Below are 144,179 nucleotides of genomic sequence, written 5' to 3'. Positions count from 1 at the left end.
CCAGAAAATGTACCCTAGTTTGTAGACGCTATAACTTTTGCGCAAACCAATAAATATACGCTTATTGACATTTTTTTTACCAAAGACATGTGGCCGAATACATTTTGGCCTAAATGTATGACTAAAATTGAGTTTATTGGATTTTTTTTATAACAAAAAGTAGAAAATATCATTTTTTTTCAAAATTTTCGGTCTTTTTCCGTTTATAGCGCAAAAAATAAAAACCGCAGAGGTGATCAAATACCATCAAAAGAAAGCTCTATTTGTGGGAAGAAAAGGACGCAAATTTCGTTTGGGTACAGCATTGCATGACCGCGCAATTAGCAGTTAAAGCGACGCAGTGCCAAATTGGAAAAAGACCTCTGGTCCTTAGGCAGCATAATGGTCCGGGGCTCAAGTGGTTAAAGCTGCTCTCGAAGAGTGGAGATATCTGCTGTAAGGGGCAGCCCATCCGATCCTGATCTATACCGACCTTCGGAACTTAGAGTATCTGCGAGTCGCAAAACAGTTGAAACCCCGGCAGGCCAGGTGGGCACTCTTCTTTACAAGATTCGTTTTTCACATCACCTACAGGACAGGATCTAAGAACATTAAGCCGGATGCTCTGTCTCGGATGTTGGGCATGGCAGAAGAACCAGCTCCTCCAGACACCATCCTTCCTCCTGGAAGTTTCCTTTTGTTACAGGAAGATTTCTTGTCACAGATTAGGCAAGCCTCTATTGATATATCGCCGTCTCCTGGAATGACGCTACAAGCTAAAGATGGCTTTTTATGGCACAACAATAAAATCTTGCCTGAAGGTTTGCGAGTCTCCGCCTTGGGTCTCTGCCATGATCATGTCCTTGCAGGACACTTCGGAGTCCACAAGACAGCTGAACTCTTATGCCCCGTACACACGGTCGGATTTTCCAACGGAAAATGTGTGATAGGACCTTGTTGTTGGAAATTCCGACCGTGTGTAGGCTCCATCACACATTTTCCATCGGATTTTCCGACACACAAAGTTTGAGAGCAGGCTATAAAATTTTCCGACAACAAAATCCGTTGTCAGAATTTCCGATCGTGTGTACACAAATTCGACGCACAAAGTGCCACGCATGCTCAGAATAAATAAAGAGGTGAAAGCTAGTGGCTACTGCCCCGTTTATAGTCCCTACGTACGTGTTTTACGTCACCGCGTTCAGAATGATCGGATTTTCCGACAACTTTGTGTGACCGTGTGTATGCAAGACAAGTTTGAGCCAACATCCGTTGGAAAATACCCTAGGATTTTGTTGTCGGAATGTCCGATCAATGTCCGACCGTGTGTACGGGGCATTACAGCGTACCTTTTGGTGGCCTTGTTTAAAAGAAGACGGCAAGAGGTACATTGAAACCTGCCCTACCTGAGCCAGAAATAAGTCTAGCAGGACAAAATCCTGGGGTCTGTTGAAACCCTTACCAGTTCCGGATAGACCCTGGCAAATGATCTCAATGGATTTCATCGTTGAACTTCCTCCTTCCGAAGGTTACTCTATCATCTTTGTAGTCATAGATCGGTTGTCAAAGATGGCGCATTTCCTACCCATGAAGGGTACCCCATCAGCTTCTGAGACAGCGCAGATCTTCATTAAAGAAATTGTGAGACTGCATGAACTTCCTGCCAATATCATGTCGGACTGCGGGGTACAGTTCACGTCCAGATTTTGGAGAGCCTTGTGTAAAACCTTGAAAATCGAACTGTTCTTTTTCTCAGCATACCATCCACAGACCAATGGTCAAACTGAAAGGATCAATCAAACGTTAGAACAATACTTACGCTGTTTTTCTTCCTTCTCGCAGGATGACTGGGTGTCGCTATTACCTCTGGCGGAGTTTGCGTACAACAATTCAGAACATTCTGCCATCAGACAATCCCCGTTCTTCGCTAACTACGGGTTCCACCCTTCATTTTTGACTGCCTCTGCCCCAGAATGCCCTGTTCCGGCAGTTCACGACACTATACATTTTTTCACTTCCAACAATCAGTTGTTACAGAAGACCATGGCCAAGGCCCAGAAAGACTATAAAAGGTCCTTTGACAAGAAGAAGCAGGGAGATTTGATCTTGGAACCTGGTGATCAGGTCTGGTTAGCTACGATTAATCTGAAGTTAGCCTGCCCATCTAAAAAACTGGGCCCTAGGTTTGTGGGACCCTTCAGGGTGAAGAAAAGGATCAATAATGTGGCTTATGAGTTAGCACTTCCAGATTCCTTCAGAATTCACCCAGTTTTCCATATAGCTCTACTGAAGCCTGCTGGTCCGGATCCATTTCCCGAACAGAGTAGTAGTCCACCTGCACAAGAGAAAAGAGAAAAAATAACTGCGCATCAAAAAATTAATAATATTGACCATCTGTGCTGCAGAGTCCTATATGTGACACAAACACACAGAAGTTGAATAAGAAAAAAATTGACTCGCGCTTAAAAACAAAAAAAACTAGCACGTGTATGACTGAAAAATATTCCCAACCTAATTATGAACAAAAGTAAACATTATATAAACATATAATATGATGTGACAAAACCAAATACCAGGTTGAAAAATTGATCCAACCTCCCTTTAGGTAAATGTAAAGATATCCAATGATAAATCAAATTATTAGTGCATAAACCTAAACATAAACGTGAAGGACTGCAATGTATAATGTGGACAAAATAACTTGATTTGGAAAAAGTATATAAGAAAGGAAGTCCATGTACAAGAACACCCCAACAGTGCTGTAATTATGCAAAAATTGTCCAAATTTATGAAATCCCAGATGTGTGGGTCCACCACCATAGATGAAGTGCCTGGCCGCTTACCGGAACCCCATGACCCCCCGTTACAGAGGGTCTAAATGGGCTTTGAAGTCCTGCTGCTTCGGACAACCCGGGAATCAGAATAGAAACCAGAATGGAACCTCAGAAGCTGTGGTGCAGATGGATCCACAGGGAAAAACAAGGCTCAGCCCCAACGGAGTAATAACATCATGTGGGGGAAACAGAAGAAGGCTCCCATAGTGTAAAATCAAATGATATTTATTTAAAAAGTATAGTAAACACTCACATATGAAAAAAGGCAATTCGTCCTCTGATGAAAGACAGTCTGTGACACCGGCTGGATGTTCACAGGCCGCCCATCCTGCTGGAGTGACAACGACAGAGGGGGGTGACGCGATGACACCACTCAGCCCTACGCTGCGTTTCGCAAAGAAAATTGCGTCTTCCCCTGGAATTTCATACATTTGGACAATTTTTGCATAATTACAGCACTGTTGGGGTGTTCTTGTACATGGACTTCCTTTCTTATACACTTCTTTCTTATATCCTTTCTTATACACTTTTTCCAAATCAAGTTATTTTGTCCACATTATACATTGCAGTCCTTCACGTTTATGTTTAGGTTTATGCACTAATAATTTGATTTACCATTGGATATCTTTACATTTACCTAAAGGGAGGTTGGATCAATTTTTCAACCTGGTATTTGGTATTGTCACATCATATTATATGTTTATATAATGTTTACTTTTGTTCATAATTAGGTTGGGAATATTTTTCAGTCATACACGTGTTAATTTTTTTTGTTTTTAAGCGCAAGTCAATTTTTTTCTTAGTAGTCCACCTGCACCTATAATGGTAAATGGGGAAGAAGAGTACGAGGTTGAGGCGATCATGGATTGCAGGAGGAGACAGAATCAGGTTCAGTACTTGGTCAAATGGAAAGGGTACGGACCTGAGGAAAATTTGTGGGAACCAGAGGGCAATATTCATGCCAAAAGACTTGTCCAAGCGTTCTGTCAAAACCACCCGGAGAGACTAGCTCAGTTGGGCATCCGGAGGCTGCCCGTTGGAGGGGGGCAATGTCAGGATGCATCCATCAACAGACAGCCTCGTTCTCCCAGAAGACTCCTAAGGCACAGAAGAATGCACATTCCTGTTGCACACAGAAACCGGGCTATGGCGCGTAGATGTGCGCATGAGGGTTAATTCAATCCTGGAAAATAATGGTGGCCATACAAAATATTGACACTTTGGGCCCAATTTGGACATTTTCCCTTAGGGGTGTACTCACTTTTGTTGCCAGCGGTTTAGATATTAATGGCTGTGAGTTATTTTGAGGGGACAGCAAATTTACACTGTTATACAAGCTGTACACTCACTACTTTACATTGTAGCAAAATGTCATTTCTTCAGTGTTGTCACATAAAAAGATATAATAAAATATTTACAAAAATGTGAGGGGTGCACTCACTTTTGTGAGATACTGTATATATATATATATATGTATATATTATACTATTTGTATATAATCACCAACTTTTTGCATGTAGTTAGTTCTTAACAAAAGCATATTGATCTAGTGTAATGATCTTTTTTTTATTTTTTACAGCAATACAAACCTCTTCATCCCCTACAGCTACATTTTTAGCACATTTTACAAATCCACCACCACGGATGGGTTTCTCATTAAACTTAAATCCACTTTTAACATCTACAAGTTCCTCAACTACTACACAGTCATCAACAGCATTTAGTATGGCACCACAATCCACTAACATCTCGGTTACAACATCACAAACATTTACTACATCTGCACCTTCCACAGCAAGCATCTCAGCTACATTATCAGGGATTTCTTCACCTTCATCAACCACCAATAGTGTCTCAAGGACTTCAGCCATTACATCACCTCCATTGACTATGAGTTTGTTATCATCAATAGCAGCAATAAGTTCACCCCAACCCTCCACTGGATCATCTATCACATCAGCAGTAGACACAACTAACACAGATACAACTGGGAGTCTGTCAAGTGGTGCATCTTCATCCCAAGCATATGTGACCCCTCAGATGTCTTCAGAAACTCCAGCCTTCAGCACATGGTTTTCTACTTTTGGGACTCCCGCCACCAGCGTTGGTAAGCAAACTTGCCTTTCAGTTAAAAGTCCTGTACGCAAGAGTCATGTATGAAAATTTTGCATCAACCCTATTTCAGGATACACATATAAATCCAAATAACTGGCCAAACCCGCATGTGGTATTTCAGAGTTTGGAAAGTTAAACAATAAAAAAGGAAGAAAAAAGAGGATAAACCCCTTTTCCTCAAAAACAGATGGGATTTTGCAGGGAAATACTACGTCCATCGATAGTAGGTAAAGATCAGTCAAATTGATAAAATATACAAATTTTATTTAAGCATAATTAAAATGTATAACAAAAAATGACATTTAAGAGAATATGACCATCCAGTAGTACATTTCAGAATTCATACGTGACTGTCAGCCAACATGTTTCGCAAAGAACTTTTCGCTTCATCAGGGCTAAACATGACATCACTGATTCATATTGACCGTATAAACAACAGATAAGCTATAATTATATGGTGGTCATACATGCTATCAATTCATAACACAACAGTTTCAAAGAACGGAATTCATTTCAATAATTCTCACCTACTAGTACAAGTCTAAAGAACAGAGCAATCACCACCACTCGCCAGGCGTCATCTATTGAACCAACTGGCGCAGATTATCCATGGGTGCCAGATTCCAATAGGATAATGCCAACAGGAGGACTGGACCACACAATTGAAGGCAAGAGTCTGAGAGGACCCGTACTATAAAGAAACAGGAAACTAATAAGTTCCTTCATAAAAATTATAGATAATTGTAGATAATACTACTATCTAGCAATATTGGTAAATCATTTATCTCCATTAATACTAACAGATGAGTCAATTATATCTAATTGGTATTAGATCTAGTCCCTAAGCTTATACAGGGGGGCATATTAGTAGCTGAAAGGGCTAAGAAGCTGAGAGGCTGTAATACACATAGGAAGCGCATTTGGCTAAAAAGCCCCGCCAAGGTCCTATAGGGCAATGTATTGGCCATGCTATCGAATAATTAAGTATATAAAAGCTGTTGCTGAATCTCCCCCCTAAAACAGCCAAAAATCCTCCCCAGTCCATAACAGAAACAAGTAGCAATTGGCTTACCTATAGTGGAAAAAGGCTTACAACGTAGCTCCTAGCCAGGAGAGTAGATTCCTGCCAATAATGATGGGTAGCTGTAGGTGTGTCTGTCAGACAACCCCGACGCTCCCATCTTTTAAATCGTGCGGTCCCACCGGAAGCAAAAAGGTCAGGGATGACCTCTGGCATTGCTTCCGGTCCGGACGTCCCTGCACAAGATGCGCGCGCACCCAAGGGGCGAACGCGCGCATTCACACCCAGAGGTGAGAGCGCATGCCCATACTACGCTCGCCGGCGTGAAGGGCAGGTAGGGGCGGAAAAAGCAGCCCCGCCCCTTAGACAGGGACATCTGAGTCCCCCTATCTAAGGCCTCTGCAACCAGTGGAACACAACTTAACAACCCGAAAATGGGGGAGCCCCTAAGATAGTCCCACAAGGACTATATATATTAAACATTTATAGCTCCATATATATATATATACACTTGCATATAAAAGCCTATACAGGGATCCTTCCCTTCAAGCAAAACATGAATGTATAGGCAAAACGTAACTCAAAGATATATTGCATTAATTCAATCACTGCTATGGTGGGACAATAGGGGTTGAGAGATCCAGGGCACGAACCTAGTGCCCTACATCTCCCCCCCCCACATAAGATTGCCCCACCTAGTGGGTAGAAGGACATACAGCTTATGGGACCAGTGAAAGGAAGATAATTTGAGACCTAGCAGAGAAGTCCTATATGTATGGCATATGGCAATTTGAGGATACACGACTTATCTATCGGTGCTGTTTATATGTATTATTTTATATGCTAGTCATATTATCCCAACTTCACCCATCACAAAAAAGGTTTATACGAAAGTGCTGTATTGAGGCCAGGTGGGTAAGTAGCTCGTTGGTTAAATATCCATCTGGCCTCATGTTGCAGTATTTTTTTGTCTACATTTCCTCCCCTTTCGAAGTCGGGTATAACCTCTAGGGCAAAGAAAGAGACAAAGCTGGGATCGAAGCTATGTTTAAGGCCAATGTGCTTGCAGATGGGGGTGTACAATAGCCCTGCATCCAAGTAATATAGGTGGTCCTGGATTCTTTTGGCAAATAGACGTTTTGTTTTGCCTATATAAAACGCGCCAAAACGGCACATGGCAAGGTAAACAATGCCTGTCGTGGAGCAATCCGCGTAGCCTTTAAGCTTATGGAAGCCTCCTCTTGGGAGGGAGCATCCGATGCCTTCTTTGATCCACGGGAAGAATTCACAGTGTCCACACCGAAAAGTACCATTACCACCCTCCGCCCCCAATAGAGGTGTCAAGGGTTGCAAGTGACTGTGAACTAGAGTGTCCCTAATGGACCGTGACTTTCTATAAGTGATTTGTGGCGCATTGGCTACATACTTCGAGATGATCGGATCCTCTGAGAGGAAATGCCAATTACTGCTGATGAGATTCCGAATTACTTGTTGATGGACAGTAAACGTGGTAATCAATTTTGTAGTGGGATGTGAGTCACATACTTTTTGTTTAAAGATAAGAGTATCACGTGTATTCTGCCTGGCTCGTTGGTAGGCCCTTTTAAGGACTTTCCTACTATAGCCTCTATTGAGCAACCTGTCATATAGTGCCTTTGCTTCTCTTTCAAAATCTTAATTTCTTGCACAAATCCGTAGCAGCCGAAGGTATTGGCTGTAGGGTATGCTATATACAAGCGTAGGGGGATGAGAGCTAGAGAAATGTAAAATGGTATTCTCGGCGGTCTCTTTCCTGTATAAGGTACTGAAGATGGAGCCGTCCTCTCTAAGGACAAGACGTAAATCCAAAAAGGGGATGGTGACTGCGTCTGATTAAATGGTAAACTTCAGATTGAAGTTGTTGTGGGAGAGAAGCTCCATAAATTCGTTTAGTAGTTCCACCGATCCCGTCCAAATGAGGAGGACATCATCGATGTACCTCCGCCAGTGTAGAATGTGGCAGAGGTACATCGAGGCCTCCTCACTGGAGAAGAGGGTGCGTTCCCATCCCCCAGGTACAGGTTGGCATACGATGGGCACAGGAAGTCCCCATCGCTACCCCCTGTACCTGGAGGTAGGTAATGCCATTGAACAGAAACATATTGTTAGTGAGGATGTGTTCCAGTAATGTGGTAATGAATTGGCCTAGTTCCCAACTGTTAGTATCTCTTTCTTTCAGAAATTCAGAAATTACTGCTATACCATGGGTATGTGGGATGCTCGAATATAATGCCTCAATGTCGATTGCTACCAAGGTCGCTCCAGGAGGTATGGTAAGTCCTTCAAGGATTTTGAGTAACTCCAATGTATCCTTTAGGTATGAAGGCAGACTTGTGACATGTGGGTGTAGGTAGCTGTCTACATATTGACTGGCAGTTTGGGTATGACTGCCTATCCCCGATATGATTGGGCGTCCAGGGGGTTTAGAGATGTTCTTATGAACTTTGGGTAGCGAGTAGAAGGTTGGCGTAACAGGCCACTTTACCTCCAGGAACTCACGAGTCTTCTTATCGATCAGGCCTTGTGAATATGCCTGATCAATAATGGACAGATATTGGGATCTCGCCTCGATGAGCCTCTGAGATGGAACTTGCTGGTACCACTCTTGATTGTTGAGTATGTTTAGGCACATCTCGATATAATCATCCTTATTCATCACCACCACATTTCCTCCTTTATCGGATGGTTTGATTATTAGCTCTTCTCTCTTCATCAGATTTTTAAGGGCTGATTGTTGCACCAATGACAGGTTGTTTGTGATGTATCTGGGGAGTTGCATAGCTTCGATTTGTTTAGTAGTTTGTTTTAAAAAGGCCCATACAGCTGGACATGTTTGAAGATTCGGTAACTTTTGGGACTTTGCTTTGAATTTCAGTGGTATAGGGGGTGTTGTTGTAACTAGTTCTTCCTCCTCAGAGGAGGAGTCTTAGGAGTTTTCATATACCTCGTTTTCGTTTTGGATTAACGTTTTGAGGGCCCTAAAGTCCTGCACTTTAAATCCCTTATACAGATCTTCCTCTCTCTTTACCCCTTTTCCCCTATCGGTGTCAAAAATGTATTTATATGTTAGATTTCTTGCGAAAATATGCAGATCTTTAACTAAAGTGAATTTGTCAACTTGCTGTGAAGGACAAAAGTCCCAATCTTAGTACCTCCGATTCTACCGATGTGAGCTGGTATGATGACAGATTAATAACATCTAGTCCCGACTTGCTGCCGTCTGTTTGATGACAAATGGGTCCATTTTCCCAGTTCATTGTATCATTGGGGTAGCTGGGGGATTGAGAACATGGCCTAAAGGGGCTGAGCCTGTGTTGGAATTACGTCCTTGATTGGATTTTGGTACAGCACCTAGTTCTGGTGGAGGTACTGTTTCAGTGTCTTCAAACATAGGAAGAGGTGTAGTGATTCCTGGAAGGGAGTCATTAGGGGCTCCTTCCACTTGATCTGAGTATGAGCTATTAGGGAGATGTCTAGAGGGAGACATCATACGTTTCTTGTTAGTCCCTCCATGGATTTGATGTTCATTGCTGTTCCCTCGTTTTGGTAGCCGCCCTTTCCATGTGATCCCCGTGTGAATTTAGATGATGGTTTATAAGATGAGACCGATGATGATGACACAGAAACCTCAGAATCGGATTTATATGGTGTTTCTGTGTTCTTATTTGTCCGAGGATGTCTCCCTCGTTTATTATCCTGGCCTCTAGGCCATCGGTATGCATAACCTCCCGAAAAGGCAAGTTTATCTTTATAAAATTTGGTGTCTTTCTTTGTAACAAATGTTTTTGTTATAATTTTCTACATATTGTAACAATTCATTTTCTCTCCTTTTGAAGTCCGTGCTTGTAGCAAGTTGGTGTCCATTTATCTTGAGTGACTCGATTTCTTTGTCAAGATCACTAGATTCCTTGTTGTATTTGGTTTTCAACATTGTAATCAAGTTTGCGGAGCATCTATTGAGGTTTTGTTCCCATTCTTCCTTGAAGGTGGGATCAGTCACCTCAAAGGAAGGGAATATTTGTATTCTCAGTCCCTGGGGACTAATTTTTTTCCTTCAGGTAGTGATCTAAGAAGCGGATGTGCCAGCCCAAATTGGACTTTTTCTCCATAAGCCTTTTGAGCTTTAGGAAAAAGACATCCAGGCTGATCTCAGTTTGTGTATGGGAGGTGCATGTACTTTGTAAGTTATCTAGAAATTGATCCCAATTTGATCCTAGGAATTGTGACATCGTGGGTGCAGATATCCCAATTGGGAGGGAGCAATAGTAAAATGGTCAGAGGCCAGAAAAGAGTAAGCAGAAGTGAGGGGGAGTAGGGGACCCCACCCTATAACAGTGATCGGAGAAAAAAGGGCAACATATATCGTCATAAACAATATATAATAATATTCAAAACATTTGCGTAATTACTGTAACAATATATACCCTGTGACAGTCCACAACCAACAAAGACGGGTTTTTCACCCAATTAGAGTATTAGCTTAACAATGATAAGTGGTTGGACTATAGCCAGGGGATAATTCAGACGGATCTCCCAGTCCCTAATAAGTATACAATAAAAAAGGAAGAAAAAAGAGGATAAACCCCTTTTCCTCAAAAAGAACATCTCTAAACCCCCTGGACGCCCAATCATATTGGGGATAGGCGGTCATACCCAAACTGCCAGTCAATATGTAGACAGCTACCTACGCCCACATGTCACAAGTCTGCCTTCATACCTAAAGGATACATTGGAGTTACTCAAAATCCTTGAAGGACTTACCATACCTCCTGGAGCGACCTTGGTAGCAATCGACATTGAGGCATTATATTCGAGCATCCTACATACCCAGGGTATAGCAGTAATTTCTGAATTTCTGAAAGAGAGAGATACTAACAGTTGGGAACTAGGCCAATTCATTACCACATTACTGGAACACATCCTCACTAACAATATGTTTCTGTTCAATGGCGTTACCTACCTCCAGGTACAGGGGGTAGCGATGGGGACTTCCTGTGCCCCATCGTATGCCAACCTGTACCTGGGGGGATGGGAACGCATCCTCTTCTCCAGTGAGGAGGCCTCGATGTACCTCTGCCACATTCTACTCTGGCGGAGGTACATCGATGATGTCCTCCTCATTTGGACGGGATCGGTGGAACTACTAAACAAATTTATGGAGCTTCTCTCCCAAAACAACTTCAATCTGAAGTTCACCATTCAATCAGACGCAGTCACCATCCCCTTTTTGGATTTACGTCTTGTCCTTAGAGAGGACGGCTCCATCTTCAGTACCTTATACAGGAAAGAGACCGCCGGGAATACCATTTTACATTTCTCTAGCTCTCATCCCCGTACGCTTGTATATAGCATACCCTACAGCCACTACCTCCGGCTGCGACAGAATTGTGCAAGAAATGAAGATTTTGACAGAGAAGCAAAGGCACTATATGACAGGTTGCTCAATAGAAGCTATAGTAGGAAAGTCCTTAAAAGGGCCTACCAACGAGCCAGGCAGAATACGCGTGATACTCTTATCTTTAAACAAAAAGTATGTGACTCACATCCCACTACAAAATTGATTACCACGTTTACTGCCCATCAACAGGTAATTCGGAATCTCATCAGCAGTAATTGGCATTTCCTCTCAGAGGATCTGATCATCTCGAAGTATGTAGCCAATGCGCCACAAATCACCTAAAGTCACGGTCCATTAGGGACAATCTAGTTCACAGTCACTTGTAACCCTTGACACCTCTATTGGGGGCGGAGGGTGGTAACGGTACTTTTCGGTGTGGACACTGTGAATTCTGCCCGTGGATCAAAGAAGGCATCGGATGCTCCCTCCCAAGAGGAGGCTTCCATAAGCTTAAAGGCTACGCGGATTGCTCTACGACAGGCATTGTTTACCTTGCCATGTGCCGTTGTGGTGCGTTTTATATAGGCAAAACAAAACGTCCATTTGCCAAAAGAATCCAGGACCACCTATATTACTTGGATGCAGGGCTATTGTACACCCCCATCTGCAAGCACATTGGCCTTAAACATAGCTTTGATGCCAGCTTTGTCTCTTTCTTTGCCCTAGAGGTTATACCCGACTTCGAAAGGGGAGGAAATGTAGACAAAAAAATACTGCAACATGAGGCCAGATGGATATTTAACCAACGAGCTACTTACCCACCTGGCCTCAATACAGCACTTTCGTATAAACCTTTTTTGTGATGGGTGAAGTTGGGATAATATGACTAGCATATAAAATAATACATATAAACAGCACCGATAGATAAGTCGTGTATCCTCAAATTGCCATATGCCATACATATAGGACTTCTCTGCTAGGTCTCAAATTATCTTCCTTTCACTGGTCCCATAAGCTGTATGTCCTTCTACCCACTAGGTGGGGCAATCTTATGTGGGGGGAGAGATGTAGGGCACTAGGTTCGTGCCCTGGATCTCTCAACCCCAATTGTCCCACCATAGCAGTGATTGAATTAATGCAATATATCTTTGAGTTACGTTTTGCCTATACATGCATGTTTTGCTTGAAGGGAAGGATCCCTGTATAGGCTTTTATATGCAAGTGTATATATATATATGGAGCTATAAATGTTTAATATATATAGTCCTTGTGGGACTATCTTAGGGGCTCACCCATTTCCGGGTTGTTATGCTGTGTTCCACTGGTTGCAGAGGCCTTAGATAGGGGGACTCGGACGTCCCTGTCTAAGGGGCGGGGCTGCTTTTTCCGCCCCTACCTGCCCTTCACGCCGGCGAGCGTAGTATGGGCATGCGCGCGCACCTCTGGGTGTGAATGCGCGCGTTCGCCCCTTGGGTGCGCGCGCATCTTGTGCAGGGACGTCCGGACCGGAAGCAATGCCGGAGGTCATCCCTGACCTTTTTGCTTCCGGTGGGACCGCACGATTTAAAAGATGGGAGCGTCGGGGCTGTCTGACAGACGCACCTACAGCTACCCATCATTATTGGCAGGAATCTACTCTCCTGGCTAGGAGCTACGTTGTAAGCCTTTTTCCACTATAGGTAAGCCAATTGCTACTTGTTTCTGTTATGGACTGGGGAGGATTTTTGGCTGTTTTAGGGGGGAGACTCAGCAACAGCTTTTATATACTTAACTATTCCATAGCATGGCCAATACATTGCCCTATAGGACCTTGGCGGGTCTACTAATATGCCCCCCTGTATAAGCTTAGGGACTAGATCTAATACCAATTAGATATAATTGACTCATCTGTTAGTATTAATGAAAATAAATGATTTACCAATATTGCTAGATAGTAGTATTATCTACAATTATCTATAATTTTTATGAAGGAACTTATTGGTTTCCTGTTTCTTTATAGTATGGGTCCTCTCAGACTCTTGCCTTCAATTGTGTGGTCCAGTCCTCCTGTTGGCATTATCCTATTGGGATCTGGCACCCATGGACAATCTGCACCAGTTGGTTCAATAGATGACGCCTGGCGAGTGGTGGTGATTGCTCTGTTCTTTAGACTTGTACTAGTAGGTGAGAATTATTGAAATGAATTCCGTTCTTTGGAACTGTTGTGTTATGAATTGATAGCATGTATGACCACCATATAATTATAGCTTATCTGTTGTTTATACGGTCAATATGAATCAGTGATGTCGTGTTTAGCCCTGATGAAGCGAAAAGTTCTTTGCGAAACATGTTGGCTGACAGTCACGTATGAATTCTGAAATGTACTACTGGATGGTCATATTCTCTTAAATGTCATTTTTTGTTATACATTTTAATTATGCTTAAATAAAATTTGTATATTTTATCAATTTGACTGATCTTTACCTACTATCGATGGACATAGTATTTCCGTGCAAAATCCCATCTGTTTTTGAGGAAAAGGGGTTTATCCTCTTTTTTTCTTCCTTTTTTATTGTATACTTATTAGGGACTGGGAGATCCGTCTGAATTATCCCCTGGCTATAGTCCAACCACTTATCTTTGGAAAGTTAAAGAGATATTGAACTTTAAAAGTTGAGCCCAGGCAAAGGTATGCAGAAGGCAAAGAACTAATCAGCATTATTGTCAGTGGTCTCTCTTCAGCTGATCTTTCCCCTATTACTGACTTACCATGTCTTGTTCTGCTCTGTGTCTCTATGTAAAGATGGCCATCTTGGTAGAGGCAGGACTTTTGCTTCCACGTGTCAGACCTTCCAGCAAAGAAAACAGTGAGCACCACAGTAGTGACATCACCAAATCTCACTCCAGATCTCCTGAAACTAGCAAGCAGAGGCAGCAGTGCCTTAGATCCCACACTGCAGATATACAGCTACAGTACATGGCAGTAGGCACACTCACATATCAGGAAGTGCACCTCTATAAATGTACAGTACATGTTTCATTGTTCTGGACACCATGTTGGAGAAGCTCTCCAACTCCATATGCAGAGAGCCCTGTATGTGAAAATAACTATCAGGAAATAGAATATAAGAATAAATAATGTAAAGGTGGATGTTGACTAGAGTAAGGATGGGCACTGACTGTTTCTTATATCTGTTGTGTTTTAACCCTAGGAAATAATACAACCATGATGGTTATAACCAATTTTCAATTGTGGATAGAACACGTTTCGCAAGTAAGTTGTGTTTCTGTTGTGTACTGAACCTGAATAAAAAGAAGGATTGCAGACACTTAGCAGTAAAGGTGAACTGGATCACAAGGGAACCTGCTGTGTAATCTGCAAGCCTGCCTGCAAAAAGGGATAGAACAGTTTTCTAAAGGTTCATTGATCTTTACCCATGGATTATATCAGTTACAGAAGAGCAGCTTTAGATCTGCAATCATTGATGTTTGCTGTAATACTAATGATAGAAGTGCTTGGATGCAATTTCCTGATCCAACTGCCTCCAGGGCAAACGGATTGCAAAATTCTGCATTTACAGCTTCACAGAGAGGAGAAGAGAGGAGAGGAGAGGAGAGCAGAGGAAAGGAGAGAAGAGGGAGAGCAAAAGAGAGAAGAGGAGAGGGGGAGCACACACGGGGCACTGCTTATCTTGGTATGGGGCAAAAATGGTGAGAAAAGGTTATCATCCTCAGTGATTGATGCCCCCTCAGTTGCCAGTTGTCTGCCTGCCACTAAGGATGAACAGAACATACCTGGGGTTTCCCCTAAAAAAAATACACTCCAGACCATTATCCTTGATTAGGGTCTGGTATCAATGTCAAGGGGGACCCCATGTAAAAAAAAATAGATAAAATAGGAAGGGGGGGGGCATATATCACCATGTCAGGATGTTGATGAGGACAAGGGCCACTTTGCCACAACCCTGGCCTGGTGGTTGTAGGGGTCTACAGATTGAGGGCTTATCAGAATCTGGAAGCCCTTTTAAAAATAAGGAGGCTCCCAGATACCGCCCCCCCCCCCATATGCCATGTCTCTGCTTACATGGACATATAATATTATGTAGATTTGTAGACATGTATATGTATTAGAACATATTGTCAACAATCAAACATTTTTTAAAGCTGGGCACAAAAACTTTCAATAAAATAAATTCTTCAAATAGCCAGAATAGATAGAAATGTAAAGACACAGCAGTTGTTCACTAGGCTCACTAGCTAAAGCCTGACTTTAGAGTCTTCATTGTAATCTATGAGAAAGAATAACATCACATTAAGAGCAGCTGGAGAGATCAGGGGTGGCTTGTTTTAAAGTTTTCTTTACTACTTGTTAAGAACATTTAAATTGCTTATAATGTCTGTAGTCTAGACAAAGGCTCACTTTAACAACTTAAGGACTGGAAGGATTTGCCCCCTTAATGACCAGGCCATTTTTTTGCGATACGGCATTGTGTCAATTTAACTGACAATTGCGCGGGCATGCAACGTTGTACCCAAATGAAATTTATGTCCTTTTTTTACCCCCAAATAGAGCTTTTTTTGTGGGTATTTGATGACCTCTGCGTTTTTTGGGTTTTTTTTTGCACTATAAACGAAAAAAGACTGACAATTTTGAAAAAATATATATATTTTTTACTTTTTGCTACAATAACTATCCAAAAAAATGTAAAAAAACACAAATTTCTTCATCAGTTTAGGCTGATATGTATTCTTCCACATATTTTTGGTAAAAAAAAAAACGCAATAAGCTTTCATTGTTTGGTTTGTTATAGCGTCTACAAAATAGGGGATAGATTTATGTATATGTATTAGAACATATTGTCAACAATAAAACATTTTTTAAAGTAGTAGTAATTAATATTCGCTTTTGTCCTCCTGTTTCTCCTCCCGGCCAATCAGGAAGCGGGCCCTGAGACCTGAAGAGTGTTGTCCCTCGCGCTACCAAGTGAATAAAACAAAAAAGTGATAAAATAAAAAAGTGATAAATTAAACTGCTGCTAGACCTATAGTATACACAATGCACATAGATAATTGTAAATATAAAATGATCAGCACAATTTCTTAATAATAAAAGTCAAAATTAATGAAAAATAGATACAAATATCAAATAGCAGTGACGTGCTGGATGTCACAAATAATACAGTGCAAAATGATTAAACTGATTAAACTACAGTCCAAAAAGTTCTTCCAAGTGTCTGTAAGACAGTCCTTCTAATTAAATATTCCTGCAAACAATGTTCCCGTGACTTCACACAATTGCTTAGTGTTCACAAGGCTATAAGGCCATTTCACAGAGGTGAGAGTTCTGTGAGCACTAAGAAATTGTGTGAAATCACAGGATCATTGCACGAAAATTTAATTAGAAGGAATTGTCTTACAGACACTTGGAAGAACTTTTTGGACTGTAGTTTAATCAGTTTAATAATTTTGCACTGTATTATTTGTGACATCCAGCACGTCACTGCTATTTGATATTTGGGTCCTGAGACCTAATTGGCCAGGGAGTCTCAGGACCCACTTCCTGTTCGGCCGGGAGGAGAAGCAACAGCCCCGGAGCGAGGAGCACGATCCCTGTCACCTGCCTCCTAAGGTAAGGAGGCCTCTGTCCATCCGTCTCCTGCGGGGGGGGCTGATCGCCGCCTTCACGTCTGTCTCCCGTGCGGGAGGGGGCGTACAGGGATCGCCGCCTTCCCGTCTGTCTCCTGGGGGAGTGGCGTTGGTTTTCTGCCCCCCCCTAAAAATATTGAGCATCAATCGCCACTGCTCCTATGCATTGCTCTTCTGCCAGAACCAGATCTGTCTATCCTCCCCTGACAGAACGGGGATCTCTCTGTTTACATTGACAGATCCCCATTCTGTCTTTCTCTGGAGTGATCGTGGGTGGCCGGCGGAGCATCGGCTCAGGCTTTGCGTTGCAGAAGCGCGCGTGCCCCCCTTAGTGCTCTTAAAGGGCCTGACGTACAATGACGGCGATTCGCCCAGGAGACCCAACTTGCAGCCGTACAACTGCGTCTTTGAGTTAATATTATTATTTATTTATGGGTGTAGCAAGTTTGTCACATTTATAGATATAAGTGACAGCTAATTGCAATTTACTGTTGTGGGGCTTCACTTTCTTGCACAGCTGGTGGCCTTTTATCCCGCGTACACACGATCGGAAATTCGACCAGCAAAAGACTGATGAGAGCTTCTGGTCGGAAAATGCGACCGTGTGTATGCTCCATCGGACTTTTGCTGGCCGAATTCCAGCCATTAAAAGATTGAGAGCATGTTCTCAATTTTTCGGTCGGAAAAAGTTCCTATCCGAAAATGCGATCGTCTGTAGCAATTCCGACGTGCAAAATTCCTACGCATGCTCGGAAACAATTCGACGCATGCTCGGAAGCATTGAACTTCATTTTCTCAGCTTATCGTAGTGTTGTACGTTACCGCGTTCTTAACGGTCGAAAGTTCAGTGAACTTTTGTGTGACCGTGTGTATGCAAGGCAAGCTTGAGCGGAATCCCGTCGGAAAAGCCATCATATCTTTTTCCGACCAAAATCCTGATCGTGTGTATGCGGCATAATACAGAGAGGGGGACACAAAAATGTGCTAAATGATTCAATTTGTACTTGTTTTCACTGATGCTTCAGCTGTCTCTTTTTGCACCAGATCTAATCTATTTAGACAAACAGCAGGTCTTATTTACATTGTTTTACACCATCCTTGAAGTGAGTTTGTACTATAGGGAACCAAAAGGTTACAGCTAAATCTGGCCATACATTATACAATTTTCTTATTCGATTTCCTTTAGCTTTACCTTCAACTATGTAATGCTTAGGTTTGACCTCATATTATATAGTTTTGGACAAACCTAAAAGAAATTGTACAAGAACATTGTATAATGTATGTCCAGCCTAAGCAGGAATTTTGTATTATCACACTGATTTATGTGCTATACAGTATGTAAGCAGTTTTTATTTATAGACTGTAGATACTGTTGTCTATTTTTTTTAGACTGTAAATACTGTAGGTAAAGTGACATTTGTAGAAAATATATATATTTCGAATTGTATACATTTTATTGAATAATAGCATCCAGTATAAGATAATTGGTTCATGACTGTATGCCTTCTATATGGAGTTCCTATTGGAACTATTTACACCACTATTTTCTCTTACATGTAGAATTTACTGAATTCTGGAGGCCTTGACATCATCCATTCACTCTGGAGTTACACCACCAGCTCCTCTGTCGGATTTCTGCCAAGGGATGTTACATTGGTTTTATACATCTTAGGGAACATCACACAAAATGCAGAGTTATCTGGTCTCCGGTTTAGCGTAGACACAGTAGAAGTGAGTATCACGACGAAATACAATATTTAATAGGGTTAACCATTACTTAAATGGTCCTCATCATCCTTCAAAGCCCCTGAACTAACTTGAGGACTATAATATAGACATCTAGCAGTGGCCACATGTACTTTATGAGTAATGCCATGTACAAACCTCAGCACTTAGTAGTGATTCGAGTTTACCCGACATCCATTGCCCTCACAGCTATATTGACATAGCACCTCCTCACTGCCTGTCAAATGTCCTTTGAAAAGCACTGTGACTGGAAGGAGAGAGCCTGCGTTTGGTACAGCAGGGATTTCTGCAGATTCTGACCTGGAGTATAGAACATGTGCATGACTTACGGGGTTTACAGTGTGCACATGCTAACACAGGAAGAACTTGGCCAGGTAGCAGAGTGGTGGGAGAGCATCAGGGCATCTCCTATGCAGGGGCGGCCTGTACATATGGGGCGCAGGGGCTGCCCTAATCTAGAGGGTTGGACACATGTATTTCAACTGTTTGTTTTTTTTAAGCACGTGATAAGAGCCTGAGGCTCTAATTGGCTTGAAAAAACGGTGGGCTCGGGGCGCAGAGCCCACCCATTTGTGTGGCAATAGCGAATTATTATTCGCTATTGTCTTCCTGCTTTTCTTCCCGGCCAATCAGGAAGCGGGTCCTGAGGCCTGATTGGCCAGGGAGTCTCAGGACCCACTTATTGTTCGTCCGGGAGGAGAAGCAACAGCCCCGGAGCGAGGAGCACGATCCCTGTCACCTGCCTCCTAAGGTCAGGAGGCCTCTGTCCATCCGTCTCCTGCGAGGGGGGGAGCTGACCGCCTTCACGTCTGTCTCCCACAGGGGGGGGTTGTTGGGATCGCTGCCTTCCCTTCCATCTCCCGGGGGTGGCGTTGGTTTACTACCCCCCCCAAATATTGAGCATCAGCTGCCACTGCTCCTATGCATTGCTCTTCTGCCAGAACCAAGCCTCCCCTCTGTACCAACCAGCTCCTTAGGCTCTCTTCTTTCAGTTCCTGCAGCTCTCCACACTGACATCTGTTAGTGTGCCTCTCTGAGCCTGTCAGCACCCTCAGTGAGGTATGCTAATGTTGGAGGCATTAAGAGCCGAATAGGGAAAGCCAAAGGGCTGGATGTGGCCTCCTGGGGCTCAATTCGCCCATTTCTGGTCTAGCACATGTCTTATTTGCGTAGGTCGAGCATATGTCATATTTGTGTGGGCTCAGCATACAGTATATGTCTCATTTATGTAAGCCCAGCACATGTCTCTTTTGCGCAGCTCCAGCACATGTCTCATTTGTGTAGGTCTAGCACATGATATATTTGTGTAGTATATTACTGAGATCCCTATAGACAAAGCTACAACAGACTTTTGAGGTACCACACTATATGAAAAATCAGAACAAATTTTATTGCATCATAGATCAAAATCCCCTTTAGTTTCACAGTATACATTGCTGAGTTGCATTAAACATGATTTGTGCATGACATAGCAAATGCACAATCAGTGTTAAGAGACTCCCATATAGATATCCACATGGAGCCATCTTGCTTGTTCAAAGCATTTTGAGGGTCAACGCCTGCTTCATCAGGACTCAGCATTAACACTTTAAAAACATCTGTAAATGCAAGAGAACAATTAGCAATTCATATCCAAAATAGTTATTTCATTACACACCCTTGACATTTACCAGATAACTTTTACCTGCACCAGTCATAAACGATATGCACAACCAATTAAAAACAACCACTGGATGGACCATTCCTCAAAGGAAGAAGACCCAAGGTGTTCTAGTCTGGCAAGTGTGGCAGAAAAAACAAATTATTGGTGACAATAAATTATGATTCCTCAAATGAAGAAGACCCAAGGTGTTCTAGTCTGGCAAGTGTGGCAGGAAACCAAATTATTGGTGACAATAAATTATGTAAATAATTCATAGATCATTATCCATGCGTGTCCGTACACTAAATTCCAATAAAACTCTATACATTTTATTATATGAGAGTCCATGCTATTGTTTCAATTATATTAATTAAAAAAAAACTGTATTACAATGTATTATTTAAAGATTCATGCTAGGTCCATGCTATTGTCCCAACTAATTTAAAGATCCATGCGATTGTCCCAACTACACCCTACTCCCCAATAATTACTTTGTGGATCTTTGAATAATAAATTGTATACACTATCTGAAGACAGATAACTGAAGACCAGTGTTTTATTCCGTATACAGTATATGGACAACTAATAAAGAATGTATCAGTGTATAAAATATGGAAGATGCCATTGCAGACCTGTTTTTAAAAATGTATGCTCCTGCCCCAGTGCAAGAAATATACAATAATAACTGGTTACACAACTTATGAAAAGAGTAATCTCCCTGCAAGCCTTTTCTCCACTTTCAGACATGGCTATAATACAATCACTAATGGTGAAAATATTCTTCTATTTACAGAAAGTACTTGTGGTTGTTGACCATCTTAATAGTGCACTTTCCTCCAAGCCTGCAGCCAATTTGGAGAATTTTGTTGGTCCACAGTTGCTGAGATGTCTCGAGAGTTTCTTTTCACTGATGTCAGTCACCTATAAATCGTTTACTTTATTCTTCAAACATTTTGACTTTTACTGCTCAGTGTCATCTTGTGAAGATTTAGAAAAGAATGGGAATATGCAGTTAGGTACTAGCAGCCTGTTGTCACTTCCTTATAATGACATTGAGTTTCCTCCTGAGTGTTATGTAAATGTTTTGTCCATGACTTACAAACCACCCAAGAACATCTTTAACAACCAGTATGAGAAAGATAGAGAGACACTCAACTCCTTTTATTTGGCCAGTGCTATACAGACACATGTCATGATCTTAAATGATAGAAGTTATCATATGGCCATCATCAATATGACCTTCATGTGTGGTAATTACTTTTGTGACCAGACTGCCATATGTGTGTTCTGGGATTTCCACCTGGGTAATTGGTCATCAAATGGTTGTGTTACGCAAACCACCAATGGATCTACCACCTGCTTCTGTACCCATCTGACGTCCTTCTCCATTTTAATGTCAAGCTCAGTGTCAATAGGAAACTTGGATTCTGTTATTTTGGATTACATCACAAAGGTCGGACTTTCATTCTCCATATTTGCTCTCATTTTCTGTATAGCAATACAGATTATTCTCCTGAGAAGAACCCATAACCGCATGGCATCACACAGATACTGGACCATCCTTCACATGTCTGTGTTCTTGTTAATAAGTAACATCTCATTCTTAGCTTCAGGTTTTATTCACCCAGTGATTCAAGAAAAGTTGTGTGATGCCTTCACCTTTTGCACCCATCTTTCCCTAATGGGTTTCTTCTGCTGGACCTTGGTCCAGGGTGTCTTTTTGGTCTGTCGCTTAGTTTTTGTCTTCCACCATGTCACTATAAGAGAATTTATAGTTCTCTCAGTTTTGTTGGGTTACATCTGTCCTCTGGTCATAGCTGTGTCTACTTTCTTGCGGTACTTTCCAGATAATTACAGAAGTGAAGAGGCTTGTTGGTTAAAGGGCCCCTCTGGCGCTTCCTTGGCCTTCACTATCCCAACCATAGTTATTATGGTTGCAAATTTTCTGGTACTCATCGTTGTGATCCAAAAACTTCTGAGACCTTCAATCTCCGAGGCAAAGGATGAGGATGAAGAGGTGATAAAGAAGCTGGCAAAAGCTGTTGTCTTTTATACCCCTCAGTATGGGTTGACTTGGGCTGTTGGGGTCCCTCTGCTGGCAAATAAAAATGCTATATGGTTACACTACATGTTTGACATCCTCAATCCTTTACAGGTATGTGACTTTAAAAATTTATTTGGTTAGCTCCACCCTTCTCCATATTTTTGGAAAAATAATGTGATGTTATAAACAGGGAAAAAATACCTTTGTATGTACAGACAGAACTAAAACATGGTACAAACTTTCCATTCGCTCCAGCTAGAAAGGCTGGCTATACACCTATTGTCTTTGGCAGACCTCAGAACCATGGCCTCTTCCTCTCAACCCTGCCTCAGTGGTTATGGGGGTTGAAATCTGGTAACACCCTTCAACAATAAGGGGGCATCCAGATACAAATCCCCCCCCCCCCCCTATGTAAATAAGTAAGGGGTACATAATAACCCTACTCATTCACTAAAAAGTGAAAAGTAAATAAAAAAGAAGTAAATAAAAAAACAGTTTTGACTAGTTCTTTAAGGCTCCATGCACACTGGAGCTCATAAATGGCCGTTTTTTGAAGTTTGGGTGTTTTTTTTTAACAGCCCATAAACTCCACTCTATGTTATCCTATGTGTCCATGCACACATGGATGTTTTTGAACTTTTATCAGCAGTGGAGTTTATGGGCTGTTTTCTGAATGCCATAAAATCACGTTCAGGAGTCGTTTTTCTGACCACAAAAAATGCCAAACCCCGCTGACAGCTGAATGTAAACAGAATTGCCAGCAAATAAAAATTCAGACAAAATAGTGTGGGGTCCCCCCCACAATCCATACCAGGCCCTTCACACCAAAATGTAAAAAAAAATGTTGTGGATTCCCCCCAAAAGACCCTTATCCGAGTATGCAGCCCGACAGGACAGGTAAAGGGGGGGGGGGGGGGGGGTGGACCATATCAGGCCACATGCCCTCAACATGGGGGGAGATTTGGGACGGGGGATTCAAAAAAAGTTCTCCCTTGCAGTGGGGCTATGCTCACACTCCAACTTTTTTTTGATTGTTTTTGTCGGGGGGGGATATTGTTATTACTATACATGATTTCTATATCCAAAACAGTTTGTGCAGCGCTTTACAACATGAGGACAAACAGTACAGTTACAATACAATTCAATAAAGGGGAAATCAGAGGATATATACAGTATTTACCTGATCCTTTTATCCTCCCTGCACAAGACCCCGCAGCTCCTGCACCCCCCTGCAGTCTTTAATGGTGGCAAGAAACAATACTTCACTGCACCTAAAACACAGAATTTCTCCTTAAATCTTAAAAACAAACAAAACGAATTCTGTAGTGATACAGCATGTCAGATTGACTTCACCACCTTAATTCTTTCCTCTTGCAGGGAATCTTCTTATTGCTTTTTGGGTGTTTCCTGGATAAAAAGGTTAGTATGCTGATTTTGTATTCTCTACTATATATACTGTATAGCTATAAACACTATATTACCAAAAGTATTGGGACACCTGTCTTTACACGTACATCAACTTTAATGGCTTCCCAGTCTTAGTCCATAGGGTTCAATATGGAGTTGGCCCACCCTTTGCAGCTATAACAGTTTTAACTCTTCTGGGAAGGCTGTCCACAAGGTTTAGGAGTGTGTCTATGGGAATGTTTGACCATTCTTCCAGAAGCGGATTTGTGAGGTCAGGCATTGATGTTGGATGAGAAGGTCTGGCTCGCAGTCTCCGCTCTAATTCATCGCAAAGGTGTTCTATTGGGTTGAGGTTGGGACTCTGTGCAGGCCAGTCAAGTTCCTCCAACCCAAACTCGCTCATCCATGTCTTTATGGACCTTGCTTTGTGCATTGGTGCGTAGTTATGTTGGAACAGGAAGGGGCCATCCCCAGGCTGTTCCCACAAAGTTGAGAGCAAGAAATTGTCCAAAATGTCTTGCTGACGCGTTAAGAGTTTCTTTCACTAGAACTAAGGAGCCAAGCCCAACCCCTGAAAAACAACCCCACACCATCATCCCCCCTCCACCAAATGATTTGGACGAGTGCACATAGCAAGGTCCTTAAAGACACGAATGAGCGAGTTTGGGGTGGAGGAACTTGACTGGCCTGCACAGAGTCCTGACCTCAACCCAATAGAACACCTTTGCGATGAATTCGAGCGGAGACTGCGAGCCAGGCCTTCTTGTCCAACATCAGTGCCTGACTTGCAAATGACGAATGCATTTCTGGAAGAATGGTCAAACATTCCCATAGACACACTCCTAAACCTTGTGGACAGCCTTCCCAGAAGAGTTGAAGCTGTTATAGCTGCAAAGGGTGGGCCAACTCAATATTGAACCCTACAGACTAAGACGCCATCAAAGTTCATGTGTGTATAAAGGCAGGTGTCCCAATACTTTTGGCAATATTATACACACACACATAGTATATACAGTATCTCACAAAGTGAGTACACCCCTCACATTTTTGTAAATATTTTATTCTATCTTTTCATGTGACGACACTGAAGAAATGACACTTTGCTACAATGTAAAGTAGTGAGTGTACAGCTTGTAGAACAGTGTAAATTGGCTGTCCCCCCAAAATAACTCAACACACAGCCATTAATGTCTAAACTGCTGGCAGTTTAAACATTAAAGTGAGTACACCCCTAAGCAGGGGTGTTGCTATGTCTGCAAAAGATCTGGAGCTAGAGTCCATAGCAGCGGTCACCAACCTTTTTGCATGCCTGCGGGGGGGACCTTCCATGTTGCCTGCCACCAGATGTGGATTGTCACTTGCCACATCACCTGCCACCATTTTCAGGTTGCTACGTCTCCTGACACCATTTGCAGATTGTCACTTGCCACGTCTCCTACCACCGTTTGCAGATTGTCACCACATCTCTTGCCACCATTTGCAGATTGTCACTTGCCACGTCACCTGCCACCATTTGCAGATTGTTACTTGCCACGTCTCCTCGCACCATTTGGCTTTCCACATCTCCTGCCACCATTTGCAGATTGTCACTTGCCACGTCACCAGCCACCAGATGTGGGTTGTCACTTGCCAACTGATGTGGATTGTCACTTGCCATGCCAACCAGTGCCATCAAATGTGCATTGATGCAGCATTGGTGGCAGGCTGACAGCACTGGTCCATTTAGTGACAGCAGGAGAGCGGTGATGCGGGGCGGGCACTGAGAGATGATGTCATCTCGCTCTCCGACATTGAAGCAAGGGGGTCTGGCTGCAAAGTGGAGCCCCACGATGACAGGAAGCACGTGACCTCCACTCCACCATGCTGTGAGGGCGGAAGAGTGCTGATGTGTGGCGGGCAGTGAGAGATGATGTAATCTCTGCTGCTCGCCGCACCTCGCTCCTAAATTGAAGAGGCCCGGCTGTGAAGAGCACTGATGTGGAGCAGGCGGAGAGAGATGTCATCTCTGCTCGTCTGCCCGCTCACTTCTCTCCTCTGCCTCTCTCATGCAGCCAGCCCACCGCAGCAGTCGCAACCCGTTGGTTAGGCAGGGACCCTGCGGCAGGAGACTCGGGGCTATGGGCCCCAGATTCTGGGCTATAGCCCCATCAGCCACCCCCTAGCAACGCCCCTGCCCCTAAGTGAAAATGTCCAAGTTGGGCCCAAAGTGTCAATATTTTGTGTGGCCACCACTATTTTCCAGCACTGCCTTAACCCTCTTGGGCATGGAGTTCACCAGAGCTTTACAGGTTGCCACTGGAGTCCTCTTCCACTCCTCCATGACGACATCACAGAGCTGGTGGATGTTAGAGACCTTGTGCTCCCCTAAACCTTCCATTTGAGGATGCCCCATAGTTGCTCAATAGGGTTTAGGTCTGGAGACATGCTTGGCCAGTCCATCACCTTTACCCTCAGCTTCTTTAGCAAGGCAGTGGTCATCTTGGAGGTGCGTTTGGGGTCGTTATCATTTTGGAATACTGCCCTGCGGCCCAGTCTCTGAAGGGAGGGGATCATGCTCTGCTTCAGTATGTCACAGTACATGTTGGCATTCATGGTTCCCTCAATGAACTGTAGCTCCCCAGTGGCGGCAGCACTCGTGCAGCCCCAGACTATGACACCCCCACCACCATGCTTGACTGTAGGCAAGACACACTTGGCTTTGTACTCCTCACCTGGTTGCCGCCACATGCGCTTGACACCATCTGAACCAAATAAGTTTATCTTGGTCTCATCAGACCACAGGACATGGTTTCAGTAATCCATGTCCTTAGTCTGTTTGTCTTCAGCAAACTGTTTGCGGGCTTTCTTGTGCATCATCTTTAGAAAAGGCTTCCTTCTGGGACCATGCAGACCAATTTGATGCAGTGTGTAGTTTGAGCACTGACAGGCTGACCCCCCACCCCTTCAACCTCTGCAGCAATGCTGGCAGCACTCATACGTCTATTTCCCAAAGACAACCTCTGCATATGAGGCTGAGCACGTGCACTCAACTTCTTTGGTCGACCATGGCAAGGCCTGTTCTGAGTGGAACCTGTGCTGTTCTTGGTCTTGGCCACTGTGCTGCAGCTCAGTTTCAGGGTCTTGGCAATCTTCTTATAGCCTAGGCCATCTTTATGTAGAGCAACAATTATTTTTTTCTGATCCTCAGAAAGTTCTTTGCCATGATGTGCCATGTTGAGCTTCCAGTGACCAGTATGAGAGAATGAGAGTGATAACACCAAATTTAACACATCTGCTCCTCATTCACACCTGAGACCCAGTAACACTAATGAGTCACATGACACCGGGGAGGGAAAATGGCTAATTGGGCCCAATTTGGGTGTACTCACTTTTGCTGCCAGCGGTTTAGACATCAATGGCTGTGTATTGAGTTATTTTGAGTAGACAGCAAATTTACACTGTTATACAAGCTGTACACTCACTACATTACATTGTAACAAAGTGTCATTTCTTCAGTGCTGTCACATGAAAAGATAGAATAAAATATTTACAAAAATGTGAGGGATGTACGCACTTTTGTGAGATACTGTATATGTGCTTTTCACTTAATTATGTGCTCTAGTATCAGGCATGGCCTGAATTACTGACAGCAATAATATCATATATTGCTTTAAAGCATAACTCCACTTTTGTTGAGAAAAAAACATTCCCCTCTGGGTGGTCAATGTACATTGCAAGGATTATAACAAACTTTGTTGCAGAATCCTACCTCTTGTTATTCTGAAGAAATCCATGTGTGTTTGTCTGTGCCTCTGCACTGAGTGGGTCTAATGGGAGTGGTTTCATAATTAACTGTCAGGTGTGCAGCTGCAGGGCACTAATGAATAAATCTGCTGGACCTGCATCCCTTTAGACGTGCTCCTATTGAAAGTATCTCTCCAAAAATGACATTTTTGTTGCAGGGGATGCCTGAAATCTCACTTGTAGCTTAGGCAGACTTTTGGGAATATTGGTGAGCCAATTACACAAAGCAGGAAATGATGTTTCTGGGGAGTGGTCAGTACACACTGTACAGAACAACTCCAGGTAGTCATATTGCAATGCATTCTCAGAAAATTACAGTGGCTGCAGATTGAAAAGGAAAGGTAATTTTTAATAACATTCAATTACAATATGATTAGTGTCACAGTTATATGCGTTATATTATTATTTCTTTATTTGACATTTTTTTCCCTAAGAAAGTGGAGTTACCCTTTAAACATCTGAGCCCATTCTCCCCTACCCAACCTATATGTGCATTTTACCACACATTACTACAATGCACATACTGCATTGCATTTCAGAGCTTTGCAGTTCCATTAATACTTAATGGCACCCCAAAGCCCTAAATAAAACCCCAGCACACCCACACTGCAGAGCAGAGCAATGCAAACACACATTCATTTCATTTTCATGAAAAAATAGTGTTTGTACAATTTTGGCTGCTTTGTAGTGTATTGGCAGCCCTTTCAAGTTCACGTTAAAACGAGACACAGTGTGAGCCGTGAGAAATTCCCAGACTGACATTGGTGATCTCATTTTCCAAATTCAAAATGCTGTGGCTGGATCCAGCACCGTTCCTTTCTGAGACCCTGGCCTAAAATCAGCAGGCAGATCATTAATGGAGTCCTGATGCCTAATCTGCATACCTGCTGCAGGTGCTCAGAAAGGAACCAGAGCCAGTCTATTATGACATCCAGGGAATTAGTATTTTCTAGACATGTGCACTGCCAAAAAAATTGTTCGTTTTCGTTTCATTCGTTTATTTTTTTTTTTCATTTTTCGGGTCATTCGTTATGATCGCAATTCGTAAATTCGTGCATTCGTACATTCGTACGTTCGCACATTCGGAAATATGTACATTCTTACATTCGTAAATTCATAAATTCGTACATTCGCACATTCGTAAATTCGTACATTTGCACGTTCGCACATTCGTACATTTGGAAATTCGTACATTCGCACATTCATACATTCAGAAATTCATAAATTCGTACATTCGCACATTCGTAAATTCATAAATTTGTAAATTAGAAAATTCATATATTCGTAAATTCATACATTTGTAAATTAGAAAATTCGGAAATTTGTAAATTCGAAATGTGAAAATTGTAAAACCTTAAAATTCGAAAATCTGAAATAGTAACTAACTATTAAATTATAGGTATTGTAATTTCCTTTCAAATTTGGCTGTCAGTGAATGTAACAAATATGAAAACAAATCACACACATCTAAACAAATGGAACGGAACAAATTAATAATAAATAATAATAATAAAAAGTTTTTATTATTATTATTGTTATTTATTATTATTAATTCATTACGTTCCATCCGTTTGGATACGACATTCGTTATTTCGGATAATTCGTAACTTCGGATAAATTTGTATGTGTTACGTTCACTAACTGCCACATTTGAAAGGAAATTACAAAACCTATAAATTTAATAGTTATTAATAGTTAAGTTATTATTAGTTAATTATTATTTCAGATTTCCGAATTTACAAATTTACGAATTCACTAATTTACTAATTTACGAATTTACTAATTTCTGAATGTACGAATTTACGAATCGACGAATTTACGGATGTACGAATGTATGCATTTACGAATGTACGAAGTTACAAATGTACGAATTTACAAATTTTCTAATTTACGAATATTCAGAAAAATTCGTTAAATGGGTTTTCGTTAATTCGGATATTTACGAATTAACAAATTTGTCGAAATTCGTTAAAAAACGAATTCGGAACGAAACGAATTGCACATGTCTAGTATTTTCAGAAGGTGATAGCAGTCTACATACTTCCTCAGACAGGGCAGGATTCCTATGTGGTCTTCATAGTATCCCACACATCAACATACTGTATGTATAGGCTGTAAATTCCTTTCTCATCCAAAAGGACACCCAGCATATGCAAAATTCTGACCACACAATTTGAATGTCACAACAGAGATTGAGATAATGTAAGACCAGGAAATGTCTTCGTAGCTGTCTGGGAATCCTTGTGACATCATTGAGTACATATGGTCATGTCCATATATGGTCAATGATGCATCTTCCGAGGTATGTTATTTAAAGTGGAACTTTAGTCAGAAAATGATGTCCTGCTAGAACCCTTCAGGCTGGTTCCTTTAGCAGGTATAGCTATGTAAGACATTAAAAATAGGTATATTCAGGGCCGTCATCAGGGGGGTACAGGCACTACTCGTGTAAGGGGCCCGGCCGGCCAGGCCCCGCTCCCCCCTACAGCAGAACATAAAATTTATCTTGTACCAGCTCCGCCGCTAATCTGCATGCCGCTGCAGAGAAGCATAAACAAGACAAGCCTTCCGACACCTACTTTCACTTTCACCTGCCCTTCCCAAGTCCCGCCCCCTCGCTGGCTGTGGCTATGCGGAGCATTTTTTAAGTATTCTGCACACAGTAATGAAATTTAACAAGCCCACTACCCGAGCACCAGCCGATGCCGTCTTCCAGACTGGCAACATCCCCAGCAGCAGGTGATCGTGGCCAGCGCTCCCTCGCTCCTCATCCATTCCCTGCTGGCTGCTGCTGGGTTTGCTTGTAATGTGATTGGCCGGCACAGGGGCAGGGTGGAATGGCCAGCTCAGTGGCGGTGCATGTGGACACAGCAATAACAGGTGCATGCAGATAGATCCGAGAGTGCAGCATGGAGGGTAAGTCACAAAAATGTAATGTGTGCTGCTGACTGTGCTCCCTGTACCCCTTGTGCTGCCTGTAGATTTTATTTGGACTTTATTTATCTCATTCTTGGATGGGACACCCTGAGCCTGACAAGCTGGTATAACTGAGTTGCATTGTGAAAATGGATGACTCTGGGTGCAGATGAGAGTTACATTTTGGAGAGCCTCTTCACTATGTAACTCCCATCCCCACCTAGAGTCATCCATTTTCACAATGCAACTCAATCATCTTCATCCCCACCCAGCATCTACTCCATCCCTCCAGTCTCCACAATGCATCACCACCCACGCCCAGCACCATCCATCCCTCCAGTCTCCACAACGCATGGCCACCCACGCCCAGCACCATCCATCCCTCCAGTCTCCACAATGCATCGCCACCCACGCCCAGTACCATCCATCCCCCAGTCTCCACAACGCATCGCCACCCACGCCCAGCACCATCCATCCCTCCAGTCTCCACAACGCATCGCCACTCCCACCCAGCACCATCCATCCCTTCAGTCTCCACAACGCATCACCACCCACACCCAACACCATCCATCCCCCAGTCTCCACAACGCATCACCACCCACGTCCGGCACCATCCATCCCTCCAGTCTCCACAACGCATCACCACCCACGCCCAGCACCATCCTTCCCTCCAGTCTCCACAACGCATTTCGCAACCCACACCCAGCACCATCCATCCCCCCAGTCTCCTCAACGCATCGCCACCCACGCCCAGCACCATCCATCCCCCCAGTCTCCACAAGGCATCACCACCCACACACAGCACCATCCATCCCCCCAGTCTCCACAGCGCATCACCACCCACGCTCAGCACCATCCATCCCTCCAGTTTCCACAAGGCATCACCACCCACGCCCAGCACCATCCATCCCTCCAGTCTCCAAAGGTATAAGAGCGTTAAAATAAAAGTGGGTGCAACGAAGGACTCGGTGGGATAGCCTGTGGGCGGATTCGGTGGGATGGCCTGTGGGCAGATTTGGTGGGATGACCAGTGAGCGGGCCCTGGAGAATGTTGGGGTCGAGCCCCGGGGGGGCCAGGCCTAAAGCTATGTAAGGGGCCCCAAAATTTCTGATGGCTGCCTTGGGCATATTATAAAACAGTGCAACGCTATAAAAATATAAAGTTTGTGTAGCAGAACGCAAGCACCAATTATGAGTGTCCAAAGTAGTGCTGTAATAAACATGCAGGTGACTCCGTGAGGGACCTCCACCACTTGGAATACTAGCAGCTCACCTCCCAAAGTGGACCCCTGAAGGAATAGGGTCACAAGCGATTGTTTTTTATTGTGTGTAAAAGGAGTAAAACTTACAAGCATAGCACTGCAACCCAGTGCCCGGTATACAAGCCTGTACAATGTGAATCACATCACCCTTGAAGAAGAGGATCGGAGCAGCTCTATGCAAAACGATTGCACAGAGCAGGTAAGTATGACATGATTGTTTTATATATACATATATATATATATATATATATATATATATATATATATATATATATATATATATATATATATATATATATTGTAATAGTGAGAGTCCCTGTCACTGTGAAAATGGGGTTGAGGTGGACATAGGGTATGCACATTTGCTTGAGGCAAGGCTTCAGAGCATAAATGTGGACTGGAGAAAACTGCTTTTGCAGCTTTCTCCAGGTTTTGAGATCCACCAGCAGATTGACTGGTCAGGTGTGTGTTGGGCTATTTGTAGACACCTGACCATAGTTCTGGGCTCCACCCTCCCGAGGAGTCCAGGCAAGCAAGGGAGAAGTGTGCATGTCTGCACAGGTCTGTCAGAGTAGACAGAGGGTTCAAGCCTATGGGCTGGAAAAGGAAGCTGGAAAAGAGTGCTGAGGTACTGGGTGTACAGGAAATCTGTTATAGAGCCGAGAGGGCTGAAGCATGTGTACAGGAAATCTGTTATAGAGCCGAGAGGGCTGAAGCATGTGTACAGGAAATCTGTTATAGAGCCGAGAGGGCTGAAGCATAAGTTTGAGCAGCAGTGCTGCTAAAGAGAGCCAGGTGGCTTGGTATTTCTGATTGAACTTACATTGTTGCTGTGGAAAGCTGAAACCCCTGTGTGGGCAACACTTCTGTTATCGGACATTTTCTTTCTTTAATAAAAGTGGGCCGACAAGCCCTTAAAACTGCGTATCTGGTGTGGACTCGGCTCACTGGTAAGCTCTACCTTTAAGCTAAACCAACCCCCGATGTTACAATATACATATATATATATATATAAAAATGGAAGATCACGACCACTTTAATATAATTGTGCTTGTGATTATGTTGTAGGTGATGCATCTTCTGCGGAAACGTTTCCTGAAGAATTTAGCTACTAGCAGCATAGTGAGTGATGTTGTATTATGTGTGTGTGTGTTTGTGCATTAGTGCTAGTTCACACTGGTGCGATTTCTCATGTGACTTGAGTCACACAGAATGGCATGACAAAGGAAATCACATTGTTTTCAATGGTGTCCGTTCACATCAATACAACTCTGTGCTGTCTAATTTTGGAAAAGTTTCCTGTGCTACTTTGGTGCGATTTTAGTTTGATTTGGCGCCATAGAATATGCTAACCACATCCAATGTTGTTTCAAAGTCGCACTACAGAATCACACTGCAAATCCAAAAGCAAATTGCAGTCAATGGCATCCCTAGGGGGGCCAGAGGGGGCCCTGACCCCCCCAACATTATGCTGTGCCCCACCATGTGCCCCCCAATTTAAAAAAAACATTTTTTTTTTACAAAAAGGCAATGTCTAAGAGGGAGAGCGTCCCCAGTCAGCTCCTGTGGGTGATTCCTCCCCCCTCCCTCTGCTCGCTGACACTGCATAATGCGAGCGCTCACACAACCACGGCCACCCGATTTGCTCCTTCACCTGCATCCTCATTGGCAGGGAGAAGAGTGAGTTGCGGGAAGGACTCCGCCAGGACTCTCAGTTACTGAAAAAACAGACGGATTTCTCCCGTCCTTAGGACAGGAGAACCAGCCTGTAAATTCCAAGAGATGCCAGACCAGCACTGTCAATAGCAGGGGTAGGACAGCAAGAGGAGGCTGGGGAACCCCACAGTGGCAGAACACCAGGGCCTGGTGGCAAGACAACCTTTGCAACCCTGATAGTTCTCCCACTGCTTTGGACCCTTATATTTTCTTGGTATGCTGGTGACATATATCTCTTGTTTTCTGCCACCCTGGGGGGGGCGGGGGCAATACAGTAGGAAGGGAGCTCACTGCAGAACATGTGAAAGGGCCATTGTGGGATCGTAGTAAAGGGCCCCAGGATATATATAGGGAACAAAAAATTATGAAGATCTGCGATTTTTAGCGGTATTGCGACATTGCGATGGACAGATTGGACACTTTTGACACATTTTTGGGACCATTGACAATTATACAGCGATCAGTGCTATAAACATGCACTGATTACTATGTAAATGTCACTGGCAGGGAAGGGGTTAACACTAGGGAGCGATCAAGGAGTTAAATGTGTGTTCCCTCACTGTGTGTTCTAACTGTATGGGGATAGGACTGAGTAAGAGAGGAGACATATCGCTGTTCCTACTTACTAGGAACAAACTACATGTCTCCTCTCCTCTGACAGTGTGGCCAGCGGTGATCGCGACCGCTGGCCACGCGCATTGGGTCCCCTGCCCTGCATTGGCGCCCATGCGCCCTCTGGTGGCCGAAAAGGGGAAGGACGTATCCGTACGGGGTTTCACCCAGGAGATCCATTCTGTCGCAGTTTATCTGCGTGAGCTGGTCGGGAACCGGTTAAATGGGTGGAACTCCGCTTTAACTAAAAGCCACCTTATTCCCTTGTAAGCATGCTGACAGTGTTTATTATAGTTAAAAATAGAAAAAATATTCAGATTAGTCTGCACATAAATTTGCCGGAAATCCTAAAGCCCCAAGATTTGCTTCGGACCTTTAGTAGCTGCAAACCTTAATCCCATGCCTATTAATAATCTAAGGAGGTGCATCGACTATTCTGCACATACATTTTTTGTGCTTGGGTTAATATAGATCCTAACATATAGCAGCTAGCACAGTATTGTTGGGGACAATAAACAGTAACAAGCGGTAATGGTGCAACGCTGTATTAAATAAAGTCTGAGTTGAAATTAAAAAGTTCATAAACATTCAAATGGATGTTCTTAAGCTGTGTAACAGTGATAGATGGAAGCCGTCGCCAACACCCAATCACACTGACTCTTACCCTAAGGTAATAACATATAGACAGCAAGTATCATCTGATGGCAATCTCAGCAATCCTCCACTCCAAGGATATCCCACCCCTCTGAGCATGATAGTGACGATGCCAGATAATGGATGCCGGTTCAGAGATAACTTCCATCAACCGCCCATACATACTCAAACATAAATGGAACAAACCTCATTGAGCAGACATCCCAAGAAATGTTTATTCAAAAGCGAAGACCTCATCCGATGACGAAACGCATAGGGAGGAGTTGGCACGCATGACGCAATTACGTGCTGGGAACAAGCGGCCATTTTGTTGGTTGGAAATGCTGGTCATTTCTTCATGCCTGTATTCTATTATAAAAATGTGAGTTTTACTCTTCCCTTTTAAATAAACACATTTTTGGGATGTCTGCACAATGAGGTTTGTTCCATTTATGTTTGAGAATACCATTGCCCTGGTGAAGTTCACCGTACAGATTTTTCTGTAAAGGTGAACTTACAATTTAAGAACATTCATTTGAATGTTTGTGAACTTTTTAATTTCAACTCAGACTTTATTTAATACAGCGCTGCACCATTACCACTTATTCTGCACTATCACCCTATTTTACCATAATTATTCAATTATTCTGTGGTCAGAGCTAATGGATACATTATTTTTTGTTTTCTTCAAGGGAACAACATTAAACACCTATGGATGAATCCATTACGAAGTAGGTAAGACACAAGCAGACAATCACTGTATTATTATTACTTATAGACCCAATATTACTGCTTACTAGATTCCTTCCCCGCTCACTGGATGGAGATGATGATGTGGATTCATAGCCAACATCACAGACTAATGGTAGAGAGATGACATAGGAAGCTAACGCCAGGAAATTTGTGTCACCCGCCTGGCCATGCAGTGTGATAGAAATGTGGAAATCACAAAACTGTCTTCACAGAATCACAAATCCTTTAGAAGGTTAAATAAAAAAAAATGATTTAATTAATTAATTTATAATAATTAATAACTAAACAAATCATTTTAAAAATATAAATTAATACATGTAGGTGGACATTAATCTGTCTGACTGGCATTAACTTCAAATCCTATCTTCTTCTACAGGAAGTTTTGGAAGATTGATAAGAAGACATTCTGTGTGGACTCATCGTCATTCATTCCTAAACTAATTCTTTTATGTGTCTGCTGATATTTGGGGAATTTTTCCTTGTCAAAAGAAGTTTATTGAGTATACAATGTTATAAAGATACATAAAGTAAGTTTACAAGGATCTATAAAGTAAGCTCATTGTTTTACAGTAGGGTTTATATAGGTAAATATCATGAAATTTCAAATACTAAACATTGGGTTCACGTAAATATATCATTTCCTTAGTTACTTTTGTAGGTATTTAAATGATTTATACCTACTATACATATTGTTTACAAGTAGAGTGTATATAGGTCAAATAAATTCTGATAATGAGCTTTAATCGTAAGGTGGAGAAAAGGAAAGAGAAAGAAGAAAAAGGGTTGAAAGGTAGAGGTATGGTCCACAAGGTTGTCCCGCTCGTCAGTTTATTATTCTTTTTAGTTCTCTTTGAAGCCTTAGAATGGGTGTCTCTGTAAGTCATTTAATCTGTTACCATGGCAACAGGACTGTCATGAGAAGGTCTACCCGTTGGTGGCGCTATCGGTCTCTTGGATCGCAGTACCAGTGTCCATCAGCAGGTGTCTTCCAACACCTAGGACCTGCAGTAAGAGGTCTTTCCTGCTGGTGGCACTGTTGCATCTTCGGGCCGTAGTACCGGCGTCAACCAGCGGGTGCACTCTGGCAGTGTGGAGCAAACAGCTCACACTGCGCTCAGCTGTAACGTGAGGTCAATTACCACAGCCTTACAAATACCCGGCAAGCCCTCATAGGCTTGCCTTGGTATCTCTCTCTCCCTGCGTTCTGACCTTGCTGCCTGTTTGACCTTGAGCCTGCTATCTGCCGTGCCCTGATCTGATCCAATCCCTATCCTGAGGCCTTCCTAGTCCTGTCCCTTCTGTTCCTGGCTCCCTTGGATCCCTGCCCTGAACCTCATCCATCCATCCTCTCCTTGTCCTGTTCAGGTTCCCGTCCTTACCCTTCTGCTGACTTCCCTGTGTATGACCTTGGCTTGGCTTGTTTACGATTACGGTATCACCCTTTACTTATATATATATATACATTGTTGTTTGTAGTGGGTTGTTGTGTGGGTTTTTGCACTGTTTGTTCCTGTCACTTATCACTTGTTAATAAACACCATTTCACTTACATGTGTTTCTGGTCTCCTCTGTGCAGTCCACACAGTCTGGTCTACTAGTCTCCTGACAAGGACAGAGTCATTGAAGTTTGACAGGAACTGTTGTTTTATCCAAGGATACCAAAGTTTTTCAAATTTTGGAATTTGATTTTGATCGATGGCTACCATCTTAGCATGGGACATTGTATTATTCATTCTGTGAATTGTTTCTGCTAGTACCAATGTAGGAGATTTCCATGCCTTGGCCACTGTTTGTTTTGCAGCCGTTATTAGTTGGATCATAAGTTTGAATTGAGAGAGTGTTAACCATTCCGGTTTTAGATTAAGTAAAGTTAAATATGGATCTGGTTGTATTATTTTTTTAAATATTTTAGATGCAATCACGAAGACTTCCTTCCAGAAGGTTTGGATTACTGGGCACGTCCACCATATGTGTAAATATGTGCCTATTTCTGGGCATCCTCGAAAACAAAGAGCTGAGGTATTAGGTGAATATTTTGCCACTCTAGCGGGTACAAGGTACCAGCGAGTTAGGACTTTATAATTTGTCTCCAGTGCTAAGATGTTGGGTGAAGATGACTTAGATGTGAGCCATATGTTAGACCAGTCCGTGTTTTCTAAAGTTCGTCCCAGGTCCTCCTCCCACCTCTGAACGTAAGAGGGTCTATTAAGATTTGCTACTCCATATAATTGATTATAAAGTGATGAAATTGTACCTTTAGCAAATGGATCTTTTGTACAGATTGATTCAAAAATGGATAATTGGGATAATGGTGTATCCCCCTTTAGGAATGGTGTATAGAAATTTTTGATTTGGAGATATCTAAATATCTCAGAGTTTGGTAGATCATATTTTTCTCTAAGCGATGGGAATGAAAGGAATGATTTAGATGCTATGAAGTCATTTAGTGTCTGAATGCCTGATGTTGTCCAAGCTTTAAAAGAGTTTGGGTAGATCCATGCCGGATAAAAGGCCGGATTTCTGATAAAAGAAAGGAGAGGATTGTGTGGAGATTGTAACTGATATTTGGTTTTTAGTTTATCCCAGAGAGATAAGAAGTGTTTAGTTATGGGATTATGAATTTTAAAGCGGTCTTTAGGATCAAGCCATAATAAATTTGATATTAATAGAGGGTCATTTTCTGAAGCCTCTATAAATACCCATAATGGGATTTCCTGTTTTGCATGGTATTTGGACAGACTGGCCAAATGTGCTGCTCTGTAGTAGTTAGTAAAATTAGGGTATCCCAGGCCTCCTTTATTTTTGGGAAGATGTAGTGTGTGTATAGGTATACGTGGTTTAGAAGAGCCCCATATAAACGAAGTTGCTCTTTTTTTGTACTATTCTCAAAAAATAGGAAGGAATTGGAATAGGGAGGACTCTGAATAGATAAAGCAATTTGGGTAGAATAGTCATTTTGATTGCATTAATCTTCCCTATCCAGGATAAAGGAAGTTGCGACCATTGTTTTATTAGATTTGTGATCTGTCTTAATACAGGAGGATAATTGGTTGAGAATAAGTCAGAATGAGATGCTGTTAAATTAATTCCAAGATATGGGATTGATTTTTCTGCCCATGTGAATGGGAGTGCAGCCCTAGCCGGGATCAATTCCATGTTTGTGAGTAGGGATGAGCTTCGTGTTCGAGTCGAACCCATGTTCGACTCGAACATCGGCTGTTCGCCCGTTCGCCGAATTGCGAACGATATGGGCCGTTCGCGCTAAATTCGTGTGGCGCATCACGGCCCATAATTCACTGCGGCATCGCAGTGCATTGCTGGCTGATGATTGGCCAAGCATGCACTATGACCCGCATGCTTGGCCAATCACAGCGCCGTCAGTAGAGAGAGCTGTAATTGGCCAAAGCCAGGGTGGCTTTGGCCAATTATGGCTCAGGGGATTTAGTACACACCCCACACTATATAAGGCCGCCTGCACGGCGGCCCTGTGTAGTGTGTGTTCCGGTGTGCTGAGAGATAGAGAGAGAGACAGTGTCATTTGATTTGAGTTAGATAGATTAGGCAGAACAGTCAGTCAGTTAGCTGCACTTACAGTGTATTGTGTATGTATATGCATCCCAGGTGTTGCATATATATATATATATATATACACTGTATTCAGTTTAGCTAGATCCGTTCCTGTTATCTTCTATCTAGACTATTTACATTTAGTGCAGTGCGTCCTGCTCACAGTGTTCAGCTAGATCCGTTCCTGCTATTTACATTTAGTGCAGTGCGTCCTGCTCACAGTGTTCAGCTAGATCCGTTCCTGTTATTTACATTTAGTGCAGTGCGTCCTGCTCACAGTGTTCAGCTAGATCCGTTCCTGCTATTTACATTTAGTGCAGTGCGTCCTGCTCACAGTGTTCAGCTAGAACCGTTCCTGCTATTTACATTTAGTGCAGTGCGTCCTGCTCACAGTGTTCAGCTAGATCCATTCCTGCTATTTACATTTAGTGCAGTGCGTCCTGCTCACAGTGTTCAGCTAGATCCATTCCTGCTATTTACATTTAGTGCAGTGCGTCCTGCTCACAGTGTTCAGCTAGATCCGTTCCTGCTATTTACATTTAGTGCAGTGCGTCCTGCTCACAGTGTTCAGCTAGATCCGTTCCTGTTATCTTCTAGACTATTTACATTTAGTGCAGTGCGTCCTGCTCACAGTGTTCAGCTAGATCCGTTCCTGTTATTTACATTTAGTGCAGTGCGTCCTGCTCACAGTGTTCAGCTAGATCCGTTCCTGCTATTTACATTTAGTGCAGTGCGTCCTGCTCACAGTGTTCAGCTAGATCCGTTCCTGCTATTTACATTTAGTGCAGTGCGTCCTGCTCACAGTGTTCAGCTAGATCCGTTCCTGTTATCTTCTAGACTATTTACATTTAGTGCAGTGCGTCCTGCTCACAGTGTTCAGCTAGATCCGTTCCTGTTATTTACATTTAGTGCAGTGCGTCCTGCTCACAGTGTTCAGCTAGATCCGTTCCTGTTATTTACATTTAGTGCAGTGCGTCCTGCTCACAGTGTTCAGCTAGAGCCGTTCCTGCTATTTACATTTAGTGCAGTGCGTCCTGCTCACAGTGTTCAGCTAGATCCGTTCCTGTTATCTTCTAGACTATTTACATTTAGTGCAGTGCGTCCTGCTCACAGTGTTCAGCTAGATCCGTTCCTGTTATCTTCCTACTGACAGGCAGGCTTGTCTGGTTACAGTATATAAAGCTACCTGAAGAAAATTACAGGTGTTCTATTTGATCCTATTAGTACCACGGTCAGGCAGCTAGACTATTTACATTTAGTACAGTGCGTCCTGCTCACAGTGTTCAGCTAGATCCGTTCCTGTTATCTTCCTACTGACAGGCAGGCTTGTCTGGTTACAGTATATAAAGCTACCTGAAGAAAATTACAGGTGTTCTATCCCAGCTTAGTGCAGCTACAGGCCATTAGTATGTCTGGAAGGCCAAGAAGGAGAGGCAGACAGTCACAAGCCAATAAGAGAGGGCAAGCAGGCTCTGTGTCTAGTGCTGGTCGTGGAGACAGTGCATCCTCATCAGCACGTGGCCATGGGACACGCTTGGCCTTTTTTTTCGGCAGCTGGCCGTGTTGAGCCGCAACATGCGGAAGACTTGGTCGAGTGGATGACCAAGCCGTCCTCATCCTCCTCATCCTCTCTCACCCATGCCCAGGGTGCTTTGTCTGGCAAAGCAGCGGCCTCTTCCCTCAGCTCAATGTCATCAGTGACTCCTTCCCTAGCTCCACCATGTCCTCATGAGGATTCCCTCGAACTGTTTGACCACAGTGTTGGGTACATGCTCCAGGAGGATGCCCAGCGTTTGGAAGGCTCTGATGACGATACTGAGCTTGATGAAGGCAGTAACATGAGCACGGACAGAGGGGGTGCCCAAGAAGGACAGCAATCTGGCAGTCATGCTCCCCCTGCTGCAGCATACTGCCAGGTTTGCTCCAGTAATGAGGAGGGAGGGCATGATGAGGTCACTGACTCAACGTGGGTGCCTGATAGGAGAGAGGAGGAGGAGGAGGAGGAGGAGGCGGCGGCACATCACCAACGAGGCAGGATGCCCTCCAGGGGCCAGCCTAAGGGCAGCACATTGACTGCATCACACCCCAAAGCTCCACATGTGCAGGGCGCTGCAGTCTCTGCGCGTTATTCAAAAAGTTCTTTGGTGTGGGCCTTTTTTGAGACGAGTGCATCAGATCGCACCGCTGCTATTTGCAACATATGTCTCAAGCGTATCTCGCGTGGCCAAAACATCTCCCGTTTGGGTACCACATGCTTGACCAGACATATGTTGACCTGCCATGCAGTTCGTTGGCAAGCGTATCTAAAAGACCCACACCAAAGAACAAAGAGGATCTCTCCTTGCTCCTCATCAGCTGAGATTTCCAACCCCACTAGACCTTCAGTCCTCTCTGAGACCTGCAGTGAGAGGAATGAAGGTGTAGAATTAGGTGTGTCACAGTCAAGTACTTGTGGGCAATCTGCTTTTGGTACACCGACGTCAGATTGTACCAGGCAAATTTCCCTGCCCCAGCTGCTGCACCGCCGAAAGAAGTTTGCTCCCAGCCATCCACATGCCCAGCGGTTGAATGCTAGCTTGGCAAAATTGCTAGCACTTCAACTGCTGCCTTTTCAGTTGGTAGACTCTGCCCCCTTCCGTGAGTTTGTGGAATGTGCGGTTCCTCAGTGGCAGGTACCCAAACGCCACTTTTTCTCACGGAAGGCGATTCCGGCTCTCTACCGGCATGTGGAAGGCAATGTCCATGCCTCGCTGGACAGGGCGGTCAGCGGTAAGGTGCATATTACCGCTGACTCATGGTCCAGCAGGCATGGACAGGGACGTTACCTAAGTTTCACGGCGCATTGGGTGACTCTGCTGGCAGCTGGGAAGGATGCAGGACAAGGTGCAGTAGTGTTGGAGGTTGTTCCGCCACCACGCCTCCAAAATGCTGATTGTGACACACCTCTCTCCTCCACCCCCTCCTCTTCTTCTTCCTCCATGGCCTCTTCCTCGGAACCAGCGGTGCTCCGTAGGCGTTCAAGGGGCTTCACAAGTACGCAGGCCAAAAGATGCCATGCGGTGCTTGAGCTGGTGTGCTTGGGGGACAGGAGCCACACTGGGGCAGAGGTTCTGTCAGCTCTGCAGGGGCAGGTTCAGAGGTGGTTGACGCCACGCCAACTTAAGGCAGGAATGGTGGTTTGCGACAATGGCACCAACCTCCTCTCTGCTCTCCGACAGGGACAAATGACCCATGTGCCCTGTTTGGCTCACGTCCTTAACTTGGTGGTGCAGCGGTTCTTGGGCAGGTACCCGGGCTTACAGGATGTCCTGAGGCAGGCCAGGAAAGTCTGTGTGCATTTCCGCCGGTCATATAATGCCAGTGCTCGGCTGACGGACCTCCAAAAGGAGTTTAACCTGCCCAAGAACCGCCTAATCTGTGACATGCCCACCAGGTGGAACTCAACGTTGGCCATGCTGCAGCGGCTGCACACGCAGCAGAGGGCCATCAATGAGTACCTGTGCGACTATGGCACCAGGACAGGGTCAGGGGAGCTTGGTTTTTTTTCCCCACGCCAGTGGGCCATGATCAGGGATGCATGCACTGTCCTGTCACCATTCGAGGAGGCCACGAGGATGGTGAGCAGTGACAGTGCATGTATCAGTGACACTGTCCCCCTTGTCCACCTGTTGGAGCACACGCTGCGTGGAATAATGGGCAGGGCACTTGAGGCAGAACAGAGGCAGGAAGAGGAGGACTTCCTTAGCTCTCAAGGCCCCCTTTATCCAGACAGTGTTCCTGCGTGCCCGCCGATCACACAGGAAGAGGACGAGGAGGAGGAGGAGGAGGAGGAGGAAGATTGTGTCAGTATGGAGGTGGAGCCTGGCACTCAGCATCAGCAGCAGTCTTTAAGGGATCAGTCCCAAGGAACACATGGACTTGTACGTGGCTGGGAGGAGGTGGCTGCGGACGTTGTTGTCCTTAGTGACCCAGAGGACTCTGGACCGAATGCCTCAGCAAACCTACGCTGCATGGCCTCCCTGATCCTGCAAAGCCTGCGTAAGGATCCTCGTATTCGTGGTATCAAGGAGAAGGACCAATACTGGCTGGCAACCCTCCTTGATCCACGTTACAAGGGTAAGGTTGCGGACCTTATCTTGCCATCGCAGAGGGAGCAGAGGATGAAACATCTTCGGGAGGCCTTGCAGAAAGGTCTGTGCAACGCGTTCCCAGAGACTGGGAGGTTACAAACACCTGTTTCTGGACAACGTGTTGCTGAGGCTTCGGTCAGTCAAAGAAGGAGCGGTGGAGAAGGTGGCCGTCTGACCGATGCGTTCAGACAATTTTTTGGTCCGCAGCCCCAAGGTATGATCGGTTCCAGCAACCATCGCCAGCGTCTGTTTTACATGGTGCAGGAATACCTAGGGGCAAGATCAGACTTGGACACCTTTCCCACCGAAAATCCTCTGGGTTACTGGGTCTTGAGGATGGATCACTGGCCAGAGCTTGCACAGTATGCAATTGAGCTACTGGCCTGTCCTGCATCCAGCGTTCTTTCGGAACGCACATTCAGTGCTGCTGGAGGCGTGGTAACCGATCACAGGGTGCGTCTGTCCACCGACTCGGTCGATCGGCTGACCTTCATAAAAATGAATGAGTCTTGGATCACCACCAGCTACCAAGCACCTGATGCTGATGTAACCGAATAATTTTTTTTGAAATCTCAGATCCCTTCAAAGACTGCCTATGCTGATGCTGAGTGACTATCCCTGAGTAATTATCCTCTTCCTCCTCAATCATCACGCTGATAGCTTGTAAGAACATTTTTGGTTCTGGGCGCCACCACCAGTGCCTAAGGCACAATTTTTCAGCCCCTGTTTAACAGGGGCGTGTAATTACAATTTTTGATGTAATACTTTGCAGCAGGGCTCGTTCCTGCGTTCCAACTAGAGTGTCTGTGAGGGGTTGCAGTGTTGTGGCACCAGCACCAGTGCCTAAGGCCCAATTTTTCTGCCCCTGTCTAACAGGGGCGTGTAATTACAATTTTTGAAGCAATACTTTGCAGCAGGGCTCGTTCCTGCGTTCCAACTAGAGTGTCTGTGAGGGGTTGCAGTGTTGTGGCACCAGCACCAGTGCCTAAGGCCCAATTTTTCTGCCCCTGTCTAACAGGGGCGTGTAATTACAATTTTTGAAGCAATACTTTGCAGCAGGGCTCGTTCCTGCGTTCCAACTAGAGTGTCTGTGAGGGGTTGCAGTGTTGTGGCACCAGCACCAGTGCCTAAGGCCTAATTTTTCAGCTCCTGTTCAACAGGGGCATGTAATTACAATTCTTGATCTAATATTTCACAGCAGGGCCCTGTGAGGGCTTACAGTGTTGTGGCCACAGCAACACCTAAGGCCCAAATTTCTGCTGAGTATATAGGGCAGGACCCTACTTTCAAACATCTAACTTACAAACGACTCCTACTTGCAAACGGAAGGAGACAACAGGAAGTGAGATGAAATCTACCCCTAGGAAGGGAAATTCTCTCCTGTAAGACTTAATATGGGAAAACAATTTCTCCTTTCCACTGATGCTTTCCAATCCTTGTTCCACAAAAAAACCCAAATTTTCAAAAAACATTTTTCATTGGGACAAAAAAGTGAGGTGAAATCTTCTGAAGAGGAGGAAAGACAGCAAAACAAATGTCACAGGGGTGATAACCCTTCCCTATGTTTTCCAAAAAGCTTAGAAAAGATTTTTTGGCTGGAGCTAAACACGTTAAAAATGTTCAAAATTACAAACAGATTCTACTTAACAACAAACCTACAGTCCCTGTCTTGTTTGCACCGCCTGTATACTGCTGTTCAGAGTATATAGGGCCTGGTGGCCCCACACCTTTCCTTATTTTAATTTGGGTGCGGGGTTCCCCTTAATATCCATACAAGACCCAAAGGGCCTGGTAATGGACTGGGGGGTACCCATGCCGTTTGTCTCACTGATTTTCATCCATATTGCCATGACCCGACATGACATTAAACCCGCAAGCAGTTTTAAATGAGATTTTTTCCTTTAAAAATGACATTTGGTGCAGGGACTGTTCTAAACATGGGAAACATGCGTCACTTTACAGGCATACTATAGACACCCCCCAGGTACGATATTTAAAGGAATATTTCACTTTTTTTTTTTTTACTTTAAGCATCATTAAAATCACTGCTCCCGAAAAAACGGCCATTTTTAAAAGTTTTTTTTGCATTGATACATGTCCCCTGGGGTAGGACCCGGGTCCCCAAACCCTTTTTAGGACAATACCATGCAAATTAGCCTTTAAAATGAGCACTTTTGATTTCGAACGTTCGAGTCCCATAGACGTCAATGGGGTTCTAACGTTCGTGCGAACTTTCGGTCCGTTCGCGGGTTCTGGTGCGAACCGGGGGGTGTTCGGCTCATCCCTATTTGTGAGTGAAATATTAAGCACTAGGCATTTCTTAGGATTAATCATAAGGCCAGATAGGGCTGCAAATCCATCAAGAGCTGGTATTAAGTTAGGACCAGAGACCTGTGGTGATGATAGAAAAAGTAATATATCGTCTGCAAATATACATAATTTGTGTGTAATACCTCCTACTTCAATGCCAGTTATAGTTTGGTTTGTTCTGATGTATTGGGCCATGGGTTCGAGTATAAGGGCAAATAATAAGGGAGATAATGGGCAACCCTGTCGGGTACCTCTTTCGATATTAAAGGCTTCAGATTATATTTGGGGAATTTTTAAGCTGTATTGATTATTATTAATAATACTAGTAATAATTTTATTTTCTTATTATGGATGCAATGGGGAATAGTAAGGATGGAGCGGGGGAAGGGTTAGACCAGGGGTAGGCAACTAGTAGCCCTCCAGCTGTTGTGGAACTACATTTCCCATGAAGCATTGCAAGGCTGGCAGTTACAATTACTCCCAGAGGTATTATGGGTTATTTGTAGTTCTTCAACAGCTGGAGGGCCCCAGGTTGCCTACCCCTGGGTTAGACACTCTAATGGGGTGCAGGAGTCAAATGATCAGTAGATCTGTTAAATGGCGAGAAGGCACATTGGCTCTGGTAAGGCTTCGCTTCACAAAAAATGGGGTGCCTCTTAAGCAAGGGTCCCAGATTTGAACATTCACATGTACAAAGTCTAATGGGAGTCCCAAATAGAAGGTTTCCAAGTCCAATAGATTTTTAATATCAATATATATTCACGAAAAAGACAACATAACAGCCACAGCGTTTCGGGAGTTCAACGATCTCCTCCTTCATTAGGGCTACAAACCAAACATGTAACACAGGGGTCTCCAATCTTTTTAAACAAAGGGCCAGTTTATTGTCCTTTAGACTTTAGGTGGGCCGGATTGTGGATTGTGCCCGGGGGGGCAGAAAGTGTCCCGGCATCAGTGAGAATAAATATGGCCTCAGGGTTGGTGGTCAATAGGAGGAGTAGTGCCCTTTATCATGTAAGAGGAGTAGTATCCCATCACTGGTATTGGTGGAAGAGATAGTGCTCCATTGTTGGTGTTAGTGGGAGAAATAGTGCCCCAAGTGCCAGTGCAGTTTGGAGACCTCTGATGTAACATATGAATTTTTACATCGAGTCCCGCGGACTCGATGTCCGCTGGTGGCACGTGATCGTGGTATGAAGAGGCAGAACGTGCCTCTCCGTGCCGTTTACAAGGCAGAAATGCCTTGTAAACAAGGCATTTCTCTGTTCTGCCTAGTGACATGACAGGGATCTACTGCTCCCAGTGATAGGGAGCAGTGATCTTTGTCATGTTCTAGTGAGCCCATCCCTTCCACAGTTAGAACATGCTGAGGGAACACAGTTAACCCCATGATTGCCCCCTAGTGTTTAACCTCTTCCCTGCCAGTGACATTTACACAGTAATAAGTGCATTTTTATAGCACTGATCGCTGTATAAATGCCAATGGTTCCAAAATAGTGTCAAAAGTGACGATCTGTCCACCACAATGTCGAGGTCATGGAGATCGCCGCCATTACTAATAAAAAAAAATTATAATGAAAATGCCATAAATATACCCCCTATTTTGTAAACGCGATAACTTTTGCGCAAACCAATAATTATTATTATTTACCAAAAATATGTATAAGAATACATATCGGCCTAAACTGTGGAAGAAATTAGTTTTTTATATATTTTTTGGGGGATATTTATTATAGCAAAAAGTAAAAAATATTGCTTTTTTTTCAAAATTGTCGCTCTGTTTTTGTTATAGCGCAAAAAATAAAAACCACAGAGGTGATCAAATACCACCAAAAGAAAGCTCTGTTTGTGGGGAAAAAAAGGACGTCAATTTCGTTTGGGTACAATGTCGCACGACTGTGCTGTATCGCAAAAAATGTGTTGCCCTTCCTTGTGCTCCTTGCTGCATAGGCCACTTATAAGTTGGGGTGGTTGCCATTTCGAATAAAATTTAAATTACTGCACTTATAAGACAAAAAGAGCAAGTGAATAAGTGAATGTATGAAACATAAATATGTTTGTGTTTTAGAAAACAAAGCTGCAACTTCCTGTGAGATACGCACAAAATAACTTTCTATATTATGTTGCTCTATGCTCTCATGTGAGTGAATACTAGCAATAAACCTTAATAATGCTAAATTATATATATAAAGTGACTGATTGATTGATTAAATGATTAGATCAAGTTTTAAATAGTCCACTGTGTAACATGATTTTCAAACGTGAAATTAACACACGATACACCCAAGAGTCGTGGTTAAAAGAGATAAAGACCTCCACCTCTGCACACACTGCAGCTTACCGACTCCAAATGATCTCCTATTACAGGAGATCACACTCGCTTGTGGCTTAATACCCAGCCCGGGTCTTTTGAGAGATGGAACGGTGATCCCAGCGTCTTCACAGAATGTAATCTTTTAGGGGTTTGTGTTGCCCATTGATCCCCAAAAAGACATAAAAGCTTCCATAGTGTAAAATCCCAGGTTACTTAGTATGGGATTTTTACTAGTGAGACTGTCAGCACAGGTAAATTTAGGCAGGCCTATGCTGCAAGCTGGGCCTGTCTGTTTTGATCTGGGGGCTAGGAGTGGCTAGAGTAGCAGTGGGTGTGACCACCTGTGCTCTAGTTCTGAGGCACTTCCCCTGCTTCCAGGGAGAATGTTCTGGAAGAGGAGCAGGGCCTGGAACTGAAGTGGCAGGCAGCTCATGTGGGAGCCCTGACCAATCCCCAACTGGTATTGGCCTCCTATATAAGCTGAGGTAATATGCCACTGGGAGGAGTTGTCGGCCAGGTGAAGTAGAGAATGGAGTACGAGACAGCAGCAGGAGGGCATTGCCATCTGGGGGGGGGGGGGTGCGCTGATCACAGGAGGAGGCCCAGGGAGAACTGTGAGGAAACTTTGCCTTTACACGGTCATTGAAGATGTCCTCATCATTACACGGTCATTGATGAGAAATTCCTGGAGCAGAGGGGCAGGTGAAGCTATCGGAACGTACGGTCCGGTTAAGTTCTCCATCAAGGACTCGGGGCAGAGAAAGGTCGGTGAGTGTTACCACAGTGGAGGGCTGGATGTGCCAGGAAGTCTGTGAGGGAACTTCACTTCTACACGGTCATTAGTGAAGTCCTCATCATTACATGGTCATTGATGCGGAGTCCTGGATCAGAGGAGAGACTGTGGGGAGAAGTGTCAAATCGATGTGGCCCGAGGGCACAGGATTTGCAAGCTCCGCTAGCTGGGAACAGTAGTCCACCGCTCACAATATGCTTTTAAACTACTAGGCCTCCAGGGAGAGGTGCTGCAGGCCTCTGGCCTAGTAGCAGCGAGCAACTAGAGTCAGCAGGAGGAACTATTCAGAGTGGGTCATTTTTGCTTACAGAAGAAGATGTGATATTACATTAATAACTACAGTATAAGTATGTGCGGGAGGAGAGGATTTCTGGGAACATCACCCTTACACGGTCATGAGTGATGTCCTCATCCTTACACGGTCATGAGTGATGTCCTCATCCTTACACGGTCATGGATGAGGAAGTTCTGAAAAGCAATAGTCTGCAGGAGTTAAGCAGAGGAGGAGCAATAGTCTGCATGGTGATGCAGGGAAAAGACTGTAGCTATTACACATGCGCATCAGTCCTTCAGACTCAAACTATGTGCTAATTAGTAAAATCTCTCAATATGATGGCAAAGTGAACTAATCTATGGGCATCCCATTTACCCCTTTCCCCAACCAACTTGTACCCCCCAATAAACAAAAATAAACCCAGCAAATGACTATTCATTGTCTCTGCAAGTGATATATGGGAATCTGGCAGCGGGGTGATATGGTGGATGTTTGTTACTAGTGGCAACTACACCACTACTCAACTCAAATAAGAAAGTATTGCACTTACAGTTAAAACAATAAGAGATTGCAGTATAAATGAGCTGGCTGGCTCTCGATAGCAGCCCGTCACTTCCAGGACCTGCGTGAACATGGTGATGTCAGCACGTCGCACCTCCCTACGCGTTTTGTCACACCTGACATCGTCCTGCAGCCTGTTGAATGCCACTATGTGTCCAGGAACAACACAACACCAGACAGGAATTTGAATCGTTTCCCACTCCATCCAAAACCCACGATAGCTGTATTCAGAGCTCACTCACCGCCACACAAGAAAGGAAGCATGTTTTATTCACACAAGAAAGGAAGCATTGTTTGCAATGCAGTATACTGTACAAACTATTTTCCTTTTTGTCCTGGGTAGCTCACTACCCAGACATAGCTTGTTTGGGTTAACGAGTTTAGCTGAAGCAGGTTGAGTACTCAGGGCTCTATAAAACTCCCAGGCTGCTTAGGGAGGATGCTCCATTCTGGAACCAAATCTCTGTGCAGAACAGACTGGGGCGCAGTGACTTCTCTGTGTGGTGAGATTAAGGCCCCCTTCACACCTAAGTATTTTGGAATTGCGGGCAGAATTCTGTGATTTTGCCAACGATTCCAGAATTGCAGCAAAACGCGGGACACATTTGCGATCCAATTATTTCTTAACGGCACCTGGAACGTGGTGCGATTTTTCCACGATTGTCGCGGAAATCGCTGCAAAAAAAAGCAACACCAAACGCGCCTGGCTCTGTGCCAAAATTTGGAGCATGAGCTTCTTTGGCGCATTTTTGGAGTGGAGGGAGGCCCGTTCAAATAAATGGTAGCATGCCAAAAACGGACCCAAAAAGCTAAAAGAAAAAAACGTTGCAGCAGATGTCACTGCAGTAAGCTTAGGTGTGACTAAAGTAGTTAGGTTCCTGTGTTTGCAGTTAGACGCCCAACGTGGCAAGGATCTATTTTCTGTTTTTGTTTTATTTTGCCATTTTGATGCCTGCAAACACAGACTTTGTAAATAAACCTCACCATGCTGCGACTCCAGGGAATCACGCACAACCCGCGACTGTGTTAACTATTTGCGGACCGCCCGCCATCATTATACGGCAGCAGATAGCTGCCATAACCCCGGTATCCTCCTAAACAGCGGGCAGTCCGCTTTCAGATAAAAGTGGTCTCTGTGGTGGATTCGTCACGAGATCCCTTTTATTGGGGAAGGGAGAGGGCCCCCCCCTCCCGCCGCGTTCCGGTCATCTTCGCCACTTCTCGGAGCCGTCGGTGACAATCGCATCCTCTCAACTGACAGGCCTGGAGCTGAGTGAGGGAAAGATGGCTCCCACTCGACTCCACAACATTGGATGGCGGAAGTGACGTCAAACGTCCCTTCCGCCCAATAATCTTAAAATGGAATTTTTTATTTTTTTTTTGTAAAAAAAAAGACATTAATGTATTTATTTATTAATTGCATTTTAGTGTAAATATGAGATCTGAGGTCTTTTTACCCCAGATCTCACATTTAAGAGGTCCTGTCATGCTTTTTTTTCTATTACAAGGGATGTTTACATTCCTTGTAATAGGAATAAAAGTGACCCAAATCTTTTTTTTTAAAGGACAGTGTAAAAATAAAAAGTAAAATAAATAAGAAAAATAAAATAAAAATGTAAAGTGCCCCGTCTCGTCGAGCTCTCCCGCATATGTACACAATGTTCAAACCACACATGTGAGGTATCACCACGATCGTTAGAGCAAGAGCAATAATTCTAGCACTAGACCTCCTCTGTAACTCAAAACTGGTAACCTGTAGAAAATTTTAAATGTCTCCTATGGAGATTTTTAAGGGCCAAAGTTTGTCACCATTCCACGAGCAGGCGCATTTTTGAAGTGTGACATGTTGGGTATCAATTTACTCGGCGTAACATTATCTTTCACAATATAAAAAAAAATGGGCTAGCTTTATTGTTGTCTTATTTTTCAATTCAAAAAAGTGTATTTTTTCCAAAAAAAGTGCGCACATACGGTGTGACATAAAATATTGTAATAACTGCCATTTTATTCTGTAGGGTGTCTGAAAAAAATATATATAATGTTGGGGGTTCTAAGTAATTTTCTAGCAAAAAAAAACGGCTTTTAACTAAACACCAAGTCTGAAAAATAGGCCCGGTCCTTAAGTAGTTAAATCCTCACACAGTTTACATATTACTCAATTGACATATTCCTAATAAGTAAAACACAGCTTCCTTGTTATATGTCTGTGGTTAAAAAAAAAGGAAGAAAAAACAATTGTTGCGCTTACCCCAAAGGAGCCGCTGATGTTTGGGTCCCCTGATTCCGAATAATAACAACCTTTCTAGCAAAGTCACATTTTCTGACACACCACAGCGAAATAAGAAGGATTTATTTGTGAAATACTCCCCACAAAGTAACAAACAGAACGGCAATAGCAATATAGAATGACAGCAATTTTGTACAACACTACAAACAATAAGAGGATCTCTTGAAGTGTCTCTGCACCTAAACCATGAAATTAGGGAGGTCCTAATTAAAGAAACAATGCTGAAAGCTAAAAGGTCCATCAGTCTTTCAAGTCCCTTTCACTGGCCTGTGTGCTGTCAACGTTGGGGCCCAAAGTTCCTGCAGTTGAGGGCTCAGGTTTAAGGAGATCCTACAGTACACCGCGTACATTCCCAAATTGTATCTCATGGCAAGGTGACATCGTCCCTGTAACGAAGAGGATAGTTCTGGCCCATGGCCTATTACCTGTATGCAGTATGTGATTAAGTCTCCTTCCGCTCCTTGGTGTCTGCAACTGGTGGCATGGTAAAGACCCAGGACCTGGCAGTCATGATCTCCCACAGAACCAGTGATGCCCCCTTTGTCCAGCTCTCTGGGTCTCTCCAACAGGTTTACCCTCCATGGCAGCCCGGTCTCACTCTGACACCACAGTAAACGCTCATAACAGGTCGCTCTCCAACTCAGCAGCCCAGTCTCTTGTCAACTCCATACCTTACAACTTTTTTGAGATGGAAACGAGGGACACCTATTAGCAAAATTATGTAGGCATAGGACACACCTCCTGCCATGCCCCCTTAAAAGAGAATTATATTTTAAAAAATTGTTAAACCCACAAGTGCTTTTTTTTTACCACTATTATTCCTTTATACTGGCTTTTGACATTTACAAATGAAGCAGTTTAGAAAATGGATGAAAGGTTTAGCACCAGGAAACACTTATTGAAGGATAAATAGTGCATTTTATATACAGCTATATAGATCAGACCAAAATGAGGGACAAATGAGGAGGAACGAGGGACAGAGGGACTTAGTTCCAAATCAGGGAAAGTCCCTCAAAATCAGGGACAGATGTCATCTCTCATATCCCACTTGAGACTTCCCCTGAACCCAGGCTTCTCTTTCCTTTTTCTCCTCTTGCAGCTCTCTGTTCTGCTGGGACTTGTAGTCCCTTCCAGTGCTTAGTTTGAAAAGGGCTGTCTCCTGGGGACTACATCTCCCATAGCTCCAAGTGGCTCTGAGCAGTCCTTTTTTGACCGGTGGGCAGGGCTAAGAACTGCCAGCAGTCAAATGAAATTCTCCTGGCTGGCTGCTAGGGGTGCATCCTGCCCTTGCCCCTTGCATTAATAGCCAATCAATGCTCAGTCCTTCCTCTTCCTCCTTGCAGCTGCCACTCAAGCCGGAAAGAGAGAAGAAAAACATTTTGTTGCTGAGCAGGATTTAAAGAATGCTATATAATGTAGAAATCAGCAAAACCTTCTTTGGCAGGCTGCCAGAGACACAATTTCTAAAAGTATTGAAAATTAAGACATTTGGAAAGATTTATTTCACCATACACTTATTGGTACACAATACAGCCATTCATGCCAGAATTGGTTTGAGCATGCCATGTAAGGACACCTCACAGACTGTTAGAATAATTACATCCTATACTAAACAGCGCAAACAAGTGAAACAAATAATTGAAAAATATTGGCCACTTTTATTGGCTGATCCAATCGCTAATAAATATGTAGAAAAATATCCGCAAATCACCTATAGACGGGCAAAGTCTGAGGACTTTGAGGATTGCTTGACTCAAAGCCATTACAAAACCCCTACAGTCTATAATCAACTTCCTGGTACATTCTCTTGTAACAAATGTGATAAGTGTCGATTTATGCCAAATCACAATGAACATATGCTACCAAATGGACAACTTCATAGAATTAAAAACAGGGTGACAAGTCAGACCTCAGGCATTGTATATCTTATGCAGTGCACGTGCAAGTGCTTTTATATTGGTAAAACAAAACGTCCTTTTCATAAGAGAATAAATGACCATGCTTCACTCATAAAAAAACGTAAAATGGAAACGCCAATAAGTCGGCATGTAGGACTCTTTCATGGCTTTAGTATGAATATCATCAAATTTATAGCCCTTGAACATATCCCTTCTGATGTTAGAGGAGGTAGCATTGATCAAAAACTCCTGCAATTGGAGGCACGTTGGATTTTTTTGTTGAAACCTACGATTTATCCGGGGTTAAATGAAATGCTTAGTTTTAAACCGTTTCTTTAATATATCCTTATTCCAGTTGTTGTCGCCTTGTCATTCATATCCTTTTCCCATTATCCCTCCTTCCCTCCTCCTCTCCTTTCTTTCTTCCCTTTCTTCTCCCTTACCACTACCCCCTTCCTTTCTTGTTTTTTCCCCCTTCCCCCTTTGCCCTTGCCCGCCCTCCCTCCCCTTTCCCTTCCCTCCTTTCTTCCTTCCCCTTCGTCGAAAGTCTTCGTCTTTCGGACTAATGCCGCGTACACACGGTCGGACTTTTCGTCTACAAAAGTCCGACAGCCTGTCCGACAGACTTCCGGCGGACTTCCGGCGGACTTTCGGCGGACTTGCAGCAGACTTTCTAACGAACGGACTTGCCTACACACGACCACACAAAAGTCCGACGGATTCGTACGTGATGACGTACACCGGACTAAAATAAGGAAGTTCATAGCCAGTAGCCAATAGCTGCCCTAGCATGGGTTTTTGTCCGTCGGACTAGCACACAGACGAGCGGATTTCGGGGTCCGTCGTAGTTACGACGTAAAGATTTGAAGCATGTTTCAAATCTAAAGTCCGTCGGATTTGAGACTGAAAAAGTCTGCTGAAAGTCCGGAGAAGCCCACACACGATCGGATTACCAGCCAGCTTTAGTCCGTCGGCGTCCGTTGGACTTTTGTAGACGAAAAGTCCGACCGTGTGTACGCGGCATTAGTGTCCCCCCTCCCGACTATCCTCCTCCCCTGATCATAGATTTTCTAGATTTTTAATGTCTAGATATCTAAATTTAAAAAAAATAACTTCCCTATGTAATTTATCAAATTTATGAATGGGTTATCAATTGTCATAACACTTATTGTATTTATTCTTTTTACATATATATATACATATATATATATATATATATATATATATATATATATATATATATATATATATATATATATATATATATATATATATTGTATTCTGTTATTAGTTTTTTGTTTTTTTCTGAATGATTATATTATTATTTTTCTACTCTGTTTGGCTCTCATTTAACACACAAAAAAGACAGATTGTAAATGCAGCTGCGCGACCCTGTCTATGGCGATTCACCGTATCCTAAAGTTTCACCAACCAGCTGACCATCCTGCCTTCTTGCTGTTTTGTTTGCTCGAGATATCCAGCGCATTTGGGTGGTCGTACGGACGCCCAGGGTGTCCCCAACCTTAGTTGGACAACCGATTCACTGTACTTCCTTTGCTTGTCCCCTTGTCTGCTTGGACTTCCTCCTTCTAATCTGACTGGAGGAATCCCTCTCCCTCTACTACCAGAGGGGGTGCTACCTCTGCCTATCCATCTGGACCTAATACCTGATGGCATTGGCAGAGTGAGCATCGGCGATGAGGTCTGCGCATGCGCGGCACAGTCAGTACGTCCACATCTGCTGTTTTACACCGGATGGATGGTATAAAAAGCCGCTTCTTGCAGCATTTACACACTGCGGGAACCAGAGGACACATGCACGTATATCACTCTATTCAGGTAACTATGGACAGTCCTTGAAGGCGTCTTTTTATATTGGTGACTACATATGTTTTGCCCCTTTGCTTATTGAAGATTTTTATCTTTGCCTGCTGACATTACACAGCGGGCTATACTCTAAATGGCTTTATTATGTTCACCAGACATCTTCTACCTAACGGCATGATGGTGTGTGGCCCCTGGCATCTAGCCAGCTGCTGAACCCATTGGTGTAAGTAGATCCCATTTAAGCATTTTGTCCTCGTTTAGTTTATAAGGACTTTCCATCGTTTCCCTAAATATTTTGGTCATTACTAGTGCTATTTATTTTTAGCTGGTCTCTTTATACCATCTGCGGCCACTATTAGGGCATGGGTCTCTCTCAGCAGCATACAAACAGCTATCCCGGCAGTTTTTGGTTTCTCCCCTGTGTTTAGGAGATTAGGTAAGCGTTGATACCCTGACGTGTGAAACGCAGCTGCATATAAATATATCACTATTTTTTGGATATTGACATATGTATTGAATTTTATGAATTTCTACAATATATTTAAACTATCTGTTTCTTGATTTAAGGCATTGTATGCTGCACATGACCAGCATCCCCTGAGGAAGCCCGTTTCATGGGTGAAACATGTTGGGAATCCATTATTGCTGTATTGCTGCAATTATCCATTAGTGCACTAGTCATTACTGTATCTCCTTTTTCCCTTTTAAATGTTTGAATTCTTATTTTGTTTATCAAAATAAATGAATTTTTATACAATATTTGATATCATTCTCAAATCATTTGCACCTTTTAAGTCCCACTCTTGTGTGCTCTTTTTACTAATAACTCAGTACATATATCCTATAATGTAAAGGTAATAAAGTCAAACATAAAATATAATTAAAGTGCACGTGCTCCGTGTAATGCACACAAATCCTCAATAATATGAAAAGTCCATTATAAAAACATAAACATAGAACATGATGGTAATATCTTCAGGCAATGTCCAAAAATATATATAGGGAAAGTGAACGTGCTCTGTGTATTGCACAAAAATTACTATTTCAACAGTCCAAACGTAAACCGTGATGGTGATATCTTCATGCAATGTGAACCCCCCCACCAGGTGTACCCTCACCTTAAGGGCTTTTTGAAAAAAGTCTGTGATAAATATTATCAGCTTGGGAAGATCCTCCTATGGTTCCTCTTTCCTGTGGTGGCTGGTTATGGTTTAAATGCTGATACAAAGGTCACTCCTTCCTCCTGATCACAAGCCACTGTTTCCTCCTGGCTATCAGCAATCTCCTCATATACAACACATGTGAAAGACAATAGAGACTTGCAATGGTGTGATAATGTTTTAAAACAGGTTTATTGCAACTTAAAATCCCACATAGATGTACACTCACATTTAGCACAATAAAAACCCCCCCTCAATATGCTTATGGACAGAAAGGGGGGTGATAATGTTACCTGTAGACCAAATCTGCAGCCACGGTTCCCAGCGTTTGCCCCGTCCTAAGCCTGTAGTACTTTTGGGGCTGGGCTCAGCCCTTCCTTCTCTGAGCTGGCCGCTCAGCTATCAGCTAATTGCCAGCTCCTATCTCTCCACAGTTATTCAGCTGTTGATGATATCCTGCTCATCAGTCCTGCCTACTTAAGCCGTCCAGTACAGAGGAGCTCTGCCTTCACCTTGGTCACATCACAGAAACTATCTCCTGCGATCCTGTTCAAGACTTGCTTTGCTGACATCCCTTCTGGCTCCAGATCCTGCTTGTTGTTCCACTACATTGATCCCTGACTTCTAGCTTGTCTGACTATCTATTCCGGTTACTGAACTTTGGCTATGTTTTGACTACATTTGTTCTTTTTACTTTCATTATCAAACAAGTGTGATTTAACTGTACTTCTGTCTCGGCCTGATTTCATGGTTTCTGACAAGTACAAAAGACTCCTCATTTCCTTCCATTTATTTTTAATTTTTATTGCTAGTTTTATTTGTATCTTTATTTCATTTTTAAATATTATTTTTTTTACATTTATTTTTTTTTATTTTGTTTCATTTTATATTTCTTTAGTTTTTGACTTTAGAGTAGGAGTGTGGCAGCTCACAATGTTTTATCTACTTGTCACCCTGTGGCAACCCCTTATGGTGGCCCTTATATATCAAGCAACTTTGGTATATTACCATCCCTCTTCATTTTGATTGGATTGCTTTCCAGTCAAACACTTATGCCCCGTACACATAATCGGATTTTCCGACAACAAATGTTGGATGTGAGCTTGTTGGCTGAAACTCTGACCTTGTGAAGTCTGACGCACAAAAGTTCACGCGTGCTCGGAATCAAGCAGAAGGTTTCGCTCTGGCTATTGAACTTCCTTTTTTCTCGGCTCGTTGTACGTCTTGTACGTCACCACATTCCCACGCTCGTAATTGTTGGCAAACATTTGTGTGACCGTGTGTATGCAAGATAAGTTGGAGCCAACATCCTTCGAACAAAAATCAGACATGTGCAATTCGTTTCGTTCCGAATTCGTTTAACAAATTTCGACAAATCCGTTAATTAGGAAGTATCCAAATTAACGAAAACCCGTTTAACAAATTTTCAAATATTCGAAAATTTGTAAATTCGTACATTCGTAAATTTGTACATTCGTAAATTCGTACATTCGTAAATTCGGAAATCTGAAATAATAATTAACTAATAATAACTTAACTATTACTAACTATTAAATTATAGGTATTATAATTTCCTTTCAAATTTGGCTGTTAGTGAACGTAACAAATACAAATTTATTCGAAGTTAGGAATTATCCGAAATAACGAATGCGGTATCCAAACGAAAGGAAAGTAATGAATTAATAATAATACAAACTTTTTATTATTATTATTTATTATTAATTTGTTCCGTTCCATTTGTTTAGATGCGGCATTCGTTATTTCGGATAATTCGTAACTTCGGATAAATACGTATTCGTTGCGTTCGCTAACAGCCAAATTTGAAAGGAAATTACAATACCTATAATTTAATAGTTACTATTTCAGATTTTCAAATTTTCGGGTTTTCGAATTTAGAATTTCCAAATTTCTGAATTGTAGAATTTAGGAATTTTCTAATTTACGAATGTACGAATGTGCGACTGTACGAATTTACAAATGTACGAAAGTACGAAATTATGAATGTACGAATTGCGATCATAACGAATGACCCGAAAAACGAAAAAGAAATAAAACGAAAATGAACAGAAATTTACCGACTTGCTGGAAAATCATTGTGCACTGGCACAACAAACTGCACATTGTAAATCAGTCCAGCATACACCTCATCGGTCTCTGCTGTAAAGGAAATATGAGGTGCTGTTTTCAAGGGAAGCGTGAGCTGTGAAAAACTAAAAATGATAAACAGCATAGAACAATACCTGCTATATTCACAAAATGAGGTCAGCTTTGAAAATATAAGATGCAAATAGAGGACCTTGTGATGCAAGCACAGCTCTTAAAATCTTTTTTTAGTTATGTCTTTGTACAGAGAGCATTTTGTTTTGAGAACATTATGAAAATTAGTGTTGTTTCTTCATCATTTATTAATGCTAATTAAGGGGCTCTCCAGTTACACCAGGATTGGGAATCAGTGAAATCGGAGGCCCATTTACATCTGTGTTTCGATATGCATTAACATCTGTTAATTATTTTTAACCACTTGACCTCCGGAAGGTTTTACCCCTTCATGACCAGGCCATTCTTTGCTATATGGCACTGCATTATTTTACAAGACAATTGTGCGGTCGTGCGACACTGTATCCAGATAAAATCAATGTCCTTTTTTATGTCCTTTTTTCCCACAAACAGAGCTTTTTGGTGCTATTTGATCACCTCGGCGGCTTTTATTTTTTGCACTATAAACAAAAAAATACCGAAAATTTTGGGGAAAAAAACAATATTTTTTACTTTCTGCTATAAAACATATTCAATAAAAAATGTAAAAAAATCAAATTTCTTCATAAATTCAGGCCAAAATGTATTCTGCTACATATTTTTGGTGAAAATATCCCAATAAGTGTATATTGATTGGTTTGCACAAAAGTTATAGCATCTACAAACTATGGGATATTTTTATGTAATTTTTATTTATTTTTTACAAGTAATGGCAGCGATCGGAGACTTATAGCGATATTGTGGCGGACAAGGTGGACAAATCGGACACAACTGACACTTTTGACATTTTTTTGGGAACCAGTGACACCAACACAGTGATCAGTGCAAAAAAAAAAAGCACTGTCACTGTACTAACGACACTGGTAGGGAAGGGATTAACATATAGGGCCATCAAGGGTTTAAATGTGTGGCTAGCATGTGTTACTGTGTGTGCTGTTTTTACTAAGCAATGTGCTTTGCAGGAAGTAAAAAACAGCACATTGCTGCTGTCAGATGACAGCCCTGTGTAAGTTCACCTACACAGGGCTCTCTTCGGTAATGTTCGGAGCCGATCGATGGGTGCCAGTGACCAATCAGCGGCTGGCACCCGCTGATTGGTTGGTGCTGCAGCCAATCACAGCACAGCCGGAGCGGCGGGGGCGCTCCCTACCCAGAGCTGCCACCCTGCCCCAGTATATGTACGTGGGCAGTCCACAAGTGGTGAAATCAGGACTAAAGTTCTGCTGCTGTTTGCTGTGAGCAGGCAGGTTTAGCTTTTACATTCCAGAAGTAACAATGTCTCTTCTGCAATAAACTACATTTACCTATCACTTTGCAGTGTCTCTGGCATGTGCAGCTCAGATTACAGAGGCCAGCCTGGTCCTTGTGTGCTGGAATGACAGCCTCCTGCGCAAGCACAGGAGTGACGTCATCCTGCACCAGCCAATAAAGCTGGCCGAAAACCGGCAATGGACAGGACCGTTGAAAGAAATGTAAGTATAAAATGCCCTAGTTACGCTTCAAGTGAACTATTGCTTCTCAGCCTTTTAGTGTAGTATATGCTCCTATTAGTTTTCAGGAACAGAATGCTGGTGCCTCTTGTTAGGGGCTCCAGTTAGTAATCCCTGATGTGATTAGGTGGGCACAGTGGGATGGATCCTTTTCCTCTGATGATGAATCTGGCCTGGTTTACCAGACTTGTCCCCGATTGTGGGTTTTTTTTCTTACACAGAGACTGGGGGTGCAGGTGTGTCAGGACCTGCCCTGGCATCGGGGGGGGAACTGTGTAATCTGTGGAATCTTCATTCGCGGGGTTTGGAGCTGCTTGCGGGTGCTTTGTTCTCAGTGTGCTTTGTGTGCTTAGTGTGCTTTGTTCTCAGTGTGAAACCAAAGTCACTTCCGGCACCCGGTGGGCTACAAAAAGATGGCCGCCGCCTAATCCCCCTTTGTTCAGTGGAGAGGGGAGGCCCCTCCCCTCTCTACTGAACACATGGAGAAAGACAGGAAGTAGCTAAAGAGAGAGACAGACACGATATGAAGGAGGACAGCACTGGGGACACACATGTAAGGAGGAAAGTGCTGGGGACACACATGTAAGGAGGACAGCGCTGGGGACACACATGTAAGGAGGACTGATGGGGACACAGATGTAAGGAGGGGCTCCACTGGGGACACAGTTGTAAGGAGGGGCTCCGCTGCTGGGGACACACATTTAAGGAGGGGCTTCCTTGGGGACACAGATGTAAGGAGGGGCTCTGCTGGGGACACAGATGTAAGGAGGGGCTCCGCTGGGGACACAGATGTAAGGAGGCGCCCCGCTGGGGATGCAGATGTAAGGAGGGGCTCCGCTGGGGATGCAGATGTAAGGAGGAACTCTGCTGATGGGGGCACAGATGTAAGGTGGGACTCCGCTGGGGACACAGATGTAAGGAGGGGCTCCGCTGATGACACTGATGTAAGAAGGGACTTTGCTGATGGGGACACTGATGTAAGGAGGGGCTCCACTGATGGGGACACTGATGTAAGGACGAACTCCGCTGATGGGGGCACAAATGTAAGGAGGGGCTCCACTGGGAACATTGATGTAAGGAGGGACTCCGCTGGGGACACTGATGTAAGGAGGGGCTCCGCTGATGGGGGCACAGATGTAAGGAGGGGCTCCGCTGGGGACACTGATGTAAGGAGGGGCTCCGCTGGGGACACTGACACTGATTCTGCATTATGGTGAGTTGAATGATTTCATTTTATATTACAATGTAATAATAGAAATAATGCACTTCAATCATCCTGACACCATAACAACCATGGTGCCGGGACAAATGAAGTGCTAACACCAGGTGTTTGAAGAATCTTTATCTGCTGATTGTTAAACTTTCTAAAATACACATATTTCTATTGTTGTGTAGGATCTGGGCCTGCTGTCCCTCCCTCTCTCCCTCCCTCTCCCTCCATCCCTCGTTCATCTCAGACGCTAACCACACCCCCTTAGAGCCACACCATTTAAGCCACGCCCACTATTTCACTGAAACCACGCCCATCTTCACCAAGTAGGAGGGGTCAAAAAGGAAGTGCAGGGTCTGGCGCCCCCATCCTAAAACTTCACCAGCCGCCACTGCTCAAACCCACCTGTGTGAGTTGGACCATACTCCTCCACCACCTCCAGCAACACCACCAACACCACAGCCACCCAACCCATCACAGCAGCATGGAAGGAAGCGTGGAAGGAAGTGTTGAGAGTGGAGATCACGAGAAAAAAGAAAAAAAAATATGGAGATCACTGTAAAAAAAACGAAAAAAAAAGATTATTCAGGAGATCATTATATATATTAAAAAAAAAAAAAAGATTATTCTGGAGATCACGAGAAAAAAAAAACAACAAAAACAAATATTATTCAGGAGATCACAAGAAATAATGAAAAATAAGTTTGTCAGAACTCTGAGAATATCAGCAGCAAAGCAACTTCATTATTATAGCATTACAAAGAAGAGGAGAATGCGCTGCATTGAGAGATTTCATAATTTGCCGCGTGACAAATGTGATCTCTCCATTACGAACGCTAGTTTTACAAGACCGATTGCTTCCAGCTCGTACTTGATTCCAAACATGCGTGAACTTTTGTGCGCTGACTTGTGTACACTTGTGTTCTCGAAATTTGAGAACCTGCTAGCAAACATTTGTTGGCGGAAAGTCTGACAGCAAATGTTCGATGGAGCATACACATGGTCGGACTTTCCGACAACAAGCTCACATCTAACATTTCCCGTCGGAAAATCTGACCGTGTGTACGCGGCATTAGAGTGAAATCAATTGATTCTCAACATTTAGCCAAGGCAGCTATACCTGGCAGGTAAATTTAGGAGCAACCCTGCCTAAACACCAGGGTCCTACAAATAGTTCTAGGGCTATTACTTATTGTTAATTCTAAATTGATGACCTGTAAATATTTACAAAAGCATCTTCTATGGACAGTTTTGATTACCATAGTTTTTTCACTGGTGCACCCAATTTTGAGTCTTCACATGTGTGGTATCGGTTTACCTGACACAACCTCATCTATTATATGTTACCAAAAAATGCGTGTTGTATTGTCTACAGTCAGGTCCATAAATATTGGGACATCGACACAATTCTAATCCTTTTGGCTCTATACACAACCACAATGGATTTGAAATGAAACAAACAAGATGTGCTTTTACTGCAGACTTTCAGCTTTAATTTAGGGTATTTACATCCAAATCAGGTGAACAGTGTAGGAATTACAACAGTTTGTATATGTGCCTCCCACTTTTTAAGGGACCAAAAGTAATGGGACAGATTAACAATCATCCATCAAACTTTCACTTTTTAACCACTTAGCAACCGGCCCATAGCCAAATGACAGCTACAGGGCAGTTGCTTAACTCTGGGAGGGCGTACTATGACGTCCTCCCAGAATCCCGCTCTTGCACACCCCCTGGGGCACGCACCTGAGAACATCCGTGACCTGGACCTGGCGCATCACGGATCACGGTAAACGGCGGGCGATCGCTGCCGTTTACCGTGATCCATAAACGGCCGCGATCAGATGACGGAGCGATCACATGTAAACAAACCGGCATCATGTCATGACGCCGGTTCCTTCCTCCCCTCTGTGTACCGATCGGTACAGAGGGGGAGAGATCGGATGGCAGCAGCGCTGTGGGCTGGATGTGTAGTGCCCACAGCGCTGCTCTGTGACAAATGCAGTCACATCCAGCCATCCATCCATTCACGCTCAGCCATCCCTCCATGCTCAGCAATACTCTGCACTACTCTGCAATACCCCGCAATACTCTGCAATACTCTGCAATGCCCTGCAATACTCTGCAATACCCCGCAATACTCTGAAATACCCCGCAATACTCTACAATACCCTGCCATACTCTGCAATACTCTGCAATACCCCGCAATACACCGCAATACTCTGCAATACCCTGCAATACTCTGCAATACCCCGCAATACTCTGCAATACCCTGCAATACTCTGCCATACCCTGCAATACCCTGCAATACCATGCCATACTCTGCAATACCCTGCCATACTCTGCAATACCCAGCCATACTCTGCCATACCCAGCCATACCCTGCAATACCCTGCCATACTCTGCGATACTGTGCCATACTCTGCAATACTCTGCAATACTCAGCCATACTCTGCCATACCCTGCAATACCCTGCAATACCCTGCCATACTCTGCAATACCCAGCCATACTCTGCAATACCCAGCCATACTCTGCAATACTCAGTGATACCCAGCCATACTCTGCAATACCCAGTCATACTCTGCAATACTCGGTGATACCCAGCCATACTCTGCCATACCCAGCCATACCCGGCAATACCCTGTCCTACTCAGCCATACTCGCCCATGCTCAGCCATACTCGGCTGTACCCGGCCTCTGTATGTGGCCAGGCTGTAGAAGTCTCACACATGTGATATAGCCATACTCAGGAGGAGTAGGAGAATCTATTTTGGTGTCATTTTTGGTATGTAAATGCTATGTGTTAGAAATATTTTACAAATGGACAACTTTGTGTTAAAAAAAAATGCGTTTTAACGTCCTTGACTTTGTGCGGGGATATCTGAATGATGCTTGCAGCTACAGGCATCATTCAGATATCAGCCCTCAGGTGCTTCTATTGACTCACCACTACGATCGAAGTCAGGATCGTTTTTTTTATTTTTTTATTTCAGGCTTCCTAGATTAGAGGTGAGATGTGGGGTCTTATTGACCCCATATCTCACTGTAAAGAGGACCTGTCATGCCATATTCCTATTACAAGGGATGTTTTCATTCCTTGTAATAGGAATAAAAGTGATCAAAAAATTATTTTTTGAAAAAAGCATCAAACTAAAATAAAAAAAAGTAAAATGAACAATAAAAAAAAAAATGTTAAAGCGTCCCTATCCCCGTGTGCTCGCATGCAGAAGCGAACAGTGAAAACGGTGTTAAAACCACACATGTGAGGTATCGTTGCGATCGGTAGAGCGAGAGCAATAATTTTGGCCCTATACATCCTCTGTAACTCAGATCTCCATCAAGTTCAACCTATGTGTGATTATATGCCAGTATTACATTGTATATCCCTGTATGTTGCGGTCGTTCATTTAAACATGTGCAAAAAAGAAATGGCTTCGGCAGTCAGAGTTAAAATATTTTTTATGTGACCTTCATATATTCTTGTTCTTCCATATTTTTGTTATATTATATTAAATGTATTACATTTATTGTTCAATATATTAAATATTTGTATTCTAAAACAGAGAGGTCTGTATTTCACTGGAATCACTCACTGCTTAAAAACTTTGAGATTGAGAAGTCAGTGGAGTTTTAGTTAGAGAGAGACAGTCTGAAGGCAAACAGATCATATAGATATTTGAAAAAAAATGGTTCAAAAACCTACAAAAAGAAAAAAAAAACTCAACCATTATAGTTAATTTTTACATCTAGAGCATGCCTTTATTTAAACTATACTATATAAATTCTAAATGTAATAATATATTTTGTTACTTTTTACAGGTGAATGGGCTGAGTTGAACAGCTTGAGAGCTTTATAAAACAAAGCATGAACGTTTATATCTGAGGCACCTTTGTGTACCAACCTCGCTGCTCACACTTATTAGTAGCACGATTCTGAGTGTATCCCAACAACTATAAAATTCTGTATAGCAGCTATTGAACATTTAGGATTTATGCTGATGATGCTTTTTTTTGTTTGTTTTCTTGTTCTACCAAGGTCATTATATATGTGTGCAAGTGACCAAGCTAATGCTAAGTGTAGCGGTACCCCCGTAGGGGCTGCTGAGAATTGTGGTCTGTCTGTCTGTCACCCTGCCCAGCCCTGCATTCACTCTCAGGCACTCCACAACATAAATTAGTCAGTGAACTTTGTTTTTTTGTTTATTGAGGGATATAACTTGGATGGGGAGCCCACCATGGTTAAATAGAATGATTGGATTTGGGACAACTATGTACACTCCCTGTACATACTCCTTCAGCTTCCTCCTGCATATCACTTGCTTGAAGCTCATCACTCCTCACTTCACCAGCACATCACTTGCTGCAGACTGTTACTCCTAGTCACCTCCAGCACATCACTTAGTTCCCAGGAACAGCTAGCACTATTTGTTGGTTAGGCCTGACACTGACTTAGCCAGGCCTCAGCTAATGCCCTTTGCAGGCTGAAACCATGGGCCCCAATGATGTAGCGGAAAAGTCCTTGTGCTACCTGCCCTAATTATGGATACTGATCCCAGTTAGCCCTCCTCAGGCCCTGCCAGCCCCCTCTTTCCCCTGCCCCTTCCACCAGAGTCCACACTTCTGGTTCTGCACCCGTCTCAAACTGCAAGCTCCCAGTCCTCTCAGGCGTGCCTCCTCAGTCCTCCTGACTGTGCCTCACTCACCAGCCCTCCTGGCTGCGACCAGTTGTTCTCCCTGGAGTCTCTTAGTAGTGCTCTATCGCACTGTCCTCTCCTTGCTCTCTCTTGTGCCTCTGGTCCAGGATCTTTTGATGTGTTCCTGAAGATGGTCCAGACTGCAACTGAGCCCAGGCCCAAGGTCACCCCTCCCTCAAAGGCCCCGACAGCCTCCACACTCTCTTACTCCAGCTCTTCCACCCGACAACTCCCCCCAGCTGAGCTGACCCTGGATATTTAAGGAGGCCTTCCTCCTGCCAATCCAGGTGGGGGATTGATCAGGGCTCCCTAAAACACCCCAGACAGCTCCACCTCTCCTCCTTCCTCTCGTTCCAGAACTTTCTAGCCAGCTCTCGAAAGAAGAGGGAGGTCTCGGTGATGCTGCCTGTGAGTCACCAGCTGCTATCCTGAGCCACTCCCAGCCCGGATCAGATCAAAACAAACAGGCCTGGTTGCCAGTCGGGCCTGCCTAAATGTACCTGTCCTACAAAAAACTCTACCTTTAGTACTTACCTATCTAGAGGGTGCTACATGAGTTTTTAAGTATAAGAATTTACAATCATAATTGAGGGTTTGTTCTTTTGATTTGCTACACACATTTGCTGCTTTGTTTCTGGTCTAGGCAAATCATAATTAAAATACTACAAAATGAAGCTTTATTTTCTTGATTTTATTCAGCACTGCATGAAAGATTAAATTAAAAAACAAAAATGTGCTAATATACCACAAACATGCTACAATCCCTTCAGAAACAATTAGTAAATGTTCAGTCTGTCCACCGTTTCCATCTTAAATGAGACCTCAAACATGGTTTAAAAGCGTATAAAAGTGCGGATATGGTGATTCCTTTCAATAGTGTTAGGCACTGTCTGGCAGGTTTGCGGATAATGTGTGTATGTGTCACCTAGGTTTCTCACATACTTGTGGTGAGAGCCTCCAGGGTTAATGGTGGATGTGACAAACACAGTTCTTTTGTTTTCTCTGAATCGTAATAAGTTATTTTCTGGGTCCTGGAGCCCAGAGATTTTGTAGAGGCTTCAGTGGATTAAGGCCGGGTTCACACCTATGCGAATTAGATGTGGGTTTCCCCGCATCCAATTCGCATAGCAGGACAATGTGACTGGCTCCCTATGGAGCCAGTTCACATATCTCCTTTGCGGCTGCAGAGCGCACTGCACAGAAACGCTGTGTGTCTTTAGCTTCGTTTCAGGGCCAAATTCAGGCATAGATTCGGCCCTAATTCGTCCCTGAAATGGGGAACAGGGAACCAGTGTGAACCCGGCCTGAAGGTTCCATTCTTCGGTCTACATCTTACCAGGTAGCCAAACCTCATTATTAGTCTCAGTGGTTCATAAGTCCTTGAATATGTTAGTTGACTGGTACTCTGTGCTCTCTCACTCTGCTGTGGGAGCAGCTGCTGGGTGAAAAGGGTGAGTGCTGAGAGAATACTAAAAAGTGCTGCCTGTTTGTTTGGAGCAAGGCTTTAGGGGACACCCTGTTAGTCAGTAAATTCAAACACACTATTCCCAATGCACATGTTCCTGCAAAATGGCTGTGAATGTAGATAGGTGCTGCAGCAACCACTGGCTGGGAACCGAAGACATTCAAAGTGAAAGTATCTCAGCAGTACACCACGACTATCCAGAATGGGTCCAAAGCTTTATTCAAGGATCACATCATAACTGAAGCAACATTTTGGAGCCTCACAGGACCCCTTCATCCGGCATGTGGCGTAGGTCATATGCCTGATGAAGAGGTCCTGGGAGACTCCAAAACATTGCTTCAGTTATTATGATGTGATCCTGAATAAAGCTTTGGACGCATTCTGGACTTTCTTTCACTTCGTTTTTATTGAAAAAGAGAAATAAACATACAACCAGAATACGATAATTGTTTGTACAAAATACAAATGTAGATGACCATTGTACAATGTAACATAAGTGCTAAAATCTAACATGCTCTACTCACCAGCAGAGTTAGCAAGGACTGTTGTAACACATGATGTTAAATAATTTTCGCTACCTAATGTGTTATTTAACAGAAACACATTAGTCCTAAGGCTTTGGAATCAAGTGGAACAGTTAGGAAAATATTCCAAGAAAGGCCATGGACATATTAGCAAGCAAAGCTACAGTAAGGCACAGATCTGATTGGCAGTGTACGATTGATTGGGAGATATAAACACTTGCCTGTGGTCACCAATAGGTAAGTACGGATAAGGAAAGATAATTAAAAGAAAATGCCCCCCAACCTAGCTGAGGGAGCATACTGTTATCCATCAAGAAAGGAAAAGGAACCATTCTGGATTTTCATTGTTTGCTGGTGACAATGAGAAATATTATTATATGTATACAACACAACTGGTTTGGGAAGTTCTCCTAAGGCCTAGAGGTTTAACAAAAGAGGAAGCTTATTGTAGCAGTACCCCCGTAGGAGTCGATAGTGTCCCGGGTCCCCACTTCTGCACAACCAGTCACATAGCATTTCCTTCACACAGTCCAATGCAGAAAACAGTACTTGGCTTGTTTTTTTTGTTTTATTAGGGGTTGATAACTTAGATGGGGTAGGGAATTGGCACCGAGCAGCCACATATTTGCATGCATTGGCGCGCGCTCCCAGCAGAGTTACCAACGGCTAACAAAAAAGCTCCTGATCGCTCCTTGTGATCAGGAGCTTTCCGATCATGTAACCGCCGTGATAGCCAATCGGGGCGGTCACATGACCTTAAGCTCCGCCCCACCTCCCGGCATTCCAAACCGGTGCTGGCTCCAAAGGGTTAATATTACCATTTTAGACTGTACATAGGCAAAGCAGTTTATTATCAGGGTGTTAGGAATGTGACTATGTGGCAGAACAATTATTATGATGCTAAGGATGTTGCCTGCAGTACAAAAAGCATACAAAATGAAATACATGTATTTCAGCAAATCCTTCACAACTGATAGATCTTGTTTTCGATTAAAAATTTTAGTGACCCTAAAGAAAACCATGATGTGTGTGTTACTTCATTCACAATTTCAATTGATGATAATACACTCATTTTCAATTTCTTGTACCTAGATCAATTACAAGATTCTTCTTGTATGGCTACCATACACCGCTGTTCTTCTAGTCCTCTCCAGTCTCTGCAACCAAAAAGTGATAAAGGATCAGGTGATGTTCACCAAGAACTTGGCTCCTGGCTCTTTAGCTTACACAACGAACAATGGGGCATTCTTCGAGGCCAACGAGAAAACTAATTCTTATGGAAAAGCTAGATGAAACAAAAATAATAAATAGCAGGGAAATGTCAAAGGGCACAGAGTTACTGAGCTTGGTTGTTTTTACTTTGCATAACCTGTATCTGATCTTTGAAATGAGGAAGAGGGTTACGTAAGACAGAGAAAAAGTCAAGTTCATTTGATCAACATGTCTGGGGGTGCCCTCATCCTGCCTGTGAAGGTGTGACATACAGAAAGTCCTGCAACAGCACTAACATTTACAAAGAAAATAAGGTGGTTAAAATTGCCACCAAACAATATATCATCAACGGCTTCTTTGTTAAATAAAATAAAAAAAACAGCACACAGACCCCCAATCATCTGCTATGTATTTTGGGGGACCTTTGGAAGGGTCTGTGTGCTGGCAACAAAATGTCAACTACTAACAATTTAAACTGACCTATTTTTATTTTTTTATTGTTTGTAAATGTCACTTTGGCTGTAGCACAGTCTACAGCGATAATAAAAAAAATTTGCATAGAGACCTGGTTTGGATTTTAAGGGGGTAGTTTATGCAAAAAAAATGTAAAAAAAGGTAAAAAATGCAGAAAATCCATACCAACCTCTTAGGGTCTGGTATAAGTTTTAAAGGGGATCTCAATGCAAAAAAAAAAAAGTGATGTTCCTCTAAAAAAAATACCAATCCATACCAGACCCTTATGCCGCGTACACACGGTCGGACTTTTCATCTACAAAAGTCCAACGGACGCCGACGGACTAAAGCTGGCTGGTAATCCGATCGTGTGTGGGCTTCTCCGGACTTTCAGCAGACTTTTTCAGCCTCAAATCCGACGGACTTTAGATTTGAAACATGCTTCAAATCTTTACGTCGTAACTACGACGGACCCCGAAATCCGCTCGTCTGTGTGCTAGTCCGACGGACAAAAACCCATGCTAGGGCAGCTATTGGCTACTGGCTATGAACTTCCTTATTGTAGTCCGGTGTACGTCATCACGTACGAATCCGTCGGACTTTTGTGTGGTCGTGTGTAGGCAAGTCCGTTCGTTAGAAAGTCTGCTGCAAGTCCGCCGAAAGTCCGCCGGAAGTCCGCCGGAAGTCTGTCGGACAGGCTGTCGGACTTTTGTAGACGAAAAGTCCGACCGTGTGTACGCGGCATTACTCTGAGCATGCAGCCTGACTGTCCAGGAAAATGCGGGGGGGGGTATGCACCACCACCTCATGAAATGTACCAGGCGACATGCCCTCAACATCGGGCCATATTTGTGAAATGTCATTGCACAAATATGGCCAATGCCAGTATCACCCCTTTCCAGTGGCAGCTGGTGCTCAATATATAAACAAACCTGGCCCCCTCACTCGCACTACCCCCCCCCCCCCCCCCCGAGTCCTAAGACTTCTTTGGCAATCGGCTCTCAGGACCCGCTTCCTTATTGGCCGGGAGTAAGAGCAGGAAGACATTATTGAAGCTCACCTTTTTTTTAAGCCAATAAGAGCCTCAGGCTCTCATCATGTGCTTAAAAAAAACAAAAACGGTGAAATCCATGCGTCTGGCGCCCTCTGCATGTAGATTAGGGGCCGGGCGCATAGATTAGGGGGGGCGGCACCCCTGCGTCCCTAATGGAGTGGCTGCCACTGCTGCTATCCCTGCCCGTGTGCTTATGTGGCCAGAGATTCCCTGATATGTAAGTCAATGTGCAAGTGACATAAATAGTTGCTAGGGAAGCAGTGGATGCCAGTGGATGTTCCTACTTCCTTAGGAACCATTGACAGTGGGAAGTGGGAAGCTGTCATATATAGAAGTGGAAGAAATACCGCTTCTATATATATGATGTGTAGCTGAATGGGCAAAAGTTTGGGCGTTCGTCCAAAAGCCTGAAGTTGGCTCATCCTTACTGTGCATATACAAAATATCATGAGAGTATTATTATTATTATTATTATACAGGTTTTATATAGTGCCAACAGTTTGCTCAGCGCTTTACAACATAAGGGCAGACAATACAGTTACATTACAATTTGGTACAAGAGGAATCAGAGGGCCCTGCTCGTTAGAGCTTACAATCTAAATACGGTGAATATGGAGTATACAGTGAAGACCCGGCAACTAGTCCTCCTGATAAAAGTACTTTATTGATAAAGGGTAGATTGTGCAAGTTACAGTAGCTTCTGTAGCTTACACACTGTACCTTTTATCAATAAAGTACTTCACCTTATACTAGGGTTGCCACCTGTACGGGATTCACCCGGACAGTCCGGGTTCTGAATCATCTGCTCGGTTTTCAGACTGCCTGAAACCCGGACAGACCATTCTGGCAGAGGGAGAGCTTCATTAACATACTTGTCACTGTGGAGTCAGTCACAGCAGCAGTGTCATTTCTTCTCTCTAAATACACACACTGTGCTGGTGTGTGTGTTGGGAATCTGAAGCTGCCTTCTGTCTCCCCCCTCCAGGCTCCTACAGTCTCTGTTATCTCGGATCCCCCCTCTCCAATCACTAGTGCCATGTTCTGAGAGAAGAGGGGGGCGGAGCTGAGGAGATCACTGGAGCTGCTGTCGGGCTGGCCGCTGCTCACTAGGAGGTGAGCTGATTTATTTATTTTTCTAAGGAAAGTTTCCTGGGGTGCAAAGTTCCAGGAGGATTTCTTTTGCATTGCATTGAAGGGTTAGGATAAGGAGAATCAGAAGAGACAGCAAGTGAGTGTGTGTGGGGGAAGAGTCTGCAGCCCGATCACAGCCGACTCACAGTATCTCCCAAGCAGCACACTTATCTATAGATACAAACATCCCCCATCCTCTGTACAGATTATGTTATGTAATTTATGACCATTCACTTAACCCTGTGTGTATGTGGTGAGTCTACACCTCTGATTGCCCAGACTCAGAGCCTGGATAACACAGGGTTATATGAATGGTCATCAATTACCTTCACATATTCTGGACATACAGAGATCTGGGGGCTGGCATCTTATAACAGATTGTTTTCATTGAGTATTATTTTTGTATATTTTAGTAGATGACCACAATAGCTTTTTTTTTATTATAGGCATTACTATCTGACCACTTCTCAGCCCCCAACTCCCCCCAGCTTACATCAGACCACTTCATACAGATCACTCAGAGCTGCTTCCTACCCCCCTGCTGAGGGACATCACTCCCTGGTCACCCCACAGACACTGCAAGAAATCCCTCCCCATTCTGCCCCCATCACACCCTCCGCACTCCTCTCCTTTACATACTGCCCCCATCACACCCTCCGCACTCCTCTCCTTTACATACTGCCCCATCACACCCTCCGCACTCCTCTCCTTTACATACTGCCCCCATCACACCCTCCGCACTCCTCTCCTTTACATACTGCCCCCATCACACCCTCCGCACTCCTCTCCTTTACATACTGCCCCCATCATACCCTTCACACTCCTCTCCTGTACATACTGCCCCCGTCACACCCTCCACACTCTTCTCCTGTACATACTGCCCCCATCACACCCCCTGCACTCCTCTCCTGTACATACTGCCCCCGTCACACCCTCCACACTCCTCTCCTGTACATATTGCCCCCGTCACACCCTCCACACTCCTCTCCTGTACATACTGCCCCGTCACACCCTCCACACTCCTCTCCTGTACATACTGCCCCCATCACACCCTCCGCACTCCTCTCCTGTACATACTGCCCCCATCACACCCTCCGCACTCCTCTCCTGTACATACTGCCCCCATCACACCCTCCGCACTCCTCTCCTGTACATACTGCCCCCATCACACCCTCCGCACTCCTCTCCTGTACATACTGCCCCGTCACACCCTCCGCACTCCTCTCCTGTACATACTGCCCTGTCACACCCTCCACACTCCTCTCCTGTACATACTGCCCCGTCACACCCTCCACACTCCTCTCCTGTACATACTGCCCCCATCACACCCTCCGCACTCCTCTCCTGTACATACTGCCCCCATCACACCCTCCGCACTCCTCTCCTGTACATACTGCCCCCATCACACCCTCCGCACTCCTCTCCTGTACATACTGCCCCCATCATACCCTCCGCACTCCTCTCCTGTACATACTGCCCCGTCACACCCTCCGCACTCCTCTCCTGTACATACTGCCCTGTCACACCCTCCACACTCCTCTCCTGTACATACTGCCCCCTTCACACCCTCCGCACTCCTCTCCTGTACATACTGCCCCCATCTTACCCTCCACACTTCTCTCCTATACATACTGCCCCCGTCATACCCTCCAGAAATGTTATTTAATCACAAAACTATATATATAGTGTATACTACATAAAAAAAATTGTCGTTCATTGCATTGTACAGAGGTAATGAAGGTAATGCTACAAAAAAAAAAAAATTGCCGTGCCCTGCTAAAGTGTTCGGGTTTGGCTTGATAAAAAGGTGGCAACCCTACCTTATACTCTCATGCTGTTTTGAGTGCCAGGAAGACACCGTGAGCTTTAGAGCAACATTGGTCTACCTCCAGGGGAATTAACCTTCATTCACATACATGCACACCTCTCTGTCCTATCCATGAACCCTCTCTTGATGTTTCTTTTTCTATTGTTGTTTTCAGTTATCTACTCGGTTTTGTGTGCAGGTTGCCAAAGTATACAGTAAAGAGATGTTACCTATTCTTGACCTATAGTACAAAGTGTACAGGAAGAGCTGTCTCCAGGTTGTTTACCCAGCACACGGGTCTTACCCAGCACACAGGTCTCACCCACCACCATAAATTGGAGAGAGTGAAATCAACAGGAGCAATGGTTCACAGGAAACTCAAAAGTATAAAATATAAACCAGGACAGCCAACTGCTACTATAAATTAGGTGATTTTCTGTAGCAGAGAGGCATGCACTAGATCAGTGCCATAATAATTGTATTATTTCTCATACCTCTATAGACGTGGAATATTATTACTACTTATTATTATTATTTGCTGCCCTGCACTTGTTAAAAAATAAACTTACTGAAAAAATACTTAAAGCAATTCTTCATGCTGGAAAAAAAATATATAAAAGTCAGCAGCTACAAATCCTGTAATAAAAGGAAACTTACTTGTCTAGGGATCATGTGCCGTCCTCACCCAGGCTAGTTCTTCAGTAGCCTTTGGGTTCCCAGCACCAGCATCCTAACTGTGAGCAGCCGGCTATGCTGCTTTCATCTTCACAGCCGCGCTGCTTTTTGTGAATGTACCCGCAGTCCTTTGGGACCTGTGAACTGTCCCAGAAGACTGCGGGGAGGGGTGGGAGATGAGCTTCAGCTCGGATCACCTATGCGATCCGAGTGGAAGTGGGAGCAGGTACCTGTCAAAGCTAGGCACCCGCTCCCCTACCTCCCCAAAAAAATGATATGCCAAATATAGTAGAGGGGGGATGACTTAAAGTGGAACTTCCCCTTTTGGGGGGCACCTCCTATACTGGTGGAATATCCATTGGGTAAACAATTCTCTGTCTTCAGCTAGTCTGGTAGAGCAGTCACCACTCAGCACACAAGGGCTCAGCAAATTACGACGGAGAAGTCTCTTGATGGGATTCGGCCCTTCCGAGACTTCATCATACACCGGGGTTAGAGGGAAGGGCTGCGTCTCCACCCATAGGGGTACGCTTCCACTTAGGTTCCAGTTTACTGCCAATAACTGGCTGTGTTGGACGTGGTCTTCATAAGTTTTGTAGAAAATTATGATATTGTCCAGATAGATTAGAACAGCCTTAAAATTAAGGTCTCCCAAGCACCTTTCAATTAAGTGTTGAAAAGTGTTGGGGGCATTGCCCAGCCCAAAGAGCATGTGGTTAAACTCAAACAGTCCCAAGGCTGTGATAAAGGCAGTCTTTTCAAGATCCTGATCCCCCACCGGAACTTGTCAGTAGCCATTCGCCAAGTTAAGGGACGAGAAATACTTGGCCTGCCCCAATGCCGTTAGTGATTCCTCCACCCAGAGGATACAGACATTCAACTAGTGATAGTCCACACAGAATTGCAGGCTTGCTTCTTTGTTCCTCACCAAAACCATGGGAGCAGCCCAGGGACTGAGACTCTCCTGAATTACCCCACTTTGTAGCATATTGCGGAGCAAGTCCCTGGCCTCCTGGTGGGGCTAGGGGAATGTTGTGGTACTGCTTCTGGATTGTTCCCTCGTATGTTTTGGGTGGTCAATGGCCTTTGTGTACCCATAGTCCTCCGGGCTGGTGGCAAAGACCAACACGTGTTTCTCTAGCAGTTGGTGTAGCAACCTCTGGGGATAGTCCTGAAAAGGAATGTCCAGCTGTTCCAGTAGTAGCTTGTATTGTGACTTATCCAGCGAGGCCATAGCTAACTGAAGCAAAGCACATGTGGCCTCTACCCCAGGCTGAGCTTCCGAGATGCAGTGATGGGGTACCGCGTACAAATCTGATAGAGTGGCATGGTTGGAAAGTGCAATTGGGGTGGTCCCCAGGTTAATTAGCTGCACCAGAATCTTTCCTTTGCGAACCTTGAAGAGGGTACGTGCAACCAGCCACTCCCCAGGTTCCACTGATTCCTTGCGGGGTTCTATCATCACAGTGGCCACTTGCAGCTTCTTGTGGGCCCCCGACTGGGTGGGACCAAACTACCTATTGGAGGGGTGGTAGCTTCTGTTTGGGGGGTGTCCGGACAGCCCCAACCTGTTTGGATTGTCTCTTGGTCGCCCTCAGGTGAGTCTCGCAGGCCCGAATGATGTTGAGCCACACATCTCGTAGACTGCAGCCAGAATGCTCAAACTTGACCAGCAAGTGAGGCAAGTCCACATCTTTTAGCACGTTTATGACCAAAACAATGGGTATGGAAGAAGAGACTGGGCCATGAGTCACCACCACTCCTACCCGATCCAACATTTGGTGATCAATCTGGATCTTCACCCAGGTGATACCTTCTACTAGGATGGGCAAGTTATTGGTTGCTGTAAGGGATAGCCAGGAGGGGTCCATTTGGTCTTGCGTCCCAAATGGTCATATTCCGTGGCTGCGACTTTGACCAAGTGTCAATTAGGCATGAGATCTCTAGTCCATTGGCAATGGAGGTCACCACTGGGTTTGGGGCATCATGGACTGTAGTTGGCTAGGACTTTGTGTTGCTGGTCCCGGGGGCCATCCCTCTGCCCAGAGAGTAGCTAGTTCAATAATGACCTGCATGTGCATTTAATTTTAGGCCTGCTTACATGCCCAAAACAACCACACCACCAGCACTTGCGATCTTCCTCCATTTCCCTCCATAGTGAGTTTTCACCCTTAGAAGGAGGAGCCAAGTTCTGTTTGAGTGTGGACACCTGCTGTTTCAGGGAATTCACGTCCAAGGCAAGTTCCCTTAGTGCTGTCTATATGGTGGACAGAGGAGAGGGAGCCAAGGCCTCTTCTTTCATATGCAGCAGATCATACTTCTTAGTCACTACCACAGTCGACTCCACATCCTCCTGTTCCCATGTAACCATGTCTACCACAATGTCATCGAAAAAAATTTCAGGTTGTACACTGATTCGCTCCTGCAGGGCCCTTCTGGCTGGGCCTGCCTTGATTCCTACCACAAACTGACCCTTCAGTATGTGGCCCAAGTCCACGATTTCTGCACAGCCACGTGCATCCTTCTTTTCCAGCTGTTTCCAGATGTGCCATCGCAAAGTGCGTAAGACTCATGTTCTTCTACTGTCTCTAGACAAAGAATCTGCACCCCAGCCCCAGGACCACAACATTTTCTTCTAACAGGTCGTCCAGGCATGTCACGATTTGCTCCAGTGTGGCCTGGTCCTCTTCTAGCAGAGCCATCACCGCTTGTCAGGAGTCTGTCAGAAACCATGAATCAGACTAATGCCTCGTACACACGGTCGGATTTTCCGACGGAAAATGTATGATAGAACCCTGTTGTCGGAAATTCCTACTGTGTGTAGGCTCCATCACACATTTTCCATCGGATTTTCCGACACACAAAGTTTGAGAGCAGGATATAAAATTTTCCGACAGCAAAATCCGTTGTCGGAAATTCTGATCGTGTGTACACAAATCCGACGGACAAAGTGCCACGCATGCTCAGAATAAATAAAGAGATGAAAGCTATTGGCCACTGCCCCGTTTATAGTCCCGACGTACGTGTTTTACGTCACCGCGTTCAGAATGATTGGATTTTCCGACAACTTTGTGTGACCGTGTGTATGCAAGACAAGTTTGAGCCAACATCCGTCGGAAAAAATCCTAGGATTTTGTTGTCGGAATGTCCGAACAAAGTCCGACCGTGTGTACGGGGCATAAGACAGAAGTACAGTTAAATCTCACTTATAAATAAAAAAAGGTAAACAGAATAAACGTAGTCAAAACATAGCCAGAGTTGAGGAACCGGAACGGATAGTCAGACAAGCCAAAACGAAAACAAAGGGGTAAAAACGAGGACCTAAAGGCTCTGCTGGACACTATAGTAGCAACAGACAGGGATTCAATGATAACTATGCCTATATGTAATGAAGATAATTGCATACACCCATGGCGCTCAGGCAGTAATGAAGGTGTGTTCCTCTGAATTAATTAAGCATATCAAAAAAAGGGGGGGAGAAAAAAGCAATTCATCAAGGAGGAACAAGCGATTATCAAAAAATATAAATAATGTTTATTGAAAAATTCACTTTAACACCAATCAAAACATATATGGTTAAAAAACAGGTACCACCACCATTCTAAAATTGACAACGTTGTCATAAACAGACACAGATGGCCACCACACACATAGACCATGCACACCTCCTATCAAAAATGATATCTCCTAATGAGTCATCTAACATAAAACTGATGATCCCAATGGGTTTGGAGAGACAGATAATAATAAGTGGGAAGAGGGTGGATGGTATGCAGCCGTTAGGGAATCACGTCCTCTATGTGAATGTAGACACAGGGGGAAGAAGCCTGACAATAAGCAACTTGCTGGTGGGGCAGTAGACACTGCTGTCCTTGTCTGCAAAGTTCACCGTAGAGATTGAGTACCATGGGACACAGATAGTAGGGGAGGAAGGTTCCTATGTGTAAGGGGCTATGAGCCCTGGAGGATCGAGGCAGGCTTGGAAGTATAGCTATGTCGGTGGACCATCAGTGCTCAAGGGTGGAATGCAATTTGCAAACTATAGCAGCAGTCAGAGTGGCTGGGAGCCAGAGATGAGCGCAGTAGAACAGCAAGCAGGATCTGGAGCCAGAAGAAATGTCAGTCAAGCAAGTCTTTAACAGGAACACAGGAGAGCGTCTCTAGAGATGTGACCAAGACGAAGGCAAAGATCATCTGGGCTGGACGGCTTAAGTAGGCAGGACTGACGAGCAGGATATTATCAACAGGTGAGTCACTGTAGAGAAGGAAGAGCTGAGCCTAGCCCCCTCCTCAATGACCCCTCCCCCTTGGAGGACCACCAGGCTTGAGGGGAAAATGTCTACGGAAATCACGGAGGAGGAGGACAGGGGCATGTACGTCCGAGGATGAGACCCAAGAGCGTTCCTCCGGACCATACCCTTTCCAATGCACCAGGTACTGTATGCGCCCACAGAACCTACGGAAGTTAACAATGGACTGTACTTCATACTCCTCATGGTTCTCAACTTGTACAGGGTGAGGACGAGGCACCAAGGTGGTAAATCGGTTGCAGACCAAAGGTTCTAATAAGGAGACATAAAATACATTTGAGATACACATATTAGAAGGAAGGTCTAATGCGTAAGCTACTGGGTTAATCCTGGGAAGAATACGGAAAGGCCCAATAAACTGAGGTGCAAACTTCAGAGAGGTAACACGAAGTCGGAGGTTGCGAGATGACAGCCAGACCCTGTCCCCAACCTGGTAGGAAGGCACAGGCAGGCGTCTGCGGTCAGCATGGAAGTTGGAACCTATCATTAGCATGTCGCAAAGCCCCCTGGACTTGTGCCCAAGTGGAACGAAGACCACAGAGATGCTCCTCTAACGCAGGAATACTCTGCGGAACAAATGAGTCAGGCAACATTGAAGGTTGGAAACCATAGTTCTCCATAAACAGGGACAATCAGGAAGAAGAATTCAAGGCACGATTGTGAGCAAATTCCACCCACGGTAAGAGGTCTGACCAGTTGTTATGGTTAGAAATATTGCTCCAAGGACTAATTGGCTCATTCTGCGACCCCATTAGACTGCGGGTGATATGCAGAGGAGAAAGCAAGCTGAATTCCCAACTGCGCACAAAAGGCTCGCCAGAACCAGGACACAAACTGACTACCCCTGTCTGAGACAATCATCTTGGGTAGCCCATGTAAGCAAAAGATCTCCCAAACAAAAATAGAAGCCAGTTCCTTAGAAGTGGGCAACTTCTTTAGTGGAATACAATGAAACATTTTCGAGAACCGGTCAACCACCATAAGAATAAATGTATTGCCCTGGGAGTTAGGTAACTCCACAAAGAAATCCATAGACAGGCGGTTCCAGAGCCTCTCTCCATTGCGTATGGGTTGTAGGAGGCCCACTGGAAGGTGTCGTGGAGTCTTACTCTGAGCACACACGGAACAGGCAGCTACGAAGGCAGTTACATCAGTATGTAGACTAGGCCACCAGAATTGTTGGGAAATGGCCCAAAAGAGTTGATTCTTCCCAGGGTGGCCAGCAACCTTGGGAGAATGGTGAGTCTGGAGCATGGCAGTACAGAGACTCTCTGGGACAAAGCAGCGGTCACAAAGTTTCTCAGGAGGAGCATGAACCTGAGCAGCAAGAATTTTGTCTCCTAAAGGAGAAGTGAGACTGGTGCAAACCATAGCCAGAATACAATCAGGAGGAATCACAGGAACTGGAACCAACTCCATCCTGGAATTGTAGGAAAATTGTTGTCACAAAGCGTCAGCCCTTACATTTTTAGTACCGTAAGAATGAAACAATGTAATTGAAACTAGACAAGAAAAGAGCCCATCACACCCTTCTGGGAGAGAGGCATTTAGCCTCAGACAAGAATGTGAGATTCTTATGGTCACCAATCTCGTAATTGCACTCCGCAGGTGACAATTTCTTGGAAAAGTAGCCACAAGGATGCATAGCACTCTCAGAGGTAGGACGTTGAGACAGATGGGCGCCAACTCCAGTTTCAGAAGCATCAACCTCAAGTATGAAAGGTAACATAGAATCAGGATGTGCCAACACAGGAGCAGAAACAAACGCAGTCTTGAAACTCTCAAAGGCCTTAATGGACTCCGGAGACCAATACTGTGGGTTACCTTCCTTTCTGGTCATATCAGTCAGGGGCTTGACCAGAGACGAGAAGTTACAAATAAACTTCCGATAATAGTTGTCAAAGCCAAGAAAACACTGCAGAGGACATTATCCCACGGGTCGGGGTCACTGTAGGACTGCTAAAAGTTTCTCTGAGTCCATCGAAAAACCAGCAGTGGAAATGACATAACCCAGGAATTTAACCTGTTCACGATGGAATTCGCACCTCTCCAATTTACAATAGAATAGAGATTGTTCTCTCTTAGTTTCTGAAGCACACGACAGACATCTGTGTGGTGGCTCTCCAGGGACTTGGAAAATTTGAGCATATCATCGAGATAAACCACCACACATAACTGCAACAAATCTCGGAGGACATTGTTAACAAATTCCTGGAAAACTGCCGGGTCGTTACAAAGGCCAAAAGGCATTAAGAGTTACTGATAATGGCCTGTTCTTGTATTGTTTTCCACTCGTCGCCCTCCTTAATCCTCACGAGATTGTATGCTCCTCTCAAATCAAGCTTTGTGAAAACTGTTGCTCCCTTGAGGCGGTCAAATAACTCCGCAATCAACAGAATCGGATAGGCATTCTTTATCGTGAAACGATTGAGACCCCTATAATCAATACAAGGTCTCAGTTCACCACTCTTCTTCTTCACAAAGAAGAAACCAGTACCAGCAGGAGACGAGGATTTGTGGATGAAACCTCGAGAAAGTGCGTCTGCAACATACTCCTCCATGGCCTTGTCCTCCAAGACGACAAAAGGTAAATCCAGCCACGAGGGGGTATGGCACTAGGTTGAAGGTCAATTGCGCAATAATACGACCGGTGTGGAGGCAAACTACCGGCTTCACCTTTGTCAAAGACAATGCTAAAATCGCGGTACTACTCCAGCAGGGAGGAGAGAGAAGAAGTGCACAGGTCCTTAGCTACCTTCTGGAAGCATGTCTTACTGCAATGTGGTGACCATAAGAGGACCTCAGCATGGAGCCAATCAAAAGAGGGGGTGTGCCTCTGTAACCACGGATAACCAATAACCAGCGGAAACTTAGGTGAGGAAATAACTTGGAATTGGATTATCTCATGGTGAAGAGCCCCTACGGCCATGGACAACGGAACAGTCTCATGAGTCACATGGGCAGGCTGTAGCGGTCTCCCATCAAGAGCCACAATGGCAAGTGGAGTGTCACGTAGCTACAGTGGAATCGAGTGCTTCGATACAGAGGCAGCATCGATGAACAGGCCTGCAGCACCAGAGTTGATCAGAGCCTGTATCTTGACAGACGACTCAGCCCAAGAAAGGGTAACCGAAACCAGGGGCTTATTCTTCTGGATAACGGGACAAAACAACGCCACCTAAGGTCTGTCCGTGACAGGACCTCAAGGTTCGGGCGTTCCCTGGACGGGTAGGACAAGACTTCAAAAAGTGACCTGCCTGGCCACAATAAAGGCACAATCTCTCCCTCCTCCTAAGGGTTCTCTCATCTGCAGAGAGACCCGTGAAGCCCAAGTGCATGGGTTCATCTTCACTGACCGACTAGGTACCAGGAGGCATGGGAGGTGAGAGAGGCAAAGGTGGGACTGCAAAGCTCGGAGACAAATATACAAGAGGCTTCCACAAGCGCTCCTTAAAATAGAGTCTTTCTTTGAATCTGGAGTCGATGAGGATGGCAAATGTGATCAACTTCTCCAGCTCAGTGGGTATATCCCGGGCTGCTATCTCATCCTTGATGGTATCCGAGAGACCGTGAGAAAAAGCAGCCACAAGGGCCTCATTGTTCCAAGCAACCTCTGCTGCCAGAGTATGGAATTCAATGGCATAATCGGCAACAGTTCTCGTACTCTGTTTGATGGACATAAAGCACTTGGCAGCAGAAGCGGAGCACACGGGAATGTCAAATACAGGTACAATGTTCATACAAGGGCGCTCTGAACGTCAGGACCAAGCAGATAATGTCTATATTGGAACAGGGGGTGCGGTGATGATGATGAATCTTTAACACTTAGGGCTGCACTCACAAAGAGGAGCAATCTCTAATAAAATTCTGATGACTACATCCGGCTTGTGGTCCACGCTGGTTGCTGTACCCCTCTGCTGACGTCACTTCCGGGATCTCCCCCTTCCTTAGACTAGGACAGCGTGACCGTTCATCGGTATCTTTAGTGCCTTGGGTACTCTTCTTTTGGCGTTTTTGAGACCTTCTGCCGCAGTATATGAACAGCCCTGTGAGTCTACTATACGCTGGGGACCTTCCTGATGCCAGATCACCTTCACTATGAATGAATAATGTGCTCTTCCCTTCCTCAGATCCTATAAGTGTTTTTTAATCCCTTTGGGGCATATTCAAAAAGCTTTTAATTCTGCACTTAAGGGTGCCTTTCTTTTGTCTGGGAGCTTCAAATACCCTTTTAAAGGAAGCCACAAAAACAGAGTAACTCAAGACGACAGGTTTTTGCGTCTCCCATAGAGTGTTTGCCCAGGCCAAGGCTCTCTCAGAAAGCAAGGATATCACAAAATCTACTTTGCTTCTGCCCGAGGGAAACGCCCAGGGCAGCATCTCAAAATATATCTCAACCTGGTTGAGAAACCCTCTGCATTGGACTGGATTGCCCCCAAATCACTGGGGAAGCGAGCGGAACCAGACATACCTCTTATAGAAGTATGAAGGAGATGGGGAGTGGGGATTTTTTAAGGTGCCAAATAATGTCACATGTATTCAATAAAAAAAACACATATATTTTATTTTTGTTTTAGATGGTGAAACAAAAAAATATACATAAAAACAATAGATACAGGCATGTACAGATATTGATGGAAAAGTATTTAAACAAGACAACCAGACTACGTCCGACATGTTTCGCCCATGGTTCGGGCTTCTTCAGGGGGGGCTGTCTTTACGGCGGTACAGGCCTTCTGAAAAGGACAACATACAAGCTCAAAACGAGAGGGAGAGAGGAAAAAAAGGGGTATAATAAATGGTGGAGAAATAACAATAAATTGGTATATAGGTATACCTATAAAACAAAAATAAAATATATGTGCTTTTTTTATTGAATACATGTGACATTATTTGGCACCTTACAAAATCCCCACTCCCCATCTCCTTCATATCTTTACATTGAATTGGGGATTGGTGCCTATTGCCAGCTGTGCCTTCCACGACTAATTATCTTTCTCTTATAGAAGTAATACTTAAGGCGGGTGCCTGCACAGAGACTGGAGCAGCAGCAGGGACAGCCTGCAGCACAAGTTGTACCGGAGCAGCCACAGTGGGAGATTCCAGGTGAGCCGTCCGACTCAGGAGCGTTTGTAATGACATGGCAAACTGATCCATGTGGTGATCCTGCTCATCCAATCTGGAAAAAATATCACCAACAAGTGGATTGACTGCATCTTCTGAATTCATGGCCTTCGCCTATTGTCAGAAACCATGAAATCAGACCGAGACAGAAGTACAGTTAAATCTCACTTGTGTAATAATAATAAAAAAAGGTAAACAGACTAAACGTAGTCAAAACATAGCCAGAGTTCAGGAACCGCAGAAGATAGTCAGACAAGCCAAAATGTCAGAGAGCCAGAGATAAGCGTAGTAGAGCAGCAAGCAGGATCTGGAGCCAGAAGAATGTCAGCCAAGCAAGTATTTAACAGGAACACAGGAGAGCGTCTCTAGAGATGTGACCAAGGCAAATGCAGAGATCATCTGGGCTGGACGGCTTAAGTAGGCAGGACTGACGAGCAGGATATCATCAACAGGTGAGTCACTGTGGAGAGATAGTAGCTGGCAATTAGCCGACAGCCAAGCGGCCAGCTCAGAGAAGTAAGGACTGAGTCCAGCCCTGACAGCATCATCCTCCAAGGAGTTAATGGCTAGCTTCACAATTAGACGGGCGGAAACCTGGTATAGGTGCTCAGTGCTTTCTAGCCTCTCCTCTCATTTCACCAAGGGCATGTTGGAATTGAACTAAGGCACCAGGGCCTGGCCGATCCTAGTGCTGCCACGATGGTGCCTGCTCAGGAGCCATGGTCTTAAATAGACTCTGCCTGACCCAAGATGGCTGCCAGAGTCACATGGGCAGTCAGCATACAATCAGATCGCTGCAACAGGAAACCATAGAGGAACCATATTCCTCCTGACTTCCTCTCCCTCTGCACTGCAGCTGTGGTTGAGCGCCCCCTGCAGTCAAGAAAATAGACTGCATCTGCATTCACTCACTTCTCTCCAAAGTCTCTAGCAATCCACATCCTCTGTTCGCCCCCTAGTGGATGGAGGGGAGCTTAACTCTGGCTGCTCTATGTAAAGAGGGAAGGATTGCTGCTACTCCCGACCAGACCAGGTGAATAAACGATAAAAAGCAGCCTCAGCCTACATGTCTCCACCACTACTTAGGTGTGTGGTTTGGTGGAGACATGTAGGCTGAGGCCAGGAGTAGTGGCGATCATTCCCTCTTTACATTTACTAACCCCTTGGATTGGTAGTAGGACAAACCTGCACCCCATGTTCTGAGACACAGGGATTAGCTTTGAGTGGCGCCAAAAGCAATCAATCATCTGGCTGCTCTATGTTATAAAATAGCAGCCTCTTCTGTATTTCAATTATTTTTAGCCTACTCCTATTAATCTGATGTATCTTCCATGGGGCTTTGTTGCAGCAAATAGGACTCAAACAAAATGCATTTTTTCTAAAAGTAGAAAAACATTTATTTTACAGCAGAATAAAATATATTTAGTCTATACAATCAAAATCCTGGTCTAACAGTAAATATTCTCTCATACTGTCCTGACAGAGAGCAGAGTTAGTATATGCATCATCTAATGGTTGCATAACCACCAAAATGTCCAAACGCGTTTCGACTACATTCGGTCCTCCTCAGGGAATAATGGAAATATTCATAGATGAACAGACCAGATAAAAACAAAAAATAGTTGCAGCACGTCTTATGGGACCCCAGTATGGATGGTAAGATCAAGCAACCCACAGGGGATCAGGGATGACCAAGCAGAAGCAAACCATGCGAATTCAATCTCACATTTGTAAATCCAGCCAGTAGTAAATGTGTAGAAGAAAAAAGGGGAGATATGCCAGTCCGGGATAGGTTAACATATGCGGATAGCTGAAATGCATTTAGAATTGAAGTAGCCCCACATGGACCTCAAATGAGGCCATCATGCAAATGACCCTCACGAGTGTATGCTGTAAACCTAGGTTTTTTTTAAATAACTATATTTAATCCAAATTCATTTACCAAATGCAATGGCTATGCAAAGATTACTGGGTAGCAAAAAATTTCCTCAGGCCTCATAGCAGCTGTGTAACTATAGTTGTTGTCCATAGATTGCTGCTGTCCATACCAAAATCGCCATTATCTTGTGTCTTAACACAATTGGCCATTGGCAGCTGTAGATGGGTTTTGCGAAGGCAATTTTCCCTGATATTTATTTTTCATGCGGTTGAGTTAGCTGTCATGCTTCTTATCATTGTATTATTTTTACGGGTGACTGCCACTTTTTCCATGACCAAATTCTTCAGACCAACCAGGTGAAAGGACATTTTATGGTAAATATTGGAAGATTCCATCTGTATGGAAAACAAGAGGTGAATATCTAAATTTTTATCAATGGTCTCCTTTGTTTATTATGAATAATCCATTGAACTAGATAAAATATTAAACTGATTTGTATCAAGAAGTTACAAGCAATTGCGATGAACTCCCTTCGTAAAAAGTTTTCTTTATTTTTTTTTTACGTCAATTTTTTGGACACCCCTCAGGTAGGCAAATGATCTGAATAAAATGTTGCCTGCTAGCTATCCATCTCATATGCGGTCTTGTACTGGAAACGTAAGTATTGCTCTCTTACCATTTGCATCTAATGTAGCTGTAATACATTGGTTAAAGTGTGTGCCCATTTTAAAGGTCAAAATGATCGGTTTAGACCCCTCTGTTGTGTTTTTTTTTTTTCTGTTCTGAATAGAAAGTTAAAGTATTAGAACGACGGTCAGGATTTATTCTTGTGTCCATGCTTGGTACAGTCACCTCTCTATTTGTCCTGAAGACAATTTCTGTCCAGGTACAAAAAAAAAGGGAAAATACAAAATCTTTGAATTGTCATTAAACAGAAGATGATGGGAAATCTTATACCTATTCTGGTGACAACGGTCTAAAGCTGGGTAGCTGGGTACACTAGTAGAATTTATTTCAACAATTCATTGTAAGAGCATTTGTTGGATTTTCTAATTACTTGCAGCATCCAATTGATGTTTTTCTTTTTTTACCAAAATCATGGGGAAATTTTAAGGTGCAACAGAGCATTTTTCCTTGAATGTATAAATATCTAACAGTGAATGTGATTTTTGTTCAATACAGTCCATTCATTCCAAAATCAAATGTTGAAAGCAAGCATAATCTTGAACTAAAAACAAAGGGTTGGTCTGGTTGATGATGCAGCACCCCTAATTAAGGCACCTCATCCCAATATGTAAGAAAAAGGTGGTGGGAGGTCAGGTACCGTGTATCCGGCACCGCAAAAATCCCCCTGACCTCCCACCACCTTTTTCATAATCTTGAACTACTTTTGAATGACATTGGAATGCACTGAGAATTTTCGTACAAATTTTACTAAGAATTTTTATTCAAATTTTCATTCGAAATTTTACTAGTATACCCAGCTTTAGATGAGATTCCTCCTTGTTTAGAAAAGATCTCCCTGCGGCGTTTCTGGGACGAGAGGAAAAAAATATCCCAGATGGGACAGAGAAAAAAATTTTAAAAAAGGGCTCTCAACCATTCTTTGCTCCAAAAAAAAGGTTTTGACTTCATACTAATTTTCTTGCATTGTGATTTCTAACTATCAAGACTACCAGTATGGGTCACTTTCTGTCCAAAGCAACATTTTATTTACCCATAGTGACATCATTTGCTTTGTTAAAATGTGATGTTAACACAACCTTTAACCCCCAAACAAACTTAAAGTATAACAAAAAAACTTATTTTTTTAGTTTTGGATAGAGTGGAGAGGGATTAGAACACCTGTCAGTTTTTATGGCTGTCTGTGCTCCCGTTACAGAGATTCACCCTCTCTATTTGTCCTGTTTACCATTATCATTGAAAGTAAAAGAAGATCCCACATTTTGGGTTGTCCCCAGAAGAAATTTTCCAATGGGGAAACTAGTTCTGGTGACCTGGGGGGCCCCAAGGAATTCCCTTAACCACTTCCCATCTGAGCCAATTCTGGCACTTACATGTAAAAATCATATTTTTTTTAGGAAAATTACTCAGAACCCCCAAGCATTATACATATATATTTTTTTTAGCAGAGACCCTAGAGAATAAAATAGCAGTCGTTTCAACTTTTTATGTCACACGGTATTTGAGCAGCGATTTTTTCAAATGAGATTTTTTTGGAAAAAAAACATGAATTAAAAATAAAAACAGTAAAGTTAGCCCAGTTTTATTGTATAATGTGAAAGATGTGTTACGACGAGTAAATAGATACCTAACATGTCATACTTTAAAATTGTGCACATTCATGGAATGGCGCCAAACGTTGGTACTTAAAAATCTCTATAGGCGACGCTTTAAAGTTTTTAACAGGTCACCTGTTTAGAGTTACAGAGGAGGTCTTGGGCTATCACTCTAACGCACGCGGCAATACCTCACATGTGTGATTAGAACGCCATATATATAAGTTATAAATAAGAGTTGTATTATGTAAAATTTGAATAGAATTGAATATGTCTAAAATAAATAAATTAAAAATTTGTTATTATAAAAAAAAAAGTTATAAATAAGAGTTGTATTATGTAAAATGTGAATAGAATTGAATATGTCTAAAATAACTAAATTAAAAAAAATGTATTATAAAAAAAAAAAAAAGAACGCCATTTACATACGTGGGCGCGACTTACATATGTGTTTGCTTTTGTGCGCGAGCACGCAGGGACAGGGGGCGCTTTAAAAAAAAAATGTTATTCTTTATATTTAGTTACTTTTTTTTTGTTTTTACACTTTCTCTTTTTGATCACTTTTATTCCTTTTACAAGGAATGTAAACATCCTTTGTAATAGGAATAGTGCATAGCAGGTCCACTTTATGGAGAGATGTGGGGTCAATAAGACCCCACATCTCTCCTTCAGGCTGCAAAGGTTGAGATAAAAAAAAAATAATAAACTCTCTCTGCCTTTCCAGCTGCTGCCCCGGCATTGATTACACCCGCCTGCCCGGACGTGACGTCATAATGTTGCACCCGGGCCTCCAAGGGTCATAGAGATGACTGGGGACCATTTGGTCACTGGAAACCACTATGCTCAACTTCTGACAGCGAACAATTTGTTCTACGGCTTGCCGATCGCAGGAGCGAGCCGGGAGAAGCACTGGAGGGTGGCAGGAGGGGGGACGTCCCCTCCCACCTCCTGTAAGAATGATCAAGCCACTGAACTGCCGCTATGATTGTTCTTATGATGCACAAAATCGCTTGCTGAAAAAGATGATATCTGGATGATGCCTGTAGCTGCAGGCATCATTCAGATATCCCCACTCAAAATCATATGATGGCCTATGGGCGGGAAGTGGTTAATTTGCAGGGATTTCCTCTCACTTCTTGTATGGCTATGGAACAAGAAGTGAAGGGAAAGATGGCAAAAATAAACCTTACAGGGGTTATAACCCTTCCTTACTCTGTCCAAAATAAAAATAAAAGATTTGCCGATAGCTCTACCTTAAACATAATTCTATAAATCTGAATTTATTATAAATATCTCATTAAATGTGACCTCTGAATGACATTTGGTTTACTGAAGCACTGTGTATCATAATCAGTTGCCTTGTTTCCTATCTTATCTTAAGGAAACACTTGTCTTCATATTTTTTCATCCTTTGTTATGGTATATCTCAGAGCTACTGATCTCCTGCAGCCTCTTGGCAGCCACTTTGCGGTTGATTTACTAAAGGCAAATAGACTGTTCACTTTGTAAAGTGCAATTGCCCTCTGCAAGAGCAGTAGCCCCAGAGCTTAGTTAAAGAGCAGACTACCATAATTCAATCATGTGTAAGCAAAAAATGCTGTTTTTTAAAAAAAAATTCCTTGCATGTGATTGGGTATTCTGTTTAAAATTAAGCTTTCCTGATTTACTATGTCCTGGAGCAACTGCACTTTGCGAAGTGCCCAATCTATTTGCCTTTAGTAATGTAGCACCATCTACCTATAGGTAGGTGCTAGTAAGGGTCCAATCGGACATTTAGGGCTGATGATCTTCTTTTCATGCCCGCACGGGCCCCAGTGCTGCCTCGGAGGGTAAGGGGGAGAAGGGAAGGTGCCGCTGCATTACATAGAGCGGGGATCTCCCGCTTACCGCTGTCATCCGATGTCCTGCCTCCTTTGATGTCTCACTGGTCCAATGCCGGGACGTGTGACGTCTAACAAAGGAGGCGGGACATCCGATGACAGCAGTCGCCAGGTGTCACAGCGGGAGTTACCCGCTCTGTGTGATCCGGCGGCTATCCCCCATGCACTGATCAGGCTGCATGGAGGGGGCACTCTAAGTGAGGCTGCATGGAGGGGGCATTCTGAGGCTGCATGGAGGGGGCACTCTGCTGAGGGGGCACTCTGGTGAGGCTGCATGGAGGGGGCACTCTGGTGTGGCTGCATGGAGGGAGCACTCTGGTGAGGCTGCATGGAGGGGCACTCTAGGTGAGGCTGCATGGAGGGGGCACTTTAGGTGAGACTGCATGGAGGGGGCACTCTAGGTGAGGCTGCATGGAGGGGGCACTCTGGTGAGGCTGCATGGAGGGGGCACTCTGGTGAGGCTGCATGGAGGGGGCACTTCAGGTGAGGCTGCATGGAGGGGGCACTCTGGTGAGGAGGCACTCTGGTGAGGCTGCATGGAGGGGGCACTCTGGTGAGTCTGCATGGAGAGGGCACTCTGGTGAGGCTGCATGGAGGGGGCACTCTAGGTGAGGCTGCATGGAGGGGGCACTCTAAGTGAGGCTGCATGGAGAGGTCACTCTGGCGAGGTTGCATTGAGGGGCACACTGGTAAAGCTGTATTGAGGGGCACTGTTGAGGCTGCATTAAGGGGCACTGGTGAGGCTGCATTGATAGGCACTGATCAGGCTGCATTGATGGGCACTGATCAGGCTGCATTCATGGGCAGTGATCAGGCTGCATTCATGGGCACTGGTGAAGCTGCATTCATGGGCACTGGTGAGGCTGCACTGATTGGCACTGGTGAGGCTGCACTGATGGAGGAGGCACTCTGAGGCTGCATGGAGGGGGCACTCTGAGGCTGCATGGAGGGGACACTCTGGTGAGCAGGCACTCTGGTGAGGCTGCATGGAGGGGACACTCTGGTGTGGCTGCATGGAGGGAGCACTCTGGTGAGGCTGCATGGAGGGGCACTCTAGGTGAGGCTGCATGGAGGGGGCACTTTAGATGAGACTGCATGGAGGGGGCACTCTAGGTGAGGCTGCATGGAGGGGGCACTATGGTGAGGCTGCATGGAGGGGGAACTCTGGTGAGGCTGCATGGAGGGGGCACTCTAGGTGAGGAGGCACTCTGGTGAGGCTGCATGGAGGGGGCACTCTGGTGAGGAGGCACTCTGGTGCAGCTGCATGAAGGGAGCACTCTGGTGAGGCTGCATGGAGGGGGCACTCTGGTGAGGCTGCATGGAGCGGGCACTCTGGTGAGGGGGCACTCTGGTGAGGCTGCATTGAGGGGCACACTGGTAAAGCTGTATTGAGGGGCACTGTTGAGGCTGCATTAAGGGGCACTGATCAGGCTGCATTGATGGGCACTGATCAGGCTGCATTCATGGGCAGTGATCAGGCTGCATTCATGGGCACTGATCAGGCTGCATTCATGGGCACTGGTGAAGCTGCATTCATGGGCACTGATGAGGCTGCACTGATTGGCACTGGTGAGGCTGCACTGATTGGTACTGATGAGTCTGCGCTGATTGACACTGGTGAGGCTGCATTGATGGGTACTGATGAGGGCTTTTTCTAACATAGACTCTCAAATGGGCACAGAGAGGACCCGCACATGCAGGCGATGTCATTATATGTTGCGCCACGTGTCTCCGCACACAGGGCCTGCTGCAAACCTTCTAGATCTACCATCCCAGATAGGGCAAAGGTCACCACTTCCCTCCAAGTACCTCCCTCACCTTGGCAAACAACGTGCCACCCTACCACCCACGGTTACCCACCCACAGCAAGGCCAGGGTGCCAGCCACCCACCCACGGTGACCCACCCACTAAAGGGCCAGGGTGCCAGCCAGCTAGCCACACACGGTTACCCACCCACACCAGGGAGCCAGCCAGCCACCCACAGGAGCCAGCCACAGAGAACCTGGGAGCCAGCCAACCACAGAGGATGTGGGAACCAGCTAGCCACAGAGGATGCGGGAACCAGCCACAGCTACAGTACCCATAGTTAAGGTAAGAAGAGATCTACACAGTGCCAATTTTATTTCTACTTTGTGAGAGGTTGGGGCAGGGATGAGAATCATGGCACAAGGAGGGGGTCCTATGAGGACCAGGGTGAATGAAGGTGTTCACTGTACACTCTGTTAGAAAGAGGCCCCCCTCCAGGTCCCATTATACTCCTTTGTAGTCTCTAATAGGTCCTGGAGGGGGGTCTCTCTCTCTAACAGAGACACTCTAATGGACACTGTTAGAGAGAGACCCCCCTCCAGGTCCCATAAAAAAAGGCAGAAGTTGTACTTTGTGCAAAATGTAGGGGCGAGGTCAGGGGTGGGTCATGGGCGGGGTTAGGGTGGGTCATGGGTGGGGCCTGACAGGGGGCCCTTGCTTTATTTGGTCCGGGGGCCCTGAGTGTTGTCAGTCCGCCCCTGGTGCTAGTAATAGGTTTTTTACTAGGAGATTGTCAGCACAGGCAAATTTAGGCAGGCCTATGCAGCAAGCTAAGCCTGTCTGTTTTTATCTGGGGGCTGGGAGTGGTCAGAGAAGCAGTGGGTGTGACCACCTATGCTCTCGTTCTGAGGCGCCTCCCCTGTTTCCAGGGAGAATGTTTTGGAAGAGGGGTAGGGCTTGGAACTGGAGTGGCAGGCAGCTCATGTGGGAGCCCTGACCAATCCCCATCTGGTATTGGCAGGGGGCGGGCCTCCTATATAAGCTGAGGTAACATGCCACTGGGGGAGAGTTGTTGCTGAGTGAAGTGGAGGATGGAATACTAGGCAGCAGCAGGAGGGCACCCCATCTGGGGGGGTGCGCCGATCACCCTTCAGCGCTTATTCCCAGGCTCGCGGCGGCGGCGCGGCTCTCCCTTTCCCTGCTCTCCAGTCTCCACAATCGACAACTCTGGCTTCCGTTTCCTCCTTCTTGGCGCCAATCATGAGTCTTCTCTTTTCGGCCAATCAGAAAACGGGTCTCACTGCTGTAACACCTGGGTGGGCTCGTAGCGCAATTCTCTGCGCCACAAGCCCACATATTTTGAAGATTATTGGAGCCTATGGCTCTAATCAGGTGCTTCAAAAATACACCCCGCTGCTGTAATTCAAGCGCCCGGCATCCTGAAAGGGGCCAGACGCATGAATAGGGGATGGCAGCGGTGGACGTGGATAGATTCATGCTATGCATGAATCTATCCATTAGTCATATAGGGGGTGGCATAGAGAGAGAGGGCAGCGCCCGGGTGCCCCTAATGGATGGGCCGCCACTGAATGAGTGTATGAAGAAAGGAAGTTAAAAAATGCTGGAAGAGACCAAACACTAAGGATGGCCACGGATTATACAGTTTTCTTTCCATCCTTCTCAGGTCCCTTACTGGCTCACTGGTGCTCCTGGAACCTCACCCCACCCCCACCCCCACCCCCACCGAGTGCCCCACTAGCAAGCCACTTACTTTTGGGGCACTCATGCATATGTGCCCATTGTACCTGCTCCCTCCTCAATGGCTGTATTTAACAGCAGCAGCCAATGACTCCTACTGTGGTCTCTGAGCCAATGAGGAGGGAGAGAGCAGAGAGAGCCTCTGCTCTCGTGTACATCACTGGATCTAGATCGGGCTCAGGTAAGCATAAGGGGGGGAGGGGCGCTGCATGCAGGAGGTTTTTTAACTTAAAGTGGTTGTAAACGTTCAATTTTTTATTTTTTTAATAACAAACATGCCTATACTTACCTGCCCAATCCTCTTCTTCTGGAGTTCTCTTCTCCAGGCACCTCCTCTTCATTGGGTGCCCCCAAGGAAAGCCACTTTCTTGGTCTACCTTGGTCTACCTGACCTTGGCTTGGTATCAAAAGAGCCCCTAATTTTCCACTTCTTAATAAGTGATTAAACAGTACTGACTGACATATTCAAGGCTTTGGATATCTTTTTATATCCTTTTCCATCTTTGTAAAGTTTCATTACCTTGTTACGCAGGTCTTTTAACTGTTCTTTTCTACCTCCTCATGGCTCAGTGTCTAGCCTGCTTAGTGCATCCAGTTGAGAGCTAACAAACTCATTGACTATTTATACACAGACATTAGTTGTGATGTAAATAAAATGTGGGAAATTAGCCTTTAATTGCCATTTTAACCTGTGTGTGCCACCTTATGTGTCTGTACCAAGGCCAAACATTCCAGTGTAAACTTTTTTGATCAGGGCCATTTGGGTGATTTCTGTTATCATTATTATTTTAAAAGGATCCAAAAAACTATGTGATAATAAATGGCTTCATGCTACCCTTAAAAGAAAGTTTTTTGCATGATCAGTCATATTTTCAATATTAACCGCTTCCCGACAAGCGCACGCTGATATACGACGGCAGAATGGCGCTGGTGGGAAAAAGGGCGTACAGGTACGTCCCTTTTAAGAAGCAGCTCTGCGGGCGCGCCGCGTTCTCCGTGAACGTGACCGCAGGTGACACAATGTCCACCGGGTGCCCGTGATCATATCACGGAGAGGTAGAACGGGGAGATGCTCTTGTAAACAAAGCATTTTCCCGTTCTGGCTAGTGACAGGACCGAGATCACCGCTCTCTGTCATCGAGAGCAATGATCGCTGTCATGTGTGTTGTAGCCCCTCCCCCCACAGTTAGAATCACTTCCTAGGACACACTTAACCCCTTCATTGCCCCCTAGTGGTTAACCCCTTCACTGCCAGTGTCATTTACACAGTAATCAATGCATTTTTATAGCACTTTTCGCTGTATAAATGACAATGGTCCCAAAATAGTGTAAAAAGTGTCCGATGTGTCCGCCATAATGTCGCAGTCCCGATAAAAATTGCAGATCGCCGCCATTACTAATAAAAAAGAAATTTAAAAAAATGCCATAAAACTATCCCCTATTTTGTAGACGCTATAACTTTTGCGCAAACCAATCAATATACGCTTATTGCGATTTTTTTTACCAAAAATATGTAGAAGAATACACATCGGCCTAAACTGAGAAAAAAAAATAGTTTTTTATATATTTATGGGGGATATTTATTATAGCAAAAATTAAAAAACAATGCATTTTTTTCAAAATTGTCGCTCTTTTTTTCTTTTTTTTGTTTACAGCGCAAAAAAGAAACCACAGGGGTGATCAAATACCATCAAAAGAAAGCTATATTTGTGGGAAAAAAGGACGTCAATTTTGTTTGGGTACAACGTCGCACGACCGTGCAATTGTCAGTTAAGGCGATGCAGTGCCGAATGGCAAAAAGTGCTCTGGTCAGGAAAGGGGTAAATTCTTCCAGGGCTGAAGTAGTTAATGCCAAATATTCACAATTTCTGCCAGGGAGCACAACTGTAATATATATATATATATATATATATATATATATATATATAATATATATATTAATATATATATACACACACACACACACACTCGGATATATACAATCAGCTAGATGCATGCACACATATATACACTCAGATACATACACACATATTTACACTCAGATACATACACACATATACAATATACACACTCAGATGTGTATATATATATATATATATATATATATATATATATATGTATATATATATATATATATATATATATATATATATATATATATATACACATCTGAGTGTGTATATTGTATATGTGTGTATGTATCTGAGTGTATATATGTGTGTATGTATCTGAGTGTATATATGTGTGCATGCATCTAGCTGATTGTATATATCCGAGTGTGTGTGTGTGTGTGTGTATATATATATATATATATATATATATATATATATATATATATATTACAGTTGTGCTCCCTGGCAGAAATTGTGAATATTTGGCATTAACTACTTCAGCCCTGGAAGAATTTACCCCCTTCCTGACCAGAGCACTTTTTGCCATTCGGCACTGTATTGTATATACATACTCAGATAAATACACACTCAGGTACATGCATACACACATATGCACACTCAGATAGATGCATACACACATTCAGGTATATACTGTACATATGCTCAATTTTATACATGCATAAACACACATATATTTGCACACTGAGATATATAGATGCACTCAGATACACACAAACATGCATAAATACATACACTAGACACAACCACAACATACTATGAGATGAATACATACATATGTAGCCATATGGGCGGCCAGCTTCTCTCCTCCCCTCTCTGTCCCCCTCTTTCCTCACTTGCAGTCCGTACAGCTCCTTCCTCTTCCTGCCCACACACACTCACAGCTCCTCTCCACTAGATCAGTCCGCCAGAGTGAGCAGTCCTGACAGGGCTCCAGTAGCTGGTGTTCTGTCGATATGTGCCCGCTGCCAAAAAGTGCCTGCGCATGCGCAGAATAGAACGGCACTCCAGCTGATTTCCCGATCAGCTGGAGTGATGTCACTATAGCGCATGCGCACATCGTGGGAGCCTTCTTTCGATGGGAGATACAGTTTCTGGGGAAGCACAATTTAATGCTATGCAAACAGCGGAGGGACACTGTATTTGTCATTTTGTATCTCGTGGTTGCGCCGCAGGTTTACTGCAAAGCACAATCTGACATCTACGGTGTCCCTCTGCTCTTTGCATAGCTTTCAATTGTGCCCGTGAAATGGTATCTCCCCTTGAAAAAACCCTCCTACGATGTGTGCATGCGCTATGGTGACGTCACTCCAGCTGATCGGCAAATCAGCTGGAGTGCCCTACCATTCTGCACTTTTCAACGGAGGCCACAAATCGATAGAACACCGGAACTAGAAGCAAAGCATCGGAAAATGTGGCCAGGAGGTTCTGTATCCCTCCACAGAGAGAAACAAGTCCCTTGTAACTAGGGCTGTTTCCATCCAGACAATTACAAATATGTGAAGATAGGTGAACATCTGATACATGTTATGGAAGCAAGATTCTGATTAAGCTTTTATGGGGTTGCTATGGGGGTGTTGGAAGAGTTTTTGGGGGTGCCCTGGTGTCCGGGTGTCTGGTAGTGAGAAACCCGGGCAGAGGATGTAAAAACCAGACTGTCCAGGTGAATCCAGGGAAGGGGGCAACCCTAAGATATGGACATATTTGGAATCCATCTCAGGAAAGCAGAATATGGTGACAACCTTGGCTCTCTCCATAGTAGAGGCAGGAAGTGTGTTCATTGCAGGATTAAAGTGAAATATATTATATTGTTAGTTTTGGGCTTAGATACACTTTAACTTGTACCCAAAGTTAAGGTATGAAAGGATAAGTCCACTGCCACATGAAGGAAATCTGCTTCCTGACCAGTGACCACAATCTCGAAAGCAAAGTGGGAAGTGATAGGGTTTTAAATTATAGAGCTCCAAGGGAGTAGAATATATTTGGTGATACAGTTTGAGTTTAAGTATTTGTTTATGTTTGGAGGAGAAAACTAAGGACATATAAGTCTCTTCAAAATTATCCCAACCCTCTGACGTCAGGTGAGGTAACATTTTGTGCCATTTATTTCTAATATGGGAGGACTGGTCCCTCCTAATGGAGAGTAAGCTGCATAATATCATGATATCAATTTGGTGAAAGAAACTGTCCTCTGTTATTTTCGAAAAGAGAGATTTAAAAAAATTGGGTCTAAGTCTCGCCACTTACGACCCACTTATCTGATGAAAGTGCCGTTGTGACCTGTTTAGGGAAAGTCGGAGATTGGCAGAGCTCAGACTTCTAAGGGAAGTTAATCCTTTGTTGAGGAAGTGACACATGTTTCAGAGAGACACCTAGAAGACAATGTTGTAGCTTAATGTTTCTCAACCAAGTTGCTGCAGCACACTGTGGTGCCCTTTGGGTTCCTCTGGAGTACTGCAAGCACGAGCCCCAGTTTGCTCTGAATCAAAGATGGATGAGAGGACTGTTTGATGCATGGGGGGACACTGATGTGACGAGGAGACTCTTATGTAAAGGGGGTACTTTCATGTGATGTGGGCCTCTCATTTATGGGGGGGGGGTCTGGTGTCATGAGGTAACTTTGGCTATGTGATGGGGGGTCTTTTAAGTATAGGGGAGACTTTGATGTCATTGGGGGATTTTGATGTGTAGGGTGACATCCGACATGATGGAGGCCTCTGAAATGAAAGGGGAACTCTGATGTGAAGGGGGACCTCTGATGTGAAAGGTGAGTTAAAGGTTGACGGTGTGCACCATCCCAGGCTCAGGTACCCCATTAATGAGTAGCATTTAAGTTTTTATATTTTAGACTGGGATGTCTGATGATTTTACATACTTTTAAAGGGAACTGGTCCTTGAAGCTGTCTGGATGTAGCTTTTAACTGCAATTTGGTTTGCACAGCAGCAAGGCCTCAAAAAAGGTCTGGAATTATATTTGCAGAAAAAATAGCTTTACTGATTTAGTTAATATGTCATTTTCATTTTTTTTACATGTAGACATTAAACTTTTATTTTATGTTTCTTAACAGGTATCTAAGATACCAAAATGAACAGCCATTTTCTTATACTAATTTGTTTGATTCATGAAAATATACAAACAGTTACGTACAGCTATGTACCAACCGCTACAGGAGTAAACACCAACAAAGATTATACCACTATGACACAACCCAAAAATGACAGTAATTTACAGAAAAGTACTGAAAGTCCTGGTACCTCAACTCCAAAAAACAAAGAACATATACAACTCATCACAGAGAGTTACAGCACTCTTCCCTCCAATAAAAGTGCACCAGAAGAACTGGTGACAATGCAGGATGACCTAATTGCAACAGTTGCAAGTAACAGTGCTAAAAACATTTCTGGGAGTTATGTCAAGGATCCAAAAGATTCAGAAAGTAATGAGACAGTGGGCTTTGTGAGTAATACGTTTCCACAAGGTGCAGGCAATGGCACTATTAACAAAACTAAACAAGCAGAATATGTGACTTTCCACCAACGTCCGACCAGTGAAGACAGTGATGAAACGATCGTAGACAGCAATAACACAACAGAGAAATATGTCACAGAAAATGACAAATTGTTTACAGAAGAAAACAATGAATTATCCAACTCTACCAGCACTGTTCTACCCGGTCCAGGAGACAGTGAGCCTGCTTACAAAATGAGCACTGTCCTACCAGGCCCAGTGGGCAGTGAACCAGCAGAATCTAAAACGACTGTTCTACTAGGTCAAGGTCACCCAGCTCCAGGAGACAGTAAACCAGTAGAATCTACCAGCATTGTACCAACAGATCTAGGAATAAGGGAGCCATCAGACAATGCCAGCACTGTTCTATCAGGTCCAGGAGACTATGAGCCAGCAGACAAAACCAACACTGTTCCGCCAGGTTCAGGATCAGGAAACAGTGGGCCTACAGACAATGCAAGCACTGTTCGCCAAGGTAAAGGAGACAGTGAGCCAGTGAAATCTACCAGCATTGTTCCACTAGGTCCAGGAGACAATAAGCCATCAGACGATACCAGCACTGTTCCAACAGTTCCAGGAGACAGTGAGCCTGCTTACAAAATGAGCACTGTCCTACCAGGCCCAGGGGGCAGTGAACCAGCAGAATCTAAAACGACTGTTCTACTAGGTCAAGGTCACCCAGCTCCAGGAGACAGTAAACCAGTAGAATCTACCAGCATTGTACCAACAGGTCTAGGAATAAGGGAGCCATCAGACAATGCCAGCACTGTTCTATCAGGTCCAGGAGACTATGAGCCAGCAGACAAAACCAGCACTGTTCCGCCAGGTTCAGGATCAGGAAACAGTGGGCCTACAGACAATGCAAGCACTGTTCGCCAGGGTAAAGGAGACAGTGAGCCAGTGAAATCTACCAGCATTGTTCCACTAGGTCCAGGAGACAATAAGCCATCAGACGATACCAGCACTGTTCCAACAGTTCCAGGAGACAGTGAGCCTGCTTACAAAATGAGCACTGTCCTACCAGGCCCAGGGGGCAGTGAACCAGCAGAATCTAAAACGACTGTTCTACTAGGTCAAGGTCACCCAGCTCCAGGAGACAGTGAACCAGTAGAATCTACCAGCATTGTACCAACAGGTCTAGGAATAAGGGAGCCATCAGACAATGCCAGCACTGTTCTATCAGGTCCAGGAGACTATGAGCCAGCAGACAAAACCAGCACTGTTCCGCCAGGTTCAGGATCAGGAAACAGTGGGCCTACAGACAATGCAAGCACTGTTCGCCAGGGTAAAGGAGACAGTGAGCCAGTGAAATCTACCAGCATTGTTCCACTAGGTCCAGGAGACAATAAGCCATCAGACAATACCAGCACTGTTCCAACAGTGCCAGGAGACAGTGAGCCTGCTTACAAAATGAGCACTGTCCTACCAGGCCCAGGGGGCAGTGAACCAGCAGAATCTAAAACGACTGTTCTACTAGGTCAAGGTCACCCAGCTCCAGGAGACAGTGAACCAGTAGAATCTACCAGCATTGTACCAACAGGTCTAGGAATAAGGGAGCCATCAGACAATGCCAGCACTGTTCTATCAGGTCCAGGAGACTATGAGCCAGCAGACAAAACCAGCACTGTTCCGCCAGGTTCAGGATCAGGAAACAGTGGGCCTACAGACAATGCAAGCACTGTTCGCCAAGGTAAAGGAGACAGTGAGCCAGTGAAATCTACCAGCATTGTTCCACTAGGTCCAGGAGACAATAAGCCATCAGACGATACCAGCACTGTTCCAACAGTTCCAGGAGACAGTGAGCCTGCTTACAAAATGAGCACTGTCCTACCAGGCCCAGGGGGCAGTGAACCAGCAGAATCTAAAACGACTGTTCTACTAGGTCAAGGTCACCCAGCTCCAGGAGACAGTGAACCAGTAGAATCTACCAGCATTGTACCAACAGGTCTAGGAATAAGGGAGCCATCAGACAATGCCAGCACTGTTCTATCAGGTCCAGGAGACTATGAGCCAGCAGACAAAACCAGCACTGTTCCGCCAGGTTCAGGATCAGGAAACAGTGGGCCTACAGACAATGCAAGCACTGTTCGCCAAGGTAAAGGAGACAGTGAGCCAGTGAAATCTACCAGCATTGTTCCACTAGGTCCAGGAGACAATAAGCCATCAGGCGATACCAGCACTGTTCCAACAGTTCCAGGAGACAGTGAGCCTGCTTACAAAATGAGCACTGTCCTACCAGGCCCAGGGGGCAGTGAACCAGCAGAATCTAAAACGACTGTTCTACTAGGTCAAGGTCACCCAGCTCCAGGAGACAGTGAACCAGTAGAATCTACCAGCATTGTACCAACAGGTCTAGGAATAAGGGAGCCATCAGACAATGCCAGCACTGTTCTATCAGGTCCAGGAGACTATGAGCCAGCAGACAAAACCAGCACTGTTCCGCCAGGTTCAGGATCAGGAAACAGTGGGCCTACAGACAATGCAAGCACTGTTCGCCAAGGTAAAGGAGACAGTGAGCCAGTGAAATCTACCAGCATTGTTCCACTAGGTCCAGGAGACAATAAGCCATCAGATGATACCAGCACTGTTCCAACAGTTCCAGGAGACAGTGAGCCAGCATACAATGCCAGCCCTCCTCCACCAGTTCCAGAAGACAGTGACTCAAAAGAATATTCCAAGACTGTTCCACCAGGTCCAGGAGACCGTGAGCCTACAGACAATGCAAGCATTGTTCGCCAAGGTAAAGATGACAGTGAGCCAGTGAAATCTACCATCATTGTTCCACTAGGCCCAGGACACAATAAGTCATCAGACGATACCAGCACTGTTCCAACAGTTCCAGGAGACAGTGAGCCCGCATACAATCCCAGCACTTCTCCACCAGGTCCAGAAGACAGTGAATTAAAAGAATATTCCAACACTGTTCCACCAGGTCCAGCAGACAATGAACCAGCAGCAGGAGTTTTCAAACCAATCAAAGATGAGGCATCAACAACTGTCAACTTCGATAGCAACAGTAGCAAACCACCAAATGAAAGAAATGACCACAGGCAGTCAAATAGTCATGTGACTCAAAAGGCCTCCAGCAATGATCTATCATCATCTGATCTGGATAGCTATACAGAACAAGCAATCACACGGAATAAGCAGCATATTGCATTTCGGCATGACCACAGTGACTCCGAAAAAATGGTCACAAATGTTCAGACACCCCTGCAAAAGGAGGAGGACCGTTGTGTGATATTGCGCATTGTCAAAAAATTAAAACTGGCTGGACATGCGAAGATTAGTGCTGCTAGCTGTAAGTACACATAACAATTGATAGATATCTGCTTTCCTCTGTTATGCTTATCTTATTTATCACAACAGACAGAGGAGGAAAATGTTTGATTCAGCACTTTTTTCCCATTATCAATTTGAATAAAATTGGAGTTGTTGAGATGAAGAAAGATTTTTTTTTTTAAATTGGCAAAACTTAATGAGAGCTACTTAGCACTTTCAGTGGTCAGGAGGTCTTGTTTTTACATCTTAGGGTAAGTTTAAGTGAACTAACCCTCCCTCAAACATCATATTAATTATGGCCTATGGACTATGGCCTCCCAACGTAAAACACATGTGCCGTGGCACTTAATTATAAATGTGCCTGCAGTTATAGTTTTCTCTTTGTTCGCATGCAAAGTCCCACAAATAGTGATATCCACCTCATGCAGCTTTCTGTGATGGTGTGGTAACAATGCTGCACTGCTCCAGAATTTGGAGCAGCATTGCCCATTCCATGTAGGCTGTACCTGTTTGCACTATAGTGTGATGGCTATAAGCATTGTCACCGCTGATTCACAAGCCTTGTTTTTCAATAAACACCTAGCCACAACTAGTCCTGTTCACTGCTTTCGGGATTGGCAGCATTGTTTCTGTTTTAAAACCTTGTCACTGTGAGCTGCAGTTTCCGGGAGGGGGAGTGTGTGAGACAAATGAAGGTCCACCTGTTTAAAGTGTCCCCTGCCACCATTGCTAAAACACTTTATAAAACAGGAAAAAACACCTGTAGGGGAAACTAAGTTCAGTAACATACTCATCTTTCCTTAGTGTTTCATAATGTAGCGGGTGACACCATCACCCTGCCGACAAGAACCCGGACAGCATATACAGAGTATACAGAGTACTCCAAATCTGGCAGAAGACACTGCAGCACAGCCTTTTTAAAATGTGTCATCAGCAGCTATTGTCACAGGGAAGGTGGCGAGGAGGAGGATGCGGAACATAAATACAGGTGTAACAGGTGTAGAAGGTGACCTTAGCCTTTACCACACCAAAAGAGAACAAATAAGATTCATTGTTAGAGTTTACATATACTTTAATGACATTTTACAGTTTTAAGTATCAGTAAGTGCATTTTTAACTACTACAGCATTAACACTACTGCTTTTGTAAATATAAAACACATATACTACAGTAAAAATGAACTGACAGTGGGGTTGATTTAACTACGTCAGCATTATTATTATTACTACTATCACTATTATTATTAAGTATTATTATTATTAGCGTTATTATTATTAGTATTATTACTATTATTATTGCTAATATATTATTTAGCTACTACAGCAATAATACTACTGGTTTTGTAAATATAAAACACATATACTACAGTAAAAATGGGGTTGATTTACTAAAACTGGGGAGTGCAAAAATCTGGTGCAGCTGTCCATGGTAGCCATTCAGCATCCAACTTCGGCTTGTTCAATTAAAGGGTTTGGAACCCTAAAAAAAAAAAAAAAAAAAAATTTTCTCTTCCTATCTTGTAATACACCTAGGTGATCCCTTCAGTTCCTGTGTCCCCCTGCCTCTGCTGACCGTGAAAATCATGGCTGCTGAGCCCCGATTACCCTGGTCAGTTTACATGTCTCCGTCATCCGCAGCTTTCGTCTCCCCCTACCTCCCTGTCAGCATGAGAGCGCCTTCCTCCCCGCCCCTCCCGCCGCTATTCAGTTGCATAATGCAGCACATATCAATATATCCCATGCAGGTAGCCTGCCATTAACAAAAGTGTAGGTGTTTGTTTAAAATGAAAAAGCATAAATACCTTGACTGATGTATTGCTGACTTGCCGGCTGCCGTGACCATACCACCTTATCCACCTTATATAGATAAGACATTATCACCTTAGAATAAATTTAAAAATAGGGACTAATAGGTTGTTTGGTTTTCTGTCTGGCTTCTACGCGTGTGGCAAATGTGCCACTTGCAGGAAAGCCAGCAAAAATATCAAAAGGCGGAAAGAATTTGTTTCAAATGTCACGCACAGAAGTTATCAAATTGAAGGTCTAATTACGTGTTCGTCTGTGGGGGTGGTCTACATGCTGGAGTGCGATTGTGGCCTCCAGTATGTGGGCCACACCTCAAGAGCATTGCATGTTAGAGTTGGCGAACACATTAGTAACATCAAATGGGGGGTAAAAACCCACAGTGTGTCTAGGCATTTTCGCCTTTGTCATCATAGGGACCCCAAATGCCTCAAGTTCTGGGGGATAGAAAAAGTTCCCCGCCACTGGAGAGGTGGCCATTATATCAGACAACTTAGCAGTAGAGAATCCTTCTGGATTTACGAGACCAAGGTCCTATCTCCAGCTGGAATGAACGTTGATTTCGATTTAAATTGTTTTATTTCTAATAGATGATTTTTATGTATTATATTTATGTTGTTTATTTTGTTTTGCAACAATGTTACTGTGTGCAATTGATTATGTGTATGTGATCATACCCAGGTGATGTCCGCGGCCTGACTGTCAATTTTTAGTATTTTTTATGCGTTTTTTCTTTATGCCATTCTATGTGATTTTAGCAGTGGAACTGCTAATTTTCCCCTATCTGAAATGAGTAATAAGCCAGCCTCTTTTTATGAGAACTTATATGTCCCTGAGTCGCTCTTAAGCCTTTTCCCTTCTAAGTCTCATGAGCGGTTATTAAAACTTTTTATTTGAGGAATTACATATAGGTACTTCGTACCAATTTGTTCTTCATTCCTTGTGAGGCTGAGCGTTTAATTTGGGTGCCGATCACGTGTTCAGGTGAAGCTGGAGTGACGTGCTGGTTCATGTCTCCCGGGATTACTGCACCAGTACTGTGATTGGCGCATTACTGTTACTATGGCACTAGATATAAACAATGCGGGCCGTCTTTGCATATCCCGCCCCACGCTGATGAAGTCCCGCCCATGGACGTAACGCGTACGGGGGCCAGGAGCGTATGACGTCACCCGCGGCTGTCAGTCTGTGTACTACGATTACACGCCGTCTAGCCGGCACTCGGACCTGAGTGCCAGTTTCTGTAAGTGCATGATTTTACCCCTTTTTTTGAATAAAAGTACGTACAGAGAGCACTATATTGCCTATTTTTTATTTGCATATACAAATCTGATGAGTGTTGGAGTTTGAAAACGAAGTCACCACCACCTGGATCAGTTTACCCTTTGTATGGTGTTTATGCTGTATGACCTGTTTCAGGTCAGGGGCCATCCATGTGCGGTGAAGGGATCATAGTCACTATAGATTCATCCCCTGTCATCCTGAATGTCCACTGGTGGTCTCATCTCCTGTCTTCATCTGTTTTATTTTGATATACTATTTTAAGGACACTTTATTTGCGCAGCACTGTTTTTTTCTATTTTAAGAGATTTAAATGGCCATAGCAGCCTTTTATTAACAAAACACAATTAACAATACATCTTTTTATCATATTCATGAAGATAAAACTTTACCCCACTAATGTACACTAACTGACTATCTTAAGTCCATGTATTTGGAGGCAAGCATGGTCTACTGACTGGGCTGTATCAAGCACCAATTCCATACCACGGCCCCTCAGCTGCAAATACACCGACTCGGGGACAATTAGTTACCACATTACCACCTGATACAGCCCCAATACCGATATCTCCTTACTGACGTCACTTATTTGGGAAGGTACCCATACCAAAGATGGGCCCCACCCATCATTCTCCATAGACAATTTTGACCATGCCCACCTTCAAAAGCCCGAGACCCCTGTACACTGCTATGACTCCATCAGACCCCCTCGCAAATTAACGTACCACCTATCTCTAAACTGCAACTGGAAAGGCCACCAAAAAGAAGGGTGAATGAACAACATTAAACTTAGGGGAGGGAGGAAAAAGTTTCTCCTCATCTGCCAAGCTCCAACTGACCCTCGGTCAACCACCCCTTCTGCCTAGACCACCATTGACCCCACCCTGCCCCACCTTCCCACACCCTATCCCAACCTGCTCACTTCCAATTGGGTAGGACTATTACTCACTTTAAAACCCCTTACTAATCTGCCTAGCTACAGCCTATTCTGCACACCCAGTCATGTAGGCCCTCCTCTAGATGCTGGGCATCCCATTCCAGGCCTATTATCTTGTCACACTGCAGCTGTGCGGTCACGTGATTCCTCTGTGCTGGGCGGCACCGATCTATGAAGAGAAGTGGGAGGGGCCGAGATTCCCCTCTGCTGGCCAGCTGACGACACATGGGGAATCACCTTTGTTAATGGCAGTGACTTTACAAAGACTTTAAGCTTTGGCAAAAAATCTGGAATCTGATTAGTTTTTTTATGCAGACTTGCACCAGATTTTGCACTCTCCAGTTTTAGTAAATCAGGCCCAATGTGTTCATGAAAAAAGCTGTGCTTCCCCTTTTTTCTGACATTCATCTGTAAAAAAATTAGAAATTAGCAAGCAACCCTTCTATAATCATAACCGGATCTTTGCCGAGTCCAGCTGATAGTGTTGAGTCATGAAGCAATTGGGCATCCATGGGCATGCACTAACCTCCTTAGACCTTCCTTATTAAACAACCTCAGGGGAAAAAAATTATTGTTCAGAATATAATTATCCCAACAGATAAAATTGGCACTATAGTTGCTTCTGACTTTCTTTTGATTTGCTTTTGATTTGTTCCTGACCTGCTTCTGACTTGTATCCACAATGAATTGTAAGTAAGAAAAAAAAACAGTTCTATCACAGTAGAATAGAACATTGCAAAGCAAATGCAAAGCAACTGAGCAGTAGGAAAAGTTCATATGCTCCAATTTAGTAATCAAACTTTGCCTTCCAACTTCATTGACAAAACCCAGGTCAGTAGTGGGGATGAGCAGTGCTTTTGGTGAAATTGACTTACTATCGGTGAAATTGACTTATAGCAGAAACTCCCAATTTCACTCAGACTGTTTAGGTGGGGATGTACAATGTTGTATTTACAGTAGTTTTGTTTATTTAATTAAGGGTTCTATTTATTACAAAAAAAAAAAAAGTGTGCTAATGCCTTTGCATTCACACACCCATCAAAAATAATCCCTATAATGTGTCTAATATAGGTATATTTTGGAAATACCCCAATCAGGAATATACCGCAATATGACCAGGTTGATCTGACGATCATAGGAAATACACATATTAAGGAAATTATTTGTGCCAACTGGTGAGGCATTTTATTTTATAAATAGGGCCCTTAGTGTTCTTTGTATTTGTGTCTTTTTGTGTAATTATTTGTGTACTGTAGCTTTACATTTTTATTTTTACTTTTTTGTTATCTTTTTATCTGTAAAACATCATGCAATTAGTCTAATAATGAGACTTTGTTGGCACGAAACAGATGCAAGATAGTTGAAAGGAGCTTCTGATACATTCAATGCTCGTTCCACCATTAAAACCCACCAGAAACCACAACAATTTTCTTTCTGTTGACTCCAGTACATTTTGCCACAATGGTGAAATTTTGCAAAAAAAACAAAGTTCTCAAATTTGCTCATCCCTAGTCAGAAGCAAGAAACAAACCAGTATTGTATGTTGAGGATGGGTGGATGAATCAAGATAAGGAAGAAAGTATGGATGCATAGGTAGATACATGGTTTGATGGGTGGTTTGGTACACTGATTTTATGGTAATGTACAGTATGGTACTTATTTTTACTTTTCTTATTCTTTTTTTATTTTGGAAGGGATGTGTTTATTTAGACATTCAAGCAACTACAATTTCAAGTTAAAAAAGAAACTCAAGAAAGGCCATGGCTTTGGCTTATGCCAGCTTAACAGTGGGCAACATTGTAAGGATGGAAAGGCTCCTTCTAAAAATGTTTGCAAAACTCAATGTTCCAGTAAGTGAATACTTTTTGTGTTTATTTCTTGTATCCTGTTGCATTCCAGTTTCCATTGTCCGGAGCTGGGGAGAGCATTCATCAATTCCTTGATAGAGGATATCTTATGGGGCACAACTGACTAGACTTATGGCGCAAAACTCCTTAAACCAATAACATCATTGCCCTTTGATGTGTTATTTAAATTATAGCATCTTATATATGAGCATCTTTCCTTGTTGTAGTAAGTGACTATTTTTGGTTCTTTTACCTGTATCCTGTTACATTCCGGTTTCCATTCTCCAGAGCTGCATGGAAATTAAAATATCAAAACTTACAGTATTAGATCAGTTCCTTGATAGAGGACATCACATGGGCATAACTGACTGGACTCAAGGCCCACAACTCTTTAACCAATAACAATATTGTCCTTTGGTGTGTAATTCAAATTATAGCTCTCTATACCACTATATAGATAAAACCATAAATATCAATATTGTAGTTGTGTTAGTTTTGCTTTATTTGTTTTTCTAGGAAAATCCTTAAAGTATTGCTTGCTGTTAAAAATAAACGGAAATAACCAAGACATGCAAAAGAAGGGTCTTCCTCTCACCTGTTCTACTGCTCCTTCCTCCAATCTTCACCATCTTGCAGAGTAACAGTGACTGCCCCTTCCTCCAATCTTCACTTTCTGTAGAACACCAGTCTTCTCACATTTCTCACTTTCAGATCCCCCAACTGCACTCTTTGATTCTTCCTGCTGGCTATTACATCTCTACAGGACACAGCCCAGATGTAGCTGTCAGCAGAAGGAGCCATAGTCCAGGTTTGAGGAAGCATCTAAAACTCCTGGAAGAATAGACAGCTGTAGCTCTTGTTGTCTTGTTCTAACCTGTTCCACTGCTCCTTCCTCCAATTTTCACTATCTTGCACAGCAATGGTGACTCCCCCTTCTCTTGATCTTCACTTTCTTACAGAGTAATGGTCACTGACCATTCCTCCGAGCTTCACTATCTTCCAGAACAATGGTCACTTCCCCTTCCTCTGATCTTCACTATCTTCCAGAACAATGGTCATTGCCCCTTCCTCCAATCTTTACTATCTTCCAGAAAAAATTGTCGCCGCCCCTTCCTTTGATCTTCACTATCTTCCTAGCACCATGATCATTGCCCCTTCCTCTGATCTTCACCAATTTCCAGAAAAATGGTCACTGCCCCTTCCTATGATCTTCACTATTTTCCAGAACAATGGTCACTGCCCCTTCCTCCAATCTTCAATATCTTTCAGAACAATGGTCACTGCCCCCTCCTCCGACCTTCACTATCTTCAAGAACAATGGTCACTGTCCTTTCCTCTGATCGTCACTATCTTCCAGAGCAATGGTCCCTGCCCCTTCCTCCAATCTTCACTATCATCCAGAACAATGATCACTGCCCCTTCCTCCGATCTTCACTATCTTCTGGAAAAAAATGGTCACTGCCTCTTCCTCTGCTCTTCACTATCTTCCAGAACTATAGTCACTGCCCCTTCCTCTGATCTTCACTATCTTCCAGAACACTGGTCACTGCCCCTCCCTCCGATCTTCACTATCTTCCAGAACAATGGTCACTGCCCTTACCTTCGATCTTCACTATATTTTAGAACAATGGTCACTGCCCCTTCCTCCGATCTTCACTATCTTCCAGAACAATGATCACTGCCCCATCCTCTGATCTTCATTATCCTTCAGAACAATGGTCACTGCCCCTTCCTCTGATATTCACTATCTTCCAGAACAATGATTATTCCCCCTATCCTCTGATCTTCACTATCTTCCAGAACAATGGTCACACCCCCTTCCTCTGATCTTCACTATCTTCCAGAACAATGATCACTGCCCCATTCTCTGATCTTCATTATCCTTCAGAACAATGGTCACTGCCCCTTCCTCTGATATTCACTATCTTCCAGAACAATGATCATTCCCCCTATCCTCTGATCTTCACTATCTTCCAGAACATTAGTCACTGCCCCTTCCTCTGATCTTCACTATCTTCCAGAACAATGGTTACTGCCCCTTCCTCTGATCTTCACTTTCTGTAGAGCAATGATCTCCTCATATTACTCTCTTCCAGGTCCCCCAACTGCACTCTGTGGTTCCTTCTGCTGGTCCTTACATCTCTACAGGACACAGCCCAGATATAGCGGTCAGCAGAAGGAGCCATACTCTGTGTTTAGGGAAGCATCTCAAACTCCTGGAAGAATAAACAGCTGTAGCTCCTGAATAGAGCCAGAATTGGAGGAATGGTGGTTGGAACAGTTGGGTGCTTTTTATAGGTCCTGACATTTTAAATTTTTTAACCAAGAGAAAAAGCTGCTTTAAAGTAAACTAAATTTTCTCCTTAATCATTTTCCATTTTACTTCCTTCTCTAGAATTTCTAAATGACGATTTTAGAGATGACATTAGTTGCCTTAAGAAGACTGTGAAAAGCGCTAAAGATTTAAATGCGTGGTAAGGTATAAATATAACATAGAAATCTTATTCCCACACTAGAAATACTTGTATTTGGCACAACTAATCCAGTATTGCTTTACTTTAGACAGGGATGTGGCTTGGTCCTGGAACATTTTTGTCTTTTTTTTTTTTTTTAATAATGAGCTATGACTAGCAGGCTTAGTGGGCCAATAAAGGGACTTTTGCATTAGACAGACAACCCAGCTGGGCAAAGGGTAGTCATAGTGTGCATGAATTGAAAGCTGTTTCAGGGAAAGGATAGGAAAAGTGTATAAACAAGGATAGGAAGAAGTGGCGTGACCAGATGTGAGCCGCGGCAGACGTCTCAAGAGGAGATCCGGAGAATCTTATCTAAACTCCTTCTCCATCCGAATGCCTACATGCCCAGAGAGGCCACCACACAGCTCATCTTTTCCAGCCTGCTGCTGAGCATCCTCCCCGGGGGCTATTTCCTGGTCAGCTGGCCCCTCAGGCGAGCAGCTCGGTTTGCGGCTTAGTCTGCAGCACTCGCTATCCGGACTGCACAGGGCCCATCTAAAGCCACGGTGGGCCTCCTTCTAACTGTTGCTGGGCAGGTCGCTTCATACTCCAGTCCTGCTGCAGCTGGGGATCCGTGCATGGAGCAGCTGGCGCGGAGGCTGCGGCCTTCAGTGTTCCCGCAATCCGCTTCCATCTTGTCTAGGAGGCCAGATTCCCATACACCAACAGTGCTGTGGTGTGCTCCTAACTCCCTCCTACTGCTCCTGCTTCCCTTAGGACCTGGCTGGATTGGGGGGTGGCAGTGGGGGCGGATGGTTCCCGCGGCCCCGAGGCCATAATTTCTCTGGCCCCTACCTCATCTTCCTATCCTGTGGCCTGGTAAGTGTCTGCTGACATTCTAGGAGTGACAGGCCACCCTGGCTGCTGTGTGTGCGGAGTGACACCCCTGGACCCTTGATATGAATGGCTTACTGACTTATCCCCAACAGTACTTCCTATCCTAGAGCCACCCCCTGCAAGGGGACAGTAATAGGTGTTGTGGTGTGGGGTGAACAACCCCAGCTCAGTGGAGTTACTACTCTTCCCTCCAACCTAATGGGCCCTAAAAACAAGGGTGCAAATGAAACCACGCCAAGCCGCCCACCTCCTGTCCCAGTTCCGCAACAGGACACCTCTCTTGTAGGGAGGCTGCAGGCCCTACTATCTGAGCTAGCTATGGAGTCTGGGACATCCCTGAACACAGTTCCTCCTGCCCCTCCACTCAAGATGGTACCGCTGTGATCCTGGCTGCCATTGAAAACAGCAAAACATCCATGCTTGCAAGAATAGATCGTCTTACAGAAGAATGTAATCTGATAAGAAACAATCTGGATAAAATCAGGGGTTGCTGACTGAATCAGAATCAAGAATATCCGCCACTGAGGACCTCACGGCAACTCACACCAATACAATAGCTGACTTACAACGCACAATACAAATGCTTGTCACTAAACCAGATGACGCAGAAAACAGGGCGAGGCGCAATAATGTCCATGTCCTAGGTCTCCTGGAAGGTGAGGAGGGCAATCGGCTGGCTGAATTTGCGGAGGGGTTCTTTAAGAACTTGCTAGGTTTTGCTGATGTATCCCCAACCTACATTGTTGAGCGTGCCCACCGTGTACCCACGGGTCGCAATATCCCTGGAGCAGATCCCCGACCCTTCCTTGTTCATTTTCTTAACTACAGATCGTGACAGGATTCTCTCCGAGGCTTGTAGACACCTCACACTTCCGTATGGCGGCTCCTCCTTCCTACTGTTTCCAGACTTTTCAGCCGAGCCGTAACGTAAGCGGAAAACCTTTAACGAGGTCCATAAACGCCTAGGAGAAAAGAACATTAAATACAGCATGATGTATCCTAGCTGTCTCAGGGTCCCACATAATGGCTCGGTTCGTTTTTTTGACTCCCCTGCCGACGCGGATGACTGGCTGAATACCTTGGAATGAGCAAGCTACACTTGTTCAACTCTATGAGTCACTTTTAAGAGTTGCTCTAGGACTGGCATCTACGTTAAAGATTGATTATTTTGGCTGTTCTGTATCCATCTCCTAGTCCCAAGTTAGCTGATCGCCTTACACCCATCCTGTTCCTGGCTGAATCCTTGTTACTCTCATAATGACACTCCAGCTGTCCCTTCACTGAGTTACTGGAAGTAAGCAGTCATTATAATCCTAGTTATGTTATTCTCCCTTTTTTGGTTCCTTTTTTACCGGAGCCACCTCTCTAGACCGCTATTAAGTTACGCACCTAACCCCTCAGGTTTTGCCTTCCTGAAGAGGCTTCAGCAGCTTTACCACTGCCACACTATGGGACTTCTTCAAGGAAGACTGACGTTTAGTTAGTTCTGGGTATCAAACTGACTGGCATAGTTGTTGGGGTCGTTGGTCGGTAGGGAGTTTGTTATGTTTACAATGTTCACTATGTTTATGTTCTTTGGTAACCAATTGCCTTCCTTTTTTTGACAGTAAGAGTTTTTATTTATTTTTAAAAAATCATAAGATACAAAACAACGTGAACATAAACAGTACAGTATTTGCTATCAGATCATATCTTAGTGGAACTTATCTATTGCCAGGCATTCGGGGAGTCAGGGTTCCCAAAAGTGAAGAGCAGTCTGTAGTAAAGGATATGTCTATTTTACTACAAATATCAAATGGTTCAGTACAAAAAGAGGGGTGCGTGCAATTTATGCAAACAAAGGTAGTCCTAGGTTGTTCCTAGCATTCTCCTACTAGAAATATAGAGGGAAGTAAATTATTTCAGGTGGGGGGGGAGGAGAGAACGGGGAGGAGGGAAGGAAGGGGATGCAGAGAGGAGGGGAGGGGAGGAGAAAAGGGGGGGGGGGAGGGGGGGGGGAGACAGACCAGAGGACGCCCCGCGCCTACTCCCAGCTCTCCATTGGCCTATATATGCAGCACAGTAACAATTGCATATGATAGGAATTGACTAGTTTAGCCATCAGACCATTGTGCCCATATTTTTTCAAATTTCGCCGGGCAGTTCCTACTTTCATATGTAATCTTGTACAATGGAAGGACTTTATTAATTGCACTTCGCCATGAGGCAACTGTAGGGAGCTCTCTGTACCCTTCCATCTCAACAGGATTTCTCTTCTAGCATAATAGATGGCAAAAGTCAAGCATAATTTGGTATAGCGATCACCTTCTACATCCCCAAGATAGCTGAGCAAAAAGACAAGAGGGTCCAGTGTCAGCGTGGTGCCACAAACTTCTGTTAGTATCTCTGCTACCCCTCTCCAGTATGGCTGGATCTTGTAACAGGTCCAGACCATATGGAAGAAGGAGCCTCGCTCAGTGGAGCATCTTGTACACAGTGGGCTGAGAGAGGGGTATATATTGGCCAACCTTTGTGGGGTATAGTATGCCCTATGTAGAAATTTTAATTGCACAAAACGATCTCTAGAAGCTATCATAGAAGGAATAAATGTAGAAACACATTCTTCCCATATGTCTTCATCTAGATTGGGAATATCTACCCTCCATTTGGCCAGCATATGTGAGGTGTCCGTGTCATGGGCCACTGTGAGATACATGTAGAGGGTGGAAAGTGGTTTGAGCAGTAACTCCGATGTAAGAAGTCTCTCAATAGAATCAGAATTCAAAGTGATTGGGCTAGGGAATTGGGAGGAAAGGGCATGTCGGAGCTGCCAATCACGAAATTGGAAGGAGCGAGGAAGTTTAAATGCTTGTTTTAGTTCTAGAAATGTTAGGATCTTGCCATTTGGCATTACTTGCTTGAGGGTAACAATACCCCTCATTGCCCATGCCGCCGGGTCCGGTATTGTATTCAAATGGGGAAGAAGGGGATTGCCCCATAGGGGTGTATGAGGGGAGACCTCCTTGGGGTCACGATGAGCCGCCCGGGAACATTGCCAAACCCGTATCGTGGTCTTCATAGGTATCGTAACAGCCGGATGTGCCTTACACCCCCTGAAGACCAGATTAGAAAGGGCCGCATATGAACCAAGGATTGCAGCTTCCAGGGTAACCGCTGGGTTTTGTCTAGGCTGGGAAAACCACCAGCGAACGGTAACCAAAACCGCCGCCCAATAATATATAAGGAAGTTCGGGAGGGCCAGGCCACCCCCAGACAGGGGAAGACAAAGGGTCCGTCTGGCCACTATGGGAGGCTTACCTGCCCAGACAAAGTCACTCACAATGCCGTCCAGCCTCCGGAATAAGTACATGGATAGGAGTGTGGCGGAAGAAATATAACAATTTGGGCAAATACACCATTTTAATTAGATTCCCTCTGCCCACCGGCGTAAGTGGGAGCTTGCGCCAAGTGGTGCAATGTTTGGTAAGTTTGTCCAACACTGGAAGAATATTGCAGTCCAGGTATCTATCTAAGGACAAGGCCACTTTGACGCCCAAATATGTGCACTCTTCAACCCATCGAAGAGGGGTTAGAGTATTGATGCGAGGCAGAGATGGGTGAAGTGGAAAGAGGACCGATTTGTCCCAGTTGATACGGACTCCTGAAAAACGGCTGAAGGTATCAAACTGAGACAAGGCAGCCCTCAGGGACCCGGAGGCATCAGCTAAATAAAGGAGGGAATCATCGGCATAGAGGGACAATTTCTCCTCTAGCGGGCCTACTTTAATACCTCTAATAGCTCGGTCACTTCCAATATGAGCCGCCAGCGGCTCAAGGGCCAAAGCAAACAATGCCGGGGACAGCGGACATCCCTGCCGAGTCCCCCGCTCTAAGAGAAAGGGCTCCGACAGATTACTCCCCGTGCGTATGCGAGCTCTTGGGTGTGCATACAACATCTGAATCCATGAGAGAAAGATTGGACCAAAGCCAAATCTAGAAAGGACCCTCCACAGGTAGCCCCACTCGACCGAGTCAAAAGCTTTCTCTGCGTCGAGTGAGGCTACCACTCCAGGGCTCCCCGGGTCAGCCACCGCAATATGAGTGTGCAATCTACGGATATTTATGTCAGTACCTCTTCCGGGCATGAACCCCGTTTGGTCCGGATGAGTCAGGGCTGTGATAACTTTACTTAAACTTTGGCAAGGATTTTGGCTAGAACCTTTGCGTTAACATTTAGGAGAGAAATAGGGCGGTAAGATGCGCAGAGGGTAGGGTCCTTCCCCGGCTTCGGGATAAGTACTATAACCGCTTCACTCATTGAGGCCGGGAGGGCCCCAGTTTTTAAAGCTGATCCAAAGACCTTCTGCAATCTAGGGGCTAGTTCTTCCATGTAAATCTTATAGAACTCTACTGGGAAGCCGTCTGGACCCGGTGTCTTTCCTGTCTGCATCATTTTGAGGGCTTTTTGTATCTCCTCTAGTTGAATGGGAGCGTCTAGATTATTTGCTGCGGTGGGTGTAAGGACTGGGATGTCAATTTCCCCCAAGTAGTCAGTAAGAGCGTGTTGGTCATATATAACTCGTGTGCTATATAATTGCTGATAGTAATTGGTAAAGCATCTGTTAATTTCTGCTGGGGAGGAATGAAGTGTCCCATCCTGGTCCCTAATCTGCGCGATTGCCGTCACCCCGGATTGTTCCCTGGACAGCGAGGCCAAAAGACGACCTGTCTTCTCTCCCTGCTCAAATATGCGTTGGGATTGGTATAATAGCTTTTTTTGTGTCAGGGAGGTCTGTACCAGTAAGGTTTGCTGGATAAGGGATTGGAGTGTTGTATAATCTCGTGGGTCTCGAGACCGGACATATAAAGCCTCTTGTCTAATCGCCTCAGCCTCAAGTCTAGTAAGTTCTGCCCTATGTAATCTCCTTACTTTAGCAATAATACATTGGTAATGTCCCCTTGATGAGGCCTTAAAGGCCTCCCAAACAGTGTTATCAGGGGCAGTACCCGGGTTGTCTTGCCAGAATTGCTGCACCGATTCCCGAAACTGAGAGTCCACATCTGCATCGGATATCCAGAATCTGGACAACCTCCAGAGTCTATCCGACAGAGTTGTCGTCAATTCCAGGGATAGCAACAGCGGGGCGTGTTCCGAGATCCCCCGTGGAAGTATGCTGATGTTCTGAACTCTGGGAAGGACAGGGGCCGCCACATAGGCCAGGTCTATACGAGAGAATGATCTATGCGTGGCTGAGTGGCACGTAAAAGCCTTGGTTTGAGGGTTTTTCCATCTCCATACATCCACCAGACCATATGTGTCAGCCCAATCCGCCATATCATGGCGAGTAGTACCTCCCACTGAGCTCCTGTCCAACCCCGAGTCCGGAACCAGGTTAAAGTCTCCCATCAACACAACATTATCCGGGGGGAACCGAGCCAGCCCACCTGAGATTAAATTGAGGATCCTATAGGAGGCTGGGGGGGGCAGATACACGCCCATGGCACCCATGGCAAGTCATATATCAGAGCATGTATTAGTACATATCTCCCATCAGGATCCAAAATTAAATCAAGGAGTTTAAAAGGGAGAGTTTTTAGGACCAAAATGCTAACCCCTCTGGCAAAGTTGGAGTAAGTAGAGTGATAGTGGTGACCTACCCAAGGTCTCTTTAGACTAAGGGTTTTGCTACCAATCAGATGTGTCTCCTGGAACACACAAATATGGGGATTATTCTTTTTAATAAATTGAAACATTAAGGAGCGCTTCAGTGGAGAGTTTAAACCCCGTGTGTTCCAGGAGAGGATATCAAGGTTAGTCATGTATACATTTCAATCACTAAAAAAACAGGATACACGTTACATGCAAATCCTGGTGCACCGCAGGCCATCAAAAGGCACGCCCGAAGTGAACCAGAGCCTGACATCAGATCCAGTATAAAGAGCAAACACAGTACTGTCAAATAATATAAAACAAAAAACTGGGAGCCAAAAACACGGCTCAACATCCCCAATCCCCCCCCACCCCACCTGACCCCCAAACATGGAGGCAGGTCTGTATCCCCAAACTTGCTACAGCCCAAAGGCTGATCATGGAGGCAGTGAATTAGAGGCAACCAACCTCTGAGAGTCAAAAAAACAAAAAGAAAATCAAGTGTACTTTAAGTTCCGGCAAGGAGGAGGTGGTATGGATCACCCAGAGCCCCGGGGGCACAAAGCTTATGGTAGTTGCTGAGTATCCCCGACCCCAGCCGGGATCGAGGCTTGCTGGAAAAAACAGCAGGGGAAGGAGGGGGAAGAAGGGGGGAGGAGGGAAACAAAAGGGAGGTAGCTGTTCGGGCCCTATCGTGTCCCAAGGAGGATGAATCGCCATATCTGCCTCTATAGTGACATCCCAGCATTAATAAAGGTTCCCATCTTTTCTCCAGCAGTAGACAGCCCTAATGAAGGGGATCTATATAGGAGGAAAAGTTCAGAGCTTCACATCGACCATCTCTTCTCACTCCACGCTGAAGCTTGAAAATATCAGAGTACCACTAGAGATGTACTTGAGGGGGGGAGTGTGGGCTAGGTCTAAAGTCATAACCCCAAAGGGAGTGCTGAACAAATAACCCTTGGTTATCCTTGATGCTGTAATGGGGGGTCCACATAGGCGCCCAGGATCAATCCATCCTCTCTACGAACAAATCTCCTGCATATTCTCCAGCAGTGTACTCACAATTTCTTAGGGGAAAGTCACCTTCGAATAGTGTCAGCCCATGCAGCCGCTTCTCTGGGAGAGGTGAAGAATTGCACTTTTTCGCCGTCCTGTACCCTCAGTTTGGCTGGGAAGAGCATGCTGTACTTGATCCCTTTCTCTCTCAGCATGGCACGAACATGATCAAAAGACTTCCGCTGTCTCTGTGTCTCTACAGAGTAGTCTGGAAAGATGAGAATTTTCGTGTTTTCATAGTGGAGTTCTCCTTGCAATCGGGCAGAGCGGAGCACGGTATCCCTGTCTCTATAATGCAGGAGTTTGAAAATGAAGGTGCACGGCGGCGCTCCCTGTGGGCCTCTGCTGGCAGGCATTCAATGGGCGCGTTCGATGGAGAAGTGCGGGGAAAATTGTGCTTTCGGGAGAAGAGTTGGCAGCAGTTTTTCCATAAATCCGACCGGATCTGTTCCCTCTGCACCCTCTGGGAGGCCGAGAACCCGGAGATTATTCCTCCGATTCCGGTTCTCAGCGTCCTCGGCCCTGAATTCAAGTGCTCTCACCCTCGTTTTCAGAATCTGTATGTCCTCATGGTGTTCCCTCTGCACATCCTCTGTGGAGGAGATCCGCCATTCCACCTCCCCCACTCGCTCCCTGAAGCGATCCATGTCTCGGCGAATGAGGGCAGTCTCCTCCTGGACATGGTCAATCTTGATGGTGAGAGTGGCCTGGCATGTGGAGATAGCATGCATCAGGGCCTCAAACGCCTGTGATCCAGCCTGGATCGCGCCATCCGGCAGAGTAGATGTCTGCGTCTCCATTTGGCGAGCCTTAGGAAGAGAAGGCCCGAGCTTCGGCGGTGTTCGTGTATTCTCAGGAACTCGCGGTTTCTGTGCCCCCTTTTTATATCTGCGCATTCCCTGAGTCACAGGGGGGTCCTCAGTGTATTTGGCAGGGAGGTAGGTGCAAAATCCACACCAGGATTTTAGAAGGATATAAGTCCGGAGTGGGAGCTCTGGTACTACACGTCCGCTCCCAGCGCCATCTTGGACACGCCCCCACCAATTGCCTTGCTTAACGTTTTTCCTCATCTGCTGGAGTGTCCTCATCGAGAGGGTGGGTCCCCTTTCCTTCCTTCGGGTTGGTATCGGTGCCCCTCCTATACCTATTTGAACCCTGTGCTCATCTGCATACCTAATATAATAACCCCATAGAGTTAAAATTAAATTCTTGTAACATAAGGGGTCTCAATAATACATTTAAAAGAGCCCTGATGTTCAAATTCCTCAAATCTCACAAACCACATATTCTCTTCTCACAGGAGACTCATCTCCTGGGGAATAAAATTCTATCCCTCAACAGAGCATGGGTGCAACAAGCATTTCACGCCACTTATTCTAGTTATGCCAGGGGGGTCGCCATTCTTCTACATAAATCTCTTGCTTACAAGGTCATATACGTATGTTTAGATCCGGGAGGCAGATACATCATTTTAGTTCTGGAAATTGGTACTGTGAAATATGCATTTGTCAATGTTTATATCCCCCGCCCTTTTCTCCTGGCATACTGTACACCATCCAGGAGAAATTGGCACTATTACAACTTACTATACTGCCTTGCAGGCTGATTTGGAGTCCTCCAATCCCCAGCGAGCGTCCAGTCTGGACCTTGAAGTCCTGGGCTCACACCTTTGACTTGACAGAGATCTGGAGATATAAATTCTCTCTAGACCATTTTTACTCTCATTAATCTGGCTCCCGCATTGATTTGGCGTTTGGTTCGACACTTTTCGGTCCATTCCCCGATGGAAATTACTGTGCAGGTAGGAGTGGGTAGATCTCCAGGCATCTGGCGCCTGCAATCTAAATAGGTTCATAATGAGAGGGTACAGAAGCTGCTGCAGGACTCGGGTCCTCACTACTGGGGGGTGAATGAATCCACTGCATTCCATCGGTTGGTGCGTGATGCTTTTAAAGCTTTTACTTGTGGTCAATTTATCTCAGCCATTAAAACTGCGAGAGTCGAATATAATTCACAGTTGTCCTTGCTGGAATTAGTCTCCTCCCCTATTGGGGACAATTACTCTTGCACAGGCTCGTAGGGACCTGGAACTTCATTTCACCTCCCTCACTCACGCAGATGCTGCCTTGCAGGCTGGCAGGCTGTTTGAGTCTGGGGACAAAAATGGCAGGTTGCTGGCAAACCTTGTTGCTGACACCTGGCGTCTGACAGTTGTTCCTGAACTGCTTTCGGACGCTGGAGAATCTATAACCAACACCTCAGAGATATTACGTGAGTTTCAAAGTTTTTCTAATCCTTATATCACCAGGGCCCTTCTCCAGATCTCTCATCCTTGCTAGACACTCTGCGCACTCTTTCCTTGTCCACCCTGTCTGTTGAGGAGGCTGCCTCACTAGACGCAGAAATTTCTATCTATGAAATAGAAAAAGCAATTAACTCATCTCCCCCTAATAAAACTCCCGGGCCTGATGGGTTACCGGGGGATTGGTATAAATTACAAATTGAACATCTAGTTCCCAGGCTATGCAAGGTCTTTTCATAGAGCTATGAGTCCCAGTCCTTTCCCCCTTCTATGTATCAGGCACATATTATACTCATACCCAAGCCAGGGAAAGACCCCAAGTATTGTGCATCCTATAGGCCAATTTCACTTTTGAATTACGATCTTAAAGTCCTAACCAAAGTGCTAGCAACGAGATTGACCAAACTCTTATCATCCTTGAATAGTATTAATACAACTGGCTTTATCCCCGGGAAATCAACTGACATTAACCTACGCAGAGTTCTGACTCACTTGCAGCTTCACCTTGACGAATCAGCTTCTAGGGTTCTGGTTATGCTTGACACAGAGAAAGCTTTTGATTCGGTAGATTGGGTCTACATGTTGGCTGTGTTAGAAGTGATGGGTTTTGGTCTACATTTTCGTAACTGGATCAATATCCTATACAAAGCCCCTATGGCACAAATTAAATTGGGGGGTGAGTTATTAGAGGTTTTTCCCATTGGCAGAGGGACCAGACAAGGGTGCCCGTTGTGCCCGGCGCTGTTTGCACTAGTGATGGAACCAATAGCGCAAGCCATACGTATTTCCCCCCTCATTAAAGGCATTCATGTAGGTACCATCACTAAAAAAGTTGCGCTTTATGCTGAGGACATGGTCCTCTTTTTGAATGACCCTGGGCCTTCCCTTAAAAAGGCACTGGCGTTGCTCTCCTTGTATTCTCCCTTGACAGGGTTGAAGGTCAACTGGGATAAATCTCTGATCCTGCCCATAGATGGGGACGCTGAGGCCAGGGCAGACCCTTTATTTGCCCTTTAAGTGGACCACTTCTGCCAAATATTTGGGAGTAGTGATCTCCCCCAAAGCATCCGACTATGTGACCCTAAATTTACTGCCGCTAATAAATCTAACAAAGCAACATTTATTAGCGTGGTCCCACCTCCCCCTCTCACTCATGGTCAGGATTAATCTTATCAAAATGAAGTTGCTACCCTCTATATTGTATATCCTTCGTCATGCCCTGGTGTGGATCCCTAGGAAATATTTTAGACAATTTGAGTCCGCAGTGACCTCATTTCTTTGGGGAGCTCAAAGGCCAAGGTTTCGGCTGACAGTTTTGTAAAGGCTATGGACTGAGGGTGGTTTGGCATGTCTGAATTTATTTGCATATTACCTTGCAGCTCTGCTTACTCAGGCCCACAACTGGTTGGTAGCTGATGAGACTAATGCTGCCGTGGAGCTTTGAGGCTGCGCAGCTCGGCTCTTATGAAGCACTACGTAACATACTATACAGGGGTAGGTTAGCCTCGCTCCCACTCACTCAAGCTATGACTGGTGTCATTAAGGCATGGCAACTTCAACACTCAGTGCCCTCTACTACCTTTTCACCACATACACCTCTATGGCATAATCCCTCCCTAAAGCAATTTTTCTTGATTCCTGAGCCTATTGTGTGGGCTTCTAAAGGGATAAAATATTTTAGCCATATTTGTAAAGGGGGCATACTCCATACATTCGACACCCTTAAAGTGAACTACACCCTCCCCAATTAATATCTGTTCAGGTACCTTCAGTTGCAACATGCCTTTCAGTTGCAATTTGGCATTCGGCCTATAACCATATCCTTGTCCAGTATTGAATCTATATTACGGGAGGATAGTCTAGGTAAACCACTCTCTTCAATATATAAGTCTCTTCAACCCTCTGTTCATGTTGGCCTCGACAAGTTATTGTCGCACTGGCGTGAGGAGGTCCCAGAGTTAGATTCCAAAGACTGGGAAGATGTTTGGGATTACCCTATGCAAAGCCTGGTATCAGCCAAAGACAGATTAATCCAATTTAAGATTCTTCATAGAGTTTATCTCACATCTCAAAACTTACATACGATTTATGGATCACACTCCTCACAATGTTGGCGCTGTACGGCTGACCCTGCCACGTTCCTGCATGTGTTTTGGGAGTGTCTAGGCATAAAGTTATTCTGGGCAGCGATTTCCCGATGTATCTGCTTAGTCACCACAATAGCTGTACTATTATCTTTTGATGTTTGCATTTTAGGTCTCGTCCATTTACTGGCTACCTCTAGATCTATGAAAACTTTGATAGGCCTCTTACTGTTTTACGCATGTAACTCTATACTCCTTAAATGGAAATCTACCCAGCCCCCAACCTTAGCTTATTGGAAGAATATTGTCAACAAAATGGTTCCATTGTATAAATTTACATATGAATCTAGGGGATGTCCAAAAAAATTCTCCAAGGTATGGGATATTTGGACAGAGTCCAGGGATACTGTCAGATCATCAGCAACACCTCCATAGGATGCTCTGTTTTGCTTCTGTTTACCTTTTAGATATGGCTCTGTATACTGGGAGAGTACCACCTGATTTTTACTTTGCACTCTCTAGATACCTTGATTTCAGTCCCCTTAAGCCTTGGTTACCAACCACTTTGCCTTATTTTTTGTGTGTGTGTTTAATTTCAAGCCTGGGTATGCCCAATAGGCTTTGTTTTGTATTTCTCTTTATATTCTTACAATAAAAAGAATAAAAAAAACAAGGATAGGAAGAGATTTTTGTCGGTTGGGAAACTGTGTTTTGTCAATTGCAGTTCCCCCCAACCCCCACATACAGGTTTTTCTTTTTTGTTTTTTTTTAAATTCCTTTATTTTCAATAGTGCAAGTTACAGTTTGATGTACACGTTATCAAGATCTATGACATTTTGTGTATAATGTAAAACAGAAATAAGGAGAAGCCTTTAACAGAAACTGTTGTCGACAAAGATGTAACACATATACATTCTTCTTAATTAAACAATCTGTATGGTCAAGGCAGGGCCTGTTTGGATGGGAGGGTCAAATGTAATGACTATCTTAGTACTCTATTTACAAGCAATTCCTGTGATATGCCTTGTATAAACTGGTGACTCGTGTGATTGTCCTTTATCGACATATAGTAAGGTAAACCAAAAAACAAAGAAACTAGGAAAGAAGCTCTTCACTAACCAGGAGTGGAGATATTCCCTACCGGTCAGTAGAGTCCGGCAAAGGGTAACTACCATAATGTAATGTAGTCCATGATATACAATATATCTGATCAGATCTTCCCTAAGCTGGAAGAGTATAGGGGGTTGTGTGAAAACACAGGAGGAAAGGGAGGGAGAGGGAAGGGAGAGATGTATAGACTCGGAAAACAATAAGGGGGGAAGGACGAGGGAGGAGAGAGAAGAAAGGGGGAGTAGAAGGGGAAGAAAGAGGGGGAAAGGCATGGAAAAGGGGTAGGGAAAAAAGGTGGTGGTGTCGCCCCCCAGTCAGGCGGGGCCCCCGTACCGGGGAATGTCCACGCTAAGTCACCTCCCGGAGGTAGGCCTCGGAATAGATGAAGTGTTGCCAGGGACGCCAAGTCTCCCGAAAGGTTTCCTCCCTGTCATGTAGGGTGGCCGTAAGATCTTCCATGTCACGCAGTTCGTTAACCCTGGCATACCACTGGACCTTCGTTGGTGGGGTTTCCGATCTCCAAAATAGAGGGATGCAGGCCTTAGCCACGTTAAGTAATTGAATAGTGAGGGATGCTTTATACTTCTTAATTGGGCTTTTAGAGAGGTGCAGCAAACAGGCCCCGGGATCTCCCCCCAGGGTGACACCCGTCAAGTGCTCGATCGTGTCAGTCACCTCTAGCCAGAAAGGTTTGATCTTGGGACAATCCCAGAAAATGTGCAGCATTGTTCCCTCTCCTGCTCCACAACGCCAACATAGATCTGGGACCTGCGGGAGGAACCGGTGAAGAGTGGATGGTACTCTGTACCATCTGGTCACAATTTTGTAGCATGTCTCCTGGACCCTTGTGGCCAGAGAAGATTTTTGGGCGAAATGTAAAATCTTTTCCCTTTGTGCTTCATCAAAATGAGCTCCCAATTCTGTCTCCCACTTAATGAGGAAGGGGGGTACAAAACCTTCAGCCGGGGCAATCAGAGAAAGGTAGATCAAGGATAGAGAGTGGCGTACGGGCTCTCTGCGGTGACAGATACCTTCCAACTCTGTAAGTGGGCGTGGGGGACCTAGAATCCGAGCGCTTCGGCGTATAAAGTTACGCAGTTGGAGACCGCTCAAGAAGTCCAACGGCGGATCCAGATCCTCCATTCCCGTGGCCGCTCTGAGCCGGCCATCGGAATCCAGGAAGTCGTGCAGGTGTGGCCATCTATTTCCTTCTGACAGGGATCTATAAATTGGACCCTGGCAGCCTGGCAAGAAATCCGGGTTGCCTAGAATCGGCACCATGGGAGAGGGAATGGGTGATATCAGGGTTTTGCGAAAGGTTTCTCTGGCGACTCTCAATGTGTTTCCCAGAGTTGGGTGATCGGCAATGGGCTTCGGGATCGGGGTGGAGAGCCACGGCCAACTCTTGGCCGTACCACCTGAGTCCTCCATCTCCATAGTAACCCATTGTTTGGCCTCTGAATGACAGTACCAGTCTATTAATCTGGTGAGATGTGTAGCCCTGTAGTATGCCCCCACGTCTGGAAGTCCCACCCCTCCCCTACGTTTTGCCATATAGAGTAGTTGTAATTTGATGCGTGGCTGCCTGTGTGACCAGACAAATTCTCGGAAAAGTGCATCAGTTCGCTTGAAGAAAGAGGGTGGAAGGTGTATGGGAAGGGCCTGCAGTAGATAGAGTATCCTTGGGAGGGCTGTCATCTTGATGGCATTACAGCGTCCAAACCACGTTAAAGTGAGGGAGTGCCAGTGCTGCAGGTCTGTTTTGAGTCTGTGTAGCAGAGTGGCAAAATTCGCTTGGTAAAGGTCGGCAGGGTCTGAGGTGATAGCCACTCCTAGGTAAGGAATGGTATCAGTTGCCCAGTGAAACTGGTATTTCAGGCACAGTTGTCGGATATGTTGCGAGCCTAGTGTGATATTAAGCATGGAGGATTTAGACATGTTTATTTTAAAAAGTGACAAGGCCCCGTACTCCCTTAGGGAATGAAGCAAAGCGGGGAGCGAGGCAATGGGGTCAGCCAAGAAGAAGATGAGGTCATCTGCGAAAGCGGCGACCTTATGGGCTCCAGATGTTTTGCGGAAGCCCTCAACATGAGGGTTGGCCCGTATCTTACAAAGCAGGGGTTCCAAGGTAAGTATAAAGATTAGAGGGGACAAGGGACAACCCTGTCGGGTACCATTCCGAATGTTGAAATAACCCGACCTGGTTTCATTAACCCTAACCGCTGCTGTGGGGTTGGAGTACAGTGACAAAATCCAGCTGAGCATCGATGCACGGAGACCAATGTGTTCGAGAGTAGCCCTAACAAATGTCCAGTCCACATGGTCGAAAGCCTTCTCCGCGTCTGTTGACAGCAGGAGAAGGGGTCGTCGCGCGGTCCTTGCGGCATGTATAAGGTTAAGCACCCTAATTGTGTTGTCACGGGGTTCCCGTTGGGGGACAAAGCCTGCTTGGTCTTTGTGAATTAGGTTTGGTATGTGTGGGAGCAATCTGTTCGCCAAGATCTTGGCAAATAGTTTCAAGTCGGTGTTTAGTAAAGCTATCGGTCGATAGTTCCCACACCGAAGTAGGTCCTTTCCCTCTTTAGGGATGAGAGATATGTAGGCCCTGGGGGAATCTACGGGGAAGGAGTTACCTTTCGTGATCGAGTTAAGTACAGCCACTAGCGGTTTAGAAAGCGTCTCAAAGAAGGTTTTGAAATAGATTGGAGTAAGGCCATCAGGGCCTGGCGCTTTCTTTGGTTTGGAACTAGCCAATGCTACCCCCAGCTCCTCCACCATAATGGGGTCCTCCATCTCTTCCACGGTATCTGCCGATAGAGATGGCATGCCAGAGGAGGCTAAATATTCGTGTGGGGTGGGTCCCCCAGCGGGGTTGAGGGCATCAGAAGGGGGCTTGTCTAAGTTATAGAGACCACTGTAGAACGAACGGAATTCCTCCGCCATTTCTGTTGAGGTAGAGACCCTCCGCCCCTAAGGGGACAGAATGTGGGGGATGTAAGTTTTGGTGCGGGGGCCGCGTAAAGCTCTGGCTAGAAGAGAGCCAGGTTTGTTAGAGAATTCGTACATCGTGCGACGTGACCATGCTAACCTCTCTTTTGTTTTATGCAATAAAAGCGAGCAAAGCTCTTCGCGTGCTTTAAGTAACTCCTGGTACACGGAGCGGGCTAGGCTAGCCTTGTGTGTACATTCTAGGGTCTTAATCTGAAGGAGGAGCTCTTCAGTTCTACGGATTCTTTCCCTTTTGAGACGTGCCCCAATGCTAATCAGGATGCCCCTGATAACTGGCTTATGCGCCTCCCACATCACCAAGGGGTTGGAGACTGAGGCTTCATTAAGTGCAAAGTATTCCTGTAGTTTGGCTTGGATCTCAGCGCGGGTCTCCGCAGATTGTAGCAATGACTCGTTCAATCTCCACGAAGGTGGGGATTTAGTCATTGGTCCCATTTGAAGCGTCAAGTGTATTGGGGCATGGTCCGAAAAGGAGATGATATCTATGGATGAGTCTACAACCCTTGGCAGGTCCTTGTGGGACAGGAGCAGATAATCTAGTCTCGAGTACGAATGATGTACTTGTGAGAAGTAGGAGTAGTCCCTGTCCTTGGGGTGGAAGAGGCGCCAAGGGTCTATCAAACTAAGTGAGTGAAGGTCAGATTTCAGTCGTTTAAGGCTGGCGTAGGAGAGATGGGAGGAGCCCCGCGAGGTATCCAACAGGGGATCCATCGCAAAGTTCATATCACCCCCAAGGATGAGCATCCCCTCTGTGAACTCAAGCAGTTTGGGTATCAGTCCGCGCAGGAACTGTGCGTGATCGGTATTGGGAAAGTAGATATTAGCAAAAGTGACCTGAATGTCAAACACCTTTCCCTTAATCAAGAGAAAGCGGCCCTGGGGGTCCGCCTGCTGCGCCCCGAACGCCCATGGTACAGATTTTGCCACTATTATGCTAACCCCCTTAGATTTGGAGATAGGTGAGATACTGTGGTATGCCGTCGGGAACAGATTGTTAGTCAGTTTAGGAATATGCTCACCATGAAAGTGGGTTTCCTGTAGGAAGGCAATTTGAGTTTTAGTTCTGCGTAGGTCAGCTAGAAGCTGGGAACGCCTTTCCGGGACATTGAGACCCCGTACATTGAGGGAGGTCATCTTTAGGAGAGCCATTGTGGCTGTCGCGGCGCTGAGAATTGTTGACAGGACCAGGAGGACAATCACTTTTAGTTCACGTTCCCGCCCAACTGGAGGGCGACAGCACCAGGTAAGAGGGGGGGGCAGGGAAGGAGGGGACAGGGTAGGGAAGAGGAGAAGATGGTAAGGAAGGGGGGGAGAAAAAAGGGGGGGGGGTGGGAGGAATCTAAGTTAGTCAAATAACTACTCTGTGAGCTCCCGGTTGTGACACAAAAAGAGAAGTGCAGCAACCGGGAGGTCGCCCTAAAGGGGGGTGGTCAATGCTGCAAAGTGCGCAACAAAATAGTTATTGCTATAACGTATGGTAGCAAGAAAAGCAATATTAAAAAATATATATTTGGTAGCGGGTGGGAGATGCACTGGGTGGGGGGCCTTCAGAATCAGATACATTGAGAAAACAACATATTAACCATCGTAAGTAAAGTGATATATGCCACCAATCTGGGCATAACATTCAGAAACGCCACTGCGTTTAAGGCAAGTAAGTGCAACCATGTAAACCTCGATCATCTATGACCTCCTGGCGTTAACGCACTGCAGGGGCGTCCGAGGACAAAGGAGCCCCTGAGTCAGCTCTCCCTTCTCTTCGACCTTTCATAGGTGGAGATCCCCACCGCCCGACTGTCAGTGCGCCAAGGCAACAAAGCCAGATGTGAATCGTGAAAACATGCACCCCATCTTCAGCATCATCGTTCACATCATATATATATGGATGGAATGCATGAGATCTAGCCCGAACCAAGAATACAACATTTATAATTTGTCCCCCCTCCCCCCAACCCTGTCCACAATAGAGAACTAAACCATATAAAAAGGGGGGGCACCTTCAGGAAAACAAAAATAAAAATGGTAGCTGGTGAAAAAGGAGTTCCTGGTGACCTTGCAAAGCAGTAGAGAATAGTGGAGCGACCGATAAGGCCAGTCTCCCTAATGAAAAAAGGGGCCTGGTGCGTGAGTTGTAATGTTCCTGGGAGGATCACCATAGAGGGGGGTAGGTGCGGGATAACTGTTCACAAGAGGTACTGAAAGTCTTACCGAAATCCGTATGGTAACGAGCGTTTAGTCCTCGGAGGATGTTGGATGGGCTCTTCTGACTTCTCTGTTTGGCGGGCGAGATCTTGAGCGCCGAACCCTCTGTTGTCTGGGGGGTGCTGGGCCTTGTGGATCCTGGGAGAGCAAATAGTCAAACCAGTTGGGCACCTCAATCACTGGTCTGGAAATGAAATGAAAGAGGGCAGGAAGTTGGGCCGGCGTGCGGAGGTAGAATTCCGCTCCTTGCTTCTTAATTATAAGATGGAAGGGGTGGCCCCATCGGTAAGTGGCATCAGCCTCGCGGATAACTTCCAGTAAGGGTCGCATGAGCCCACGCATGACACGTGTTTGTCTGGAGATGTCTGGGAAGATCCTGATGGGAGCCCCGTCAAAATCTATTGGGCCCTTTTCCCAGGCAAGGCGAAGAATGTCTTCCTTAATGGTGAAAAAATGCACCCTACATAACACATCACGGGGAAAGTCCAGCTCGGACGATGATCTCTGTGTGGAGGGCGGGGGCCTGGGGCCTGGGATGCGATGCACCCTGTCCAGTTCCAGGTCTGCAGTCGGTGGTTTGCCCAGGACCTGATTTAGAATGGCGACAACCGTGGATCGGAGGTCTGGGCCCATGGTGGCCTCTGGGATCCCCCTGAGGCGCAAATTGTTCCGCCTGCTCCTGTTCTCACCGTCGTCAAGGCGTAACTGGACATCGACGAGATGGCGGCGAAGGCCCCGTGCTCCGACTCCAGTGTAGTGAGGCGTGCTTCTGTGGTTGTTTGGGAGGCCTCAATCGTGGTCACTCTCTCCTCGACAACGTCTACCTGCTGCTTTAGGTCGTGCAGTTCTCTGGTTAGTGCATTGACAATTGAAGCAGCCATGGCGTTCAAGTCCTGTTTGGTGGGGGGGCCTGACACTATATCTCGCAGCGAGCCCTCGACTAGGCCGCTCAGGTCCCCTATGCTATCTGGAGGCAACAGGGTGTCAGCAGTCACAAGGGCCGGGGACAAGATAGGTGAGGGTGTTCTGTGCGGTAGTGGGGGAAAGTCCTCCTCCGCTGCGGAGGTGATTGCAGGCGCGCCCTTCTTACTTGTGGATGCAGCGCCCGCCGTGCTGACTCGAGGCGGCGCCATCTTGCTCCGTCCCGCCGGCGAGGAAACCTGCTGTTGCCTCAGAAAATAGTGTGATATTTCAGGCCCCCTCCGTTCCTCAGTGGCCAGTGGGTGCTTGCGGCCCCCTGGCATGAAGGGATGGCTAAGCTGTTCGGTGCTACGGGTGATTCACGGCCCATTCCAGTGCAGAGCTCCCGGCGATGCGTCCTCACGCTTCCATAGCTAAGCCACGCCCCCCCCCACATACAGGTTTGCAGGCTTCTTATCCGTGCGGACTGCTGTCAAATTTGAATCTGTTAATAAAAAACGAATGGAAGTCCTGTCTTCCACTGCCGCAGAGGGACTCTAGTTGTCAATGTAGTACAAGTGGGGTTATGTCACCGCACTTGTGGTCCACTGCAGGACTGGGACAAGAGGTGGGCAGGAGGGACGGCTGCCCTGGGCGCAATGGTTTATTACACAGATGGGGATGCCCTGACCCTAATGTAAGGGAAGGAGGGGGCGCAATTTGGCATCTTTGCCCTGACCTTCTCCCGCAACTGGTCCACTGATACTTCCTCCAAACCTGTAGCTGAAGGTTTGTACCTCAGTATGGACTTGAGATATACAAAGAGTCTGCAAAAGCTAAAGCATTGCATCCATAATCCACTGTTTAAAGTTGAAATGGTTTTCAGGCGGCAATGCAAACAATTTTGAATGCACATTTTTATCCTTTTGCCATATGGGTGCATTTATTTATTTTTTTGCAAAAGTTGCAATTGCCATTGAAATCCTAGCATTTCTATCTGGGCCAGCAGCAGGTGTGGGGTTTGGAGTTTTAATTCACTTTGGAGATATAGCAGCAGCGTTTACTTGTTATTGGCCATTTGTTCTTGGAACTGTTTTTTGTTCACATAGTTTGAAAGAAAAAAGTGCAAGAACAGTCTGCACATAAACCACCTCACATTCATTGAACTCTTATATTCCTACAGATAAATATGAAGTCAGGCACACACCAGTAAGGCCTATTCTCCCTGATAAAACCTGTCCTGACACTGGCCATTTTTTTACACTATGTTACTCAATCATCTGCTAGCTCCCAACTTTTGTAAGAAAACACGTGTCTGTGCCCCATGCATCTAGTACATTTACACGTACTCTTGCTGATTAAAAACGCTCTGACTGCTGGAACATTTTTACACTGCTTTATCATTTGTGGTCTCCTCTTTCTTCATTAGAGTTTGATAGAAATTGACCAGTGGCAGGACAGTTTTGCATCAGCAACAACAAAGACAGCCTTAGTGAACTGTTGGCCAATTTTTATCACCAGTTAAAGCAGGCCTGTTACCATTTAATACAAAAGCATGTGTTGCTGCTAAAATCACCTGAAAATATTGTAAAATTGGGCTTAAAGGTGATAACAGGATGAATTAAACTGGGTAAAAAGTTTTTATGAATCAAAGTTGTAGTGCCAAATAAGTATTGAACACGTCACCATTTTTCTAGGTAAATATTTTTCTAAAGGTGCTATTGACATTGAAATGTTCATCGCATGTTGGTAACAACCCATGCACACCATACATACAAAGAAACCAAAACAAATAAGTTCAGAAATTAAGTTATGTGTAATAAAATGGAATGACACAGGGGAAAAGTATTGAAGAAAGGGAGATGCAAAAAGGCATGGAAAGCCAAGACACCAGCTGAAATCTATCAGTAATTAGAAAGCAATCCTGCCCCTTGTCAGTGCAAATTAATATCAGTTGGTTCAGTCTCAACTGATGGCCTATAAAAAGTTGTCTCATTACCAAGGTGTCACACAAGAAACATCTCATGATGGGCAAAAGCAAAGAGCTCTCAAGACCTTTGCAATGTTATTGTTGCAAAACATACTGATAGCATTGGTTACAGAAGGATTTCTAAACTTCTGAATGTTCCAGTGAGCACTGTTGGGGCCATAATCCGGAAGTGGAAGGAATATCATTTAACCATAAACCGGCGACGACCAGGTGCTCCTCGCAAGATTTCTGACAGTGGAGTGAAAAGAATTATCAGAAGAGTTGTCCAAGAGCCAAGCACCACTTGTGGAGAGCTTCAGAAAGTACTAAAATTAGCAGGTACACTAATGCACTCAACCGTCATGGCCTGTATGCACGCTCACCATGCAAGACTCCATTGCTGCAGAAAAAGCATTTTGAAGCTTGTTTGAACAACATTTAGACAAGCCTGTGAAATACTGGGAGAGTATAGTCTGATCAGATGAGACCAAAATTGAACTCTTTGGATGCCATAACACACACCATGTTTGGAGGTCAAATGGCACTGCACATCACCCCAAAAACACCCCCCATACCAACAGTGAAGTTTGGAGGTGAGAACATCATGGTGTGGGGCTGTTTTTCAGCATACGGTACTGGCAAACTTCATGTCATTGAAGGAAGGATGAATGGAAGAATGTACCAAGAAATTCTTGATAAAAAATCTGCTGCTATCTACCAGGATGATGAGGATGAAACGAGGGTGGACACTTCAGCAAGACAATGATCTCAAACACAAAGCCAAGGAAACTCTCAATTGGTTTCAAATAAAGAAAATAAAGCTGCTAGAATGGCCCAGCCAATCACCTTATTTGAATCCAATAGAAAATCTATGGAAAGAGCTAAAGATCAGAGTTCATAGAAGAGGCCCACGGAACCTTCAAGATCTGAAGACTGTGTGGAAGAATGGGCCAAAACAACCACATGTCAATAGTATCTTTAGAAATATATTTACCTAGAAAAATGGTGACGTGTTCCATGTTTATTTTACCCGCTGGATATTTAGGCATAGTTAGGAGTTTTCCTTCCTTTTATTTGGTGATGAGCACTAAAGCTTCCTTAGTGATGTATAGAGTGATCATTTACCCTTTGTGTGTACTTTATTATGTTGTCTTCTGTTGTAGGCCGGGTTGGAACAATCGTTGCAAAGGGAAGAACCACAAGCAATATATAGCGGGATGCAAACCTTAAAGAAGATATTTTAGAAGATGTTACCTGTTTCCATTCTAAATATCTACTTCTTTTATCTAGTAAACCAGACTACATTTTGCTTCGTTGTACATGATCCTTCAATAAACAGACACCTTAACAAATAATAAGTCTGTCCCTGTATATGTATTATATTGCAGATATGTATTAACCACTTCCCCTCTCACGCTTGTACGCTCACCATGGATCAGAGCAATTTTTACATTTCTGCTATGGGCCTGTTCATGTTTGGCAATAGCTTTTTAATTACTTAAAGAGGAACTTTTGTCCAGTTTAAAAAAAATTTACATCAGAAGCTACAAATACTGTAGTTGCTGCCTTTAGCAAACAGACACTCATCCGCCCAGGAGTCCAGTCCAGAGCTGTCTTCACTGGAGCCGATCATTTGCCGAGCTTCATATCTGAGCCTCCATATTCGATGTGGGAGGAGCCGGCTGTGACTTCTTTATGCCTCACAGCTGGCTTCCCACTGAGCATGCACAAGATCATGCAGTACTTTCAAATTGGTCCCCCAGCCTCCTGGGACATGTGATGAGTCCCAGGAGGTTGCGGTTGAGGACCTGTGACTTAGTTCTAGGCAAGAATTGTAGAAGTATGAGTGGGCACCTGTCGGAAAAAGGTCCCGTTCCCTAGAAAAAATATATATATATATACTTTGGAGGTTTTTCGCTTGCCATTGTGTTGTGCTGGACTTCTGATGTGTCTCTAGACCTGTAAGGAGGAAACGGCTACCTCCAGGCATAACTGTCCTCAATGTATTAATTGTAGTCTCCAAAAGTTTTAGGCCGGTGTGAAAAAATGCAGTAAATCAGGGGTGCCCAACCTTTTGAAGAGTGAGGGCCACTTTAGCGACTCGGAAACTGGTCACGGGCCACAATGAGCAGATCGGGTAGATGACAGGTCTGTGTCCGCTCTGCATATGCAGAGCAGACACGGACACAGCCTGCTCTATTCTGTGGGCCCTTCGATCTGTCCAGATGTTTTTTTTAAGCAGATCGGATTGGAGATAGGCAGGTGTAAATGAACACAAGTCCGTTTACATCTGCAGCTCTATAGAGGTGAATGGAGAGTCAGTTTGGGTCCTCATTAAAAACAGACAGGTGGACCCAAACGGACCGATCGTTTGAAAGGGGCCTAAGGCTGCTTTCACACTGATGCACAGGGATTTACCTTCACCTCAACTGACGTTAATCTTCCTCAGGATTCCTGCAGGTATCGCTGGCTGCTGCTGTTCTCCAGGCGGGTATGGCTGGCGGCTGCTGCTGGCTGTCCTTCAGGGTGATACTGTTGGTGGGTACTGGGGCTGGTATTGCTAACTGGTACGGTTGGCGAGTACTGCTGGTTGGTACTGCTGGTGGGTACTGCTGGCTGGTATTGCTGGTGGGTACTGCTGGCTGGTACTGCTGATAGGCACTGCTGGTGGGTACTGCTGGCCGGAACTGCCGGTTGGTACTGCCAGTGGGTACTGCCGGTGGGTACTGCTAGCTGGTTCTGGCAGGTGGTACTGGTGGCTAGTACTGCCGGTGGGTACTGCTGACTGGTACTGCCGGTGGGTACTGCTGGCTGGTACTGCCGTGGATACTGCCGGTGGGTACTGCTGGTGGGTACTGCTGGCTGGTACTGCCGTGGGTACTGCCGGTGGGTACTGCTGGCTGGTACTTCCGGTGGGTGCTGTTCCAGATCGTGGGTTCCCAACCCGCGAATCAGTGTGACAGGAGCATGCAGCTGCAGCAGAGAGCAGAGCCGATGCTTCCTGTATCGCTCCTGTCACAGGCAGAGTACATTTTGCATCACTCTGCCTGTGACAGGAGCCAACGCTATACAGGAAACATCAGATCTGCTTCCTCCAGCGCCACCTTCGTTCTTCGCACTGATGCTCTGGGATGGCAGGTTGGGAAGCTGCGATCTGGGCTTGCCGACCCGGCATCCAAGAGCAGGAGGTGGCGGGCCACATCAGAGGCCAGCGGTTACGCACCCCTGCAGTAAATGAAGAATGCTTTCAGAAATAGAAGTGTTAATAATTTATCAATCAACAAAATGGAAAGTAAATGACAGAAGAGAAATCCAAATCAAATCAATATTTGGTGTGACCACCCTTTGCCATCAAACCAGAATCAATTCTTCTAGGTACACTTGCACACAGTTTTTGAAGGAACTTGGCAGCTTGGTTTTTGTAAACATCTTGGAGAACTAACCACAGATCTTCTGTGGATGTAGGCAGCTGCCTCAAATCCTTCTATCTCTTTATATAATCCCAGACAGACTCGATGATGTTTAGATATGTGGGGGCCAAACCATCACTTCCAGGACTTCTTGTTCTTCTTTACACTGTATCAAGGTCCCGGGGCCCCAGAGGCCTAATGGTGACCTCAAGGGTTAGGGAGAACCGACATCCTTCCTTGTAGAGTGGGCTACCAGGCATAGTGGGTGTAATGCAAGATGAAATGATGGGCGCCAGTCACTTTTGAATGCGAACAAGAGACTTATTTATTTACTCTCTTAACAGAACTATGGGAGAGAGGGTTAGGGCCAGGACACCCTTGAGTGGATGCAATGGTAATTGGCAGACTCAGAGACTTCTAAAGGTAGACAGCTATACAGTGGAAGGCCTCCAGCCTGATGACACGTCTGTATAGCTAGGACCACTGTCTCCTATGGCAACTAATCTTGCAACAGTCACTAACAGTCCTTTTCTTAACTCACAATATCCCACTGTAGGTCTTCACTCACTGAGCTCCCAGTCTCTCACTAGACTTCCAGATCCCAGTCATCACTGGATCCCCTGAGCTCTTCCACAGCTATCCCGCTGTATACTCCTCAAGTGTCACCCCCGCTATCCTGCTGGGTCCCTGGCTGGGCACCTGCTGATGCATTCCCACTTCTTCACCGGCCCGGCTGGTGAGAAGACTGCTCAGGTACTTGCTTCGGCTTACTCACAGTAGTCTCTGGTAACAAGGTGGATGGTCCCTTAGAGGTGACAGCTTCCCCTCTACCACAACTGGTTCCCCATCCAGCTGAACCTTTACAACTCAGTTGGACTTCAATCCTGCAGTCCCAACCCTACGCTGCTTCTCCTGCTCCTGGATAGGCCTCACACAGCCTAGCAGCCAGGTGTCCCCGGTATAGGCCTCAGGTTTCTGGCCTAGTAGCCCGGGGCGACAAAACACATATCCACCCAGACAGCCGTCCAGGTGGCACAGGACCCCGATCACCTGACTCCACCCAAAAAAAAAAGGCTCTCCCATCAGGCCAAGAGACTTAAAGAAACCCTTGCCTATTGGCGGAGACACCCCATCCATTCATGATCTGTCCTTGCTATGCCCTTGTCTATCTAATGTCACCAACTACAATGCCACCTAGTGACAGAAGAGAGAAGTGCAGCAATTCCAGAATTAGGGGGAAATCAGTGGATCTCCTAACAATTAGCCTGGACAATTACTACCTGGCAAACTAAATTAGCTAGTAACCCTGCCTAAACACCAGGGTGCTACACACTGAAGATAGTTCTTAATGACATTGACGGTATGTTTGGGGTCATTCTCCTAATGCAGAATACATTTTAGGCCCATCACACGGCTCCCTGATGGTACGGCATGATGGAGAAGAAGTATCTGCCTGTATTTCTCAGCACTGAGGACACCATTGATCCTGACTAAATCTCAAACTCTATTTGCAGAAATGCAGCCCCAGACTTGCAAGGAACTTCCACCATGCTTCACAGTTGGCTGCAGACACTCATTATTGTACCACACTCCAGCCCTTCACCAACAACCTGCCTCCTGCTACAGCCAAATATTTCACATTTTGACGGAGAGTCCAGGGCACCTGCTGTCATTTTTCTGCACCACAGTTCCTATAAACTATGAGCCCCCCCGCCCCAAAGCATCCACCCCCCTATGTTAAGGGCATGTGGCCTGGCATGGTTTGGGGGGGGGGGGCGCTCGCTCGCCCCCTCTTACCTGATCTGCCAGACTGCATGCTCGCATAAGGGTCTGGTCTGGCCTTTTTTTTCTAAATTTTGGCATGGGGATGGACTGGTGGGGACCCCACGCCATTTTCTTTTTTTATTTTTTCAATAGCTGGGTAATGGCAATTGAAACTGCGGATCATTTTATATGGGATATGACTCTTTTTTGTTTCTTTAGAAATTTTATTTTTGCTGTAGCATGTTTTATGCATGCTACAGATATGCCACTTTACAGGCACATTAAGGGGACCCCCAAGCACTATATTTAAAGGAATTTTTTACTTTTATTGTGCACTTTAACCACCTCAATACAGGGCACTTACACCCCCTTCCTGCCCAGGCCATTTTTCAGCTTTCGGTGCTGTTACACTTTGAATGACAATTGCGCAGTCATGCTACACTGTAACCATGTGAAATTGTTATCATTTTCTTCACACAAATGGAGCTTTCTTTTGGTGGTATTTAATCACTTCTGGGTTGTTTTTTTTTTCAAAAAGTTTCTGTCAGTAAATTTTGAAAATAAGTTATTTTTCTCCTTCACTGATGGGCGCTGATGAGGCCGCACTGATGGGCACTGATAGGCTGCACTGATGGGCACTGATGAGGTGGCACTTATGGGCACTGATGAGGCGGCATATATGGGCACTGATTAGGTGGCACTGATGAGGAGGCACGAATATGCTGCACTTATGGGCACTGATAGGTGGCACTGATATGTAGCACTGATGAGCACTGATAGGCGGCACTGATGGGTGGCACTGGTGGGCACTGGGCACAGATAGGTGACACTGGTGGGCATCGATAGGCAGCATTGGTGGGCACGGATAGGCAGCACTAGTGTGCACAGATAGGCAGCAGTGATAAGCATTGATGGGCAGTGATGGGCATTGATGGGCAGCACTGATAGCCAGCACTGACTGGCATCACTAATGGACACTGATTGCTGGCACTTGTGGGCACAGATTGGTGGCAATTGTGAGCACTGGTTGGCACTGATTGCTGGCACTGGTGGGCACTTAATTGTAATCAGGGCACTGATGATCACAGCCCTGATTACATACCTAGCTGTCCCCTGTGAGGAGATGCCACTGGTCGGCTCTCCTCTCCTCTCCTCACACTCTGTCAGTGTGGCGCCAATTACCGCCATCACCGTGTTTACATGTGACCGGCTGTGATTGTCTTAGCACCACGGCTCCACCGCGATCGCTGCGCGCCCCCGGGGGCGCGCGAGAGTGGTCGTTCTGGGAAGGCCGCCATATACTTCCACACAGAACGAGAGCTGCTCTGCCCAGCCGTCATTTGACGGTGGGCGGGCGGCAAGTGGTTTAGCATCTTTAAAATCACTGCTCCTGAAAAAACGATTGTTTAAAACATTTCCCCTGTTTGGGAGTTCTGCTGCGAACCAAACAGGGGGGTGTTCTGCCCATCCCTATTTATTAGTTTGCCTAGTATGTTAGAGGGGTAACAGGTGCTAAATTGATATATTTATTTAACGGTAACTTGTGGGTTTAGTGCTGTATTTTTGTCTTTTTTTTTGTTTTGTTTTTTGCTTTTTTTCTCTTTTATTTTTTGTTGCTATTTGTTTAAATTTTTCTTTTTTTCTATTTTTAGTTTTTTATTCTGTGTGACAGTGTGTCTCTATGTTATTCTGTACTTCTAAATAAAATTTGATAAAAAAAAAAAAAAAAAGAAGGACTTTGATGGGGACTTCAATGTAAGGGGGCTGTAAAGGGGACTCTGATGGGCTCATATTTATTTGGAATTTCTTTGTTTTGTTTTACTAAAGTTTTTTTTTTCTGTTATCATCATATCATGTTGATTGAAAAAAAAAAAAAAACTCCAAATGAAAAGTTTTCATTCATTTAAGTTTGATTCGTTCATCTATCATACTGATTTTTTTTTTTTCGGCCTGTCAATATTAGTAAAAGATACAACGTGGTCCTCTGTTTGGAGGCCCCTGGTTTAGGAGATAATAACGCAGGAACAAAATCCAGTGTAGCAAAACATTTTGTGGGACGACATAGATAAGATATTGGCTTATTTTCTATACAAGGAATAGAAAGTGAAATGGCCAGTTAGAGGTGATTATATGTTTCAGCAGTCAGTAAAAGGGAGAGGTACAGGATTTCTAAATTTAATTGGATTCATTTCATTATGGGAAATGTTATTTTATGAAGGATAATGATATTTGTCTTTGTTTTTCCTGTACCTCTATTTATTACAATAACATCTAGAAAGAGACGTAGCGTGTAAGCTTTAAGACAATGATAGTACACAAATATAAATCTCGATCACTGGAAATTCATGGGGACACGCTTTTATTTATAATAAATAGGAATGTCATTCCTCTTTTTCACCACTAGATGTCCCGATGAAATGGTTATGGATCATTGTGGACATTGAAGGTCACATTGTCATACATTTTACAGAATACACAACTCTTGTTATTTAAAGCAAAGTGGTGGAACTCCGCTTTAATATGTTGTACTGACAAGTACAGTGATCCTACCATCCATATAGTTTTCAAGTTACGTGTCTGCATACAAAGTACTGTGTCAGTGTAAGACTTTAGGGTTTATTACCACTACATTGCAGTACTCCCCCTGACAACGCTTTTTTTTTTTCTCCTTTTTTTCTCTCCAGTAGAACGGAGCCAACTTTGTTCAGGCATCATCCAAGGTCACCATCTACTTTCTAAACCAGAATGCTGGCTCATTTATTTCAGTCATTCATTCCTGAACCCTAAACCCCCTGCAATCCTGAACCCTACACCCTGTGTGTGATGCTCTTCTGAACGCTGCACCCTGTGCATAGTGCACTACTAAACCCTACACCCTGTGTGTGTGATGCACTCCTGGACCCTGCACCCTGTGCATAGTGCACTACTGAACCCTACACCCTGTGTGTGATGCACTCCTGAACCCTGCATCCTGTGCATATTACACTACTGAATCCTGCACCCTGTGTGTGATGCACTCCTGAACCCTGCACCCTGTGTGTGATGCTCTTCTGAACGATGCACCCTGTGCATAGTGCACTACTGAACCCTACACCCTGTGTGTGATGCACTCCTGAACCCTGCATCCTGTGCATATTACACTACTGAATCCTGCACCCTGTGTGTGATGCACTCCTGAACCCTGCACCCTGTGTGTGATGCTCTTCTGAACGATGCACCCTGTGCATAGTGCACTACTGAACCCTACACCCTGTGTGTGATGCACTCCTGAAATCTGCATCCTGTGCATATTACACTACTGAATCCTGCACCCTGTGTGTGATGCACTCCTGAACCCTGCACCCTGTGTGTGATGCTCTTCTGAACGATGCACCCTGTGCATAGTGCACTACTGAACCTTACACCCTGTGTGTGATGCACTCCTGAACCCTGCTTCCTGTGCATATTGCACTACTGAATCCTGTACCCTGTGATGCACTGCTGAACCCTGCACCCTGTGCATAGTGCACTACTTAACCCTACACCCTGTGTGTGATGCACTCCTGAACCCTGCATCCTGTGCATATTGCACTACTGAATCCTGCACCCTGTGTGTGATGCACTCCTGAACCCTGCGCCCTGTGAGTGAAAAAAAAGTTGCGCTGTGTCGCTACTCTCACATATGGGTGGGGGCAGGCATGTCAAAAAGTGGGGGGGAGCAGTTGGAGTCTGTGAGTTTCTGCACCTATCTGCTGCCAAAAAAAGCCCTACCTAGTGCCATCTAGTGGCCAAATGCTGTATTTTCCATTTTAAATCAATGCAAACCTTTCAACCAGCAAAAGAAATAGCCTAATTCAGTTTTTGCCCAAATTTAAATAGAACAAATGTACTTTCACTTTGCTTTTTTCTTTTTCTTTTTGCATAAATAGACCCCTAAACTCAACGAGTGGAATTATGATTTATAACATAAATTTTGCCTAAATAACCTCACTTATCCCTAATAATTGTTGCTGGTTTTGTAGATGATAGACATTTTAAAGAGAAGCATATGAGCAATCATATTAGTTACAGCTGGGTAGTACATCAGGTTGTCACCTTTTTCTGGGAAAAAAATATCTTATGGTTTCCTTCCTATTATTAACATTGGCAACAAGTCCCATCTTTACTGGCCTGGATGTAAGAGGACCGTTATTCATTTGGTTACAGTTGCAACACATAAAGTAGAACTCATGTGTCTCAGTGTATAGAAGCTGATGTTTCTTGTCTCCTCCTGAATGATAAATTCTGTCTATCACATCAATCCCTCTTGTGCCACACAATGACCTTCATTCACAGCATGGAGACAGGCGCCGTTAGATGCTTGTGCTTCCCACACCAATTAGCAGAACAGCTGATGCTCCTGCATTAGTTCATTAGAAGCTGGGCAAGGCTTCGAAAACCATTAATGAGTATCTATAAGCTTTGCTTTACATAACCTTCATAAACCTGACTCAAAAGTTGGCCATAGATGACTCAATAAAGGCAAACCATGCTTCCCATTTGAAGAATCGCTTGGGATTAAGAGGGTACTTTGAAAGAGGATGGTGATGGGAAAGAACAATAACGTCTTCGAAAATCTATCTACAAGAATGTTTATTCCTTCACTTCTTCACAGAGAAGAGTAAAGGATAAAAAAGATATGCTGATAGATTGTAAGCATCTGGCAGGGTTCTCGCTCCTAAAGGAAAAAAACAACCTTTGCCCAAGGTGAAGGTTTTCAAAGTTTATCTAGAAGAGGAAAGTTACAAAGTAAACGTGAAGATTAGAAATCAGAGAGAATGACATACAAGTGGAGGAACTCAAACCTTACCAATGAACCAATGTACGGGAGAATTTTAGGTCTAGAACACACGGGTGATTACTTGCACGCAGGTTGCCCCATGCAGGGCCCTGTTTTGCAAGCACAGGGATATACAAGTGTTGTGTGCACACCTGCGCTAGCAGTCCCACAGATCAGGGCTCAAGATTTCAAGTCCTGGGCTATTAGTCAGGCCTTAAGGGTTACTCGCCACCAGTTGCCCCACCCAACCCCTACTCTTCCCCGCCCCTAATTCCACCCCTAAACACGCCCTCGTAAATTATCTCATGAAATGACATTTAAATGATTTATGCAGAATTAAGTTACAAAAATAAATATTAACAACAACTTTATCAGTGCCCATCAGTGCAGTCTCACCAGTGCCCATCAGTGCAGCCTCACCAGTGCCCATCAATGCAGCCTCACCAGTGCCCATCAATGCAGCCTGACCTGTGCCCATCAATTCAGCATGACCAGTGCCCATCAATGCAGCGTGAGCAGTGCCATCAATGCAGCATGACCTGTGCCCATCAATGCACCATAACCAGTACCTATCAATGCAGCCTCACCTGTGCCCATCAATGCAGCCTCACCTGTGCCCATCAATGCAGCGTAACCAGTGCCCATCAATGCAGTGTAACCAGTGCCCATCAATGCAGTGTAACCAGTGCCCATCAATGCAGTGTGACCTGTGCACAGGAAGAGGCGAGCCTGCCAGATCATCAGAGAGCGGAGATTGCCCACTGTAACACCTTTAATTTGAATTCCCCGGTGTTCCCGGAGCTCACCGTCACACAGTCTAGCATCCTGGCCCGGCGCCTGGACCGGTGTTCTGTCTATCAAAGTACCCGGGCCAGGAGGCGGGACTGTGTGACGGCGAGCTCCAGGAACACCGGGAAATTCAAATGAAAGCTGTTACAGAGTGGCTCGCCTCTCCCTCTCCTCCCTCTTTCCCTGGCTGGGAGAACGTCTCCCATTCAAAACCGCCTGCTCGCCCCCCCCCCCCTCCAAAGCAGCCCCACACTCCCCAGCAATCATTTTCCTCTCGAGTGGAAAATTTGAGTGCTGCCATAGATGTTTCACAGCTGCATGGACACAGCATCCCAATATGACATCCTTGTGGGTGCGTGTCCCTAAAAACACAAGTCCCAATAGACATCTATGGGACTGCAGGCACTGGGATGCACGTCTAGCACTTAGCACCAGGGAAGCCACTTGGTTATGATGGGTCCTCTGTTTTGACATGACTCCCTAAACTGTTTGGTCCCCACTTGACACACCTGGTATAGATCGAGAGCCGCTCACACCTGTGTAACCTAAGACCCCTTTCACACTAGAGGCGTTTTTCAGGCGCTTTAGTGCCAAAAATCGCACCTGTAAAGAGCCTGAAAAAAACCTCATCTGCAATTCCAGTGTGAAAGCCCGAGTGCTCTCACACTGGGGCGCTGCGCTGGCAGGGCGTCAAAAAAAGTCCTGCAAGCAGCTTCTTTGCAGCGCTTTAGGAGCAGTAAATACACCGCTCCTAAAGCGCCCCTGCCCATTGAAATCAATAGGCAGCGCCGCCGAAGCGCCGGCAAATCGCCTCAACGGCAGCAATTTTAACCCTTTATTCGGGTGCTAGCGGGGCGCTTTTAACCCCCGCTAGCGGCCGAATAAAGCGCCGCAAAAACTACGGTAAAGCGCTGCTAAAACTAGCAGCGCTTTACCACCGACGCCCGGGCGCTGGCAGTGTGAAAGGGCTCTAAGGGTTAGTATATTACCATACCATAGCAGGAAATAGAAAAGAGAATGTTGGGACTTTATATGAGGCAACGACTATGATAGTACATATGTCTCCATCCCTATTACTTAGAGGGGAAATAAAAGAATAGAATTTAAAAAACAATAGAATAGAATAGAATAGAAAGAATATACCCATCATTCAAAATTTGAATATTGAATACAATTCAAATGGAATTTGATTTGAATTAGAAAGGAATTTGAATCGCTTAGAATTCGGAAAATTTGAATCGATTGGAATTCAGAAAATTGAAATCGATTCGAATACGAATAAACAAAACTAATTCTGAAAACAAATTAAACAAATTAGACAAATTTAACTAAACAAATTGTATGCCTATTGGTTTATGTGTTGTGTTTGGTTTGCCTTATTATAATATATTTACTTTATCCCACACTCAGCAGTCTGTGGCTTATTTCCTACTATGTAAAGGAAGGGAAAATGGGGAAAAAGGGGATAGTGGGACTTTATATGAAAAACATCACTGGGTTAGAATGAATCAATCGATATTAGGAAATACAATATTTATTAATACAGATGAGCACAGTGCAAGGTAATATAAGATTAACTCAATAATTAACATACAGAATTATAATAAACATGATTGGTAAATCACATAATATTAAAAATAATTGCATAATATAAAATTATTCCACGTAATTCATGATAGAATAGCAGTATACCCAAAGA

General features: G+C 44.7%; 1 protein-coding gene across 1 annotated transcript; it reads left to right on the top strand.

The window, feature by feature from the left end:
- The first annotated feature begins 86,411 nt into the window (after nt 1-86,411).
- Nucleotides 86,412-133,068, top strand: LOC141139138 (uncharacterized). The gene is made up of 5 exons (XM_073624978.1): nt 86,412-86,528; nt 98,514-102,254; nt 107,950-108,105; nt 110,498-110,576; nt 132,883-133,068. The coding sequence occupies exons 2-5, from the start codon at nt 98,531-98,533 to the stop codon at nt 132,947-132,949; spliced, it is 4,026 nt and encodes a 1,341-aa protein (XP_073481079.1). The 5' UTR covers nt 86,412-86,528; nt 98,514-98,530; the 3' UTR covers nt 132,950-133,068.
- Nucleotides 133,069-144,179: the final 11,111 nt, after the last annotated feature.

The sequence above is a fragment of the Aquarana catesbeiana genome, linkage group LG04 (assembly GCF_042186555.1).
Source record: "Aquarana catesbeiana isolate 2022-GZ linkage group LG04, ASM4218655v1, whole genome shotgun sequence".
Taxonomy (NCBI): Eukaryota; Metazoa; Chordata; class Amphibia; order Anura; family Ranidae; genus Aquarana; species Aquarana catesbeiana.
This window is presented reverse-complemented; position numbering and strand designations above follow the sequence as displayed.

Excerpts from the sequence above, each read along its gene's own strand:
- LOC141139138 (XM_073624978.1), top strand. The coding sequence starts at position 98,531 with ATGAACAGCCATTTTCTTATACTAATTTGTTTGATTCATGAAAATATA. Across the intron at positions 102,255-107,949 it reads GAAGATTAGTGCTGCTAGCT|GGATGTGTTTATTTAGACAT; the intron begins GTAAGTACACAT and ends TTATTTTGGAAG. Across the intron at positions 108,106-110,497 it reads TTGCAAAACTCAATGTTCCA|AATTTCTAAATGACGATTTT; the intron begins GTAAGTGAATAC and ends TTCCTTCTCTAG.